The sequence below is a fragment of the Perognathus longimembris genome, chromosome 10 (genome assembly GCF_023159225.1).
Source record: "Perognathus longimembris pacificus isolate PPM17 chromosome 10, ASM2315922v1, whole genome shotgun sequence".
Lineage (NCBI taxonomy): Eukaryota > Metazoa > Chordata > Mammalia > Rodentia > Heteromyidae > Perognathus > Perognathus longimembris.
In genome coordinates, this window is record NC_063170.1 from 67,301,799 (window position 1) to 67,425,726 (window position 123,928).

General features: G+C 53.1%; 3 protein-coding genes across 3 annotated transcripts; 1 reads left to right on the forward strand and 2 right to left on the reverse strand.

Moving 5' to 3' along the window:
• Positions 1-12,295: 12,295 nt before the first annotated feature.
• On the reverse strand, positions 12,296-26,677 carry Ssuh2 (ssu-2 homolog). The gene is made up of 12 exons (XM_048355019.1): positions 26,653-26,677; positions 22,641-22,739; positions 22,326-22,407; positions 21,417-21,546; positions 20,655-20,715; positions 19,613-19,737; positions 18,039-18,101; positions 16,808-16,893; positions 15,989-16,081; positions 15,440-15,545; positions 14,317-14,424; positions 12,296-12,634 (listed from the first exon to the last, which is right to left on the reverse strand). Exons 1-12 carry the CDS (start codon positions 26,675-26,677, stop codon positions 12,488-12,490), a joined length of 1,125 nt encoding a protein of 374 aa, XP_048210976.1. The 3' UTR covers positions 12,296-12,487.
• Positions 26,678-46,109: 19,432 nt separating this feature from the next.
• Cav3 (caveolin 3) lies at positions 46,110-54,611 on the forward strand. Its single transcript, XM_048355021.1, has 2 exons — positions 46,110-46,304; positions 53,940-54,611. Exons 1-2 carry the CDS (start codon positions 46,191-46,193, stop codon positions 54,279-54,281), a joined length of 456 nt encoding a protein of 151 aa, XP_048210978.1. The 5' UTR covers positions 46,110-46,190; the 3' UTR covers positions 54,282-54,611.
• Positions 54,612-60,209: 5,598 nt separating this feature from the next.
• Oxtr (oxytocin receptor) lies at positions 60,210-70,325 on the reverse strand. The gene is made up of 2 exons (XM_048355027.1): positions 69,392-70,325; positions 60,210-60,460 (listed from the first exon to the last, which is right to left on the reverse strand). The coding sequence occupies exons 1-2, from the start codon at positions 70,323-70,325 to the stop codon at positions 60,210-60,212; spliced, it is 1,185 nt and encodes a 394-aa protein (XP_048210984.1).
• Positions 70,326-123,928: the final 53,603 nt, after the last annotated feature.

A 123,928-nucleotide genomic window follows, 5' to 3' on the forward strand; every position in this document is an offset into this window, starting at 1 on the left:
GGTTTCTCTGTCAGCCATGTCTCAGAAAAATGTTTCTCCTCAGTGAACAGCACGTTCTGAAGGAATTAGCCCTGTTCAGCTTTGCTTTTAATAGGGTTTCAGACTTTTAAAAGTTGCAAGAAGCTGGGTGCCAGGGACTCACGCCTGTCATCCTAGCTACTCAGAAGGCTGAGATCTGAGGATCAAGGTTCAAAGGCAGCCCAGACAGGGAAGTCTTATCTCCAACCAACAAAGAAATCCAACAAGTAAAGTTGTGGCTCAAAGTTGGAAGGGCACTGGGCACTAGCACTGAACACAAAACCTCAGGGGCAGCACCGAGGGCCTGAGCTCAAGCCCCAGGACACAGACAACACACACACACACACACACACACACACACGAAGAGAAGGAAAACCATTGCTGACTTACACCATCCCCCTCCCCTGAATTCTGCAGGGCTGGCAGAATCGTGTCGTTACTTTGTCTCCTGTTTTGTTGCTGTTGTTGGCAGTACTGGAATTTGAACTCAGGGCCTGGAACTTTCTAGGCGGGCATTCTACCACTTGTGCAACACTTCTGGCCCTTTTCCCCGTAGTCCTTTTTCCCACAGGGTCTCCTGTTTTTGTCCAGGTAAGGCTGGAACATGATCCTCCTATTGAATGTCCTGTATAGTGGGGACTACAGACATGAATCACCCAAATCATCTCACGGACGCTCCGCTCAAGCTGGCACATGGAGAGCGACAAACAGGGCTGTCCACGTCAGGGCCCAGCCTCCCGGGAGCCGGGGTGGCCAATGCCAGAGGAATGTCTCGAGCTCAGAAGGCGGAGGCAGGAGGGTCACAAGTTTGAGGCCAGCCTCGGCTGCATAGCAAGACCGTGGATTTGAGGAAGAGGGGGCAAGAGAAGGAGGAAGGAATAAATCCTTCCAGAGCCTTCCGGAGATTGCCGGCAAAAGTCATACCCAGTCCTTGACCGAGTTCTGAAGCGAAGTTCCGGCGCATTTGCCCTGGTAAACCTGGGTCGTGGGTCGGTCTGCCGAGCTCGGGGCCGGGAGGGTCTGGAAACGCGGCCACGTCCCAAAGACAGCAAAACGGGCTCCTTGTTCAAACGGAGGCCCCGGGCTGGAGGCTCGGGTGGCAGTGTGCGCCAACGCAGCACGAAGACCGATGAGAGGCCCTGAGTTCAAGGCCCAGCACCTCAGTTTGCCACCGGTGATGGTGGCTCAGGACAGGAGGAGACCCGTGGGAGGGAGGACAGGGGAGGGAGGGGGCGGGGGGGGGGGGTCCTGGAGATAAGCAGGGGGAGAAACCCTGGGAAGAGCAGGGTCCTCAGGCCCCAAGCAAAGCACAGGCCCCAGCCCTAGCCGCAGGCCCAACAGGAAGATGTTGGTCTGGGCGGCGCCTGTGTGGTCCCCGTCTGCAGGGGAGGGGCAAGGAGAGACATCTGGAGGCACGATTGCTTTCTGTCTGTGTCTACCACCACCACCTCCCTTCTGCCGCCTGTGCAGCACACCCTCTTCCAGGAAGCCCTCCGGGATTCCTCTAGATCATCTCTTAGTTCCCTACCAACCATGCGATTCATGTGGCCTTCGATCCCCCCCCCCCCCCCCGCATGTACAGCTCACTCCAAGGTTTGCCTCCCAAACAACCCTTTGTTGGTTCTTTCATTCATTCATTCATTCATTCATTCACCAAGCATCTACTTTGCACCTCCTGTGGCCTGAGCAAGGTGCTGGGCATGGACGTGCTCTACCCCTTGGGCCATGGCCCCCAGCTTTTTTGTGTGCTTCGGGTCCTGAGCGGTTCTTTCTCACGTAGGGTCTTGAGGTTTTGTCCGAGGACAGCCTTGGACTTTGATCCTTTCGCCTAAGGACTCTACTATAGCGGGGATGGCAGACACGTGCTACCACGCCCCGCTTAGGATTGAGATTGGGTCTCTCTAGTTTTTTTTTTTTTTGGCCAAGATTTGCCATGAAACTGTGACACCCCCCCCCCCCCACTAAGTCTCTTCCTCCGAAGCAGCTGAGATGGCAAACATGAGCCACCACCCCCAGCCTAAGTCTGTTTTGCTTAGCCATCCAACAAGATGCAGCAGCGTTTTGTACCCAGAACACCTCAGTTCCCAAGGTCAGCTTTAAGGTCAACTGTAAGGTCCTCTCCCTGAGGGCTCCATGTAGATGCCCCCACCTCATTAAGTCTCCACCCAGTTACCTGGGTAACCTGCAGACCTGGAGGCAGTTACCTCCCCTTTCCCTGAGGTCACCTCCTAATCCACCTGGCCACACCCCTTGCCCCTGCCCTAGATGTAAGGCAGGGCTGGGTGGGGGTCGCTCTCTCTCTCTCCCTTCTCTCCTGCCATGGATCATCTTGGCCACAGGCCAGCAGTTCGGTAATAAACTTTCTCTCCTGCCTGAATACCGCGTGGCGTTCTCCTTTACCGGCTACCTACTTTAAAAAACCTAACATCAACCACACAGAGGACAAAGAGGGCCGACTCCCATCACACCGGCTGCACAGGGAACCGGCTCTGAAAAGGGTCTGAGCATGCTACTTGGCCATCGTCTGGTTTTCTTCTTTCCTCTGCCAGCCAGCTCTGAGAAATCGGGGTCATACGCCCCAGGTTCCGAGGAGGGAAGCAGACAAGCTTGCCCCAAGGAAGGGCGGCACTCGGTAAAAGGAAATCACCACAGTTACGCTTTGCAGAGACCCGCTAGCTTCCCAAAGCCCACCGTGGGCTCGGGGCACAGTGCTCCCAACAACGCAGCTGGAACATCTTCATTAGTGGCCAGCAAGGAAAGCTTAACGGAGCCCAGGAAACCATGGAAATGCCCTTATTCGACTGACAGCAGAGAAGGCTGGGCCGCTCCAGCCCCTGGGGACCTGCCTCCTCATTCCCTCAGCCCCTGGGGCCGGCTTTCCTGTCTCCCCACAGGGTGTAGCAGTAGCTGCTTACCAAACCCCTGCTCCTTAACCCCCCTCGAGCCGCCTCCCACCACGGAGGGAACCCTCCCAGTGCCCTCGCACGGATTCTTGTGATCAAATTTCAATGTCAGTGGATCACACCCTGGCTCCCCACCTTCAGTTCCGTGGCCCAGAGACCAAGCCGGCCCTGCCTGGGAGGGGGTGGGGGGCTACACTCACTCACTCTCAACTCCTCTGGAAGTAGGCGCTGTGCTCGATTCCCACGTCACACCAGGGCTGCTGAGGCGCAGGAGCAGAGCTCCCAGTTCTGTGGTCTGAACGTGTAACAGGTGCACAGAGGTCAATTCCACACGTTACGGTCCTATCGAGTTCAAGGGCGCAGCCGCACAGCCCCCTTCACTGCTGACAACCAAGTCCGGGTTCACTGCTACTCCTGACACGCACAGCCCCGTCTACTACAGACAACGGAGAGAGATGAAGATCAGCCAGGAGCCCGGCGCCCGTGGCTCGCGCCTCTAGTCCTAGCTACTCAGGAGGCTGAGATCTGAGGATCACAGTTCGAAGCCAGCCAGGCAGGAAAGTCCATGAGACTCTCATCTCCACTGACACACACACACACACACACACACACACAGAAGTGGAGCTGTGGCTCAAGTGGTAGAGGGCTATCCTTGAGCACAAAAATTCAGGGACAGCGCCCAGGCTCTGAGTCCAAACCCCAGGACCAGCACCAAAAACAAAACAAAGCAACGCAAAAACCCACGTACAGAACCAGGAGAAGAAATTACAAGACAGAACAAAGGTAAAATGTCAAATGAGGGAGGGGCTTCCATCATCCTCTCCTTACGAACTCACAGGCTTGACTCTCCTGTCAGCCTCACAGGAGGCTCAGTGTCCACAGTGTTTATCGGGCTCCCATATGTACAGAGGAAGATCCTGGTGGATGGACGAATGGACGGACGGACGGACAGACAGACGATGGATGGATAGACTGATGGACGGATAGATGGTTTGCCTACGGATCTAGTCCCCAGGCCCATTGAGAGAGCAGGACCCAAAAGCCCCGCCCTAAATCACTCTGTTAGTGTTTCTGGTATATCTAGACTCATCCCAAATCCCACTGTTACTCTCTGGCTAGACCAGCAAACCAAGCTTAGACTACCTCCAAGAATCAGGGCCAAAAACTAGACTTCCTGTTGCAGGAGGTTAAACTCTGTATAGCACACACGTATTCATTATAGTTGCGTGCACACAGATCATGTAAACTGTATATAAATGCGGAGACAAAAGATTGAAATGAAGCAACACCAACAACTAATAGCCAGAATAAAGAAGAACCCAAGGATCTCACCCTAGGCATTCTTCTATATCTCTCACTCTCCTAAAGTCTTTGGCAATGAGACTTGGTTTGCATCTTGCTGATGAGAATAATTTCTTTAAAGCCGTTTGAGAATAAAGGGAAAAGGGAAAAGAAAGTCTCCTGTGGCTACCAAGCCAGCCAGCGTGGCACCAGGTCTGGGCACCACGTCTATAAATAGACGAAATCTGCTGACTTACTTCAAGGTAGCTTTGTGGCCCAGGCCGGCCCCGTGGGGCAGGAAGGCAGAGTCCTGACAGGTGCTTGATTGGTCCCTGGAAGCATCTATCCCCCACTCACAGAAGCTTGAATCTCAAGGTGACAGGAGCTGACTTGAAGGTCACCCATCCTGACAGAGTCCAACTGTACCCTTCCACGTGTGGAAGTCAACCCGGGAGGCGGTCACTGGCGACAAGGCCAGGAGTCCTTCCGGGGAGAGTGGAGTCCGTCTTGAAGCCCACAGAACAGATGAGCACCTCTAAGGACTCCTAGGCTGGGCATAGTCAGGCCCCGGAGGCCCTCAGGACCTGACCCCTCTAGATCCCGAGCCATTGCCTCAGAGGCTTCAGGAAGCTGGGGTCTCTCTGGCTAAAGACAGTTCAGTGTAGTCAGTACTCCCACCCATTGGCGCCTTTTCCTAAATTAGACTGTGGGCCTCATACTGCTGGGGCTGGGGACAAGGGCCTTGCCCAGCCCAGAGAGTAATTGAGTCTATGATATCAGTGCTGGGCTCATCCCAAAGAACACCGAAGCCCCAGAGCCCGGGGCCAAGTTTCCTCCAATTACCATTCTTACAGCAGATTCTGGAACTTTTGTCCCCGAGGGCCTGGACCTCAGCAAAGCCATTCATGCCAACCAGTGACCAAAATAGAGCTGAGTACTGGGACCCAGGCTGCCACCCAGAGAGGAGACACACGTCAAGGACATGGCACTGTGGTCTCCCCCCAACTCCCGTCCTGCCCACCTCTCCCCCCCACACACACTCCACTGAAGCCAAGGGAGCTTCCTCTCAGCCAGACAAAGTGAGATGACAGACAACGCCCAACCCTGAGGAGGAGGTGTAGACAGAGCCGGGCAGGATCTAACCACAGGGCCTCCAGCACCGGGCTTCTGTCCAACAGCAGGTGTTGGCTGTCAGTGAGGCGGAGGCCTCCATTCTAATGGAAGGAAAGAAAGTCAATGGTAAGCCAGGCACCAAAGGAATGCCTGCAATCCTAGCTATTTAGGAGACTCAGATCCGAGGATCAGGGGGTAAAACTAGCCCAGGCCGAGAAATCCATGAGACACTTATTTTTAATTAACTAGCAAAAAAAGGAAAATAAAATGGAAGTGGAAGTGTGGCTCCCGTGGTAGAGTAGAGCACCGCCCTCGAGTGGAAAGGGAGATCTCGAGGCCTTGAATTCAAATCCCAGGGCCAGCATGGGGGAGGGGGGGTGGAAGGAAGGGAAGGGAAAGGAGGGGAAGGGAAGGGAAGGGAAGAGAAGGGGAGGGGTGGAGACCAGAGGAAAAAAGGGAGGGAAGAAGGGAGGGAGGGTAGGCCACAGTAAGTGTTCTCACAATCGTGCTCACCACCACCACCACCACCATCATCATCACCACCATCACTACCGTCCTCATCGTCACAGCAGCCTCTCTCATCCTCCGCGTCGTGACTATGACCAGCAAATCCCCACTGACAGCAGTCAGTCACTGTTGGAGATTTCGGGGGGACCCCTCCCCAGGCTGCCACCCAGCCTGTCTTACATAGACCATATAACAGACTTGCTGGGGTCAAGTGACCTGCCCATGGTCACACCCCTCAAAGAAAGTCCCCCCCCCCCCCCGCAAAGAGAACCCAGGATATCCAGTGAAAATGGTCCTATCCAGACAGTCTAATGCGCTAAGAACAGTGATGTCAAGCAAATCCACAAAGACCCAGTAAGTCCAAAGGCCAGCTCCAACAATCAACCCTCTTAATCACATTTTTCATTTAATATTAAAATGGGCTCCGCCTGTCCACAGAAAATGATAACATGGCGGGGACAGGATGAAGGCCTTGTTCAAGGAAAAAAACTAGCTATAGTACTCATGCTGATTTTATATGAATGGTACCCACAGGCCCACAGCTCCAGCTCCTACCCCTGGCACTCCCTGCCCTTCCTCCATCCACGCACCACACAGACCCTCCCCCGGACACGTCTCGCCGACCTTTCACCCAACAAGGAACAGCCACGCTGCCCCATGAGTCCACGTGAGCTCTACCCGCTGGGTCTTCACTCTAACAGGGTTGTTCCAACGTACCGTCAACGCACCAGCTCCCTGGTAAAATGGACCAAGGGGAAAAACATGTCTGGAAAGCAAGACAGTGGACACACAGAAACCACAGAACGTCTCCCTTACTTCTTATGCCCAAAATGAAGACTCATCAAGGGAGGCAGATGTCAGGATGTGGCCAGGCCCTGGGGGTGGAGTCCAGGCTCTGGAAAGAGACCTTTCCAAACTCTATACAGGGTACTTGTCCCCACCCTCATAACCCAATTACTTCCTAAAGGCTCCCTTTGCTAATACCAAACTACCAGGGTTTAGGGTTTCACCATAGGAATTTGGGAACAGGAACACAAACGCCCAGTACTTAACCCTCTCCATTGGCCACACCGGGAACTGTAGCAGCCAAACCTAACTGAAGCCTCTCATTGGCCAAAGCCAAAGGAAGCTTCTCCTTGGTCCAAGTAAAAGGCAGCTTCTCATTGGCCAAAGTAAGAGGAAGCTTCTCATTGGCCAAAGTCAAAGGAAGCCAGAGAGGATGGGATCTCCATGAAGAAGGCCTTCCAGACAGTACACAGACCAAAATGGAGAGGGTTCAGGGCTGAAATTGTAGGCAGAACAGATCACACACACACACACACACACACACACACACACACACACACACACACACCATTGGGGGTTTTCTTAAGAGTTTCTACAATGTATCTGAATATGCAAGGCCAAGACCCTGGATCCTGGCCTCCCGCCCAGTTAGTTCCCCTTCTGATTCTTGGATTCTGATTCTTAAGCCCTTCTCTGCAAAGCCCGTATTTTCGCTCCCTGCTGCCCTCCTTCCACGGAGGCCTTTGCTCTGCTCAGTCCCCCCAGCAGCCCCCTCCTCCACGTTGAGCCTCTCCCTCCTTCATTACGCCAAGCTGTCTAGAGAGCAGCCCGCTCCCATCCGCAGGGGCCCCCTAGGTTTTCTTCCCAACCCTTCAGCCATCTTCCCAAGAGACAATCTGGCGAACAGCTTTCTCGGCTCTTTTCACAGTTCTGTCATTCACGCTGCCCAGCTCAAAATCCTTATTAGCTGCAAACCCCTGTTTGGGGAGTGCTGCAAAGAATAAAAAGAAGAAGAATTTCCCCTGATTGATCTGGGTAAACACGTGCGTGTCAATGCAAATCCCATCCCTTCCAGGACCATCTACAGAGACAGGCTCGGGGGTGAAACTGGGAGGGAGGCTTGGGGTAGCTGGAGGGGAGCCACGGTGTGGATCTTTCGTTGAGAAAACATTCTCTGAGCCAAGCTGGGAGAATGAAAAAAAAAAAGAAAAGCCACAGATGCTTTGAGCCAGGGAGGATTTTCATGTTTCTAGGATCGGATCCGATCTTTCCCCCCAGCCAGAGTTGGATTTTCTCCTGCCTACCACCAACCACCAACCACAGACAAGAGGCCACCCACCCACGGCTGTACCCGGGGGAGGGGGGGAGGGCCTGGGGGACCACGCTGTCATCTACAGCCTGCCCTGTCCCCACTCACGCGCTCTAAGGGAAGAGGCCGTGCGCCACACCCAGGGAGAGAGGAGAGGGGACCGCAGGCCCCATAGAAAAGGAAGCTGGGCCCCGATGGGTGCGGCCGGGGTCTGCAGTCCAACCCAGGCCCAGGGAGAGCAACACGTCGCACCTCTGCTTCTCACCCAGCTCTTGGGTGACCTTGAGCAGATCCCGGTCAGCGGGGAACATCCCAGGTCCAGCCTGTGCTCGGGTACCGGCCTGGGGGTTCGTGGTTTAGCTTCCTGGATCGCTATCCCCCTTCTATAAGTGGCAGTTGTGTTTCCCCCGGGGGAACCGGCCTTTGGGGGCTCCTTGACCCAGAAGGGTCCTCAGATCCCAATCTTCATAATCGGCTCGTTTCATGGAAAGATCACAATGCTGGTTCCAGGCCGGCCCAAGCCAGCCTAGACATTGAGCCTGACGCGTCTCCGTGGTGGGCTGCATGCCCTTGGTTACAGAGGTGCCGAAAGGGCCCCCCCTATACTAGGGGCCCCCCACAGCGTCAGCCTGGAGGTCTGGGTCCCTGCTACTTATGACTCAGGGCCATTGCTCCTTTCTCTGCCGGTGGCATCAGCAGCGTGTCTGCACACCTGACGGGAGGCAGTGGGGTACAGTGGATGGGACCCCCTCGACGATCTGCACATGGTGGACAGATGACTGTGGCCCGCAGGTCCGAGGTGGTGGAGGGACTGGGACTCAGGAAAGCCAGAGACTGTGCGCGGCAGGCCGGGTACGCAGGAAGTCCCAACCCAGCCCTGGCAGTGCAAAGTAAATCGATGGGTGCTGGACTGCAGGCACGGTGGCTTCTGTGGCGGCATCAACCGGGAGGGGACAAAGTCTGGCACACCTCTTGCACACCTCGAGTTGCCAGGGTGGCCAGGACAGGAAGGAAGGGCCAAGCGCACGGAGGGCGCTTCCTGGGACACCCCAAGCCATCGCGGGCCTGCAGTAGGGCTCTCCTGTTCCATACTGGAGAACAGAGGGGCCAGAGGACCCGGCTCTGGCCCGGGCACTGCGTGACGCTCAGCAGGGAGGTGACACTCCTGGACCCCAGCTTTGACATCCCGACGTGGGCCTCAGAGGGCTGCTCAGATGATCAGGGAGGGAGGGCAGATACAGCTGCGCTGCAGATGGCATTGTGGCAGCTGGAACCAAGCAGCATGGATGGGGAACTCCTATGGACATTGCTTTCTCGTACAGATGGGAGATTGGGGTGCCAGCATGACCAGGATCTGATGATGGGCTCATGGAGACTTCTAGAACAGGGAAGATGGCCACCTTCCTGTACCCTTGCATAGTAGACCAGATACCTCTCTGTCTCTCTGTCTGTCTGTCTCTGTCTGTCTCTCTGTCTCTCTGTCTCTCTGTCTCTCTCTCTCTCCAGCTGCTGGTGTCGTTTAAGAGGCTGTGTTCTTACATAACAGGACGGTTGGAAGATTGCTGCCATACCCTCTCCCTGAGAGGAATTCATGGTAGCGAGGAGGAAGGATGTGGGATTTTTGAGCCCAAACATTTTAAAACTTCAATCGTGGTCTTTATGCTTACTCTTTAGGAAACCTGAAGCAAGACCTTTGGGTGGGTTGTTGAGGGGGGGTTTTTTTGGTAATTTTTTCAACATCTGTTTCAATATTTTTCAAATGAGGGAAAGGAATGTAGCCTTTCCCTCTGAGCTAGTAGGGTGGTAGCAAAATGAAGGAGAAAGAATTCTATTAAATACAAAATAAAGCAGAAACCTGCTCATGAACCAGGTACCCCGTGCCTGGCATCCTCTCGATTAAGCATTCAGGTCTCATGCTGAGTCACCAAGACCAAAACACCAGGCAATGCCGGGTGTGCGGTCCTGAGTGCTGAATGCTTAGTACATGTAGGCCCTCCTCCAAGCCCTCCCAGGCCTGCAGGACTCGCAGCCCGCAAACATCCCCAGTTCCCAGTGGGTGAACAAAAGCGGGGACTGTGGTTCCTATCCAAAGACTCTCACACAGAACTCTCCTTGCTCGGGGCAGAGACCTAAACAGGAAGCCACGGGTACCACTTAGGGCCCACCTCCCAAGTCAAAGATAGAGGCTGAAGAGGTTACCTGGGTTCAGCCCACCTTACCAAGCTGCCGGGCAGCCCCAGGGCAGAGCACCAGTTAGGTTCCAGAACCTGAGGAAGGGTGAAAAAAAGCCAGGCTAGATGCAACAAGAAAGGACCAACCACTGGCAGGACACATGCGCAAGATTCTGCCGCCCCCTGCTGGACAGAATCAATAGCACAGGGAGTCCCGGAAACCAGTTTCTCTTCCTCCCTTCCTTTCTTCCTCCCTCCCTCCCTCCCTCCCTCCCTCCCTCCCTCCCTCCCTCTCTCTCTCTCTCTCTCCCATTGCTACCTACTACCTTCATAAAATGTCAAACCAATGCAGCCCTCCCATTTGCCCAGGCTAGGACTTTGAACCTCCAAGCTACAAGCTAAATAAACCTTGTCTCTTCATAAAGTTCATTGCCTTGGGCGTTCTGTTGTAATAACCCAAAACTAGCACAGGCTGAGGCTCCGGATTCCATAGCCCAATCCTGGATTGTAAATTTCCTGCTCCAACGGTGCACACCGTGCTCTGGGGACACAGGCTACAACGACAAAGTCTCAGCCACCATCACGCCAAAGCCTGGAGGTGGAGACTGAGACTCGTGCACCGTGCTGGGAATCCTTGCCCGGTGACTCGGCCTCACAGCCGGTCAGGGACACCTTCCACTCTACCACCATGCTGAGGCTCGAGCTCCCGCCCCCCCACGCCCACCCCCCGCAGCCTCCCTGAGGTTCTCTGTGACCAGCAGCTAACATCTGAGATGGTGTGGCACGCCAGCCAGATGGTGCTCCCATGTTGAGAGAGGTCTCCACTCAGTGAGTCCTCTCTGGAGACGTCTCACAGACACACCCAAGTGTCCCTTATAATCTCCTAGGAGTCCCCCAGCCCAATCCAGTGGACAGCACAGCTTAGCCATTAAACTCCTTCGAGCTGTTTGTCTTGAGGATGTTGTCACAGTGATCATCACACCCAGGACCTGGTGAAAAACAAAGCTCAGAGCCAGGCACCGGTGACTCACAGCTGGAATCCTAGCTATTCCTGAGACGGAGATCTGAGTGTCGTGGTTCAAAGTCAGCCAGGGCAGGAAAGTCCTTGAGACTCTTATCTCTAATGAACCACCAGAAAACCAGAAGTGGAGCTGTGGTTCAAGCGGTAGAGCGCTAGCCTTAAGCACAAAGCTCAGAAAAGCATCCAAGTTCTAGGTTCAAGCCCCGTGACCAGCACAAAGAAGGGGGGATGATAGGATTCTCTTCTGGCAAAGCAATAAAGAAGAAGAGCCAGGCACCAGTGGCTCACAGTCCTATATACTCAGGAGGCTGAGAGCTGCGGATGGCAGTTCAAAGCCAGCCTGGACAGCAAACTCCATGAGACTCTCATCTACAATAAACTACTCAAAGAAGCTGGAAGTGGCGTTGTGGCTCAAGTGGCAGAGCACTTGCCTTGAGCAAAGGAAGCCCAGGGACAGCGCCCAGGCCCAGAGTTCAAGCCCCAGATCCAGCAATAAAGAAAGAAAGAGGAGGCACAGATGTGATATCATTGCAAAGCATAACTGAACCAGGCCCGGGAAATAGAGTCCTTGTAGACAATCTAGTCAGAGGTATGGCTGTTCTGTGCTCTTCTCTGCCCCCAGAGACTTTAGTGAGCCTTCGGCCATATAGCAATGGGCATATCTGCCCAGAGGCAAGAGGAAGACATAACAGTCGAAAATTAAGTCTCCAGCTGGAATTCTTCTGTGGATTCACAAACCAACAGTGCGCACGGGCCCCTTGCTGTTAGCCTTCACACGCACGGCGATTCATTTCTATTCTAGAATAATCTTTAGACGTAGCCCCCTTCTGTACAGATTTTCCATAGAAAGGAAGGAGGAGAAGAAACTCTTTTTTGTTTGCTTAAGCACGAGGATTTAATCTGTAAATGCTCAGCCATGACCCCACAAGAAGCTGTAATGAACACGCAGCAAGGTATACGCATGAATTAGAAGGAAGTGGGTGATCGCAAGGCATGTCAGATGAGCCATCGGGGAAAGTGGGCATCTTCCGCCATTTCCCTAGCGCTCAGCCTAACAGAAGATGTGCACAGGAAGAAACCACAGCTGAGCCGGGGCAGCTACCATGGAGGCTCCCGTCACACCTGCCCTGAGCTCAGAGGCGGACGCTGCCACTGAAACGCGATGTCGCTCGTTCTAAAGGGATGCGTGCAGGTGAATCCTCGCGGCTGAAAGACGGATCCCGTCAAACCAGCGCCGCCAGGAGTTGCATCTTAATAAACGATGAGCTGATTTTTTTCCAGAAGGATTTCCAAGGATAATTACCCAGCGCAGTCAACCCTGAGCGACTGGAGACAGCTCCGCCGTCCCCCTGGCGGGCTCTGGGGACAGCTGCACCTGTCAGATGATGGTGCAGCCACAGCAGTACGGCTCGGGCAGGCCCACCATGTGCACCTGGTGGTCCGTGCCGTAGATGTAGTAGACGCACGTCTTCCCTCGGTACCGGGAATGAACTTCCGTGAGGGGGATCAGCTCGATGGTCTGGCGCTGAGGAGACAAATGGCCAAAAACACCTCAGGGCTCCTTTGAGGCATTTCGCCGGCCCAAGAATGGTCTGCAGGATGAAGTGCGTGCTGCGGAGCTGATAGGAAATCTGGGATGGTTGGCACAGTTTGTCGCCAAGCTCCTACTGTGCTCCTTCCTGTAGCCTGAGCCCTGGGCGAAACTGACTCCTTTAGCCACTATCTGACTCTAGGTTCAGCCAGGGGGTCCATGGGCTTCCCGCCGAAAGTTCTCGGAAGCCACCACCCAAAAACCACATCTTCCCATCGTATTTATTTTTAAGCTAGGTACTGCAGGAAGGTGCCGGATGCTCCCTTTAAACATCTTTTGAGACCATCGCAGAGACAGGATGGCGTGCTTCACGCATGTTGAATCAAGTTTTAAGATAAAACATCAAAGCTGGGTGTTGGTGGCTTGTGCTTTGAATCCTAGCTACAGAGGAAGCCGAGATCTGAGGATCACAGTTCAAAGCCAGCCTGGGCAAACAAATCCAAGAGACTCTTATCGCCAACTAACGAGCAAAATAGTGCAAAGTCAAGCTGTGGCTCAAGCAGTCGAGCACCAGCCTCGAGGGGAAAAGTCAAGCAAGAGCCAGAGGCCTTGAGCTGAAGCCCTGATACCAGCACAAGAAAAATATAAAACAGGACACCACATCAACTTCAAAGGTTGGTGGGTTATGTCCAGCTACTTTCGGAGACCTCTGTCACCACCACCACCATCATAACCTACCTTGAAAAAAAAGAAGTCTCTACAGTGCTCCTTTTTCTTCAAAAGCTGGGGATACTGAGCCCTATGAGTTCACTGAACTCTTTCCCTCACTTCCAGAGAGGCATCTTAAAACCCTTCTTCTCCAACCCCTTCAGCCTGACCAAATCACAAGGCCCCAAACACAGCATCCCAGCCCTGGCTCACAGGAGAACACAGGGCTCCCAGGGGGAACCCCATTTCTATTAGCACTCCAGGCTGCTGTGTGGTTAGCAAGAACACGGCACAGCTGAGGCAGGAACAGGACTCCCAGGAAGTTATACCTCCCTAGAACATGCTGCCGGCCGGACCTGAGCCCTCTGGGCAAACTACCCTACCCCACACTGCACTACAGAAAGTTTAGCTCCTCAGCCTCTAGCTCCACAATGAGGCAAGCCTCCAGCCCCTTATTTCACAGACAAGGACATCTGGGGCCCACAGAGAGGGAAAAAGAGGCTAATGCCTCAGCGGAGGGCCGGGTCTGAGAAACAGGTGCCAACCTGGACGGTTAACATGCCAGCAATGCGTGGATCCAAGGAAAAGCGCCCTAATTCCTCCACCCAGGGACATTTTGAGTTCTTCAAGTACACTATCTCCTCTCTGCAAGCCTCTCCGTAATGGCTTGCAGGTGAGAAGCAAGACCTGAGGCAGACCTGGTGCTGGGCCCAGTGTTCAAATCCCAGGCTCCAAGACCCCAGCAAAGCTACAGGGACTGTAAGGCCTGGAAAAACTGCGGGTATTATGGCCACCTGAGGCCCACCAGGGTAAGCTGCCCAAAACCAGGGTGGGGGGGCGGGGAGTGGGGATGGCTGGGATGTGAGAGATGCCTGGGCCCTTTCACAGGACCGGAGGAAGCGAGGAGCCTCAGCTTCCCACAGCCCCGGCCCGACCCCTGGAGAGCCTAACACGCCCGCCCAGCTCACCTGCTGCAAGATGCGGGCCCTGGAGGCCAGAGAAGCCCCGTGCTCCGCGATGCCCCTCTGGGAGGCCAGAGCGATGTCCCGTAGGGGGAAGTCGACAATGGGGTACACCTGGAGGAGACAGACACCTTCTCAGGCCCGGAGAGGAAGAGGAGGACCCCCTAGACCCTACGGTGGGCTGGGGCATGCGCTCTGCAGACCCTGAGTACACGCCTGATGGGCCCCGGAATGCCCACACAGGGGGCAGGATACCATCGTCAGGAAAAGCACCTTTACATCGGAGCGCATAATCCCCAGCGAACCTCGCACGGCCTCAGAGCAGGACACCGCAGCAACACAGCCCTGCACGCGCAGGGATGCGCGTGGGTGCAGCTCTGCGCACGCGCAGTGGACTTTAGGGCTCTGCGCATGCGCAGTGGTCCCTGTGGAGCTACGCTTACAGTGTTGCGCAGGCGCTGTGTCCCATGGAGGGGGGGGCAGGGCCTGCCTGACGCATGGGCAGAGCGCTCCAAGTCTGTGTGGGAAGGGAAAGGACACCGGAGGAAGCGCTGCAGGCCAAAGTGGGGTTTCAAAGCCAGGGGTCCTGGCAGCCTCTTCTTTGCCTGGACAGCTCTGCCCCCCCCCCACCCCGCCCAGCCACTTCCAGATCCAGGCCAAGGACAGCCCAGGGCGGGAGGAGCCAGCGCCCCCAGGCCCCCAGGCCCCCCAGGGTGGGAGGGGCCAGCGCCCCCAGGCCCCCCAGGGTGGGAGGGGCCAGCGCCCCCAGGCCCCCAGGGTGGGAGGGGCCAGCGCCCCCAGGCCCCCCGGGGTGGGAGGAGCCAGCGCCCCCAGGCCTCCCGGGGTGGGAGGAGCCAGCACCCCCAGGCCCCCCGGGGTGGGAGGAGCCAGCGCCCCCAGGCCCCCCGGGGTGGGAGGAGCCAGCGCCCCCAGGCCCCCAGGGTGGGAGGAGCCAGCGCCCCCAGGCCCCCAGGGTGGGAGGAGCCAGCGCCCCCAGGCCCCCCGGGGTGGGAGGAGCCAGCGCCCCCAGGCCCCCCGGGGTGGGAGGAGCCAGCGCCCCCAGTCCTCCAGGGTGGGAGGAGCCAGCACCCCCAGGCCCCCAGGCCCCAGTCTGCCAAGCCCTCCTCACCAGGGCGTTCTCGTCCCGGAAGAGGTTTTCTCCCTTGGCCTTCGCCAGCAGCTCAGCAGGGCACGGAAGCTGGCGCCCGGACACAAACTCAAACAGGCTGTTCCTCCTGGAAGAAGGGTGGTGGGCGGCACAGGGCCGGCCAGGTGGGAACGCGGGCCTGGGATCCCACACACCTGGGCTGGAGAATGCGTGTGGCACCTGGTGGGAGCTGGGGCCCAAGCCCCCAGCACCTGTAGAGCTGGAAGCCAGGGGAGACCGGCCACCCAGGGCCCTGGGATCGATCCCATCTCCAGGGGGATGCGCCTCTGAGCCGGGCAGCCGGCACAGCACCAGCCCGGCACATCTGGAGATGAGGGAGGACGATGCGGCGGCCATTCCTAGCCCTCACCGCCTGGGTGCTGGGTGATGGCCGCTCTTACAGGCAGTGCTGGCAGAGCCTGAACTCAGGCCTCAGCGTGGGCCTGGCCCCCACCCTCCCTGAGTCCCCACGGCCCCCCAAGGGGAGAGTTTCTACGGTGTCAGGCCCCCGGCCCCAGCTCTGCCACCTACCACATGATGACCAGCTGGAGGAAGTGGAGCAGCTTCCGTTCCCCCTTGCAGGTGGCACAGGTCTTGTTGCCCCGCCCTGAGCACGTGCAGCACCTGGGGGGGCCAGGCCCTCCGGATCAGATCACCCGAGGAAGGGTGCCTGTTCATCTGCTCACCACCCTCCCCTCCTTCCCATGGTGGCAGGACCCCAGCAGGGCTTCGGGACCACCATGTTTACTGTTCTTAGGCCTGTAGATTTGCTATTTTGTCGTTCTGCTGCCGCTTCATTGTCAAAGCCAACTTCAAAGGGCTTCCCTTTTGCTTGCAAATGAAATAAACCTCACTTTCTTTCCCAACTAAAAACCTTCCTCACCAATCACGGTGGAAGGCACCCGCACCACGGATGAAGGCCAGCCTGAGTGTCAGAACCAAAGGCTCACTAACCAACTCGGTGGTGAACAGTTTCACTCCTCCCGGTGTGCTGTGTCACTTTAAAGGTGTGCACGCGCATGGAAGGAGGTGTTTACAAAATGCAATCGCTGGCTGGTCCCCACATCCTAAGCGGAGATAGGATGTTGTTGCTGTCAATCAACGTTCCTCGATCCCTCCTCCATCCATCTCCTCCCCTCGCAGCTCCTTCCCCTTCCTCTCTGCACCTGACCTACATATTTTGCCCACGGTATCCAGAAATGCCCGGCTTTGTGATGGGCTTGCCTGCTCCACCAAGTCACACGCGTCTTCCCCCATCCAGAGGGGCCGGGAGACGCATGGAGCCCCCCCCCCGTGGGCTGGAGACCCCAGGATGCCAGGATCCCCCCTGGGCTGGAGACCCCGGCCTACCTGCGTCTGTGGGAGCCGGAGCACACGTGGCACCTCCGGACCCGCCCGGCTTTGCTCCTGGCTTTGCTGCAGGATGGACACCGAACCTGCGGACACACCACTGCCTCAGCCTCCGGCTCCCGGGAAGGCAGGCCAAGGGTACCCCAAGACTGGATCCCCTCCCCCAGCAAGAGGACCCCGAGGACAGGAGAGAGAAGCATGGGAAGGGCGTTTGGGACGGCAGGGGGCCGAGGCCAGGGGAGGAGTGAGCCTTGACTCTAGGATGGTTCCCATCCCTGAAGGCGTTGCTTGTTTGTTTTTTGCAAAGGCCTGGATCTTGTGCTGGTCTGGATTCAAATTCAGCCTGAATCAAGCGCACTGGGACCTCGGGAAGGGTCCTCAATGGCAGTGCTCTTTACAAATACGCTTAGTTTACATGGGGGTCATGTGACCTCAGGTAGACTAGCCAGGGCCCTGGGTTCCGGGACTCACAGCCTTCAGGACACAAAGGCGCCCTGGGACTCCAGGCAGAGGCTGGAGCAGAGAAGCCGTAGCCCAGGCCGCCAGGGCCAGGTCTGCCAGCAGCTAGGACAGGCCTGGACAGCTCCTCAAAGCTCCCCGAAGAGCTGCCTCCCCTGGGCGCTGGTGGCTCACACCTGCCATCCCAGATCGGAGGGTCCTGGTTCGAAGCCAGCAGGGACAAACAAAATCTGGAGATGCTCATCTCCAACTAGCCAGCAAAATGTAGACAGTGGAGGCAGAAATCAAGTGGTAAAGCAGCAGCCATGAGTAAGCAAGGCCTTGCATTCTAGGCCCAATACCAGCTCCTGGGCCCCCACCGCACCCAGACCCGGGGCCTGGACTCAGGAGCGGCTGGCCCTGAGCTTCGGGGGCCCTGAGGCCCGCGGGCTCAGTGCTCCCTCGGCTTCCCCGGGCCATCCGCCCTCCCTGGCTCCTCTGCCGCTACCAAGGCCAGCTCTAGGGGGAAGGACCCCAGGCCCTAGCGGTCTTTCAGGGTATAGCGCCGGGCAGGAGCTCCATAAACGATGGAAAGGGGGTGGCAAAGGGGAGAAAGCAAGCATGCAACCGCCACCATGCACTCGCCCCTGTCCCGTTTCACAGACGGGGAAACGGAGGCTCTGTGAGTGCCTGGGGCCTGGGCCTCTTTACACACACACACACACACACACACACACACACACACACATCCCCCAGGATGGCTCCCCCCACCCGCTACCCACCCGTGACTCACCGTGCCGGCCCCGTGGCAGACGCTGCACTTGTAACATCCACGTCCGTGGCATTTGTGACAGTCCTGAAAGCCAAGCGCTCTCCTGGCACCTAGTGTCCCAGGCGTGTCCCCCACCCCTGTGAGGCCCGGGAGAGACAGGACGCACCCGGAGGAAGGTGGGGGGGAGGGGGGACCAGGGCCAGGACCTCATGGCCAGCTACGGAGCTGGAGGCAACTTCCCTACACCCACCCCTGGCTGCTCTGGACACGGGGCATGGCACAGACCACGAGTGGGCCCCGTGAGTTTAATCACGGGCTGGAAAGACCTTTGGGGAACAGAGTTGAAAGGCTTTCTCCACCTCTCCCCGTCCCCTGTGTCCTTCTACGTGTAGGAAAACTCAAAGGGGAAAACTGCACCCCTGAGTCAAACGCTACCGTGAACACAGGCAGTAGCTGGAAAAGAACAGAACGTGGGGTTCACAATGCCCCGCTTCTTCCTCGCTCCACCATGGTTGTATGTCCATCCAGACATGGACAGAACTCTGCCGCCCTAGCCATGTCCAAGGATATCCTCAGCCAAACGCTCACTGGGTTTCATGGCAGTCTCCATGGCCCTCCGGCTCCCCACCGTCAGGTGTGGGAGGGGGTGATTTTTTTTTTAATGTGTTTTAGGGTCTAGGAACACTGCTGCTCATGACTTAAAACTGGTGATGCTGGGAAGCTGTAATCCTAGCTACTCAGGAGGCTGAAATCTGAGGGTCAAGGATCAAAGCCCGCCTGGAAAGAAAAATCTGTGAGGCTCTTATCTCCAATTAACCAACAAAACACTGGAAGTAGAGGTGTGCCTCAAGTGGTAGAGCACCAGCCTCAAGCAGAAAACACTGAGAACAAAAGGCCCTGAGTTCAAGCCATGTACAGGTACAAAAAGTGAAACTAGATGGATGATTGCTAGATAGATGATAGACACATAGATAGGTAGATAGACAGATGGTAGATATAATAGACATATAGATATGACACAGAGATAAAGATAGATATAATTTATTTATCTTATTTCAACTTAAAATCCAAACTTTTAATCAAATTCCAATATCTGTAGCCCTAAGATCAACTCAAACTTGCTCCCCTTGAGAATCAAAATGAATGAAAATCTCTTAATAGACAGATAAGTTGACCAGTGATCAATACATAGGTAGATAAATATAATAGACACATAAATGATAGGTATAAAAACACATAGATTGATAGATGATAGATACATAGATATAATAGAAAACATGATTGATGATAGATACATAAATATAATAGGCATGTAAATGTTAAGTACAATAGACACATAGATGGACAGATAGATGATAGACACCTAGGTAGATGATGGATGGAGCTGGTGACCGGTTCACTGGGCCACCTGCTGGGTGGAACACTCCAGAGTTCCTTCCCTAACTGTGGGGTTCCGCTGCCTGGGAGCCCCATGTCTTCTCCCCCTGGCCTCCTTATGCCCAAGGAATGAGCCTCTGGGCTAGACCTACATCCCGGGTGCTTTGGGGAAAGGGTGGCGTATGACACAGCACGCCGAGTCCAGCGACCCCCCTCACCTTGACCAACGCAGAGTGAGGCACTTGGAGCCTTCTGGTGTCTTCCTGGAACATGGGCGGCATCTGCACCTCCATATCCCAAACGCCGGGCGAGGCGCCCCGCTGGGGTCTATCCACAGCATGGTCTGCAGGAAGGGGGGAGACCTGAGCACAGCTGAGGGGAGCAGGAGGAACCTCACTCAGCACTCGTGCCCCCATTAGGGGGGTTCCTGGGGCGACTGAAGGCTCTGGGGGGGGCCCAGGAGGCCATGGGTAAACACCCGGTTTGCCTCCCGGATCTTTTACTTTCTAGGTCTAAGGCCTCACCTCTGCCAGCGAGTGACTTAACCTCCCTGACACCCACCGGCAGGTCGGTGGTGGAAATCTCAAAGAGGAGAAGGAAAGAGCAGAGGAAATCACTCAACAGCCCAGGGCTGGCAGGCACCAAGGAGTCAGTAAACTAAGAGATGGCCTCCTTCCCAGCCCCATCCTCCTCCACAGAGTCCACAGCAGATCTGTCCCGCTAGGAGGGAAGGGGACCGGCAGAAGTGATCCTGGAAGGCTTCCTGGAAGAGGAGCCGCCTGGCTGAGTCTAGAAGAGCAGACAGGAGAGGCCCAGCAAGGAGAGCAGACACTCAGAGCTTCTGAGACGGAGCCCCCGAGTCCCTGGTGGGGCTCAGGAGAAGGTGGAAGGGCGCAGCCAGTGAGATGTAGATGGGGGATCGTAGCTGTAGATGGGGTGCTGTGGGCTGACGGGAGCCGGCTGAGGCCCAAGGCCGTGCACCAGCTAGGCCCTCGGGCCCCGCAGAGAAGCGGCCAAAGGCAAATGCCGGGCTTCCACGGGCCTCTGGCGGACCATTTGCTAGGCAGGGAGCACAGACCAGATCAGCACCGGAGAGGCTCGGAGATGAAGACCCACCCCTTCCTTCCACAGGGAAACTGAGGCTGGGCACAGGCAAGCCTCTTATCATAGTTAGAGGCTGAGCCAACCCCACCACCCACACCCACCCAGACAGCCCACCCACCACCGCCTTGCGCTCCCAACCGCACAGATCTCACTTACTGGCGAATGGCTGAAACGTCCACTCGCTGATCCTAGATTCACTGAAGGTCTCCAGCCGGTACTACGGAAGAAAACAGCAGGCGTTCGCAAGCCCTTGGTCAAGGCGGGGTGTTGTGCCACGCGTGGCACTCTTCCCACGCAGCGGGGCCACGCCCGCTACTAGCCACCGCCTGTGTGCTCAACAGAAGATGGCAGTGTGAACGGCACTTGAAGACGTGAACTGAGGAGAGTGTCCCAGCCAGGCACAGCGGCTCGCACTTGTCGTCTGAGCAACTCAGGAGGCTGAGGCTCGAGAGGACTTCAGTTCAAGGTCAGCCTGGACACCAAGCCAAAGAGACCCCCATCGGAGCCAATAAGCCAGGCAGAGTGGCTCAGACTTGTATTCCCAGCCACGTGGAAAGCAGTCCCAGACCAGCACCAGGTAACGATGCTACCTAGAAGACCAACTAAAGCCGACAGCTCACCCCTGCAGCCCTCGCTCCTCGGGAGGCTGAGATCTAAGGACTGTAATTTGACTTTAGCTTGGGCAAGAGAGCCAGTGAGACTTCTATCTCGTTAGTCACCAAAAAGCCAGAGATGGAGCTACGACTCAAGTGGTAGAGCGCCAGCCTTGACATGGTTTGGGGTGTCGCAAATGGGACTTCCCTGGAGGGAGGAATAATGATTTTTTTTTTGTCCCCAGGACTCTTGACTCCTGTCACATCAGCACCTGCCTCTGTCTCGATGCCCCCAGCACCCCCCCCCCCGGGCACGGCCCCTTACCCGGCAGAGGGTCTGTTGCCTCAATTCCTGGATGACCAGGTCGCCCGCTGCTGCACTGCGGTAACAGCATTTGGAGTTGACGAAGCTGAGGAGGGCCTCCCGGGCCACCTCCTCCGTCACTATGGGGACTCTGCGGGGACCAAGGAAAAGAGTCGAGGGTCTGGGAAGGGCCCGCGGGCTCGCCGGGGCTCATGGCCACTTAGCTCCGCTGTTCTGGGTCGTGGTGACGCAGAGCGTCGAGGTGGGGGAGGGAAACGTGCCTGACGGGAACAAGGCGGCTCACCCTGCAGCGGCCAGGGAGCAGAGAGCACGGGACAAGGTATTTCCAGCCAAGCCACGGCCAGCGACCACCTCCAAGCCAGGCTCCGCCTCCCCTGCCCACCCTCTGCCGCGTCCACCATACCGCGGGCGCGTGGGCGGATGAGCCCAGGGAGAGGACGGGGCGCTCACATCTGCGCGCCAGGCGGCAGATCATTGGCGACAACCAAGCCCCAAGCTCCTCCAAGAGCTCCTCTTCCCCGGCACGCCGCCTGCCCCAAGCACACACCTCAGGAAGGGCTCGCTCCTTCCTAGCTGCCCCGCCCGGCCCCCGCCCCGGCAGCCCTCGGGGCCCTGGTTGCCCCCCCCCCCCCCGCCCCACCGCCTGGCAGCCCCGCCTGCATGGCTTTACTCACAGAACCAGGCCACGGACGGAGCGGCCCAGGCTGGAGCTGCCAACCCCGGTTTTGCTGCCGAGCTGAAGAACTCGGGGCACTGAAGTCGGGGTCCTGGCCCCGCAGAACCTGGTCCAGTGTGTTTGAGATGGGGGGTGACCCCACAGGGCCCTCCCGGTGTACCATCAGGGTTGACACCCCCATGGGGTGGGGGTGGGGGTATTGGGGTACATGGGATGCACAACCTGGAACCCACCTGTGTGCCAGGAACAAGGACCAGGGCGTCGGGGCCTGGGGCCCACCTGGGGCCTCTGAGGGTGGAAAAAATATCTGCTGCCCTGGAGGAGAGGGCGGGAGAGGAGGCGGGGGCTCAGTGAAGCCGGCACTCGTGGGGTGACGGGAGGAACCCGCCTCCTACGCCTGGGCCAAGGTCACAAGGCTGATCGGTCTCCTCCCCATCCCACCCAGCTCCCGTCCCCAGGGAAACGGGGGAGCTGCGTCCTCCCAGGCCCGTCCCCAGTGACCAGCACCCCTCCTCCCCCGCCACCGGGGCCAGCACCCCCAGACTCACTGCCCCCCTGAAGAAGCCAGATGCAGCCGGGCAGTCCCTCCAAGAGTTCAGCAGGGGGCGCCAGAGGGCTCTCGGCCTCGAAGCTGAGGTCCAGCACACCTGTGGAGAGATGGCCCTGACGGCAAAGCCTGCGCCTCTCCTCACGGGGAGCCTGGGAGGGAAGGGGGGCACGGGCAGGGCCCCTCAGCACTCCCTGGCCTGGCTGTGGGAGGCGACACGGTCCCACGGCTGCCCCCTCGTGCTGGCTGCCGCCGTGCACCCATGTCCCCCTCCGTGACATTCCCACCCACACCTTGCTCGTACGATTTTGCTTTATCTGTCTTTGTCTGTTTCCCTTTTGTGGTACCGGGGGATCGAACCCAGGACGTTGTGCTTGCGAGGCAAGCGCGTTGCCACTGAGCTACGTACATCCCAGCCCGCGGCTTTGCTTGACCCCTGAGCTATCATTTCTCACCCCTGTCTCTGCCCCTCGCCCTTCTCGCAGTGCCCCTGGCAGGTAATCCATTCTCCACCGACGGCGGGGCCCCAGGGAGCCAGGGCTTCCCCTCCCTTTGTTTCCCTTTCAACCAGAAGACACGGATGAAAATGTCAAGCACACAAAGACCGCAGCGTCCCCTCGGACGGCCCCGCCCTCCCTCGGCGGCCGCCACATGGCCGGGATCAGAGACGGGAAGTGGAAAACATGAGTCAGGAAGCCCGGAGCCCCGTCCGTCACCAGTGCCACCAGGGCTAAATTCATCCCGCCAGCGTGCCACGGGTAAACATCACGACCCCAGGCTGCCCACAGGAATGTGGGCGTCACTGGGCACTTAGGATGCCCAACACGGGGCGCCCTGAGGGGGCCCCCAGATAAGTCCCTGTCCCCACAGTCCCAGGGCTGAGTTTTGTGGGGGGCAAGCTGGCCGGGGCTGCCCGGTCCCATGTCACATAGGTGTAGCCCAGGCTCTCCAGGAATGTTCAGGCGCCGCCTCGGTTTCTTCTTCCCGGAGCAAAGCAACATGGTACCCTGGGATGTGGCCAGGGCAACCAGCTCCAGCAAGCAGCGAGGAGACAGAGGGGGAGAGGAGAAGGGAGGAAGGGAGGAAGGGATGGAGGAGAGAGTGGGAGGGGAGAGGGCTTGGAACCGAGAGCCCTTTTGGGACAGCAGCCCCTCTCCAATGCCCTGGCAAACACCAGGCATGCAAGAGGCCCGGAGGAGTGTTAAGTGCACAGAGCACCAAACACAAGGCACAGTCAGGGTGCAGAAAGGGCATTGTGGCCGCACTCACATGGACAATGTGCACAAGGTGATCTAGGATCAAATTCATAAAGACAGAGAGGGGAGGGGCTGGGAACGTGGCCTAGTGGTAGAGTGCTTGCCTTGTATACATGAAGCCCTGGGTTCGATTCCCCAGCACCACATAGATAGAAAAAGTGGGAAGTGGCGCTGTGGCTCAAGTGGTAGAGTGCTAGCCTTGAGTAAAAAGGAAGCCAGGGACAGTGCTCAGGCCCTGAGTCCAAGGCCCAGGACCGGCAAAAAAAAAAAAAAAAAAAGACAAAGGGGAGCAAAGGCACAGGAGGAGGAAGGGGTGGATATGTTGTGTTTAATGGGCATAAAATTTCTGTTCTACAAGATGAAAAACAGCTCTGGAAGGAGACACAGGTAACAGTTGCACAACACTGTGAATGTGCTGAATTGTTCACATATAAATGATTAAGATGGTAAAGATTACATATGCCTTATCAGACACAGTAGTAGCTTTAAAGAGAGAGATTCAAGCAAGACCCCATCTCAACAAGTAAGACTGCCATGTTGGTGTACATCTGTAATTTCGGTTGCTCAGGAGACATTAGTAGGAAGATCACAGTCCAAAGCTTGCCCCAGGGAAAATATGCAAACTGCTATCCAAAAAAAAAAAAACTCCAAAAAAAGTAACCTAGAAAGCAAAACGGATGGAGGGTGTGCGTCAAGTGGCAGAGCTCTTTGTAGCAAGCCTACTCTCTGAGATCAATCTTTAGTACCACCCAAAAATAAATAGAAATTCTGATGATCAGAAGATAAAGAAATGAAAAGAAAAGGCTGCTTTGTCGAGAAGAACAAACACAGGAATGACTGGCTGCCCTTTGCAGGGCGCCCTAACCCGATGGGAAAGCCTGGCCATGGCCGAGTGCGGTCCACCCCGGAGGAAGCTCACCAGCCCTTTCTCAAGAGACAGGAAAAGGGAATTCTTCCCGCCCCAGACACCAGCCTTCCCACCCAACCGCACAAGGAAGTGAGGGGGTGGGGGGGGCTGTGGAGAAAAACGGGAGAAAACAGCATGATGCTGGGCTTAGGAAATGACAATTTTGCAAAATAACTCCCTCCCCACGTTGATGAGGAAACACAAAGCTCAGAGAGGTTAAGTAATTCAAGCCACATCACCCAGCAGTTAGGAGTTGGATCTGAACCCAGGTCTGACACCCCATGTGGCAGATACCAGAGGGAGGTCTGCAGTGAACAGGGGCTTAGGGGAAAAGCCAATGGAGAGGTCACATATCAGAGCGAGATGACAAGTGAACCATTTCCCCATCCTTCTCAAACCCTCAGTAAAATATCTCCCACTTCAAGATGGTGAGGAACCCAACAAGATTTCCATTCCACTCTGGGTGACTTTATATCCATTTCAGTTCTAAACTGAGTGCTCAGGGCAGCATGGAAAATGATGCGTCGTGCTGGATGTGTCAAGGACATTCAAGGTCACCCAGTCTGATGACTGTGAAGTCACATGTCTTTCTAGCCAGATACAACCTGGGGGCCCTCTCCAAAAGAGAACCCACCCCAAAAGGTATCTTCATGGCATTTTGCACATACCCTCGTGGTCCTCAAATTATGAATTCCTGACCCAATCTCTCTTTGTCTCTCTGTCTCTGTCTCTCTGTCACTCTGTCTGTCTGTCTGTCTCTGACTGTCTCTGTCTCTGTGTCTCTCTCTGTCTCTGTCTGTCTCTGTCTCTGTCTCTGTCTCTGTCTCTGTCTCTGTCTCTCTCTCTCTCTCTCTCTCTCTCTCTCTCTCTCTCTGTGTCAGTCCTGGGGCTTGAACTCAGGGCCTGGGCACTGTCCCTGAGATTTATTACCCAAGGCTAGCCATGTACCACTTAAACCACAGCTCCACTTCTGGCGTTTGGCTGGATAATTGGAGATAAGAGTCTCATAGGCTTTCCTGCTCAGGCTGGCTTTGAACCACAACCCTCAGGTCTCAGCCTCTTGAGTAGCTAACATCACAGGCATGAGCTCCTGGTGCCCTGCTCCAACCATGGGGAAAATGAGGCTCCAGAGAAGTCAAGTGACTCACCCCCAAGATCACACAGCCGATGCGAAGTGCAATCTGGACTTGAACCCTAGCCTCCCAACCTAGTGCCTTTCCTAATTCAGGATCAGGAGCTGCCTTTCATTATTTTTCTCAACATAGAACTTTTCCTTCCTTAGGTGTAGAGCAGTCTGCAATTGCGTTGCCTTTCAGTTCTATAGGGACAGGACGGGGCCACCAGGGCTGTGCTTCACTCTCGGTCATGAGCAGGCTCTCGGCGAGAAAAGACTGTGCTTCGGATTGTTCGCGTCTGGACAGGCACCAGTAGCTCACATGCAATCCTAGCTACATGGGAGGCTGAGATCAGGAGGGTTGCAGTTTGAAGCCAGCCCAGAGAAACCCCTTTGAAATGAGTTCAAATCCCAGCACCGCCAAACAAACAAACAAAAGAACAACACCGTTCCCCAACTTCTCAGTGAAATCCTGGGCTCCTCGCTCCCCTCCCACTGGGCAAGGGGCTGACTGTCATCCGAGAGGAGGAAGGGACAGGACAGCAGGCAGTGCATCACCGTCGGGGAGAGAAGGGCTTGGGTGGTCACTGGCTTCCTGTTCTCTCGTCCAGAGGCAAAACCGAGAGGAGGCTGCAGAACGCCAGGCGCCCCCAGACGGACAGCAAGGAGAGAGAAGAAAGGAGGAAGAGAGAGAGGGGTGAGAGGGAGGGCGCCCCAGCCCTGTAGCTCTACTCACTGTCTCCACTCGGGTCCCTGTCCATGGTACAAGCGCCAGCGTGGAGGACTGCGAGCCTCAGAGCTCGGAGCTCGGGCAGCCCGGGGCCACTCCGCCCCTCCCAGCCATTGTTTTGCGATCTGCACAGAGGAAAGCCGCTGTGCCCTCGAGAGCTCCCCCCCCCCCCCACTGTGCCACACCCCACACCTGAGACAGAGCTCTAAGTGTGGAGGGGTGCAGGGAGCCATTTAACCACCACACAGGGCTTCCTTCCTAGGGCAGGGGGGTCCAGACTGGGGGTGGGGGCTCTGAAGTGCTGAGTGCACAGCCTCATGGTTGTCCTGGGAGCTTGTGAGCTGGTAATTCTCCAAAGCCACACCGCCTGGGCCCCGTCGGTGCCTCTGAGCGCTTCCCTGTGAGAGCTCCTCCTGAGCCCTTGCTGTGGGGCGGAACGCCTACCTTCCCCCCTGGAATCCCACCCCCTCCTCCTCTGACCCAGTCTGAACCATGAATGTCCGGAGCCGGGCAGCAGTGGCCAGGGGCGCCCTGGGGTTCTGCATCCCAGCGAACAAGGAGCAGGTGCCCCTGGATGGTCTTGATCCACCACCAGCACACAGGATGTGCCACAGTGCCCTTGAACAAGCCCCTTAGCGCACCCCCTCCCCAGAAGTGCCGGGACCATTTCCTCAGGCCCCCCTGCCCACCCACCCTGCACACAGAATCAGGCTCTGTGCTGGAGCTCCCAGGCAGTCTCCGACTCTCTTCTGCAGCCCCCCCACACCCCCCCCACCAGAATACAGAGCCGCAGCCATCAGGTTCCCCCTCCCCCACGCCGTGCCTCTGAAACAGACAAGCCAGTCCCCACGGGTGGGGCTTTGCACTCGATGGCTGTCTGCAGGTGTTTCACAGGCCCAGCTGGGGCCCGCTGGGAGCTGGTCACCACCCCAACAGCTTTGACTTGGCCGCTGGACGGGGCCTCTGGGAAGCATGGACAGCAAGCGCCCAGGCGAAACTGAGCAGAAGGAAATAACTGTGTGTCTGATTTCTTTCCCTCAGCACATGTTCAAAGCCCCTCCTTGCTGGAGCATGTATCAGAACTTCCTCCCATTGCAGGCTGATGTTCCGGCGTGTCTAGGCCGGGTTCTGTGTCCCCTTCATCCTGGGTGGACATTTGTTTCTCCAGCTCTGGCAGTGGTAGAACAGGCTATCACAGAGCAGGGTGGGATAGACTTCCAGGAGTGGGGCTGCCAGATCCTATGGTGACACTCTAAAGACTCTGAGCCTTTCTTGACCTGGCTCAGAGCTGTCAAGTGACTTGCCCACGATCACAGAGCACAAAGCCCAGTTGGAGCCATAGGACCCAGGGCAACCTAAGGCAGCAGATCCAGACCCATTCTCCCCAGAACCTCTCCTCACCCTTGTTTCCCCCCAAGGAGCCAGACACCGGGCGCCAGGCACTGCCTCCACCCCCACTCAGACATCTGTCTAAACCCAGAGCCACCCAGGGCCCTACAAAAGCCAAGAATGCCCGGGCCTGGTGGCCCTGATAACATTGTTGTTGGCTTCTCTGTGGGCCAGATGGATGGAGATCGCGGTGCCCACGTGGGAATTGAGGATGGAGTAGAGGGGAACGCTCCCAACACAAAGTAGCTGGTCCCAGTGGAGGCTCCGGCAATGTTGCACAAGTGCCCTCCTTTCTCGGGGAGCCAGGAAGACTGGGGGTGGGGGGTGGGGAGGGCTTCCCGCCAGTTCAGAGGAGGGACGGAGGCCTGCCATCTCACGAAGCGATGCCACCATAGGCTAGGGCCCACCTACACTTCCCGAACACCCCACAGGGTAGCTAGTGTTCCCTCCAGATATGAGGAGCCCTGTTTCATCAGCCCCTCTACCATGTCCCCAGCCTGCCCTTCCTCCCTCCCTCCCATCCTGTTCCCAGAGAGCTCATCTCCACCACACATCACGCATCTCACTCTTGGTCTGTCTGTCTGTCCTGCTTTCCTTCTTCCTTTTATTTCCGCCCCCCCTTCTCTCTCTCTCTCTCTCTCTCTCTCTCTCTCTCTCTCTCTCTCTCTCTCTCTCTCTCTCCCTTCCCTTTCTCCTTCTTTCTTTCCTTCCTTCCTTCCTTCCTTCCATGCCAGTGCTAGGGCTTGGATTAAGAGCCTGGGCATTGTCCTTTAGCTTTATCATTTAAATGCTGGTGCTCTACTTCTTGAGCCACAGCTCCACTTCTCACTATTTTTTGTGGTTAACTGGAGATACGAATTTCATGGAGTTTCCTGCCCAGGCTGGCTTCAAACTGTGATCCTCAGATCTCAGCCTTCTGAGTAGCTAGGATTACAGGAGTGAGCCAGCCAGAGCTTCATTTACTCTTTGTTTTGCTTGATACCTCTTATCACCCTGTAGTCAAGGTATAGGCTATAATAAATAAGACGGAGTCCCCGCTGTAAGCTTAACTGAGCAGAACTCACCAACTAACAACTCATGATTAATTGCAATAAGCGTCTAATAGACTTTGCTGCCCAGGCTGGCTTCAAACCACAGTCCTCAGACTCAGCCTGAGGTGGCATGGAGGATGGGGGGGGGGGGGGGGTTGTGCAGGAGGGAAGAGTGGCTTGTCACCAGCAAGCTAAAGTCACCAGTCATGTCATGGGGCAGGAGGCTACCGCCACAGCTCCACCCCGCCCCTGTCCCTGCCCCCCCCAACTGTCCCTCTTGGCCTTCTAATGGGATCCATTTGTCTCCCAAACCAATTTGGAATTTTAAAAGGCCAATCTATTTGGTCACTGAAATTTCCAAACACAAATTGAATTTGCTCTGCATGGCCCACGCTGTCTGCAGGGGCCTCCCAGCATGCCCTGGGGCCGGGCCTGGGCCTCCATCGCTGCTGCTGGACGCTTAGGGGCCTCAGAAATCCTCGACCCGTCTGCTCTCGGGATACCCAGGGAAGCAGGCCAGGGAAGGGAAAGGCTTCGCCTAGGGTCACACAGCCGCTGGCCACAGCCACAAGCCAGGGTTTCTTCTGTGAGAAATACGCCAGGCACTGCACCCTGAGGTCCTAGGTGTGATAGCCCTGGGTCACGGGACCCGTGTCCTTGAAGAGACCTTGAAGGGGACAGGGGCCATCAACCTTGTCAGCATGGCCCCCCAAGAAATGAATACTCCTCCATCACCAGATGCTGGGCCTCATGTCTCCTGTCAGAGAGACTGCAGTCAGAGAGACTGCACCCAGCAATTGAGGGTGTCTTTCAGCCCCCCCCCCCCAGCCTGAGCCTGGGCACTGTCCCAGAACCTCTTTTGCCCAAGGCTAGCACTCCACCACTCTACTACTTGAGCCACAGCGCCACTTCTGGTTTCTTCTGTTTATGTGGTGCTGAGGAATCGAACCCAGGGCTTTGTACATGCTAGGCGAACACTCTACCACTAAGCCACATTTCCAGACCCAGCCCCATGAGGATTTTTTTTAAACATACTGGTTGAAAAAAAATTTTTAATAGGATTTTTTAACCTTTTGTTTAAAAAACAACAACTATGTGGTGGGTAGTTTTGGCACATTCCATTTTGTTTCTATTTTTGTCCTGAATTTTACATCGAGCACATAACTTGGCTAAAGTCCAGGCACTGGCTGAGCACCAACAACGAAGATATTGTTCGCGAGCCTTTTGATCTTACTGATAATCCTTATTTTTCTGTCTGGATGGGGTTACGCTTACTTTTGATAAGCTTCACAGACGTCTAACACACACGTCATGAAGACGCACAAATCCTGAGCACACGAGTCAGTGGGTTTTCACAAAGCACAGGGACCGGCACTCAGCTCCAAAGCAGAACACGACCACAGCCCGGCCCTGGGGTCTCCTTGCCCTGCCTGGCAATGGCCTTCTCCTGCCCCTCGTCCCCACAGCTCAGAGCTGCCCGGAAACATGTGGACAAACGTCAGAGTCACAGGAGTGACAGGAACGTCTCTGCTCCTAGTTATGGGGATGGGAAGTTTGAGATCTGCGGGGAATCCATCAGAACTCTGCTTCCTTGGAAATGGGGGGGGGGAGCCCAGCTCCAGTCACGGGGGACAGCGGGGGTCGACAGGCAGGAATGATGAATTCCGAAGCTCACTGTGTGCTTTCCCAAATCCAGGAGAGGCTCCCATTTCCCATGCGCCCCTGTGGGGCAGAGGAAACAGAATTTCCAAAGAGGACTCTTCCAACTAAATATACGGCTGCACCGCTTTGGAAACGGGGTCCTACCTGTTTTGTTCTCAGTAACGTGTGTCCTATTGCCACGATGACCGAGGAAATGAGAGAGAGAGAGAGGAGTGTCCTGACTTACACAAATCTTGAACCAAACACACTACTCAAATAGCCTCCTATTCAGGCTCAAAATGGAGAAGAGTAAACCCGGGACCTGTGTCACAACCAGTGACACGGCCATCCTCCCCCCACCCTCCCCTGCAGGACTCCCACACCCTCCACCACGTCCCCCCTACCGCAGGGGAAGAGAGCACGGTCCCTGATCATGCCGGACAATACAAAACAGGAGAGGGATGCATGCTTTTCATGTCTCCTTTCCTTTCCCACCCACCCCCTAAGGTGAACATGCATAAGCGAATGGATGCGTGCGTAAATGGATGGACAGGTGCGTGCACTCACGGATAAATGAATGGATGGACGGGTGAATGCATACTTATATGCCCGGCGCGTGCATGGACAGATGCGTGCATGGACAGATGCTTGCATGGACGCCTCGCCCACCGACACCCGCAGGAGCTCAGCGTCCACCGGCCGCGGGCGGGGCCGATTCCAGGAACTCTCTGATTCATTCTTAGACTCCCCGTGGTAAAAATAGGTTTGCTTTGTTGGGCCGGATGGTTCACACGTTGGCTGGAAGCCCACGTGCCCATGAGAAGGGCAGATGCCAAAGTATTTCAGGCTAGAAAAACAAGCCCCCGCCAGGCCCCGGCGTCAGGCCTCGGGAGAGCAGGATTCATCAGCCACCTCCTCATTCTCCTAGGCCAGAAAGAAAGGCAAGAAGAAAAACCCTCGCGGTCCCCGCTCACCACCACCACAACACAGGCCTCGCAAATGTCACGCTGCCAAAGGCCAAAGAAGACCCCGAGGGGGCCCGGGGCCTAGTGTGATGACAGCAATGCAACACGAACGGAGCTTCCGTGACGGAACACGGAGACGGACACACGCCCCCCCCCCCAATCTGATCCTCAGAACACGGGGACGGACACACGGCCCCCCATCTGATCCCCTGGTCACAGCAGCCACCCCGGTTCAGAGGAGGGGATGCCGCCCACCTAAGGCCTCACAGCTGAAACAAACAAACAAATCAGCGAGGCTGGGATTGGAGCTCACGTCCGCCTGGCTCCACCTGCCCTTGAGTCTTCTTCCAGTCACATCCCCGATGCCGGGCTACGGGGCTTCTTTGTCCGAAGCCACAAACCCCATCGGGGTATTGTGGCCACTTCTCCTGCCTCATATTGGTTGTCTGTAAGGAAGAATTTATAAGACAGCCAATAAATAGGACTGAAGCCAAGGCAATGGGACCTCTGGGCTGTGGGGAAGACTCACCCCGGTGAGGGTGAGCAAGGGACCCAGGGTGTCGTTTCTCAGACCAGCATGACTACACATCCTGTAAGGCCTTGCTTAACGTCTCGTCCACCCCACCCACACGCCGGCCCCTGCGCCAGCCAGATGCCGTACCGAAGGCTACCCGCGCTGGAGATGCCCAGGATGTCTGCTTTCACAGGGACAGACACACAGAACACGGCGGGTGGTCAGCGTCCCTGCCTGGCTAATGGAGGTGCAGCTCTTACCTCCCCTCGGGCCTGGCGGAAGAGCTGGAGGAGCTGGGAGACCGGGGGATGGGGGGGGTAGGGGGAGGGCAGCGGCCGTCCACCCCAGGCGGCCAGCCCGAGACAACCCCACAAGAGCGGAGCCGAGTCACCCTCCTCCTTTCCTCAGTCCCCACTGGTCGCCTCCCCCTGGCCACGCTAGAGAGCTGGATGCTCCTCTAAGCGACTCCAGTGGGCAATCCACCCCGAGCGCCCCAGCCTCAGCGCCTTGGACCTGGAGCCTGTCCCGCTCCTCCCAGGGGCCGATTTCACCCAGCTGGCAACCTATCCCGTGCTCCTACTCCATCTCAACAAAGCAGCAGCATTTGCACCCCACATCCCTGGCCCGGGACCACAGAAGGGGGGCAGTGAGGGGTGGCACGGTGGGCGTGGGACATCGTGGTGTCAGCAGAGCGGGAGCCTGCGCCCTTCCCGATGCCCTGCAGCCCCTCGGGGTTGGCTGTGCACAGAAAGCAGAAATGGGCCAGGCCGTGGGACACTGCCCCGGAGGGTGGCCACCGACAGGGGACGCGCCCTTGGGGTGCCACACTTGAGTACCAGAGCCGGACCCTGGGGCCCCCCTTCCAGCGCTGAGAGCACAGAGTGCCGCTCGGGGCCGCGCGGTCCACACGGCTCAGGACACGGCCACCGAGGAAAAGCCTCGCGTGCCCAGGACGCTGTCATCCCAGCTACTCGGGAGGCTGAGATCTGAGGCTTGCAGCTCAAAGCCATCAGGAAAGTCCGGAACACTCTTATCTCCAATTAACCACCAGAAAACCGGAAGTGGAGCGGTGGCTTAACGTGGTAGAGCATCAGCTTTGACCCTGAGAGCACAGGGACAGCGCCCAGGCCCTGAGTTCAAGCCCCATGAGTGACAATAATAATCATAGCTTCTAGACCATACTTGGTCAAAACAACGTAATAAATCCTCCAATAAGAAGGGTTTACTGGCACCGATACACAATAGACAGTATGCATGCGAGCATAAAATGAAGGGAGGGAGAGAGAGAAGGAGGGAAGGAGGGAAAGGAGAGAGAGAGGAGAGGTGGGAGGGAGGGAATAATAGAAGGGAGGAAGGATAAGGAGGAAGGACGGATGCAAGAATGGAAGAATAACGAATGGGAGGGAGGGAGGGAAGGAGGGAGGGAGGGAAGGAGAACAGACAGAAAGGAGGAGAGGAAGTCAGGGCACAGTGACGGGAAGAATTGTGCTAGGAGGAATCAGTGGGCATCTTTGCTTCCCTTCGTTTCTCCCTCCGCCCTGCCCCTGGGGCAGATGTGACTTTGTGCCCCTCTGACCCTGGTTTCCACCCCGCTTTTGGGTAGAGTGTGATCCCGGGGCTCAGCATCTCCCGGGGCTCCAGGGGTTCTGACTTGGGACAAACCACTACCCACTAAAACCAGATGACTGAATCACTAGATACGTTCCAAACCAAGGTCCTGAGGCCACGCCGGAGCTCTGGTTCCTAGCAGGGGTTGGACCCTGAGACTTCTGCCCCTCCCTCGTCCTCTGTGCTCCCAGAGCGTCACCCGAACTTCCTAAGAGACGAGTACAAAACGCAGAGAAAAAGGCAGAAGCCGCGGCTGGAGGGGGCTGGGATGGAGATGGGACTAGGGGTGGGGGTAGTGGGGTCCCCTCGCTGGGAATATTATTTCCAAGACTTCCAAGGGTGAGCGGAGCCTCAGTGTCCGCCAGGGGGAGCCATGAGCCCACTAACGGACAAGCCGCCTCTGGGCAGCCACGTGGGGTTCCTGCTGGGACTCCCTGACTCTGGCGAGAGCTCCCCGGGAGAGGTTCCCAGGGGACACTTAGGACCCATGAAGCAACAGACGGTCCACAGATGGCCGTGAGAAATCGTAAAGATAATTATGCATCTTCCGAGGCAGTCCTGTTTTCTTCTAGCCGTGCTAGAAGGAAAAGAAAAGCAACACAAAACCGAAATAAAAGATTTGCTTTCTGACAGGGCATACATGTGTTCCTTGGTGAGAAAGGAAGGGGCTCCTTGACACCCCCCCCCCTTTTTCTTTTTTGAACTCCCAAAGTGCAGCTTCTAATGGAAGGACGGAAAGACCTTTCTTTAATGGCGTCTGCGGGGCATGTGACTGCCACCCACCCAGAAAGCGCTCCCATGTGTGGACAAGACATGGGAGGGGAACCCCGGAGGGTTTCAGCCCCCAGCAGGTGACGCTGGAGGAAGGGCAGAGGGATGCCCTGTCTATTCAAGAGCTGCACATCTCTCCTTGGCGATAGGAGGACATTGAACACTTGTTCACTGTTGCACAACTCCAGGAGCAGTGATTCCGGTCACCGTCTTCATTGAGCTTCTCCTTGGGGTTAAGCACAGCCCCACGTGGCCTGCTTGGAACCCTTCATTGGGTGCATCCATCTCTCCATCCATCCATCCATCCATCCATCCACGTATGTCTTTATCCCAGAATACTGTCCATCTGTCCAGCCAGCCATCTGTACACCTGTCCATCCATCCATGTATGTCCTGTTTTTTTTCTTTTGCCAGATCTTTCTTTAGGTCTTGGTTTTGATAAACATTTAGTTAAGTACAGAGAAACAGAAATCTATTTGAACTAGGGCAATACATCCCCTGTGGAGAAATCTGACCGCCTCATCACACAGAGGAGGACATCGAGAGCTTCAGAAGTTATTCGCTACTTCGCACAGAGCATCATGGACCTGGAAAGCGGTAGAGCTGGGTCTGAAACCCGAGTCCTAGACTCTTGGCTCAGTGCTCCAATCTATCTGCCACTCCTCCCAACAGAGTAGTGACCTTTACTGTACTCTAAGCCATGGAAAGAAGCTGGGGTCCTTGCTCTGATACCACAGGAAATCAAGGCCCCCAAAGCCCAGCCTATACAGGTTATTGAGATCAACAGCAACTTAACCTTTCTCAAGAAGGCATCTTCTGATTCCTGACAGTCATTTTTGCATGTGACTTGAGCTTGAACACAGGAACTTGGATTCTTGCTTAGCTCTTTTGCTCAAGGCTGGCACTCTACCACTTGAACCACACCTCTCTACTTCTGGCTTTCTTGCTGGTTAATTGGAGATAAGAGTCTGTTAGATTTGTGTGCCTGGGCTGGCTTTGAACTATGATATTCAGATCTCAGCCTCCTGAGTAGCTAGGATTATAGGCATGAGGCACTGGCACCTGGCATGCTGAGCTTTTAATCTCTCTGATCTATTATTACAAATGCCCTCATTCAGAAGAGCCCTCACTTAGAAACAAATCCTGCCATCTCGATCCTCTCTGTTTCTAGCACATTTGCTGGTTTGTGTCCAACTTTAGAGTCCTTTGTGCCAATACGGTGGATCATTTGTGTTAGATAGGTAAGACGGGGATTCAGTTATTTTTGGGAGGAAGCAGTTCAGCTGATCCAAGAGGAAGAGGAAAGGAGAGAAAGCGGACAAGAAGAACGGGTTGGAAGAATGAGAAGAAGAGGAGAAGAAAGGAAGACGCAGGGAGAAGGGAGAACAGAGAAACCACAATGGAAGGAGCCAAGGAAAGGATCAGCCACAAAGGACTCGAGGGACATGGCCCCAATCCCAGCACAAAGCCTCATTAATTACCTCCTAGGTTAAAACCAAACTCTGAAAATGTAGTGGAACTTCTCCCGCAACCCCTCATTAGAGGAAAGGGCAGTCTGACTTCAGTGACAAAGCCTACCTAGCATGTCAGAGCCCAGAGAGGCGGCAGAGAACACAAGGGCCCTCTCAACCAGCCTCCCCAAACCAAACAAACAATGCCTGCTGCCTTTAATGTCATGCGAAATGCCAATTAAAGAGCACTGCTCGGAGGAAAGCAAGGCCAGGCAGTGGCAATTTACATGAAAGTCACTTGCAAGACAAAAGGAATCTGATCTTGCTCATGGACTCTGCTACCCTAGGTAGTGCTCTCTCTCTCTCTCTCTCTCTCTCTCTCTCTCTCTCTCTCTCTGATGTCTCAGCTGAGACATCATCAAGATCATGTCCAACATGATTGCTGCTCTAACTTTTAAAAGAATAAATAAAAGAGGTGACAAAAATAAGAAATGTCAGTGCTTGTATACGGGAGGTGGAGGAGATATCTCAGCGCCTGCCCAGCCCCCATCCTTAATGTCAGCTTGATTAAGTTGCCTTGCTTGGCTACGTGGAGCCTCAAGCACACGGGGAGATGTGCCCTGGGCCCAAGGGGCTGGCGAGAAAGGGCTGCCTTACCAGGTTTCCCACCGGGCTTTCAGCTGCCGCCCATCTTGTCCTGGCAGTGTCCTGCTGCGACAGAACACCCAGGACCCAAGGCTCAGTGGCCTGTTTAGAGAGCAAACAGGGTTCTGTGAGTTACGGTTCTCCACGCTGGGAATCTAACTAACATGGGACAGCCGGACCTGGCGGAGGGCCTGGCCCTGCTTTACCACACACTCACGGGGACAGAAAGAGGAACTGGACACCCCCCCCCCCAGTAGCTCACCCCCAAAACAAAGGCACCAATCCACTCACAAGGGCTCAGTCTCCCCCACCCAAACACCTCCCACCAAGTCCCACCCCCTGACAGCACATTCCAGGGGGATCAAGGTCCCAACGCACTCAAGCCACAGCCTGAATCACCAAATCCTGATTCCACCCCACAGACGCGTTCAATGATGCTGTTCTGTGTTCCTTGATGCCACATCACCAAATCCCAGCACTAAAATTAAACACCTTCAGACCCGGCCCTGCCATCATGGACTGGACCACCCCCAGAGGGTCTGGACCCCCAGCATCATAGTATATCCTTGGAAATCTTTCCAATTACTTTCTCTCGGATACATGGCATCATACAAGACTCAACTCTCCTTAGACTTCTAGGCTCTTGGGCTTAGCTAGCACTGCTGAAATAGCACCCACAGACACACATTTTTTTTCTTTTTTTTTTGCTTTTAATTTAATGTTCCTCGTTAAGTTCTGAGAATTCTGTCTATGCTTCAAAGGCCCCATTAGCCTCAGGGCTCAAGATCACAGCTCCTTTCCCTGTGTAGCATAAACAGGCGCTTCTAGCACATGCGCACTCACAAGGCACCGGCCCACAACGGTTCCCTTCTGGATGAGGAGGTAAGCCTGAAATTGGGTATTTTTCAGCTAAGCCTTCGTAGCCTTTGACTGTCAAATCAGACAACACAAGACTCTGGGAATTATTTGTCATTTTTTTTCTCCCCAAGTGATGTCCTGACAGACTGAGGTTCACATAGGCCATGGACTCCTACAATGTGAATTCCTTATCCTTTTTGGTGCTGCAAGTTATTTCAGGCATTGTGTTTATGACCTGAGTTAGGCGCTTCATCCCCTAGTTCGGTCCCATTCAGCCTCATATGCCATACTTTGAATTAAGCTTTGTTTAGAGAGAAGGAGGGAAAGAAGGAGAAAGGAAGGGGGGGAAAGGAGGGAGGAAGGAAAGAAGGAAGAAAGGGTGGAAGGAGGCTGGAGGAAAAGCGAGAAAGAAGTGGGGAAGGAGAAAGGAGGGAGGGAATGAAGGAGAGAACAAAGGAATTTTTAAAATTACCATCTTTTAAAGGGTTCTCTTTGCAACTCGAATAGATCAGAGCTATGGCTGGTCTCAGCGCATACATAAAAACCGAACACCAAAATGTACTTGGAACTGTAACCTCTCTGTACATCACCTTAATTATAATAAAAAAAATTTTAAAGCATCAGTATAACCTAATCAAAAGCATGAAGAAGGATTTTAATTATTCGTATTTTGTTGTTGCTTTCTTGTCTTAGAGTCTGAGCCCCGCCGGTGAGCCTTTTTGCTCAAGGATAGCACTCTACCCACTTTGGGCCACAGCGCCACTTCTGTTTCTCTGTGGATTCATGGGAGATAAGTCTCGTGGGCTTTCTGCCTGGTCTGACTTGGAACTGTGATCCTCAGATCTCGGCCTCCTGAGTAGCTAGGATTATAGGCATGAGCCACTGGCACTGGGCTTAGGTTTGCACTGTCTTATGGTGAGTCTCAGATGATGAGAAGGTGTCGCTTTTAAGCTCCCCAGTCCTAGGACCAATCAACACCCCCCACCCCTCCCCGGGACCTGAGTCTACCAGGGACTGAGACTGGGCAGCTCATGCTTCCTCACAACCATCAAGGCCTCGCCTCCTGAGTCAGACGTCCCTATGAGGATGGGGAGGGAGCGGCCTTCTGTCTGGAAGGAGGGAGGCCTGGGAGGGAGGGAGCCACTGCCTGGGCCCGGGTGCTGCTGGGAATAAAAGCTGGTCCAGGCCCTGGGGACGGCAGTGCCCCACCCCCATAGGGTTTGAGCATGGGCACCCGCAGTGACCCACCTCGCTGGCACCGCTCACCCTCCCACGACCCTTGTACCCACTCTGACCGCATGTCACTTCATCTGCGAATGTCAGCTCGTGACTCAGAATACGGAGAACACCGAGAGGGCCTTGGTGAAGCCGGAGCCGTTGTTATCATCTAGTACATGTACCAAAGACTTGGCTCACCGCTGTGACTCATCTCGGAGACAGAACAGTAACAAGGTTAGTGGTCTGATACTCGAGATCACAGCAGATGAAAAAGAACACGCTTGGAGGAAGCAGAAAATAATGGATTTGGAGGGGGGAGGTGGCTGAGAGCAATGAGAAGTGGCAGGTGACGGAGGAGATGAAGTAACTACAAGCATCTGTGAGATTCCCAACACTACAACAAGAAACAGCTTTGGGAGAGGCAGGACGGAAATGGGAGCTCAGAATGAAAAGTGACCAAGTGGAGGAAGGCGCCAGTGGCTCACGCCTGTAATCCCAGCTACTCAGGAGGCTGCTGAGATGTCAGGATCTCAGGTCAAAGCCAGCCCGGGCAGGATAGTCCAGGAGGCTCTTATCTCCAATGAACCACCCCAAAGCCAGAAATGGAGCCGTGGCTCAAGCGGTAACGTGCTACAAAAGCTCAGGAACAGCATCCAGGCCCTGTGTTCAAGCCTCAGAAATGAAACACACAAGAATGTCACCAAAAGGAAGACAGAGAATAAGAAGGGCACAGCTTGAGATCAGTCTGGGGAGGAAACCTGGCAAAACTCCACCGCAGTGGAGGGAGCCTGGACACAGAGGTAGCTGTCTGTCTGTCCTCCCGGAAACCTACAATAGGCTGATCACGGTCCAAGCACACATCCAAGCAGCAAGCAAGGCCCTTTCTCAAAAATAACCAGCAAAGCTGGGCACCGGTAGCTCATGACTGTCATCCTAGCTACTCAGGAGGCTGAAATCTGAGGATTGCCATTCAAAGCCAGCCTGGGCAAGAAAGTCCGTGAGTCTCTTATCTCCAATTAACCACCAGGAAAATGAAAGTGGCACTGTGGCTCAAGTGGTAGGGCGCTAGCCTTGAGCTGAAGAGCTCAGGGACAGAGCCCAGGTCCAAAGTTCAAGCCCCATGACCGACAAAAAAAATAAAATAATAACCAGCCACACACGCACAAAACCAAGGCTGGAGGCATGGCTCAGTGGTAGGCCCGGAGCTGAAAAACTGTCCCAGCACTCCAAAAAAAAAAAAAACCAAGAAGAAATCTTCAGTTGACTTGAACACATAGTGAAAGGAGCAAATATGGAAAGGACCAAGTCAGAAGAAAACATTTTCAGCAGAAGACTAGACAACCCTCCACATAAGCCAGTAACATGGAGGGAAAACAACAAAACTAACAGATTAGTAAAGTGGGGGAGGGGAAGGGCCATTCACAAAGGCAGACACCCCAATATGCTCACAACTGTAGTTCGTGGCCCAGTTACTCGGCGGCACGCATTCACTGGCACAAGTTTTGAAAGACAGTTCTATTCCTTTCTTCCTCCCTCCCCCGCATTCCCCCCATTCCCATATAAGGGAACTGAAGCATGTCTTTGTAGATCCATGCAAGGTCACCGTGCGCTGCCTTCCTATCTTCGTGACTACAGGAGTCTAAGCACGGGGGAGACAGCAAAGAACACAACTCTGGAGACTTACGGCCTGCACATGAGGAAATAAGCAGGCCTGCGGCTACCCTCTGCTCCAAGTCCTGTCCCAAGTCCATGCCCCTGGGCTGGTCTATACAATCTGCCTTCCCCCTGCCCGGGCAGAGCTCCTCCTTCTCAGATAGTAGCTCAGGCAGTCCTTTCACCTGGCAGAACTAATTCACCTTTATCTCCCTTGCCCCTAGACCTTCACCGCGTGACTTCTGAGTTGGGATGGAGTGGAGGGGACTGGATTTCTGGTAACAATAACATCACGTTTGCTCAGCCAGGACCAGCTATGGAAATCAAGTCACTCACTGAGCCAAGGGAGGCTCTGCTGGCCTTGGGCATTTCTGGGTACCCCAAATCCTCCACCCGGGGAAGTCACTGGGCACCACGCACACTGCCTGCTGAGGGAGGCTTACCAGGGTCTCTGTCAGCTACGGGAGTTATCGGGACGGAAAGGAAGAGGGGAAATCAGGGCGAAGGAGCGGGCACACCAGGGGGCGCAGCTGACAGTGAACTTGAGACACAAGGTACTCAGGAACCCATTCCTGCCTAGACGGCAGACGGAGACTTAAACCAATTCATTTCGCTGCAAATTAAACTTTCGTTATCCCAAGTGCTCAGGCACGGGCGCTGCCATGAATTTGTCAAGGATCGTAAGTCAGAGGTACACAGTGTGATGTGATTATAGTTCTCCATTTAAAAACTCAGTTCACCTTGGGGGAAACATGACTACAAATAAGCAAATACAGAAAGCTATTGGAGAGTTCATATCAGAATAAAGAGCATAGACTGATAATTAAGATGTTCAGACAGTGTACAAAAGACGGGGAGAAAATTTCCCTGCCGAGAAAACAAAAACAGGAATATATATATATATGTATATATATATATATATATATATATCACCATAAATTACTAAAGAAATTCAAATGGCAACTAGGGTACACCACATGAATACTAGCAAATATATAAATAAATAAAGGTAACAGCCATACCCAACACTGGCAAAGTGACAGGGCGATTGCTAAGCGCAAACACGGCTACGTGGCTCGGGATTCTGGAAAGGAATTCAAAAAGCAAGTTCCTTGAGCCCCAACCCCAACAATGACTGCGCGCCATGGAATATTCTAGAAGTCAAGTGTCCAAAGATCCTGGCGTTGTGGCATCATTTAACGGCACCGATCAAAAGGCTGAGAAACAATGTCCTGGCCGGTAGTAAGGAGAGACCCCACCTGCCGCCCGATAGTCATTAGGAAGTCATTTCAGATGACGGCTACAAGGATCACGGAACGCCTTAGAAAACACGTTGAGCCCAAGAAAAGTGCATGGACCCAGGATGTCAAGGACGGAGATCTTTTTATATTTTCAGGGGTCAAGAATAAAACAGAGAGCTGCAGGCTCGTGGAAGGCAGGAATGTGGGAGGGGGACGGGAGGGGGGGGGCCCTCAGCCTCAGTTTCCTCCTCAAGGAACTTAAGGCAAGAAGTCTCTCTTCCCGTCCCTTTCCTTCTTCCTCTCCCTCCCCCTCTTTCTGCGCTTGGGGGTAAACGAGGAGATCCTAGAAGGGAAGAGCTCTGCTCAGCGTGTTCTCTCCCTTCAGCGTTCTAGGGGGCTGTGGAGCCTGAGACCAGGCCCCAAACTTCCTCCTCCAAGGCCACCAGGGAAAGGCGCCCTCCCTTCCCTGCCGGGCTGAGCGGGGGGGGGGGGGGGGGGTCCAAGGCTGAGGTTCCCCCACAAGATCCTGGGACGGAACTCCTGATGTTCCCACCGGGTTTTGCAGGCAGCCGCGGCCCTGGGCTCCCAAGGCGTCATCTTCAAGGGGGCAGTGTTGAACACACTCCTCAGATTCGGCGCCCCGGGAGTGGGGTGTGGCACGAGGCCTGGATTCCCCAACCCCCCTGAAATCCACAGCCCCCAGACTGCCCCCCACCCCGCTCTGCCCACTTCCCTTTGGCTGAGCCCTTGAGCTCCATACCCAAGCTGGCAACCCCCCCCCACCACCCAACCTGTGGGTCGGTGGGAGCGTCTATTCCCCACCTACCCATGGTCCCCACTACTCCCTGTTGAGTCTCATTTTGAGGGCTAAGTCTGTGCCCCACACATGGGGCTCCCCTCGTCGTGCGGCTACTGGTTCTGTGGGTCAGTGAGAAGATGGAGACTCAAAGGAGTCTTCCATTGAGCCCTGGAGGCTGGAAACTCCATCCTTAGGTGACACCCCCCCCAACAGCCACACTCACGGGGGGGGGGGGGCGGGGGAAGGGGGGATGTGCGGCCAGCAGTGTCCTGACAGGCCGAAGAGGCGGCCCTGGAGACGAGCCTAGAGTCCTTGCGCAGACAGCTGCCATGGGCTGGATGGAAGCCGCCCCCACCCCTCCGGGGACCCACGGCTGCTCCCCCCCACCCCCGCCCCGGGGATCCTTTGCTGTGTCTGCTCTGGCTGATCTTGCAGGCAGTGCAGCAAATGGGCCGAGTGTCACTGGCTTTGCCCTTGACCGTACACACACACACACACACACACACACACACACGCACACACACACACACACACACACACACACACACACTGCCACCTCCCCATCTCCGTCACTAGCTTGCTCTCCCACCCCGTCAGTGTTGGCTGAAAGAATGCATCCTTCATGTAGGCTTTCTACCCACGCAGCCTAGGAGAAACACACCAGCATGGAGCCAATGGACGCTGAGTGACAACGTGGCCCTGGCATCTCCCGACGTGGAGGGAGTTGAGCTCAGCTCGGAGGGAAACGAGAAATGCTACGGACAGGCTGCCTGGAGCCGCTGGGCTATGGCTCCCTCTGTGGTTCTGTTGCGTGGAGTGAAACCGGAGCCGGTTCTTCTGACGACGAGGCACACCCTGAGATCCCATGGGGCAGGAGGTGGACAGGTGGACGGACAGGACGGACGGAGGAGCCCGGCGCTCCCTCCGGGAATCCGCCCGCCACTTCTCGTTCTCAGGAATCAAGTTTCACCGGACCCCAGCCCTCCGCTTACACCTCGTCTGTGTCTACTTCTGTGCGGCAGGGACCGGGTGAGAAGTCAGACGTGGACCGGGCAGCCCCCCAACCTCACCGGGGGGCAGCTCCGTGGCTCGTCACCCCCACGGGCTTGGGAGACGGCTGCAGGGCGGTTTCGCCACCTTCAAGTTTATTTTTCTTGTGTCAGTACCAGGGCTCGAACTCAGGGCCTTGTGCTCCTTGCACTTGGCTTTTTCCTTCATGGCTGGCCCTTTACCACTTGAGCCGCACCTCCACTCCTGGCTTTTTTTTTTAACCAGTTAGAGATAAAAGTCCCTCTGATGTATCTGCTTAGTCTGTAGCTCTCAGCCTCCTGTCGCTAGGATTACAGGCGTGAGCCACCAGTGCCAGGCTTGAAGGTCTTGACTGTTCATTGCCGCTGTCCCCTGGACTTGGCAAATTCTGTGCCCAAACTACCTACGCGTTTCCTGTCTGGCCCACGGCCTGCTCGTTCCCCTGACTATGGGGATGAATCTGGGACTGGGCTAGCCTGGGAATGGGCACGTGACGGTTCCTTTTGCCTTCGAATCCCAAGGTCTTCCCTCCCCCAGGCCATACTTTGGGGGCCTCGGTTTCTTTATTTGTACAGCGGGAAGGCTGGGTCTCTTCTATTCCTAGCACCACCATTACTTGTCTTCTCAACACAACCCCGCCCCCCAAGTCAGGTTGGAGAAGTCCTCAGGAAGGGCTGGGGCGTGGCGCAAGCGGAAGAGCACGTTCCTAGCACAGCCGTTCCCTCCGCAGCATGGGGGAAAAACCTCATAATCAGCCCTGGCTTTGACCATTCCCCCAGTCCCGGGGCCTGGGCTTCCACCAGCCTGACGGGCTCCTGTCATCTCTTCCTTTTCTACCTCCGCCAGTTTCTGTCTCCCTGCACATCCCTAGCCAGCCAAGGAACCATGAAGTACGCCTTCCCCGCCAGACCACGCCTTCACCATCAGAACACGCCTTCACCATCAGACCACACCTTGATGATCAGAACACGCCTTCACCATCAGACCACACCTTCACGATCAGAACACGCCTTCTCCCCATCAGAACACGCCTTCACCATCAGACCACGCCTTCACGATCAGAACACGCCTTCCCCATCAGACCACACCTTGATGATCAGAACACGCCTTCCCCATCAGAACACGCCTTCACCATCAGACCACGCCTTCCCCATCAGACCACGCCTTCACGATCAGACCACGCCTTCCCCATCAGACCACACCTTGATGATCAGAACACGCCTTCCCCATCAGAACACGCCTTCCCCATCAGACCACGCCTTCACCATCAGACCACGCCTTCACCATCAGACCACGCCTTCACGATCAGAACAGGCCTTCACCATCAGAACACGAGGTGTCCCTAACCCCAGACACAGGCCGGGCTTTGAACCTCGTTCTCCTCCCCCCTGGCTGTGTTGCCTGGCTGGCGGATGGCGGCGTTTGGCTCTCATTGTGTTCTCAGTCACTCTGTCGCCTCCCGCACACCGGCCTCAGGAGCCCACCAGGAGCTGGTCCCCGTGTGTGAAGTGAGAGCAAAGGTAAGCGGGGTGTGCCTTCCACAAGATACAAGTGAAGACACGCAGCCCAGAGAGGGTGTGCGGCTGGGGGGGGGGGGTCCGCACAGCTAGGGAGGGGGCTTACCGGTTCCTCCCACAAGCACCTTCTTTGCAAACAGACTGTCCCCAGGAAATGAGAGGTAGCTCCTGCCTTCTCTCGCTCTTTCTTTCCTTCTTTGCTCTTTCATTTTTTGATTTTGCAGCACTCAGGGCCTTGCCCTTGCTAGGCAGGCGCTCTGCTACTTGAGCCATAACCCCAGTCCTTTTCTTGTTTGTGCTTTTAGTTGCGTTTTACACACCCCCGATGGCCGACAACCTCACAGGGCACCCCCACCTCCAACACCATACTGTACCCGGGATCGACACCTGAGCCCCGTGTCCAGACCACACCAGATCCACGCTTCCCAGCATGGCGGCGCGATCCTGGCATCCAGCTGAGAGCACTGCCAACTCCAGCCTCCACCCCCGGCGGCTCACACCACACCCAGCCCCCGCCCCCCTCCACCCACGGCCGCCACGTGCGACTCCTTCCACACCCACCTCCAGAGCCCCCACCCCCACCCCGGGGAAACGCCGCCGGCAGTGGGTGCTGTGTGGCCCCCCCCGGGGGTGCCCCTCTCCCCCACGGGGGAGCTCCTCGGGGCATTGACACGGCCGTGTTTGCCCCCGGGTGGGTGGGTGGGTCTGCCCGTAAGGCAGGATGTCCAGCTCTGGTCCCTGCCTCCCCCCTCCGACCTCCAACCACAGAGGGGGGGACAGGGGAACATGGTGGCCCAGACAAGGGCAGGGGGCCCGGTCACCGGGCAGCCAGGAGGCAGCGCGGGACCAGGCTGCCTTTAACTCCCCCGAGGACCCCACGCCCTGCCAGGCCGCGGTGGCACATTCCAGGGGCCCCCGGGGAGCACCCGTCCCACGAGCCCAGCCCCAGTGGCTGATAGGGAAGGCGGGCCCAGGGCCACCGCGGCCCCCTGTAAGGAGTGTTCTGCCTTCCAGAAGCACTCCAGTCTTAATTTTAGCTTGGAGACCTGCCACGGGCGGCTTTAACGAGAGGCAGGCCGGAGTTATGCGGGACAGCTGTCCCCGGCGGGCTGGGTGGGGCCTATTTAGCCGTCCGGGGCACTGGGCCGGGCCCCTGAGCTGGTCTCTCTGCCCGGCCTGGCTCGACTGTGGTCCCCAGGGCCCCCAGCCCCGCGATGATGGCCGAAGAGCACACGGACCTGGACACCCAGATCGTCAACGACATTCACTTCAAGGAGATCGACCTGGTGAACCGAGACCCCAAGAACATTAACGAGGACATTGTCAAGGTAGGCACCCCCCACCCCAGGCTCTGCTCCCGCACCCAGAGGGGCAAGCCAACCAACGCCGGAAAGCCCGAAGAACCTTTGGCACAACCAACACGCCAACCTGGTGTCTTGGGAGCGGCGGCAGGGCACACACACACACACACACACACACACACACACTCACACACACACTCACGCAATGCCTCCTCCGGCGGCTCAGAGCCTGCCACTCTTCTGGACTCTCGCCAGGGAGGAAAGGCATGGTGGCCGGGCCGGGCTCTGCTTCATGCCAGGGCACTGCAGAGTTCCACAGTGGGCTTGGGGTGATTCCCCGCCCGCCCCCCACAACACCACCTCCAGACTGGCCACGGCTTCCCCGGCATGGCCGACTGGCTGGCTGGGCCTTAGGCTGGCTGTGACAGGCTTGGTGGAGGGGCTGGAAGAGGCCTTGCAGAGGAAACCCGGGCCCTCGGAGCGGTCCCTGGGGCCACAGGCTGACGACGACGGGCACAGCCGGCTGTCTCAGAGCCGCACCCTCCATCCGGCCTCCAGCCAGGAGCCGGGGCAGCCAGGATGCCTGCCTGGGAATAGCGTCTTCAGGCGCGGGCACGGGGGCCGCTGTCTGGGGCCTCGGGGCGTCCCGAAGACTCGGAATCTCAGAGCAGCTCAGCTCGGGAGAAAGGCAGGCGGGAAGGGGCCGGCGGAACCCTCGCTGCAGGGCTTTCCGTTGCTTGCTCGGCAGTTCAAAGCCAGCCCAGGCAAACGGTTCACAAGGCGGCTGCATCTCAACCACTAGAAAGCTGGGCCCGGGGGGGTGTGCCTAGGGTCCGAGCTAATCAAGCTTAAAATAAGGAGACTCGGAGTCCAGGGCAGCCCGGCTTAAGCGACGGAGTGCCTGTCTAGCAAGCTGGAGGTCATGAGTTCAAGCTCCTGTAACTGCCAAACAGAAAACCTGGACTCTCCCCGCCTCCGTCTCTCCAGGGCTGACTGCAGATGTGAGCCACAATGTAGGAGTTTCTTATTACTGTCAAGTCTTAGGTGCTGAGCAACATTACAGGCACTATATTTCTTTTTGCACGATAACCACAGGATGATTTACTCCTAAAGTAATCAAACTGCTTTGGAACGGAAGATGTCCTTCCTGGGTACCCAGCTTGCCTTAGATTTTTAATCCTTAGCAGCCACATTTGAAACAACGGAAATCAAGCGGTTGCAATTCATCTTCCAGGCATGTTTCACTGGACCCTCTACGTCCAGAGTCGTTTCTACTCGATACGTCGAATCCATGCAGAACAGTTACCACGGGTTAACGCATGGTCCTTCTTCGCCCTCAAAGTCTAGTGTGTCTTGGACTGAGGATTCAGTCTGGGCTCCACAGTTTTCATCAGAAATCGTTCTTCTCTATTTAGAGCTTATAAAACTTACAGCTGAGGGGCTGGGAATGTGGCTTAGCAGTGGAGTGCTTACCTAGCCTGCACGAAGCCCTGGGTTCAATTCGTCAGTTCCACATACATATAAAAAGCCAGAAGTGGTGCTGTGGTTCAAGTGGCAGAGTGCTAGCCTTGAGCAAAAGAAGCTTAGGGACAGTGCCCAGGCCCTGAGTTCAAGTCCCAGGACTGGAAAAAAAAAAAATCTTATAGCTGAAAAGGATTCCTGGGCCCAAGTTGGCCCCAACATTCCTACAAGTTTTCCAAGAGCAGAATCCGAGATCTGGTTTATGTGGTAATTAAAACAAAGAAGTGGAAGCTTGGCACGTGGCTTTATCTCAAGTGCCCCCGGCAGCCAAGGGCTGGACCCGTGGCCTCAGGCGGGGCTCATCCCTAGAGGGAGAACCGTCCAACCTCACTTCCCAGCCCTACCTGCTTCCTCCCTGGCTCTCCCCCACCTGCCCGCCTCTGGCCCAGAACCCTGCCCCCTTGGTCAGGAGTGCCATGCCACCTGCACCCAACTCAGCCTTCAAGGCCCAACTCAATGCCACCCCTTCCAGGAAGGCCAACTGGCTCCTCCTGGCGGTCAGCATTCTTCCTAACCGCTCTCAGGGTGCTGCAGGTCTACTGACCTACACCACCGTGGCGGAGACGGGGCCATGTATGACAGCACCACGGGGAAACCGAGGAAGCAACGGTTTCACACTGTGAACCCTAAGATACGTAAACCCTCATCAGTCACGGCTTCCACACAGTGGCCTAACAGGAGCGGTTGGGACTTGATTTTAACTGTCCCAGTTTGGGGCTCTTCTATTTTAAAATGATGGCACCGGGCAGGCTCTCGGCTTTCCCGAGCTGCCACGCGCCCCTCCCCGTCTCCCCAGTAAGAGCAATAATGTCTCTCTCCTGACTCTGGACAGCACTGTAAGGCTGTCCTGTGCAGGTGGGGGGCGGGGAGGCTCTGAAATTGTCCAGCACAAGTAAGGGGCGATAGTTGAGCCACCTCATCCAGACGATAGAAGGGCTCAGCCATGGCTCCCGGTGGGCCACTAGGGAATACGGAAAGTAATGGGCACGATGTGCAGAATGGACTCCAGGTTCTACTGAGACAGGAGGAAGCCTGCTCCAGGCCTCAGGTCCAGATTATGATCCAGAGAGAAAGAGAGAGAGAGAGAGGTCCAGCTTTAATGCAGCCTCCCTGGCACTCAGAAGTATCCCCTCACTCCTAGATGATCCCAAAGGCCAAAAACAGCCCTACAGATAGCTTCCCATCAGCTCAGGCCGAAAAACACCCAGAGGAGCCAGGAGCCAGCCCCCCCATCCTACCACCCCCCACTCCTGGTGTAGGGGGAGCCAGGACTCCCCATGGTATCAAGATCAAAGTGACCAGCTACCCCAGCACAGAAGGTGGGGCCACACCAGTGAAGCTTCCGGATGCCATGAGTGGGTGTCGACATGGCCTGGGAGGAGGAAGGGAGGGAGGAAGAACTTGCATCTGGAAAAAGCAAGAGCCAATTTCAAAGGAAATGGTGCCTAAGGTGCGTTGTTTTTGAATGAGAGAAAATTGAAATGTAGGCTAGGGGAACAGGCTTTCCAAGAAGGCGAAGGGAGCTCAGCTCTCAATGACATGGAGGCTTTCTCCACCTTACCGGGAAGAACGTGGGGGCAGAGTCGCCCCTTCCTGTTCATGGTAGGCATTACTAATGGATCGCAGAGCTTTGCCAGGAAGACAGGCCCCATCAGCTGGTCAGGACTGGCACTGGGGATGAGGCCTCTTGGCTATTTGCCAGAGTGGGCAAAAAGAATGGCCCTGCCACAGGTTCGTATTGGGCCAAGGTGGAGAAAGCTTTAGAATTTCATGTTTCTCAGCAAACAATCCCTCCCCAGCCTAGCGATTCTCTGAAGCACAAGGTGTCAGTTACCAATTACCATGCAAGACGTTTCCAACCCCACCCCCACCCCCAACCCCTGCTCGCCCGCCCCACCACCTGTAACCATCATGGAATCTCTCAGCGCTCTGATTGGAACAGCCGTCCTGGTCCCCAGGGGCCTCCAGGCGGCTGTGGTCACATGGTGGCACGGAGCTCCAATGAGCTTAAAGATCCAAGCTGGGCCACCCAAATCCAGGGCACTAGCTGGGTGAATGGAGTGTCCAGACCCACCCCTGTCCCTCTATAGCAGGTGTAATGGCAGAATCAACACCACTGGCCTCTGGAGCAAGGGGGGGGGGGAATCCTGTGACAAACTCACACTCGACCCCACGGACATGAATCCCAAGCACCGAGACTCACGGAGGGTCATCTAGGAGAACTCGCCTCCCCCCAACCCCCACCCACCCACCCCCATCAAAACTGGCACCCAGCCCCCGCCGCCACCCAGGGCATTTCTGTTGCTTCTCATCCCAACTTGCACCAACCTCATGTCCGGCATGGGCTGAGCCCGCAGGGAGAGAATGGGAGGAGTCCAGCAAAAGGGTCAGGACCAGGGCTCGCAGGAGGCCCGTGAGGTTCTTCTGGAACATTCCTTCCCGTCCTGTGACCCATGTGATCATTTTCGCCCCAGTGTGAGTGCCCTGTGTACCTGCTTTGGGACACACTTGATCCCAAGCTCCGGGCAGTGCTCTGAGCCCCTGCTCCTGCCGGGGTGATCCCCCCAACATGGAGAGGGCAAGGGGGCTTCACGCCCACACCTAAATCCATGGCCAGATGGGGCACTGTTCTGCTTGGCCCCCACACGCAGGTGAGTGCCAGGAACGCAATGGCGGCCACACCAGCCCGGGTAGGCGAATCGCCGGGTAGGTGTTTCCATGGTCACCCGGGGCCTGCACAGAACTCTCTCATCCATATTATTATTTCTGACAAAAGCCGCCAACTGGCCACATTGAAGCTGTTTTGGTAGCTCCTGCCTCGTTTTAGCTCCTCATTTTATAGAACAGTGCTTTTCAAACTATCTGGGCAAAGGGCCGGTTGCATTATGACTTCCGTTCTGTTGCACAGCAGTATTTTTGTGCAATACAGTTAAAAAATAATAATTTCCGGAGAAAGAAAATAAGAAGCAGGTATGCAAATGGAAGGCCCAATTTGTTGTTGTTTTTTTTTTATCGCTGTTAGATTCAAGAGTCACAAACTTACTGCATCAGCGTTCTGTGGGTATTTCCACAGGCTGACTCCCGACTCCTGTTGGTGTTTGGGGGGTGGGCATGGAGGGGCGCTGCCCGAGGCCCTTCGCGTGGAGAGGTAGGAAGCCAGGAAAGCTGGGAACAACAGCAGCGCCAAACCAACCATCCAACCAACCTGGAGCCCAGAGGGGAAAAGCGCCATGCCCAAATCACACCGGAACTCAGGGAAAAGCAAGCACCATGCCCAAATCACACACAACTCAGCAGGGAAGTGGAGGCTGGATCCCCAGTGCTGTTTCCCTCACACTCAGAGCCCCTGTGTGAACGCCAGGGCCTGGATGCCCAATCAGTGAGTCACGCAGGACTGGGGGGTGGGGGGGGAGGGGGAGTGTATTTTTGACAAGAGTGGCTGCTGGCCTCCTCCCATCCCGCCCCCTGGAAACCTCAGGCAACGCCCCATCCTCCAACTCCCCCACCCTCTCAGGGATTGGGGTGGGGGGAGCTGACTGGCCCTAGTTCATCCACTGGCTTTCCTGCTGTTCCAAAAATAAACATGGCACAGGGCACGAGCGAGCATTGTTCTGCCTTCCCCTCCCCACCCCACCCCCGTCCCATCTCTCCTGGTACACAGAAGCCCCCGGCTCGGCCAGTAGACGCTTCCCCCAGTCCCCTCCCCCCTCTAAGAAAAAGGCCAACTCCTCTGTGCGTCTGTGTGGATGGGAAATCAGAAAGTCACTGCGCGCTTCTGAGCGACTGGCATGGCCGCCTAGAGCTGCCTGAGCCAGCTCTTACAAGTCTCTCCCAAACTAGCATGCGGTGGCCCAAGCTATCTGGGTGCTCAGATCTACATTAGGGGACAGGCCCCCTCCTCCCCAGACAGCGTCACTCTCCGGTGCAATCCCGGGAGATAACGCCCAAGGGCGACGGTAATGAAGACACAACAGAGAGGAGGTCCCCGGGGAGGGGTTATTACTGTAAGCAGAAAACCAGAGAAATGAGGATTCCATCCTTCTTCCACTCAGACGGAGACCCGCACACAGGCACTCCGAGCAGGCTGGCTGGAGAATGGTTCGACTGGCGATCTGGGAGGTCAGCCGTTCTGAGATGTATGTGCGTGGGAACTTCAGAGCCTTTCCACAAATAATCACCACGATGTGCCCCATGTTGTGCTCAGTACTGCCTGAGAGGTGTGCTTGTTTGAATGGGTTGGGTGGATGGATGGATGGAAAAGAGGACATAGGGACAGTTGGATAGATAAGTAGGGGAGGTGAGTGAGTAGACAGATGGGTAGAAGAGAGGATGGATGGGTAGTTGGAGAGATGGCTAGAAGAATGATAAATGGGCAGCTGAAGATGTGATAGGACATAGAGGATTGAGGGAGAGATAGAAGAAATAAGAACTGGCAACCCTGTCTTATCGATGGAGAAATCAAGCTCAACGAGGTTGAATGATAAGCCAGGCTCATGTACCCAATCAGCAAATGCACCCACGCACAGACCAGCCTTGTGCACGCCCTTCTAAGGGATCCCCACTTCCAAGTAATGGCACTAGCTGGGGACTAGGCCTTCACACCTACACAGGTCTCGGGGACACTTAAGGTCCTAATTATAGAAAAGGCATTTCTCCACTTGCTGATGACAGCAGAGCCTGCAGCGTCCCATTGAGCAAGACTTACCGGTCACCGCAGCCGTCCAGCCCGACGTCCATTCATATTTCCCAAGTGCCCAGTGGACCTGTCAGCCTCTGTCCTTTCCCTCTGGGTCATGGTCCTCGTCTCCATTTTACAGAGCAGTCAGCTGAGGTGGGGTGGTGTTAAATGGCATCACCTGGGTGTGTAAGCAGCCGTGATGAGGCTCAATGCAAAACAGGGCCCCAGGAAGGCCAGGTAGGTGGCGTGGCCGGAAGTAACCATTTTCCTGGTCATTTTAAGTCTACAGGTGATTTTTTTTCCCTTCACTGGCCACTTGGGACCGGAGTCCTCCCCTCAGTGGGGCGGTGAGGGACGGGAGGAGAGAGGCCCGAGACAGCTTCAGGGCTGGTTAACAGCAACATGGCCTCCACCCCCAGGCGCTGTAGACTGGCCCAGCGTCTGCCGGTTCAGACATCTTGGTAATGGCTTGGTCCGTCTTCCTTAAGGATGGTCCTCATGTGTCACAGGTCACGGTTCCCACCGCAGTGGGCCTCCCCCTCACTCTCTAAACCTGGGGCCACCATGTCCTCGCTGGCCCTCACCCCTGTCCCCCTCCCAGCCCTCCCTCTGCCCAGGACTCAGATCACATCCGCACTGAAGGCTGTGGAGTCGCCCGGCTTCTTCTCCAGCCTCGCCCTGGCCATCTTGCAACCACCCACAGCTCCAGGGAGACAGCTGTGTCTGCTCCAAGTGGCCACTTCCAGTTCGCAACCCTCCTGTCCTCCGGCGTGCCTCCAAACCTCAGTCGAAGCCAGATGTCTCTTCCTGCAGGAAGTCCCTTTAGCTCCCTGAGAAACCCCTACCGCTGCCTCGGCCCAGCAACTACCACGGTAGAATAAATGCCCACCTCGGCCCACAGCTCTGCCCCCGGCTGGAACCCGTGTCCACTCACCACCACGTCCACGGGTGTGCCGTCAGTCCCTGCAGGATGACCCTTGACCCTCCACGCCCTTAGGTCCCCCTCCTAAGGGAGTCTGGGAGCTGGGGCGCGGCTCACCTGAGGGTTAATCTGGCTCACAGCTTGGCAGGTGCCAGTCTGTGGCCCATGGGATGTTCTGGGTCCTGTAGGCAGGCTGCCCATCATGGTGGGAGCCCATAGAGGAGCCATCCGCTCAGGGCGTGGCCAGGGAGAGAAAAGAGAGCGGAGAGGCCAAGGCCCCACAATTCCCACCCAGGACACACACACACACACCCCGGGACTTGAATTGCTGCTACCTGGCTCCACTCAAAGGTCTCACCCCCACCTGGTAGCATCTCCGTGGAGACAGAGCCCTTAACGCGTGGGCAGTCGGGGATCTCGCAGATCCCCGCGATGGCAGGAACCGGGGCTGGGGCCCCACGAGGGCTCCGCTGTACCCACGCTAAAGCTCCAGGCGTGCGTGGATGTTGTGAGTTGAAGACTCCCCTTGCTCTTTCTGCAGGTGGACTTCGAGGACGTGATCGCGGAGCCAGTGGGCACCTACAGCTTCGACGGCGTGTGGAAAGTGAGCTACACCACCTTTACCGTCTCCAAGTACTGGTGCTACCGCCTGCTGTCCACGCTGCTGGGCGTGCCGCTGGCCCTCCTCTGGGGCTTCCTCTTCGCCTGCATCTCCTTCTGCCACATCTGGGCAGTGGTGCCATGCATCAAGAGCTACCTGATCGAGATCCAGTGCATCAGCCACATCTACTCCCTGTGCATCCGCACCTTCTGCAACCCTCTCTTCGCGGCCATGGGCCAGGTCTGCAGCAACATCAAGATGGTCCTGAGGAAAGAGACCTAAAGCCAGGTGGGGCCGGGGCGGGAGTGGGCGCAGCTGGCAGGGCAGGGGGGAAATCGGGCCAGGCTGGTCCCCTGGTCCTGCTCCACAGGGCCGCTGGAGAGTTCCTCCCCCTCAGACGGGAGCACACCGTGTAGGGAAAGAACAGACAGTCCAGTGCAGGAGTCCCGAGGCCCTGACTCCTCCACCGCACCGCAGAGCCCCAGGGACGGCCTGAGGGAAGAGGGCCTGCTAAGAGGCAGCTACCGCAAGTCTTTGCGTCTATGTGTACTGTAACAGCATAACCAGCATTGGTTCCCCGGGGTCAACCTGTCCCCACACGCCCAGCAGCAAGCAGTGACTGTTGGGGGGGGGGATTTACTCCAATAAAGGGTTTCAGCTGCATTTGGGGGTGTTGTTTCCTTCCTTCCTTCCTTCCTTCCTTCCTTCCTTCCTTCCTTCCTTCCTTCCTTCCTTCCTTCCTTCCCTCCTTCCCTCCCTCCCTCCCCGCCCTCTCCCTCTCTCTCCTTTTATGCTGGTCCTAGAGCTTAAGCTTAGGCCCCTGAGCTTTTTTCTTGCTCAAGGCTAGTGCTCTTGAGCCACACCTCCCCTTCCCGCTTTTTGGTGGCGAATTGGAGATTAGAGTCTCACGGAGTTTCCTGCCCAGGCTGGCTTTGAACCATGAAGCTCAGATCTCAGCCCCCTCATTGAGTAGCTAGGATTACAGGTGTGAGCCAGCGGTGCCTGGCCGTGTTTTCTGTATGTCCGTAGTGTTGGTGTGAGTCCCGACCAGCTATGAAAGTGCCCGGTCACTGCCTTATACACACAGGTGGGGGAAGGGGGTTGGTCTTCTGCTGGGCAGAATTAAAAGTGAAAACACAGCAACGAAGCAAGTGTGCTTTGTTCTCAGGATTCCGCTTGTTTGCTGGCTGAGCACCTGTTTCAAATTACTCCAAATGACTTCTGCTGCCACCAAGGCAGCCTGTGGACAGACAGCAAGGGGAGCTAACGCCCTCAGCTAGGAGGGCAGGTGCCCGGGCCTCAGCCTGGCCGGGCCTCCCTTGGCTTTGCCAGACAGCAGTCTCTGGCTGAGCTGGCCTGGCCCGGGGCATGCGTGCTTGTTCAGCCACGGAAAGCAAAGCAAGAGAAGGTGCATGTCCTGTTGCTCCCTGCCTCCAAGAGCAAGCACACGCCCAACCCCACAATGGAGTCTTAGAGCTGCCTTTCCCAAGCGCCCCATTCAGAACGCAGTCTTAAAAAGGAAAGCAGCAGCAGGGAGAGGCTGGCTTTGTGGGCAATGTTGTTTAAGAAGTGCCGTCTGTCTCTCTCAGAGACTCTCAATAGACATGACACGATGGAAGGTTCTGACATGTTCTGTGATAAGAAGGACCTGTTGAAGTATTACCCAAGCCTATCCGGCCCTTTCCTGCTGCTTTTCTGACGCCTCATGTATGTGTCATGAAAGAAGGATCCCTCCGCACTTGCAGATTTTCAGAGGCATCCGGGTGTCTGGCCACAAGCCCAAGGGGTGTTGGGGGCCAGGGCGTGGAGGGGGCCACCCTAGTTTAGGAGTCAGGGCACGGGCAGCGCCCCCCCCCCCGGTCCTGCCTGTGTTCTCCTTGCCTCCTCTGGCCTCAACTTAATCACCCACAAAATGACCTGTTGTCCGTCCGACTGCTAAAAGGTGGCCCCTGGTTTCTGTGTTCTCTACATTCTTACCTACGTTTCAAACACAGGCAAAGGTGCACAGTACACGTGTGTGTGTCCACCATCTTGGAGCTACTATCAACATTTGATCACCTTGGCTTGATCCCCTATCCCTGTAGGCATTCAGCCATGCAGTCCCGTCTCCACATCACCTCCAGAGTTAGAGCCTCGCGCGCGGTGAGTTCAGGTACCTCACGCAGAAATGCTTGTCCAGGGGCCACGAGCATCTTGCAGCAGGCGAAGAGTGCCTGGGACCCTCGAGGAGGAGGGCAGGTCCTCCCCTGCCCCTGCCTGCCCTCCCCTCCCCTCCCCCTGGTCTTCAGCAATGACCCTGAGGACAGGGAACCTACAATTCACCAACTATGCTTACCGTTTGGGGGAGGGAGAGAAAAGGCAAAGCAATATGGGGGTGGGGGCAGTTTATTGGGTGCACCTTGTATGAAGAAGCTCAGGAAGCAGACATCTCAGAACTGGCCACCCCACTCGCCCACTGGCCCAGGATTCGGAGACGCCACAGGGAGTGACCCGAGAAGAACAAAACCAAGGAGCCGACGTGACATGCTGGACGGCACTCCGTGTACTCGAACAGAGGACAGGGGAACCGCTGAAACCACAATTCACCTAAGACAGCCTGCGCTCCCAGCCTGTTTCCTGAAGAGGTGACGCAGACTCAACCCCGGAGACGCGGCAGGCGGCAGGTCGTTGCCCAAAGAGATAAGCCTCCATCTCTGCATTCGCTTCTGATGTTCAGAACCATGACACGTTCCGTCTGGTCACTCACTGGCAACTCCAGCCTTGCTGCGGTCCCCGGGCGGGGTCCCTGCACATGGTGTCTGCACGTGGACCCCACATGTGGTACTTGCAGGTGGTACGTGAAGAATTGGCAGCTAGGAAAGGAGGCCTGGGGCCCTGCACTCGCCCTTCCGGCTGTGAATGGGGAACCCACGTGGGAAAGAGGAGTTTGTCTCAGGGGTGGGATGGGCAGGGTGTGGACCTGCTGCTGCTGCAATCCAGTGCACTTATTTGGCATAATAACCCCAACAGCAGCATCCTCACGAACCCCACAGTACCAGCCAGCGCTTTGGCATGCGCATGTGCGTGATGACAGCACCCCAACAGCTTCTGAGGCCCAGGACGCCCGCCACTCCAGGGCTCTGGTGAGAACTCCTGGCCATCCTTGCCCCTTGATCCCAAGAAACTCTGTTGGTTCCAAGGATGTTGATGTCTAGAGGAGCAGCAGGAACTCCGGGCATCCTCGAGGCACAGATGCCAACAGGTTCCACCACTGCTGCGTGGGAACCCCGGGCGTCCCAGCAGCCCAGGACGTGGCCATCCAGCTGGCTTCCAAAGAGCAGGACGTGGCTGGCGCTGACGCCCGCTGTTGGTCCCAGCATCACCGGGCAATGCCTCCCGGGGCAAAGGCGGCACTGCCCGTCTCCAGCTGGCGCTGCAGATCGGGTGTGCTACGTTCTTCCACAGGGAGCATGGGCCGCACACTGTGTCTCCCTTCCCCAGGGCATCCAGCTAGACCATAATGTGTGTGCGTGTGTGTGTGCGCATGTGTGGAAGACCAGAAGGAAGTAGGTTGTGCGGGGGGGGGGGGGGGGGGAACTACCACCTCTATGAAGAGCACTTTCTGGGTCTCAGTAAGTCCAATAACGGGCCTGCATGTTAAAAGGCACCCCAGGGCGCACTAAGCTGACCAGTCCCAGGCAGAAAACCTTCCATTGGGTGGGAGCTGTATTTAACCACTGAAGGTATTTATTTCTCAGGCCCACACTCCAGGCTGAGAGGTCAGCTGAGAACAGGTTTATCAGAGAAGCAAAACCTCCAAGACTCTTCAGGAACTGCTATCCTGCACGAAACAGGGGAGTCTGCAGGGACAAGACATCCCCGGGGCTCTGTGAGAGCTAGGTCTAAAGTCCAAGGGCGCATCCACCTTGACGGCTTCCTCTGAACTCAGTGGTTGAGCATTTCATTCTTTTATATCGGTAAGTGTGCAATTCACTCGTCTTTAATGTTCAAAATCATGCACCACCACCACCAGGAATTCCAGAACATTTTCCTCAGCCCCAAACTGCCCCCCAGGAGCAGGCCCTTTCTATTTCTCCTTACAGCCTCCCGCCCCCCCCACCCCTGCAACCCATAGTCTATGTGCAGATCCTTGCTCATTTGGCCATTCCACACACGCGGGGGTCTTTGCGTGGCTTTTGTGGGATGGGAACTTGCTGTTGCTTTCACTATATTCTCCCAATAATGGTCAGCATCTCTTGGTGTGCATAGTGGCCACGTGTAGATCTTCTTTGTAGAAAAGTCTATCCACATCTTTTGCCTATTTTTAAGTTGGCTTTTCTTCTCCTTTAGGGTATTGATAAGAGCTCTTTACATAGAGTTGCACGTTAATAGATACATGATTAGTAAATATTTTCTTCCATCTTTTGCTGGATCAGGTCCTTTGAATCACAAAATTTGAAATTTTCACCAAGTCCAATTTGTCTATTTGTTCTTTGGTGTCATATCTCAGAAACCATTATTCAACTTGAGCCTGCCAACATTTACATCTATCAGTGCAGGCTATCACAAATAGTTTACTTTTCACATAGAATATAAGGGTTCAACGTCATCCTTTGCCATGGACTTGCTAGTAGCATTTGTTGAAACAACTATTGAATAGTCTTGCCACCTTTGTTGGAAATTAACTGATCATAAAAGCAAGGGCTCATACCTGCTTTCTTTATTCTATTCCATTACTATACCTACCTGTCTATGTGCCAGTGACACACTGATTTCACTACTATATCTTTATGGTCATCTTTAAAATCAGGAGGGGTGAGCCTTCCAACTCTGTATTTCTTTCTTATTTATTTACTTGCCAGTCTTGGGGCTTGAACTCAGGGTCTGGGCACTGTCCCTGAGCCTGTTTGTGCTCAAGGCTGCCACAGCGCCACTTCTGGCTTTTTCTGAGTAGTTTATTGAAGATAAGCGTCATGGACCTTCCTCCCAGAGCTAGCTTAGAACCATGATCCTCAGATCTCAGCCTCCTGAGCAGCGAGGATTACAGGTGTGGGCCACCAGCACCCGGCTCAACTTTGTATTTCTTTTCCAGGCTTTTTTTTGGGGGGGGCCACAGGAGAGGCTATTCTATAATTTAGAAATCAGATCATCAATTTCAGAAAAGAGCCTTCTAGGATTCTGATAAGGACTGCATGGCGTCTGTTCAATGCGGAGAGAATGACTCCATCTTAACAACACCGAGTCTCTCGTCCACAGATACAGAATGCTTCCGCACTCTTCATCTAAGTCTCCCTTCATTTCTTTCAGAAGCATTTCACGGCTTCTAGGGCACATGCCTAAATTAAAATAGTATCTTTAAATTCCCACGTTAAAACAGTATCTTTTGATACTATTATAAATGGAACGTTTCTTCATTTCATTTCTCCATCGTTCATCAGTAGACTAGAAAATGCAATTGATGATCTTGCCGAACTCCTTAGTTTCGAAAGGGGTTTTAGTGTGCACATGTGTATGGATGTCTTAGGATTCTGCATGCACAAAACAGTGTCCTCTACAGAGTTGTTGTTTTTCCTTCTGTCTTCCTTTAGGATCTTTTGTCTCTTTTCCTTTCCCAGGCGTTCAATACGGATTACCTTCTTAAAACAGTTGCAACTCAGGCCCTCACTGGCTCTGTGTGTCAGACGATTGTCAGGGAATCCCACTGCTCCCCCAAGCTGGTTCCTCGGGATGCTGATGTGTCCACTCCTCCAGGGCAAAGCACCCTCCCCATGTGCATATCCCAGCCCGGAACACTGGATTTCCTGCCCCATCCTAAACTTATTACCTTTTGCTACAAGAGCCCAGACAGAAAAAAAAGGAGTAAAAAAGAACACAGGAGTGAAAGTATGGGGGGAGAGGGGAGATTGGGGGAACTCACCCTCTTGCCCAGGGAAGCAGAATACACGGTGGGAGCCCAGAGGAGGTCAAATCAACCTTCCACCCACCACCAAGCCCACCTCCCCACCCCACGCCCGAGCCCACCCCTGCACTCAAGCCCCCTGGGAGTGGAGAGGACAATCTGAAGGCACCTGATACCAGCACAGCCTCCCAGGGTCGCCTGCCGGCGGGCGTGGCCCCGGGCCTCGATGGGCGTGGCCCCGTGCCTCGGTGGGCGTGGCCCCGGGCCTCGATGGGCGTGGCCCGGGCCTCGGTGGGCGTGGCCCCGGGCCTGGGGCCAGGGCCGGCTGGGAGTCACGCGGAGGAGGGCTGGGAGCAGCTCCTCTGGCTGGAGCTGCGGCGGCTCAGGACGAAGGTGGACGAGTTGCTCTTCTTGCTGACCACGCTGGTCTCCCCGGGCCGGCTGCCCGTCAGGCGGCTGGAGAAGCAGCAGAGGAGGCGCTGCAGGAGTTCTTGGAAGAGGTGGCCCGTGAAGAGCAGGTAGATCCAGGGGTTGCAGCAGCTGTTGAGGCTGGCCAGCAGCATGGCGATGATGAAGGCCGAGGCTGCGGGGCGCAGGAGGAGAGAAGAGGCCGTCACCGCCCAGCCTTCCCACACAGACCTGCCCGAGCAGCCACTTCCCCACCAGAGGACTGGCGACCAAAGAGGCAACATCCCCGGTGACCCCCCCCCATGCGGTCCAGCCCTGTGACTACCCCCGCTCTCTCCCACAAAGCATCTCCAGCTGCTGGGGAGGGAGGAGGGGGAACCCTTCCCCTCTCTCCGCAGGAGCTGCACCCAGAATTTAAGAGCTCAACCCAGAGAAGCTTTCATTCCCTGGGTGGCTGGGCACAAATGCCCACTAAAGAAAGGGGGAGTGTGTCGGACAGCCACAGCACCGGGGCACGGAGGCTGGGCCGCCCGTCAGAGGCACCTAAAGCCGCTTCCCAGAGCCCAGGGGTAACTGAGCCCTTGCTGGAAATGTCCGTCCTCAGGCCCAAGGCCAGAACCGCCCAGTGAGACGGGACCCTGGGCTCAGGCCTGTGTCCTAACGAGGCCCTCCCAAGAGTTCTGATGCACACCCACTTGAGAACCCGGGGTCTAACTAACTGGTAGTGTCTGGGGGAACAAAAGCAAAAGTACCGCAGACAGTATTACACACACACAGGAGACCTTTCAGAAAGCAAAGGAGGGGATCTAATGCTGGAAAGTGACGTTATCGCCACTGGAAGAGGAAACAGGCCGAAAGCAAACAGGCCGGTGCGACCGAATTCCTTACATTTTCTAAAAAAGAATTTTAAAAATTAGGGGGGAGGGGGAGGGCCTTGATTTGGATGGGTAAGAAGATAAACTCAGGTTTTAAAAAAATTCTGTTGGAATATTTTAAATTGAAAGTCACCCACCAGACTGAAAAATAGAGTGCGTTCAAAAATCACACAAGAGGTTCAAAAAAATCAACATACAAGAGTCAAAACAAAATGTAAAAGGCACTAAGAAACAAACTCTCAGCCACAACGCGAAGGGTGCGGGCGAAGGAGGCTCTGAAATGAGACAGAGGGAAACGTTACACCCAGGCCCAGTTTTACATAATCGTAAGACAAAAAAAAACCCAATTCCAAACGCTCCCCAGTCAGAGCGATACCTTCTCCCCGTGTCAGCGCAGCTGCAGAGAACACGGCGTCCAAAGCGACCCTTAAGTTGTGCACATCAGCAAATGAAACAGAAATGGATCTCATGACATTTCATCATGTACTTGCAAATATTCTAAAACCCTAAAAAGCTCTTTGCCTCTTCACATTCAACTCATCTGGCTTTTTTTTTTTTTAAATAAATCTGTTTTGACAAAGGGAAAAGAAAATGAAACACTACGGACAAAGACACAAGTACTTAATGAGTTGCTAAGAAATTGCACAAGCCTGGCTACCTGTGAGTGGTCAGCTGTCGGGGGGTGGGGGGCAGGCTTGAACCTGGGCAGGTACCTCTGTCCCCTTCCAGTAGCCACAGACACACCACGCCTGACCTGCCGGGCCTAGCTCTTTGGGGGTATGAGTAACCCTCTCTAAGCCAAACCTGCTCTTGTCAAGTTGATAGCATGAAGGCTTCATTTGAAATGTTTTCAGTTTCATTATCCCCTCATCATCCAAAGATACGAGTCCACAGGGCTGAGACTTCCAGCCCCCACGTGGAGCCAAGAGCAGAGCTGAATAGAGGAACAACAGGGGCGTGGAAAACGCCTTCAGGGGAGGAGGCAGCTGCAATACAGGCTCAGATGGGAGAACTCGTCCCAGCCTTGGAGCTAGGGTGGGAAGAAGAGGCCAGAAAGAAGAAGGCTGGAGAGGATGTCCAATAGGTGATGTGGAACTGTTGGTAGTTTCCAAGTAGGTGATGATGGATTCACTTCATCCTGCCTTCTGCCCTTCTGAGCTGTGTTTCTCACAGTGTGGACCTCTCTGATATCTAGAAAGCTAGAAAGGCTTCACTTGATTATCAAGGAACCAGAACAGAACAAAGCCGGGGGCGGGGGGGGGGCATTGCTCTTCCATTACATGGTGCCATTTCCAAGGAAGCAGGAGACCATTCTGGTTAGCAGCATCGCTGTGTAGCTCCGTCCAGAACTGCAGCTCTGGACGCAGCCCTGACTCCAATGTTCTAGATGAAGGAGCAAAGCTCAGACCAGGAGAGGGGCTTCCTTGAGAGCTCACAGCAAGTCACCCTGCGTTTGGTAATGAGGTTTGATTCCTGTCGTAACTCGGCTAGCATCTTCACGTGCCGCGTGGGTTCCAACTAGCAAAATCTCCCCAATCCCAAAGCAAAGACACAGGCCGACAGCAGTCACACTCCCAGTGTGTGCTAAGGAGCAGAGAGGGCAACTTTCCTGTTTCTGGAACAAATGGAGCTCCCTGGGGCTGGGGATATAGCCTAGTGGCAAGAGTGCCTGCCTCATATACACGAGGCCCTAGGTTCGATTCCCCAGCACCACATATACAGAAAACGGCCAGAAGCGGTGCTGTGGCTCAAGTGGCAGAGTGCTAGCCTTGAGCGGGAAGAAGCCAGGGACAGTGCTCAGGCCCTGAGTCCAAGGCCCAGGACTGGCCAAAAAATAAATAAATAAATACAACAAATGGAGCTCCCTGCTGAGCTAAATACAGGCTGCTCAGCCCACCCCCCAACAGTGATCTTTCAAGACCCCAAGGTGCCTGGGAGAAGAAGCAGGACCTCCTGTCCACCCATCCATCCACCCATCCATCCATCATCCATCCATCCATCCACTCACCCATCCACCCACCCATCCACCCACCCACCCATCCATCCACCCATCCATCCATCCATCCAATCATCAGCCGCCCCGCCCCCAACAAGGTATCAATAGACTACAGCTTGTAGGCCTGCTATTTTTGTAAATTTTATCGAAGCATCGCCCTGGCCATATCAGAGAAGAGAAAGGAAAAGAAACCGAAAGGGAGACTGTTGCTATCAGGGGGCCCGCTGAGATTTCAGGGTCTTTGCAGAAGAGCGGGTTCTAACATCGCATCTCCTCCTCTCCTCCCACCAAGCACAAGCCTTCCCTGGGGGCAGGCTGCCAGCCAGAAATCAGCAGTCAGTCCCCCTGGAAGACCCGGCAAGCGAGAGGCTGCCCTGGAGCCGCTGGCCGTGTGCCCAGGGCATTTTGTGGGTGAGGACAAAATCTATGCCAGGCACTCACTCCCATGGGAGGGACCAAAATGGAATTATTAAAGCCCCCGCCCTCAGGGGGCTCATAAACTGGAGGGGAGAGGGCAAAGGTCCAGAGAACCAGGGAGGCTTCCATGAAGGACTCCTATCTGCCAATCAGGAGCATAAGCCAACGTGGCCACGCATGAAAAGCCAGCGTGTCACCTGCTGGGTGATTCTTCCTGCCAGAGGACTCCACTGCGTATTTCTGCTCGGCTCCATGATTCACGGAGGGCTCAAGGCGCTGGGCCGCTGGAGGACGGTATGCACTGGGCACTCCACCCCCAGCCTGGCTTTACTCACTCCTCAAGAACTCCCACGTTCCTTCGGACTTCCCGGCACTCCGGGAGCACTGAGAGCCCAAATTAGCCTGGAACAGCTGACGGGCAGCCGGCCATAGCCTCGCCTGGCTGTGCTGCTTCTGAGACAACCAACACGTTCCACACACAACTCAGACGCACGGGGCAGCTCGTCCACCGCAGAAAAGTCAGGTCCAGCCCATCCCTGGAAGCCTGCAAGCGGCCCTCGGGCCAGACACAGGCACGGCCAGCAAGCCTCCTCCAGGGCGAGGAGGAATCTGGGTGTCAAGTCTTTCTTTGTCTCTGCAGGGACCGTCTAAGGCTTGAAAGAATCCATGTAGGTTTGTATACAAATGGAAGCCCGGGATATCCTATAGAATATGATCTTTGGAAAGACCATAGCTTTGTAAGTATGGTTTTTCTAAAACTCACAGACGTGTGACCCGCCCGCCTACAGCAGGGTTGGGGTGAAGTCAGGTGCGTGAGCTAAGTGTGTGAAATTCCAGCCCTGGTCAAAGCCAGATGATATGTTGGGCTGGGGGGGGGGGCTGGGCCTGAGGAAGAACTGTGTTTTGGGTGAAAAACTGGATCTTCCTGCGAATGTCTGGGTCCTCCCCATGCTCTGAGGAGCCCCGGGTGGGAAGGTGGATGCCGAACTTTCTAGCAATCCACTGTCTGGGCGCCACGCAGGCATTGCTGTCCACTGAAACTGCGGGGCCTCGGGGCTCCGGCCCAGATCCACTGAGTCCGACATTTTCAGGAAGTCCTTGGATGGCCTGTGAGCGAATGAAGCTTGAGAAGCATCTTTCCAAGCCGCATGGGATGATAATAGGGTAGCTGTCCAATTTCAGCACAAAAGGTACACTCGCTGCTTTGTGTAACAAGCTCCTACTCATCCTTCAATACCCTTTTCAAATTCTTCTCTCTCTGTCTGTCTCTCTGTCTCTCTCTCTGTCTCTGTCTCTCTCTCTCTCTCTCAGAATCCTTCCTGATTTCCCCTCCCCCCCCCCAGGGAGACTAAATCAAGTAATGCCTCCTCCAGGCTTTCACACTACTTGATTTAAAAAAAATATATACTTCTGTGACTGCCACATTTTTTTGGCTTAGACTCCTTTGCTGGTGACTAGGTCCCCTCGTGGCTCTGTCCCCAGCTGCTCGCAGAGACTGGAAAATAGGAAGAGGTCGATAAGGGACTGACCTGAATCGAAGCATGAAATTAGCAGACAGGAAGTCCTGATAAATCAGCTGCTGCCATTGGCACGTTGGGAAGGCAGAAAGACAATTTTTCTCCGCTTGACGACAGAATACAGACAGAGGTGTCAAAGTCAAGGGTAGAGAAATAGGATGAGCAAGGGGTGACTGCTGGCTCAGGTAGGAGGCTTGGGCTGCAGCCTGCAGAGCTAAAGCAAGGAAGCACTGGGTCAGGTGACAGGAAGCGTCCGCTCCAACTGAACCCTAAAGGAGAGAGGCTGTCTCTCCGGAGCCAGGACCAAAAGCCGGGAATGCAGCCCAGACCTCTGCAGACTGCACCCCGCACGCCGGAGCCAGGCACCGGTGCCTCACACCTGTAATCCTAGCCACTCGGGGGGCTGAGACCCGAGGATCGTAGTTTGAAGCCAGCTCAGGCAGAAAAAGTCAGAGAGACTGTTAACCTCGCCCCACCAATTTCCTTTTCCTGCCATGAATCGAAGCTTCAAGAGGGTGGAGGGTGAAGCCACCTCGGAGCCGAAACCCAAAGGGAAAACATTAGCGTTAGGCAAGAACACGAAAGAAGCCACAGCCGCCCAATCGGACCAGAGCTTGGCCATTCACCGTCCACCGAACTACAAAACCGTGATGCCCGGGAAGCCTGCTTTCCGGCTGGTCTCCATGGGGCCGGGTCGCGTGGGTGGGGGAGGGGCAGGTCCTTCCGAAGTGACCTCTCCAAGGGCCCACGGGTGCGGGAAGGAAGGCAGTCAGACCACACCATGGTGGACTCTGGGACCCCAGAAACAGGAAGCTCAGAAGTCAGAAAAATGCTGAACCCCAGGGCCTCCGGAGGTCAGGGGAGCACTGAACACCAGGCCCCCTGCCGGGGCTCACCGCGGCCCAGGCTGCCAGTTTCCCTGCGACGGGGCTGCTTAGGAAATGTCCCATCTGCCCGCGCTCAGGGCCCTCGGCTCCCGTCCCCTGCGCCTCCTCCCACACCCCGCAGAGCTGACAAGCGGCCACCCTGCCGTGTCCAGTGACAGGCCAGGCCCCAGGCGGCCCCAGGCACAGAGCTCCTCCCCTTCACGCCCATTGGACACCTCACCTACTGTCCTGCGGGCTCTGCTCTGGCCCCCCCACCCTCCCCCCAAGCTCAAGAACACATCCATCCCCGGCCCCATGGGAACCCCCTGTGATCCGCACCGCCAGGCTCAGAAACACAGCCCAAATGTTTAAGCAACAGACGGGGGAGGCTGGGAGCGGCCACCCCGCCCATCCCCCAGAGCACCCGCAAGGTGGGCCTCGCTGCGTGGGAGACGTCGGACGCCACGGCAGGGGGACCTGAAGACCATGCAGCACCAGCCAGGGCCGCGGGGGGCTCCACCCTGCCCTGGCCCTGCCCACCACCGGGGCCTCCAGAGTTCCTATCTGCCCCCAGCTCATGGCCTCGGTAGGATGGTGCCCTGTGTGGCATGGAGCTCCCCTGTACAGACGTTGTTGCCTGGGGTCAGTTCTGCTCTTCTCAGAGAGCAACAGTGAATCCTGGCCCGGTCTGAGGCTCCCGCAGAGCTGGGCATCTGCTTCGCTCTTTGATCCTTACTGGTGCCGGGTAGTCACGTCTCCCAAGTGACTGCAAACACCACGGCTCCTCACGACCACGATCCCCCCCGGAGTGACTTAGATCAAGGCCCGGTGGGCACAAGGGCATGCTGCACCCAGCTGATCTCGGAATGCACCCCTACCCACGCTACCCAGAGGCCAAGGCAGGACTGGGCCCAGCTGGTGGCCAGAGCATCGTCCTTCCCACGAGTCTCCCACCGGGATGGGCTCACGCTCCCGGAAACACTGTGGTGGCCACAGCAGGGACAGGCACGCTGTCCACCGTGTTGTCAGCACCCGTACGGAAGCCTTGGGCACACTGCACGGGACGCCCAGCCCTTCCCACGAATGAGGCAAGAAGCCGGAGAGCCAAGGGACACAGGACCTGACCTCCTACAAGGCCGCATCTTCCCTGACCTTGACTTTGAACAGAGGCCGTCTCTACCGATGGTCTTATCCACAAGAAAACCTCTGGAAGACTCCATGCACCCAGACACTCTAGCTCCACTCTGGGTGTAAAAACATAGCTAGCTAGCTACCGATCGATCGATCTATGTGCAATTATCCATCTCATTTTAAGAAAAGTAAGTGGTTTTTGTACATTTAAAGCACAGAAAAGAATGCAAATGCAGTCATGACCCGAGTGTTGAGGGCATCGGCCCTTTCTTTTGGGGAGAGGAAGTGAGAGATGTGTCGGTACGCGGGGGAGCCCCAGGAAGACTGGAAGAAAGGAAAGGGGAGAAATCACAGAATGAGGGCTGGGAATATGGCCTAGTGGCAAGAGTGCTTGCCTCCTACACATGAAGCTCTGGGTTCAATTCCCCAGCACCACATATATGGAAAACAGCCAGAAGGGGCACTGTGGCTCAGGTGGCAGAGTGCTAGCCTTGAGCGGGAAGAAGCCAGGGACAGTGCTCAGGCCCTAAGTCCAAGGCCCAGGACTGGCCAAAAAAAAAAAAAAAAAAGAAATCACAGAATGAACAGGAGCGCTATGGAGACCTCGGGGAGGAGCCGCAGTACCTGCTGAATGAACGAACCAGCGACGGGATGTCCTTATCCGGAAAGCCAGCTGCTATACGCAAGGGGAGGGAGGGGGTCCCTCTGCCCATGTCCTGGGCTAGGAAGGGCGGGAGCTTTCCCCTTCAACCCTTTCTAAGGGGTGCTAGGCTCACTTCCTCGGTAGTCGATGTTCAAGCTTGTCAATCTCTTTGGAGTATTCTGGAGGAATAGCTGTGGACTACCGCACTTTTTAGAAATACCCACCACTGGTTTCTGTCCACCTCGGCTCCCTGACCATGCTATGCACCCCGGGACAGCAAACCCAGCTCTGGTCACTGTTCCGGCCCTAACTGGCTGTGTGAACTATGCAAATGCCTTCCGCTTGCTGGGCTCCGAGCCCTCCGTAAGGAGCGGCCAGGAGTCTCCCTGCCAAGTCAGGCTGAGTCCTCATGGCGGGGTCTGGTGGGGATGGCCCTTACTCCAAGGACCACGGGCCCGAAGCGCATGCGGGACAGCAAGTGTCCTGGCCACTGTGACACAAACTGGTTGGCTCCCGAAAGCCAGGCGTCTATAGTTTCTGGAAGGGACCAAAGCCAGGCTATGGCATGGGAAGAAGGGGGAGGGGAGGGGGGTGCACTGAGATCTGACATTCCCAGGATGCTTGCTCCGTGACTACGGGGCCATGGCGATTCCATCAGAACCAGGGCGTGTGCATGGGCTGGAGGAGGAAAGGCTGAGAGTGAACCCCTGGATTTTTCCCAGCTGGCCTTTGAAGCCCCTGCTTCTCCCAGGTGCATACAGGGACCTTTACAAAGAAGGGCTAAGACTCTGACCACCCATGATCTTTCCCAATCAGCTACTAGAACTGGCGGAAGTGAGGCGCTATGACTTCAGGCTGCAGGGCCTGGAGTTCTGCTCCCCAAACTCCCTCCGGCGGATGCTCCTACCACCCCCTCACCGCTCCTAGCCTCCTGACAAACACAGGCCACCAACCTATCCCCTAAGTAACCTCCAAAGCGGAAACAGAAATCTCCCAGCCTCCCAACCAATCCTGTCCCTCTTCCTCCTGGCTCCTTCCTTCTCCCGAGGGCACCAGGCTCGGGCCCAGGCACCTCTGCTCTCTGCCTGCCTCCTGTGTGTGCCACCATGCATGGGGGGCTCATTACTCCCACTAGACGATCTTGTCTTCACCTCCCAGGACACCCCAACAGTTGCCATCTGAGCATTTGGTTGGCTAGGTGAACAGATCACGCCCCCCCCCCCTCCTCTTCTCTAAACCTGACTTCATGACCTGTCCAGGGGAGACCTGCACTTAAAATAGAAGCCTGGGTTTAGGGCCCAGGTTGGAAACCTCCTTCTGCCACCTCCAGCTAACTGCAGGAAAAGCAGTCACCTGCCCCGGTTTCCCCTCGCTAAGGAGGAGCGATCCAAGGCCCGTGCTAAGCGCGCTTGCTGCAGTTTCTCGTTTTGTTTCCCCATTGCCTGGGACTGGAGAGCTGGAGCTCCTTCTCATCGCTCCCACGGTCACAGAAGATGAACCCCAGGCTCCCCGAGGTTGCCTCGCAGTCAGCCTGGGGCAGGGGGTTGTGGTGAGGACTCCTGCTGGCTCCAGAACCCTGGAGGCTCAGAACCAGTGGGGGGCGGGGGGAAGGGGGGAGCCTGGCCCCGCCACCCTCCCTCCTCCCCACCCCGGGCCACTACCTTCCTTGGGCGCATCGTTGTCCCAGACGCTCCACATCTGCACGAAGAAGAAGGGCGTCCAGCACACGACGAAGGCCAGCACGATGATGAAGGTCATCTTCACCGTGCGGATCTTGGCCTTGGAGATGAGCTTGACGCTGCTGACCCGGGCCAGGGCGGCGGCCCCCTCCCCGGGGGTGGCCCCGGCCCCCACCGCCGCCGCGGCCGCCGTTTTGAGCCGCAGGTTCTGCCAGATCTTGAAGCTGATGAGGCCGTAGCAGGCGGCCAGCACGACGACCGGCACGATGTAGACGGAGAGCGTGATCCAGGTGACGTAGGCCTTGGGTCCCCAGGGCTGGATGAAGACGGCCCAGCAGTCGAAGACGCCGTCGGCCACCTCGCGCAGGGAGAAGATGTGCGCCTGGGGCGCGCTGGCCACCAGGCAGCCCAGCCACGTGGCCAGCACGGCCAGGCGGTCGGTGCGGCGGCGCAGGGGGCGCAGCGGCTGGCAGATGGCCAGGCAGCGGTCGAGCGACATGAGCAGCAGCAGGTAGGTGGAGGCGAACATGCCCACCACCTGCAGGTACTTGACGAGGCGGCACAGCAGGTCGGGCCCGTAGAAGCGGAAGGTGACGTCCCACAGGAGCTGCGGCAGCACCTGGAACACGGCCACCACCAGGTCGGCGATGCTCAGGTGCTTCATGAAGAAGAAGAGGCGCGAGTGCTTGCGGCGCGTGGTGCGCAGCGCCAGCAGCACGCACGCGTTGCCGCTCAGCGCCAGGAACAGGATGAGGCCCAGCACCGCCACCTCCACGCGCGCCAGGGCCTCGTCGCGCCGCGGGGGGCCCGCCGCCCCGGCCGCCCCCGCCCCCGCGGTGCGGTTGCCGCCCTCCTCCTCCGCCCCCGCGCTGCCGTTCGCCGCCCCGGCGGCGCTCCAGTTGCCCGCGCCCTCCATGAACGCGGCGGCCGCTGCTGCCGCTGCGGCCCCTCCCCCGGAGCCCTTCAAGGCGGGGTGCAGTCCAGGGGCGCCTGGTGGGTGGGGAGGTCCGAGGGATGGGGCGGGGGCAGCACCGCTCCTGGACTCCCCGGGTTGTGATCCGCCGGATTGCGCCCTGAAATAAACCGAGGGCCGTGGAAGGATGCCTTCAGCACACGCACGCGGGGCGCGTATCGGGTTCCCCCAACCTCAAGTGTAACCTCGGGCCACCGACCCCCCCCACCCCCGCCCTCCCCAAGTCCCGGTTTGCAGTACCTGGTTTGAGGCTCAGCAAATGAGCGGGAACCTTCCAGTCCGGTTCGCTCCGTTCCACCAGAGGCTCGGCCGCCGCCTCCCCTGGAGAGGATCACAGCCCTTCCGCTAGAGCGGGACTCCCAGCCCTACACCCCTCCCCCGGACCCCCAAACCCCACCCCACCCCCATGCCCGTCCTCTCCGCCAGCCACCTGCCCCAGGACGCCAAGCCAGCCTCTCTCCAAGAATCCTCCCCCCACCCCGGGGATCCCCACTCCCCAGACACCTGCCTCCAGCCTTCCAAAGATAACCCGGGCTATTCCACCCGCGGGCACTTTCTACGCCACCCAGGGGGGCTCAGAACGGGGGGTGTGGGGAGAGGTTCCTCCCCACCAGGACGCTCCCAGACCTGCAGCTGGGAGGGTCAGGTGAGCCTGGGTCCCGACAGTCGGGGCTCCGCGTCTCCCTCCCGGGCAGAGCCACTTTGCACGGTTGGGAGCATCCTGTGCGCCCCCAGGAAGGAGGCGCTCACCCCCAACCCCACGCGGCCCCCCTGGGCCCCCTCCCGGGTCAGGGGTCCCGGCTACCTTCACCGAGATGCAGATTCGCAAAGTTGGCTGCTGGGGAAGTTGTGCGGCCACCGATCAAGGATGCGCGCGGGACGGGACGCGCGGGGTCCGGCCCAGGGTTGGAGGGCGGGCCGGCAGCCCCCCCCCCCCCGCAGGGTCGCCACCACCCCGAGGTCTGCACTGGGCGGCTTCCCTCGGAATCCCCTCTCCCGTAGCCTGGCCGGCGGCTGAGCGCGGACCGTGGTGAGGGGGGAGCGCGCGGGGCGGGCGGGTGCCGAGCGCGCGGGCAGCGTCGGGATGCTGCGCTCTGGACCGGTGGCGGGCTTTTCTGCAGCTGCGGCCCCGGGCTGCACTACCGCGTGCGGCCACCAGTGGGCAGGGGAGCCCGGTGCGCCCCATCCCAGGACAGGGCAGCCAGCTCCTAGGGTTGGTCCCAGAGTCCTAAGGAACAGGCGTCAGTAGAACTCCAGAGGGGCCCAACTCCTAAATAACCCTTTGTGTAGAAGCTCCCGGGGCTCGTGGAGAAACAGGCTTGGGTAGCAAGGCAAGGCTTTGGTCAGTAGATGGTGCCTTGTGAAGTCACCGAAGCACTGAACTGATGTTTTTCCAAATATGAACTCATGTCAGCACTTCATTTCTTTCTTTTTTGGTCTATTTTTTAGTAATTATGTAAATCCTCATTTTTTGAATAGTGTGTGTGTGTGCACGTGCGCGTGCATGCTACCTCTTGACTTCTTTTGGAGAGAGAGTCTTTCCGACTCTTCTGCCTGAGCTGACGTTGAACTCAACTCAGTCCTTCAGATCTCTGCTTCCAGACTATCAGGAGGTTGAAAGTGTGAGCCTGGTACCCTACTGGGAATTCTTGTGATCGTACTTGGGCTGAAGAAGAACTGGAAAGGTCTTCTATGCCAAGCGGCACGTGGACAGACCATCATTCCATAGGAAAGTTTTGCTGGAAATCTCAAGCAAGGGGAACAGGAAGGAAGAATGGAGGGAGGGAGGGGAAGAGGAAGGGAGGGGCGAGAGGAAGAGGAAGGGGAAGGCAAGGGAAGAAGGAAGGGGAAGAGGATTGTCTAGGAGGGGTTTAATGAGAGGAGAAGGGGAAAGGTGGATTCTGAAGGATAAAGATCAAAGCATGTTACATACAGAATATGTGTATGGATACAGCACGATGAAATTAATCAAATGCTCTGGCAAAGGAAGGAAAGAGACTATGGCAGAGGAGTTCAAAGAATGTCAAAAAGGAGTCCCCTCATAGACAAATGTTAACAACAACCAATAACATCTGCATTTAAAGCGATCCCACTCATCTGGGCCAGATGCCACTCCTGCCTCCTTCCACGCTTCAAGATGAAAACTCCGGATGATGCCAAAGGCAGGCGAAATAGCAAAACCCACTTGGCTGCCTCTTTGCTCCTTTCCTAATCTCAAACTGCTTTTTAAATGATTTACAGTAGCTAAGAATTAAGGCAGACACAAAAGGGCCAGAATTTAGAACGGAACAGGGCTTTCTAAAATGCATTAAATACGTATTTTCTTCTGACATTTCACTTCTCCTCTTTTAATTATGTGAAGAGAATTGAGTTAGCCAAGGCCTGCCAGGGTTTCCTCAATCCGCAGTGCAATCTTCTGCCAAGACATCCTGGGATCTTGGCTCCAGGCCTGGGCCCAGAGCTCATTGCTCTCCGTGAGCAGGTGTTTCCCCCGCAGAGCAGGGAACCCCCAAAGCACTGCCGCCTGAGGGGAGGGAAACTCCCTCCATGCCCTTGAAGGCTCAGTCACAATATCATCGCAGTAGCTGCCACACAAATTGCAGATTGAGGTTACAGAGAGCTCTGGTGGGGATTTCATGACCTTGAGCAAGTCCTCTTTGCTCCCTGGACCTCAGTTTCCCCAAGTGGAAAGTGAAAATGCTGGGTCATCAGAGCTGACATTTGCGGTCTGTTCCCTGTGGTTTTCGGAACTGATCTGGTCCAAGCCATCTGTGATGGGAGACTGGCTGGCTCCATACCTCAGCTGGATGAGAGGGCATTTGCCTTCAGAAGCCCCGACTGGGACAGCTGGTGAGGACAACACTAACCGTACTCACACAGTGCCATCGGGTCTGGGTGCCATCTTGGATTAGCCAGCGTGGAAGGCCAGGAAGGAAGGACCAGTCTTACCGAGACACTCCAAGCTTCCTGAAGGCGAAGGGATGCTTTCCCCGTGGTGTTCAAGGTGGAAGGTGGGTACTGATGGCTGAATACAGTGGACGAAGTTCTTTCTCAGTTCCACCTCAACTGCCTTTAAATTCACCGAGGAGGAAGTCCAACGGCCAGAAAATGCAAGGCGTGTGATGGTGGAGAGGAGACACTGGTGTGGAGACCCTCAGGGGCCAGGCAGGAGAGGCTGTGTGTGTGTGTGTGTGTGTGTGTGCGCACGCGTGTGTGCGCATGCGCTTGCATGTTTCTGTGCTGGGCAGGGAAAGTAGTTCCTAGGCATACTAAACCTTCATCTTTTTAGAGAACCCCTCTTCACCATGCTGATTTCTTTCCTTCTTTTCCTTTCCTCTTGTCCCTCTTCTTCCTCCTCCTCCCTCCTCCCTCTCCTCTTCCTCTTCCTCCTTCTCTTCCTCTCTCTCTCTTTCTCTCTTCCACAACCCTCCCTTCGCCTCCCACTTGAAACAGGTGTCACTCCGTATTGCAGGTTGGCCGGGAACTAGCCACGTAATGAGATCATGTCATGGCTCCGTGGTGTTTCTAGGAGGGCTGGGATCTCAGGCAGAAAACACCCAGTTCAGCAAGATACCAATTTCTGAGCTCTGCAGGTGGCCACCGATTGCACTTACAGCACGAACGTGCCCAGTCTCCCCGAGTCGGCTGTAAGAGCTGTGATTCAGTCCCATCTATCCATCTCTGTATTTATCCATCGACTTTCCTGGTGTTCAGTCCTGTCGATAAAAATGTGTTGAGAAAGTGAGTGATGGGTTCCCAAGAGAAAATCCCTTAATAAACCCATCCCTGGGTCAGGCCCGCGTGTCGTGGATCAATGTTCTTTGTGAACACTGATCAGAAGCAGGGCTCTGGTGAGAATGTGTGTGGTGGACTAGAATGCCATTCTCCCCAAGAGAATTCTACAAACATGCTGCCGAGCCACAGTGCAGACGACTTGGCCCTCTCGCTTTGTAAACTGGCTCCCCTAAACACAGGCTCTGTGTGTGAGCGAGGACTGCTCGCCTGGGCCCTCGTGGGACATGGGGGTGGGGACCTTTGCTCTGCCAAAGGCTGTTGGATATTTACAGTGTCACAGTCCTGCCTGCTCACGGACACACCCGGGGACATGAACACACCTGAAACAGACCCCAAAGGCCGTCCAGCTGACCAAGGCCCTGGAAAGATCAATCCCCCAGGGACCAGACAGTAGCCACACCCACACAAGACCCCGTGCTCCGTTACCCATGCCCTCCAGCTCCTAACTCATCTCAAATGCAACCCTACTGGCAGCTCCGTTAGTTCAAGGACTCCGCAGAAGGCTGTCATCTGCTAAAAACGGACTGGAAGATGGAAAGAGGTGTTTGATCTCTCAAATGTCCTTACACCAACACAAGGCTACCTGGATTGTGAAGAATACGGCAACCATGGTAACGCAAAGCAAACGAACAAAGCTCCGGCAGTCAACACCACAGAACGGAACTCTACGTGCTACCTCCCAAAGAGTTCAAAACTGTCATCTGAAGTGAGATACGAGAGAGACCACACAGGCCACTGAATCTAACCACTTTGTTTCTGAAATTTCTTTCAATTGGTTTTTATGCATTATATTTTGTATCAGTCAAAACTATGAATAATAAATCCATGAATAAGGCAGAGTTTACTGAAAATGGACCCAGCTTTGGCATTCCTAAATATACAAACAACAACAACAACAACAACTAATAGAACTGAAAGGAGAAATAGATAGTAGAGGACATTAACATCCCGTTTGTACCATCCAGATAGAAAATGAATGTGGTATTAGCGCATCTGAGTACAGCCGCTGTGCGAATGGACCCACAGACATATATAGACTGCTCCATCTAACAGCAAAGCTCGCACCCTCCTCAAACACACGCGGAACATTCTCCAGGAACAGGTCATCCGTTAGCTGCAGAACAAGCCTTGACAAACCTAAGAATGAAATCCTATCAGATAATTTTTCCAGCCACAACGGTATGAAGCTAGAAATGAATAACAGGAGGAAAACTGGCTGGTTCACAAATATGCGGCAGCTGAACACACTCCTGAAGAGCCGACGAGTCAAAGAAGGAATCCAGGGAGAAATCAGCCTTATTCTGCAGAGAAAACACAAGGGCCACAAACCCAAACGCACTGCATGCAGCAATGCAAACTGTAAAGCATCAGTTCATAACGGAGACTGTCCACAGGAAGGAAAACACAGCAACCTAACATGATACCACAATGGAGTAGGAAGACAACAAACCAAGCCTCGAGTCAGTAGAAGGAAGGAAATGACCAGAATTAGAGAAGACAAAAAAAAAAGGACAATTGAAAAGATAAACAAAGTTCATTTTAAAGTTAAAATGGTGTTAGTGAGTGAGACTCCCAACTCAACAAAGCCAGCTGGGCGGGAAGGTAGACACTTAGGATCCCAGCTGCAAGCGAAGCAGGGGCCAGCCTCAGGTAAAAACTAGAGACTTTATCTGAAAAAGCAAAAGCAAAATGTGTTGAGGTGTCAAGTGGTAGAGCCTGGGAAGTACAGAACCCCGAGTTCAAATCCTAGTACAAATAAATAGACAGATAGCTAAATAGATACATAAATAAATAATAAATAAATACTCCTGAAAGAAAATGCAGGTAAAAGGCCCTCAGTCACTGGGAAAGGAAAAGGGAGCTACAGAATGGAATAAAAATGTTTACAAACTACATTTCTGAAAAAAGAGTCAATATCTAAACAAGAAACTTGCTTAGATAGGAACTCTAATGCAATTTAAAAGTAGGCAAAGCCCTTGAACAGACCTATTTCCAGAGACGACATAGAAATGATCAGCTCTTTCAACAACACGGATGAATAAGCCAGACACTGTCGATCTTACGTGAGGAATCTTAAAAGAGCCACAGTTATGGAAGCCGAGAGTAAAATGGGGGTTGCCAAGGGCCGGAGGTGGGAACAGGGCGGTAGGGAGGGGCTGCTCACAGAGTGCAAATGAATTCGGGAATGCTAGTGCAACGCATAGTCACTACTGTTAGTAATTCTGCCTCAGTTTTTTGCGTCGGCCTATTTACACTCCCTGCACGGCTGGGCTCTTGGCTGAGATGGAGTCTCATGACATTTTTTTTTTTTTTTGGCCTCCCCAATCTCTGCCTCCCAAGTAGCCAGGACTATAGGTGTGCACAACCATGCTCCAGGAACATAAGCCATTGTTACTTGTCAGTCGCATCTCGGTAATGCTGGGTATGGGTAGCAGAGTGGGAAACCTGAGTGTGAACGGTCCGAGCCCAGCGCTGCCGCCCGTGAAGCCAGCCTGCTTGGGGGGAGTCCCCACACCGTCCCTCCATCCGCTGCTCCTCTACCTCACAGCACATGACGCGTGTCCACTGTCTCCAGCCTCTGCTGCCACTGACGTAAATCTTGGATGGCTGAAGCTCTTTGGGTCCCCACCCACCTACATGTCAGACAGAAGCAAGGGTTATCCTTTTGAAAGGTACACATGTTCTCCAATGCCCTACCTCTGCGCCTGGGTCCATGCTAAGTACCGTAAACGGGGCCCCAGACACTCAAAGGACCCGCCCCTGCTGACCAGGCCCGCCTTTGCCTTACGCCACACTGTAAGTTCTCTGAGCTCCAGCTACTCTCCCCCTACCAAGACCCTTCACGCCTAACTCTATCAGAACCTTTTTATTAAAAAAAAAAAAAGCTATTATTAGAGTTTGAACTCAGGGCCTCAATTTCTTGCTTAGCTTTTTCACTCAAATTGGCAGTGTACCACTTGAGCCGCACTTCCACTTCCAGCTTTTAGTGGTTAATCGGAGATAAGTGTCTGACAGACTTTCCTGCCCAAGTTGGCTTCAAATTGCAATCCTCAATCTCAGCCTCCTGAGTCACTAGGATTACCGGCGTAAGCTGCTAGTGCCAGGGCTCTCATAAGGCGACAGGCTTCTCTTTAGTGTTTCCCAAAGTTGTGACTTTACACAGAATACCTTCCAACCACGGCAGAGGCCAGGTCTGCTCTTCACAAGGCTCTCCCAGACCCTTGCCTACGGTGTGTGCACAACTCAGATGTTCACTAATGAACCACAGCCTGTCACACACACAAGATCCCAGGACTGACAAGGGACACAGCTGGTCCTCAGGGGACACAGGAAAGTTCCCCCCCGTGGGTAACAAGACCATGCCTGTCTAGGTGGGGGACCGAGTCATGAGGCCGCTCCGTGTGGACTGTGGAGGGGCCGGTGACCCGCAGGGCGGAGGCGGGCAGAGACGCCTCTCTCCTCGCCCTCCCTGCCTCTCAGAGCTGGGAATCTTAGGAGAACATTTTTGGTTGACTTGTTTTGTGCAGTCATAGCTCGGAAAGATGTCTAGATTCAGTTGTAACTTGTGTCGAGAGTCAGCTTACACACTTCTATGATGGACAGTCTTTGTGCCTACATGAACTAACTTTAACGTACCTTCCACTGAATTTGGACCATGATTCTAATCTACACGGTCACCATCAAGAGGCGTAAAGTGGACAAACCACACACACACATACACACACATTCACATACATACACACTCACTCTGCACAGAGCTTCCTCAGGCTTTGCTCAACTGTCTCGCTCCTGGAAAGCTTCCTGAAGTTTGGCCTCCGTGGAAAACGGTGATGAAATGGCTTTGCCAATTCAAGCAGGAGCGGCCCCGCCCCGCCAGGCTGTCTCCCGGGGACTGAACGTAGCACGCGGACCGCCGGCTTTACCTGCCGCCTGCCCTCCCGGGCTGGTTGTGGTGTGTTGGGATCCCATCTGATCTGGAGGCAGCGAGGCATTGTGTAGTCTCAACAACAGCTGCCCGGCGTGCCAGAAACAGGCCCAGCCTCCCCCGGCATCCAAATGAGTCTTCAGGCTGAGAACGGATGTGGGGAGCAAAGGCAGGCTCCTCCGAGCCACCGTAACTCAGAGACTGCAGGGAGCCAAATAACCATTGAAAAGAAAGCCAGAACTTAACAACCTCCTCCTCAGAGCATATTCTGGTCTCTTAGCCTTGAGTGCCCCCAAAGCAAGTCCAGGAGGGCCACAGGCAGAAACCACCCCCACCCATCAGAAGAGGAAACTAAGACTCAGGAGGTACCATCATTGGGCAGCCGCATGACAACCATTATTGGGTGTTTACTGTGTGCTGAGATCTCCCTGTGAACTATCTCAATGAAATTCTGGAGAGCAGATTCTATTATCATCCTCCTTGTATTGATCGGAAATCAGGGGCTACAGAAAGCCAGATGGCTTGTGCAATTACAGAAGATGCCCGTTTGGCTTTCGAAGGGCTACAAAGGCCCTGCAGTGTGCCAGTGAGCCACAGCTCATCTTAGTGGCCCCCGTGACCAACACAGGAGCCAGCGTCCTTTGGCTTCTGGGCCCCATCTTTCAACGAGGGTGAGCCCACTGCTGACTTATTCCCAACTCACATCTATGACCCTCACGTCTGGGAACTCAGCTATCAGGGGTGAAGGGACCAAAGTTCACTCCCCGCACCCACCTGTCCTGGAAACTGCTTTTGCCATGAGTATAAGTTGCCATTCTGTACCATTCTTGGTGCATGGAATTGTTTTGTACCACATAAACCTGGCTGCGAGACATTTACAAGCCAGCGAGATCCCCAACTCCCAGAACAAAGCTTTATAAAAGGCATCAACCACACGACACTACACAGCTATGCTACCCTACCCTACACTACACTACATGACACACTACACAGCTACACTACACTACACTACATGACACGACACTACACAGCTACACTACACTACACTACATGACACGACACTACACAGCTCCCACTAAGGGCAGGCTCGAACTCAGGATCCCAGGATTCGGCCCTTATTAAGTCAGACCAAGACTGGCCCTCATGGAGTTGACATTAGTAAAACATTCGACTACTAACAACTGCTGGAGATGGTATCTACAGAAAGACGGCCAGGGAAGCGGAAGAAGGGAGATGAGATTTCCCTGGGTCCTTACCGCTGGAGGATGGAGGGAAGTAAAGTCTGTAAATATCTGAGTCAGACAGGGATATGAAGAGGGGGCTGCAAGCCAAAATATACAGGCAGCCTGGAGAGCCCAGAGGAGACAGATGCTCCCAAGGCTTGCAAAAGGAAGCACAACCTGCCCAACCTGTTTTTTGTTGTTGTTTTTCTTTTTCCTTGTAGTCCTGTGGAACACACTGCCAATTTTCTGACCACAAATGTACAGAGTTTAAGTCCGCCAATCATCAACACTACCAATTTTAAAATAATACCATCAGTTGGAATACTGCTCAAAGTGCAGTCTCATACTTCGTAGCAGCCCCCCGTTATTTCTATCCAAACTCTCCAGCTGTAGGCAACTAATAACTATTCTTATCCTAGTCTTTTCTCTATGGCCTTTTGTGCCTGCCTTTCACTTACTATGATGTTATCACATTTCCTCCATGTTGTATAATGATCCATTTCTTCTTGTCAAATATATCATATATTTATGTATTCATCAGCTAGTGGATATTTGGTTATTTCCACTTGGGGGCTATAATGAATTCTGCTGCTGTGGACATCCATAGAAAACTTTCTGTACAACATGTATGTGGGCAAATGCTTTGCTTTATTTGGGGTATGTACCTAAGAGAGTAGAATTCCTGGGTCATATGTTTAGTGTGTGTGTGTGTGTAAGTACTATGGCTTGAATTTAGGGCCTCATGTCTGTAATCCTACCTATTCAGGAGGCTGAGATCTCAGGATTACAGTTCGAAGCCAGAGCAGGCAGGAAAGCCTATGAGACTTTATCTCCAATTAAGCACCATAAAATCTGGAAGTAGAGCTGTGGCTCAAGTGGTAGAGTGTTAGCCTTGAGGAAAAAAAGCTCAGGGACAGCACCCGGGCCCTGAGTTCAAGCTCCAGGACCAGCGCACGTGCACAAAAATATTATCACACAGCACCAGGACTCATGCCTCTAATCCTAGCTCCTCAACAGGATCCAGAAGGTCGTGACCAGACCCAAGATCAAGGGACTGGAAAATATAGTCCAGTCTTTACAAAGAAGAACTTCAAAAGCTACGCAAAAGCAAGAATACAGGCAATGGTAAGGAACCAGTACCCCCGATGCAATCCACGCACAAGCTGAGTGTAAGCAGAACTAAGAGCTACTGCAGAGCACGAGGAGATGCCCCTCTGGATAATGGGTATGGGACGGGACAGGCAAACACAATTGGGCAGAATTCTTGCTCTGTTACTGCCTGGTGATGGTTTTTTGTGAAGTATGGTGGGAAAAGGTGGGATTTTTATGATACAGTGTTTTATAATTTTATTACAACACAATTCTTAATAAAATTTTGATATTGTTTCATCAGGATTCCACTTGTTTGATTTTTCTCATGAGCATTCAATCTGCAGGAAGAGATGGTAATCTAGCCAGGAGATTCCATACAAGTTCTTCACCTCGTTCCACCTCCTTTTCCACTGAAAGGAATTACATGAAGAGTTCTTCACTGAGGACTGAAGTGAATTCCTAATACACACTCTGAGCGAAACCTGGCACTGCTAGAGCACTCTTTTTGATATTATTGCTATTTTTATTTAATAACGTTTCACTTATTGCCCCAAATGATTGGGTACAATTTCACAGATTTGGCTTGAGACTTTTATGGTTCTGGAATCTCGATGTCTAAATGCCTTCTGGAAACCAGTGCCGTACTCCTCCTCTAGATGCAGTCTCGAATCCTGCCTGCTGGCTCCTCCACAGTTTAAAGACCACAGGCAATCGAGAAGAAGGCCACCTCCAGCAACTTCCTAAATCCCAAGCTGGGCATTTTCTTGTCTTTCCCTTGGCCATTGTCATGGGAGTTCTAGAACTGCTATGATGAGTTAATCAAGAAGAGACATAAAGTTGGCCTGCAGTACTCGAAAACAAGGAGAGGGCTTTCCAGTCGTATTGTGAAGTCTGTTCTTTTAAAGTGGAGGAAATGAGCTCAGGAGGCGGAACTCCTTGTCCAATGGCACCGGGTCTCAGTGGACCCACGATGCTGCTGCTGGAGACTCTGACAAGAGCTGGCCATTCAGACACGGCCCCGCCTCCCCTCCACAGTGCCAGGGGCTCTTCAAAAACCCCAGGGTCCAGATAATTCCATTATTCCTCATACTGTCCGGAAGGCCTAGAGATTAGTAGACAGTCCTCTCGTTCATCCTAAATGCCATGCTTCCATGAATGAGGCTGGAGAATAAACTGGCTTCCTCGGAAGTTCCCATTCTGTTGCTTACTTCTCACCAACCATGAACGGAAACCCTCCGCCCTCTGCGGATGCTGTTGCTAAGCAACACTCCCCCAACTCCACCCTGAAACATTCACAGCACCGGCCCGGCATCCAGCTCAATGGCTCTCCCAGAGAGGCTCAGATTGCCTGGGTTTGTCTATCTGCCCTGACTTCTGAAAGGACAGGAATTGGACATAGACACCCAAGGAGGTAAACTCACGAGCTGACCATCTACCTCATATCCTGAGCAGGGTCACTCACAAATCCTTGAATGACCTGGCATTGTCAAGTCAGACTAAAAGTCGTCTTAGGTTCTACCAACCCTGCTCCCTTGATGCTTTCCCCCCCATTTCCCAGGAAACTTAAACTGGGAAGCCCAGCCCTGCCTCTAGGAGTCTAGCTGTTACAGATCTACAGGGCTGAGGAAGAAAACTGCCCGTGCTCTGTAGCTAGGGGAAACAAGAAGGGTGAAGGGAGCATAGGGAGTCTATTCATTTTACAAAATATAACTATATTTATTAACATGGTTATAGAAAAGATATCTGGAATCAGGTAGGGAAATGATAACTTCCTGCTTTATGTAGTTAAGACAGTCTAAACTGGTAATGTGTACGCATTATGTTAGCTGAATGAATAAATGGGTGAGGGGAAGGAAGGGAGAGAAAAATAAAGCAAGGAAGAAAGGAAAGAAGGCCAGGTGCCGGTGGCTCACTCCGGTAATCCTAGCTGCTCAGGAGGCTGAGAACTGAGGATTGAGGTTCAAAGCCAGCCCAGGCAGGAAAAGTCCATGAGTCTCTTCTCTCCAATTAACTACCAGAAAACTGGAAGTGGCGCTGTAGCTCAGGTGGTAGGGCGCTAGCCTTGAGCTGAAGAGCTCATGGACAGTGCCCAGGCCCAGAGTTCAAGCCTCATTGACAAAAAATAAAAATGAAAGAAAGGAAGGAGGGAGAGAGGTAAGAAAAGTCAGCCTTCCATTCGGCAAAGCACTAAGTCCAAGTCAGCCTTCTGTTGGTTAAAGCACGAAGCCCGGGCCCTAGTGGAGGTCCAGAGCCCACAACTGGCTCCTCAGCACCCATTCTCATCTCTTGGCCTTCCTCTCCCCGCTCCTCTGCTTCCTTCCCACGGAGGCAGCAGGCCCCGAGCAGGTAGTAGCACCACGTGTGCAGAACTCCCGGCGCCTCTGTGCACTGCGCCATGGTGACCATTCGTGCCAAGTGCTGGCTGGCTGGGGACAGGCTCACCTTGCTCCACACTCAGTGTGAAGCATGGGTTGGGGGCCCCGGCCCAGAGGCCCATAGCTTCTCTCTGTGAACACTGCCTCCTGCCTCACCTTCAGGGAACGGATGATCCAGAGCCACATTCGACCTTCCACAGTGATCAAGGACACCTGCCTCTGAACTCGGAGACTCACTCTCTCCTATGGCGCTGCCACCGACCTAAGATCTATGCACCGCTCCAAGCAAGCGAGAGCTCCCAGCGCAGAAGCGGCTTTATCAGCTTTAGCCTCCTGAGAGGAGCCAACCATGGGATGATTTGGAGGGGAGGCGGGGTTCCCTCACGTGGGAGTCGGAGAATCCTAGAGGCTGGCCACAGAATGCTCCAGGAAACCATCAAGGCTGAGGTCTGTACCCCCTGCGTCTCTGCCCTACCCTGCAGGACTCCACCCTGCACCTCCTCCCAGCCCCAGGGAGCCAGGCAGCACGGGAGGAACCAGGGAGCACCGGAGCAGCGAGGGAACACCGGAGCAGCTCCCCCTCAGGGAAGCCTAGGCGAGGACACCCCGGCAACACGGCAGCCTTGGGCGGCAAGTAGAGCTGGGTCAAACCCCTTGGAGTCTTGGGTAGGACCTGCCCCCCACCTCCCCGCCTCCATTCCTCGATTCCCCAGCTCCCAGGGCAGTTGAAGGAGCTGGGGAGACAAGGAATGGGCATTACAGGGCTCAGTGAACAGTGAGTGGGCAAGATTATGTTCAGAGGTACATTTGGATAATAAGAAGCCTTAATGTGGCTCTAATAAAGACTGTGCCCTGAAAGCCTCCTCCCCCTCCCACCCCTCGAGCCCCTTGTTGAGGCCTCGTACGAGGGGCCAGCCATCCCCTCAGTTATAACAAGCCCATGTGACCTCTAAGGCCGGAGGCTTCGAGACGGCAAAGGGCATCTGCAGGCAGAGCCACAGAGCCCTGACTCGGGGCCTGGCTGCTTTCGCCTCAATGGAGGAGACAGGCTCCTACTGGCAAAAGGGACACCAGACACGGGCCAGACGGTAACACTGCTTGAGAAGCCTCGATGGACAGGACGGACCGTGAATCACCAGGAGCTGGTGACTCAAGGTCTTAGAGACATGAGCTAATCGTGAACTCGAGCACAGACAGACAGGGATGGGGACTCCCACGCCTGGACATCAGTCAGATGCCCCAGGTGAGCGAGGGCCCTGTCCCTTCCCTGGTCCACGACAAGCTGGCTGACGGCCGGGCAGCTCCTGAAGGCATAATGCAGCCAGTGACTAAACATCTCTTGAAAACCAAGAGGCGCCAAAAAAACAGCCTCTGGCCCAGTGAAAGTACCAATTTCAAATACCTGGAAAGGTACTTGGATGAAGGATGAGAATTCTCTCCGATGTCACTCCCTGCCCCATCAAAATAGGTTTCTGTGACCGTTAATGCAGCAGGGAGACACTTCCAAGGGCCTTGCTGCTCCAAGCATACTCAGAACTAGCCGCATCAATACCAAAAGGTACTCGCCAGCAATGCGGAATCTGGGGCGCCAGCCCAGAGCTCCCAGAAGTACAGAATCAAAATTCACATTTTAACAAGAGCTCCCTGTGCTCTGCACGGTCTCTGGCAGATGGCGTCTGAGCTGGGCTCAAAGCACAGAAAGAACTCAGCCTCTGATGAACGCGAAACGAAACAACCGGAGGAAAGGATGAAGGAATCGGAGGTTCAAGGGCCTTGAGGGGGGCCTGTGGCTTAACACAGAAACAACGTGGTCGCGCGTGATCGCGTGGGTCGGGAATGAGGGGATCAGCTCACCGGCCACCTCGGCTGGCTTGTGTCTTTAGCTGATGTCTAGAACAAATTAAGGCTGCAGGAGGGAAGGCCTTGAGAAGGAGAGGGGGAGAACCCCAGAACTCAGGGTGAGGCTGGCCTGTGGCAGGCAAGGGGAACAGGTAGGCAGGTGCACAACACGGGTACAAAATGCACCAGCGCACTGGGGCAGGACGGGGCAGGGTGGGGTGGGGGGGCTTCTGTCTGGGGCTCTGGGGCTCCGTGCCGGCTAGCAGCCATGCTGGGGGGGGGGGGGCTGGAGTGAGGCTATCCGAAAGGGAAGCAACAGCTCTCTGCAGGAGGGAAGGCAGGCTGCCCTTCTCTAAATCGCCGTCCAATAAATTCCAGCAAGGAGAATTACCCAGTGGTGTTCTGCTTCACGTCAACCCCCATTTGTTCCTCACAACAACTGCAGGGAAGGTAGAGCAAGGGTTAAAAACACGCACCCAGAGGGGCGGATTCGCCAGAGTTCCCAGGCAGGAGGGGCTACGCTGGGGATACCCGGGTGTCACCCGACCTGCCCAGCTTGAGCCCGCCTCCCCGGCAGGCTCCGGGCTTCGTCGCCTTCTAGACTGGACCCCAGGTCTTCGCTGAACCCTGCCACACGTCCGTCCCCCGTCTGTGGCTGGCCCGGGTACCCTTTCTGTCACGGTCAGCTTCATTCGGTGGCTGCCACATTTCTCCTCCCAGCACCATCTTTCCCCATTTTCTTGTCAAGCGAGTGAGGTAGAAACTTAGAGGCACCGTTAAAACCTCTGCTTTCAGAGCGCCGAGCTCCAGGGCCGGCTGGGGGTTGGCTGGTGGTCTTGGGGAAGCTACTTCTCCTCTCTGCTCCCCAATTCTTCACGTAGACCACGGCAGTAGGGGACGGTGGACTTTCAAGGATGGAGCAGAACAATGCAGACGAAGTCTTTCACCCAGCTCTCGAACCACAGAAAACATTCAACGCACAGGATCCATGGCATCGTTAGGACATAGCAGGAAAAAAAAAACAACAAAAACAAAACAACCAACTCACACTGAGAATTTCTACGTGAAACCCAGTTTTTAAAATCGGAGAACCCCAGAAAACACATCCGCATTTCCCTATCAACACAGAAGGATGGCCAGGCTCGTCACCGGTGCTCACTGCGTCGAGGTATACGGGGTGAATCCGCACGCCGGCATGGCACGGCAGGCCTGTTAGAAACACAAGACGCCCCGGCCCCCCTGCACACCTGACGAGCCGAGGCTGAGGAGGGAGCCTGGGCGCGCAAAGTCAGAGAACTCCGAGGTTCCGCCGGGGACCGGAAGACAAGAAAGCCTTCAGGAAACGGACACCAAGAAATCCCACCAAAGGGTATTGCAAAAGGGGTGCGTGGGGCTCTCGGTCCTCCTGCGCTTCGAGGACGCGTTTGAATAAGGACCCAGGTCGCCAGGCGCTTGGGGAAACCATCACCCGAGAATCCAAGGTTTTGTTTTCAGGGTGGGGGTTTATATAGCAGTAATGGCGGCAGGAAGGGGAGGGATTTGGAGTGGCCGGCTAGACACAGCGATAGGCTTGATTATGAGCTGTCCATCACAGTGACATCACGGGACTTCCTCTATGGGCGGTCATCACGTCCCATAGGACCGCCCCCTGGGTTCCGCACGCCGCCATCTTGGCACGCACGCCTTCCGAGGCCGGAGACGGGGCTAGCAGCCACGCGGCCCCATGGGCAGGAGAAGAGGTGGCCCTAGGACCGCCTCTTAAAGCTATAAGCCAGTGCCCAACAGGGGTGGGGTGGGGGAGCAAAAATGACTACATCCAAGAAGCCCTGGGTCCTCAACATCCCACTCACCAAGAGAAGGCACGGGAGACGAAGGCGAGGCCCGGCCTCTGTGAGTGAAAGAGATGCAAAAATAGAACCAGGAGACCACGAGGACGTAGGGAAAGCGAGTGAATCAGGAGCCACAGAACGTGGCGGAGACACTGCGGGTAGCTACTCGCCGGGAAGCAACCCTGCATTCGGTTTTCATAGCCTTAAGACACGAATGCCTCTGTTTGAGCAGCCCTGTTTTAATGCAGCATGAGCTAGGAAGGTGATACTTTAATAATAACAGTATAAGGCGATGACTTAAAATAGGGAAAAGAGTATGGGAAGTAGTTCTTGCTGTATTATATATAATGTAAGACTAGGAGCCGTCTGGAAAAAAAATCTTAAAAATAAGGAAATAGTTATGTAAGTTACGGTAAGTTAAGTTGATATAATATTATGCCGCCATACAAATTATTATGAGGCAATATAATAGCAGCATAGGAAAAGAAAGGTTTGTAGTATGTCCAGTGAGAAAATTAGACTACCAACAGGCCCGCGCTCAGCACGTCCGTGCATCACTTAAGTGCACAAGAGACGAGTCACAAGCACGCATTAAAATGCGACAGAAGATAATTTACTAGGAAGCAAGATTCTGGATGCATTTTTTCCCCTCTTAAATTTCTTCTAGTGTTCCCCAAATGCCTGCACACGTAAATACAAAGATAAAAAGCATGCGCTTCTTAGGCAGCTTTTGGTGAGCTTGCCCGTCTCGAGCACATCCCCACGAACAATGCTGCGTGGGGTTTACTTACCTGGCTACGATGCCCCAGTCTGGTTGGAGTCCGGGTCAGCTTTCTCCTTGGCTTCCGGGCAGCTGTTCTTTCCTTATGGAGCAGACTAGGAACCTGTTCTTCAGAAAAACAAGCAAACAAAAACCATGTGCCTCTTTATCCTCCATGGCTTCTCCATGGCAAGTCTCCTCCATATTTGTAATAAGGGAGCCAGTCTGTACCCTTACTAGAACTCTGGGACTAAGGCAGCTCCTCTCTGTTCCTATGAACCTGTGGAAGTCAAGAGCAGAAAATATTTTTTATTATTATTATCACCGTTATTATTATTTCTAAGGCAGCTGCCACTGCTCTGACATTTTGGACCCTGCCCCCATCATCCTTGGACAAGCACAGAGGTGGCAACTATGAAGACAGGGACCATGGATTGTGAGGAGGGGCCTGGGTTCAGTCTCTCTGTCTTCCTTATGCCATGGGAGACTCTAGGAAGTCACTGGTCCCGCTGAGAAAAGCTTTTCCTTCTCTGACCAGGGGATGGTGAGAAGCATTTCATGGACTACAGGAGAAACTCAGCCCTGTGCAAATGGTTGTTAGAAAAGGCTAGATCAAAAGCCACTCACATTCTCTCTCTCTCTCTCTCTCTCTCTCTCTCTCTCCTTTCCTCTCTCTCTCCTTTTTCTCTTTCTCTCTCACACACATACTTCACAATGCATTCGTGTAAGAAACAGAATTTTTTTCTTACACACTTTCTTATAGCCTGAATCTTGCTGTGATTTTTTTTTCCTTCCCAAAATTTGTCTTTGAAATTTTCTTCCAAAATTTTGTACGTTGCAAGTTGTATCTAAAGAAAAAGTCAATAAACTGTGGCCCACAGGCAGAATCCAACCCATGGCCTGTTTTTTTCACAAAGTTTCATAGGAGCAGAGCCGCGTCCATTTGTCCACCCACCCTCCCCGGCTGCCCCCACCGTGGCAGAGGGGAGTACTTAAAACGGAACTCCGTGCCCACAAGGGCCCAAGTGTGAGCAGTCCTCTACAGAAAACTTGGTTGATTCCTGGTCTAGAAACTTGATTGGGTTTAACTTTTGATTCCTATAGTGAAGCAAAATGGAAAGACTCTCCTGAGAAAATCAGCAAGGAGTTGGAAAACAAAAGGAGGAAGGAAAGAAGTTAGCAGTATAAATAATACTCAGACGTTCCAGTCTTTTCTGTGTGGTGCTAAGTTATCACCAGCCTTACTTCCCTCTGAGCTTCTGAGGACTAAGATATACGAATGAAGTAATGTCTACACATGCGAAGTAGGAGACAGGAAAAAGTCACTTCAACTCAAATGGCCAGCTAGAATTAGTTACCACCCAGTAGGTACATTCTACTCTTTTCTTAAAACAAGTAACAGTTGGACAAATCAATTCCTATTTTGCTCCCCTAGTGGGGTTTTTATTTTCAGTGCCAAGCTATTATCTCAAAGCTCTCTTCCTTGCAAGGAGTGAGCACCCACACCACGCATCTGTAAAGGGTGTTTCGGGAGGCCCGGGTGCACGCTGGCTGCCTCCGCAGTTCACATCAGCCCCTCCCCAGCGCCTGAGCTCCTCCTGTGGGGAGACAGGAAGTGGAAGCCGTCACACATATTCTTCTAACATCCACTCCCGACTTTACCTTGCTTGTGTGACACGGCACAAGTGGCAAAAACAATTGAACCTGGTGATGATTAATAACACACTGCTCAAATGGTGTAACGTACACTAAGATAGCAGTATAAAAATAATGTGTAGAGGAGGTCAAGACCCTTTTACAGTGCCAGGTGTGGGGGTGCATGTCTGTAATCCTAGCTGCTCTGGAGGCAGAGATACGTGTCTCGATCCGAGGCCTCCAAGGCAAAAGCAGAACACCCTGCCTGAAAAACTAAAAAGCATAAGGACTTGTGAAGCAAGCATGAGACTCTAAATCCAATTCACAGTACTGTCAAAATGTTTAAGGGGCTGGGAATATGGCCTAGTGGCAAGAGTGCTTGCCTCCTACACATGAAGCTCTCAGTTCGATTCCCCAGCACCACATATATGGAAAACGGCCAGAGGGGGCGCTGTGGCTCAGGTGGCAGAGTGCTAGCCTTGAGCGGGGGGAAAAAGCCAGGGATGGTGCTCAGGCCCTGAGTCCAAGGCCCAGGACTGGCCAAAAAAAAAAAAAAAAAGTTAAAAAAGACCTGTTTATGTGGTGAGCTTACAACACCTCTCCGAAATCTGGAAGAGAGGACTGTTGACGCTGAAAGTCCAGACGTAGTACTCAGAGATTTGGACATCGATCTCTGGTAACTCTAAACTGTCGATATCACAGTGCCATAGTATGTGGATTCTACAAGGAAGCTTCCAGAAAAGCTTGCTTCATTCACTCAAGAATTAAAAAGACTAAAAGTTTAAACTAGAATTCCATGTTTTTTCCCCCTTGACTTTTACAGAAGATGTATACGGCAGTGGACAAATCAATCCAGGATGCGGTTCAAAGTTCCGTTCTGAATGTGTAGGATTTCTGGCCAAGAGAGGACAGTAGCCCTGTATTTCAAAATAGGGTTGTTAAGAATTCACAGAGCTCCTGGGTATCATGCATGGGTCTCCCTGTGTTATAAAAGACCAAATATTCAGTGTATATACTGGTATTAGAACTAGGAACGTGAAAGGGAAAATCAAAATCGAGAGACAAAGGATAAAAAGACAAACGACTACAAAAAGCAATACTTGCAAAACCATTTGGTGTAAACCAGCTGAACAACTCATGGGGGGGGGAGAGGGAAAGGGGGAGAGAGGAGGGAGGATGAGGGAGAAGGTAACAAACAGTACAAGAAATGTATCCAATGCCTAACGTATGAAACTGTAACCTCTCTGTACATCACTTTGACAATAAATAAGGGGGAAAAAAGACCAGATATTAACAATGACTCAGAGGAAAACAATTTTGAGTCAAAACTGCTGTTATTTTTCTTTTCTGACATCACACATCACAAGAAGCTTCTAGGTAACCAGGAACAGCAAAGGGAAGTGAATTTCTAAGTTTGCAATCAGTACCATGACTTATTTCTACATTGCTTCTTCCGGGGAAAGCATACCTGATTTGTCACCCAGGCCTTCCCAGGCCTTGCCCTCCCCCTCCCACCCCACCCCCATCACCATCCTTCTGAGGCTGAGTCCCAAGGCAAAGAAAGGTGCAGGGGATGAAGACTCAGAATAGTGCCACCACCTGAGCAAGTCGCTGTCACTGCAGCAGCACGATTCCCCCGAGCCATGATATGGAATCAGCCCAGCTGCCCCTCGGTGGATGAATGGATCAAGAAAAGGTAGTATATATATATATGTATGTATATATATATATATATATATATATATATATATATAAAATGGAATTTTACTCATCCACTAGTAAGCATGATGTACCATTTGTAAAGAAACGAGAAGCCTTGGAAAAACTGGTTGCTCCTACCTGTCATCCTAGCTACTCAGGAGGCTGAGCTCTGAGGATCACAGTTCAAAGCCACCTCAGGCAGGAAAGTCCGTGAGACTCCTATCTCCAATTCACCACCAAGAAAGCTGGAAGCGGTGCTGTGGCTCAAAGTGGTCCAGCGCTAGCTTTGAGCAAACTACCTCAGGGACAGTGCCTAGGGCCTAAGTTTAAGCCCTAGGACTGACCAAAAAATAAAAATAAATAAATAAAATTGAGTGCTAACAAACATTACCAGACTAGGAGAAAAGCGAGCCTCTCTCGTTTTCTTCGGAAGTTGGGTGGCTGGCGTCTGCACCTCCCACGCGGGAAGAGGGCCCACACCCTGCCGTGCCAGGAAGGAATGGCCGCAACCTTTCTCAGGCTCCACGTGTGACTGCGCCACTGACCCACTGCAGAATTTAACTCCTTCCTGTATGCCAGGCTGGGCCTCGGGGCTTGAGCAAGGAATGGCCGGGTCGTGGAGGAGACTCGAAGATGGATGGCTTGAGACTCAGGGATGGATGATGGGGCAGACTTACAGATGGGGTAATGTCTCTTGTGTGCATTACTTATTTTTCTTTCTTTTTTTTTTTTTAAGCTAAAAGCCTAAGAGCTTATTTCTTAAGGTCAAGAAACATGTCCTCAGCTGTATCCAAGCTTTCTGCCTTGTCAGATGGCTGAGTCGGTCCAGAGCCACAATGGGGCGTCTTCTGCGTCTGCGCACTCCCCGTCTCCCTGGGGTCTTCCCTCGGCGTCTGGAGAGCCACGCGGCAGGCACCAGGCATTCTCGATGGCCGTGGATGGGTCTGGAGTCCGGCAAGCCCAGCAGGTGCTGTGCCCCGCGGACCTAAGTGAGGACCATGTGCAGAGGAGGAGAGGACCCAAGGGGAGCTAGGTTCCCATCTTTAGTCTTGAGCAACGAATCCCTGGTTCCTTCGGCTGTAACAGGGTTTCCTAAGGATCTGCTGGGTTTGGAGACCTTGCCAATCACAAAGGTGAAAGGAACGCCCTCTCCACGGAGAGGAGAAGGGTGGGCAGAAGCAGGGAACGGCTCTGGGAAGCAGTTCACCCCATCCACGGTGTCAGAGCGTTTGAGAAGCATCAGTAGCTCTCTCTCTCTCTCAACCCGTACTCCTGGTTTCTACTGGTTTCTACGTAAGCCCTGGTGCTGGTACATAATGTGTTTTAAGCTTCCAGGATGAAGGTGAGCAGGTGCTCACGTATCACAGAGGCTGCTAGAGAAGCAGACAGTCAGGGCTGCAGCCCAGCAGGGAGACAGGGAAGAATCACCGAGGAGCACAATCTGGGAGATTCCTCACTCCAAATCTCCCTTCCCAGGCTTCCCACATTTCACCATTGGAAAGCCATTTCTCTATTTCTCCCTAAGTCCTAAGGCTCCTCCTCTTACCCCTATAGCTGAATCCTTCCAGTTTCCCATGCGAAGGGCCTTTCTCTGTCCGCCTATAACTTCTGTCTCCCAGGTGGTGGGTCCTGTTCTCAGTCCCGTCTCCACTGACCGTCACCTCCGTGCTCGGTGCCTCACATCTCCATCTGTACCCTGACTCCTCTCCTCGGACTCTTTCCTCTGCTTTCCAGACAGCGGAATGGGCCCCAGTGAAGCATGGAGTCCCCCCTCCTTCTGGTGCTCCCTGCCATGACTTGGGTATGGACTCAGCAAGTCCCCCAAGGGTTCATGGTTGAACCCTTTCCCCATTGGAAAGGTGAAGGTGGGAATGCAATCTGATTCTGGGCCATTGGAGATGATGGGATTATGATGGGGTTAAGAAGCTGTATCTTGCCCTGAGATTTTCTGGACCATCTCAGAACCCTGCCAATAAGAAGTACATCACCCTGCCGAGCCAGCTGGCAGTGAACGGGAATCCTGACTGAGGGCGGCGAAGATTAAGGAAAAGGAAAAATACAAGACAAGAGAAAAAAGACAAGAGGCAAAGATGGGGTACGGGAGGTCTGCATCTCGAGATTGAGACTCAAGACTCCAGCCACAGTTTATTCTCAACTCCCAGCTTATATGCAGTTTTGGAACCAGGGAATAGCATAGGGTTGTTAAAATTCCAGAACACAAAGAGGCTTTGAAGTTTACAACATTTGATTACAGTAAACACAAGATAACAAAGCAATTCTGGACAGTGGCTGTGGACTTTGCCTTTAGCATATCCTGGCGGTAACAGCACAGCCAGAGGTGATAATGAACCTAGGTGCAGGTTTGGCTCCCAACATCTTGGCGACATCGGCACAGCCAGAGGTCAGGATGAGCTTAGCTGCTAGCTCAGCTCCCGACACATCACCAGCTGTGGGCCTTCCACCTTCCAGCTCCTGAACCACGACCTCAAAGAACCCTTTTGTTCTTTGTTTGTACGGCCCTGGGGTTTGAATTCAGGGCCCAATGCTGTATCACCCGAACTACACCCCCAACCCTTTTGCCTTTATTTTCAAACAAGGTCTCATGTTGTTATGTGGCCTGACATCAGACTGTGATCTTCCCATCGTTGAGTTGCTGGGACTGCAGGCGTGTGCTCACGTGACCCCTCTTTCCCTTGTAAAGTGCACAGCCCCACGTGTTTTGTTACAGTAACACACATGGGTCGATAGCGCTCCCTCCTTTTATCTTTGAGTGCCACAAACTTAGGGGGTCTCGTTTTGCCTCACACCTTCCTGTGCTTTCCCATCCCACCGGGTACCTCTGCTCCATTTGCTCTGCCGAGGCCTATTCAAGTTCCAGGCAGCGTCTGCCTCGGTATCCTCTCGAATGCTGCCTCCACCTACCACCGAGGCCCCTCTGGAATCCTTTCCTCTGTGGGGTCGGAATGCCGCTTTGATCCTGTCGCCCCCACGCCCCCCTGACTTTGATGACCTACGTTAGCTTCGTCCCACACTCCCCCCCCCCCCCCAGCCCCGGGACCTCTGTCACCTTGCTCTCCCTGTCACCTCCACCTCTTCCTGCCTGTCAGCGCCCGCTGCCCGTTCCGTTCCGCAGGCCGCGCTCCGCTCCCGGGGTTTGGGCGCCTAGAAACATGCTCGCTCGGCGCTGTTTGCTAACATCCTCCATCCGCCGCACTAACTCCTGCTTTCCTTCCCTGACCGCCGTCAAGGCTCTCCTTCCTCCTGGCCCCTGAGAGTAAGCTACATAATAGCCCCCCCAAAGATACAGAGGTCCCGAACCCGCAAACGGGACATTAAAAAAAGAGAAAGAACAACTTGATGGAGGAGAGGAAGTTAAGGGATCTTGTGGCGGGGCCCGCCAACATCCCAGCTGGACCTCACAGGGCCATTCCCCACCCCGGGGCCTCCGCCGGTTCCGTTCACCTGTGGTCCAGGGGGTGTCACTTCAGGGAAGGGACGGGGCTCTCACAGGGCCACCGACACTGCTGGCTGCTCGGAAGCCCTTGTTTGTTAGATCAGTACCCCGGTAGCTCTGTGAGCCACTCAGGTGGCTGTGCGGGCCGTGGTTAATTTCCATCACCACAGGGTATCCCTCCCCCTTCCGGCCAGGGAGGTTCCAGGAATGATTTCCGAAGGGGTTCTGGGAGATAAGCTTCTCCGCCTCTGAGGGAAAGTGTTGGAAAGCAGTGCCCCCCCCAGCTGCTGCTGGAGCTGTCGTTTGACTGGGACCAGAACCAGCTGGCACTGGGACAGCAGGGTGGAGAGAGGGCAGGGGGATGGGCCCACTGTGCCAAGGGTGGGAGGGAGGGCACCCGCCCTGCCCTGAGCTTCCTCTAAACATCCCGGTGTCTGGTTCATGTCTGTCGAGAGCCCCGGGCCTGCTCATATCCATGAGACTGACTGGAGAATGAGGTTCAGACATGAACACAGCACCATTCCATCACCAGAGGCGAAGCCTATGGCTCGCTGAACATCCCTGCTTCCGGGAAGTGTGTTTCTAAAAGGACCAGGTATGATCAAAAGACCCTTGCTTCCCGCTGCCGGCCTCCTACTATCAAAATGCCCTCTAAGCTCAAGTCAGGATAGAGCAGAACCTCTGCTTTGTGCTTTTTGGTCAGAAGTGACCCATGCAAGAAAATGAATTCCATCTCCAACGTGTGGGCAGTGGGGGGGGGGGGGGGGGCGGGGCGGGGGAAGAACAGGACCGTTCCCTGTGACCAGGGAAGTGTCTCAAAGAGTGGCTTGAGAAAGTCACTTCAACGCAGCAACGCCCTTTGCTTCACACGGAAGATGACAGCAGGGAGATGACAGCGAGGCGAGCCCCGGGGGTCCCCTTTTCCTGGCCTTCCTGATGGAATCCCACACAGCTAGTGACAGAATTAGAAACCCACATGGGCGAATCGGGGTGAGGGATGAGGACCCCACCATCACCAGAAGCTAGCTGAAGTGCTCTGAGCCCTTCCTGGCCCAGGGCGATTCAATGCCCGGGCCCCGCCTCGCCCACATCCCATTTGTTGATGTGGGCCACACCTGCGCTTGCTCCTGAGGTTCGGGTCTTTCAAAAGCACAGAACGCGACACCTGCAGACGCGCGTGAGCCATGGCATTCCGAGACAGAGCCCCGGGCCAGACGGTCACTGTGCCGGCGCTGTGGTGATTTTCCCCACTGTCTGGACTCTGACTGAAAACTTGAAAGAAAAGATAGCCCAGAGCCAGAAGCCAATGAAGTGAAGCAGGAGAACCGGCCAGCGGGGCGCAGGAGGGGAAGTCTACCAGCCCCACGCTGGCAGGAACCAGCCATCTGCCTCGTTGGAGCGGTGTTAAAATGCGCGTGGAAGCGCGTGGTCATTTCCCGGAATCGTAGGCGGTCAGGCAGCCCCGAGTCTCTCCCCTCAATTCAGAACCCACGAGCCAGGGGCCCACAGAAGGGACAGGCAGATGGGGCAATCTTGGTGTTTGAACCAAGGGCTCCAGACACCCAGGTCCATTGCTCTAATGCTTGAGGGAATCATGACTGTGTTGAGTTTGCCATGACAGATCATTTTTTCTCTAGATTTATTTGTTTGTTTGAACTCGAGTGTCCTTTCAACAGTCACGCAAAGAAAAACTGCGGACGAGGCACAGAAGGCCCATTGTCCTCCACCTCCCTCCAATTCCCATCAACCTCCAGCCGCCACCAGAACTCGGTGGCTGTCTGGTCTCATTCCTCCCTTGTTTTTGCCACATGCTCTGTGTGTTTTATGGGATGTTTTCTTATTTGCCACCTCTCTGCATTCCCTATAGGATTGTAAACACCGTAAAGGCAGGGCCTTTGCTAAGGGCTAGAGAACCAACCAACACATTCACCCACACAGGTGACAAAGCCTCACCAGACTCCTTCCATGATGTCCAGTGTGAAAGAGGACCCTCAGGGAAAGGTGAAATGGCTGAGAAGAAAAAGTAGGATTTGCTGAGACCTTGCAAAGAGCCAGACACTCTGCTGGGTAATTAACACACCATTATCCATGACAATGACCTTGCATAGTACATCACCTGTGACAGGGGAATGTTTAACTCAGAGCAAGGAGTCTCTTGAAGAGATTTAAGGTGTGGAAGATGTTGAGCCTGAGAGGGAATCTTCTTGCTGCCTCTCTTAGCACAAATCATATACCCAACTAACTCTACCGTCTAGAGAAGGGGAATGTTTGCCATCACAACTTCTCAGTAATGACCAAAGGAACTATCACTGTCCACAGGGGGGCTTTTCAACTGCCGGAGATTCCATGCAACTTTCACAGAAGACATGCACACATGGCTGGAAGAGGCTTTGTTAAGACGTGGTGAGGACTCAGCTATTGTCTCTTTTCATCTATACAAGACAAGGAAGTTTAAGGATATCATCCTGTAGCTTTCTGACAAACCCAAAGTAGATGTGAGTATGTCTAAACAGACCACCAAACCGCAGAAAATATTGGAGCCTGACTTTTGTCAACTCGACTTGACACAACTCAGATCCACAGAAACCCACACAGGTTTTCAGTGGAACGGAACAGGCGGCAGTGCTGCCAGCCTTGATTAGGATCCGGACTGTGATCCAAGATGGCTCAACTTGCAAAAGGTTTCTGGTCTGCAGCTTAGTACATACAGGAATTGGGTCGAGCCAGCTACCTAGCTGTCAATAAGGCCATTTGGGGGTAAAGTCCCAGAGGAAAACCCCAACAGACAGTGAAAAGAAGACTAGACAATCACTCCCCCCTGGGCAAAACTTAGACCTCAGCCAAGAAGATTCCACACTCTTGAATAGGAAGACCTAGTACTCTGGGTTCCAGAGTTACTGTGTATCAGCAAGTGCTACTGGTCTCTCATTCTTCCTCTTTGAAATGAAAGTGTCCGTTCTATTTACTCAGGCCCTGTAGACCATTCATCTTCTGGGACCATTTGAGAAGTCACGCAGGAACCTGACACGGATCCTAGTAAGGTCCTGGACTTCAAGCATAATGTCACAGTTCCATGAGGCTGGGGAAGGAATACTAGAATGAGAGGAAGCATCTTTCTACCTGGGGAGAATATGCAAATAACTCCATCCAGAAGATTCACTTTAGCAGGCTAAAAAAGGATTGCAGCTATCAACCTTCATTCCTTCCACTGCCCTGTCATTTGTAACATTCTTTGCAGCTTCTCCCATGCATAGCTGAAGTTGATGTCTGTGTCCTTGGCTCTTGGCTGACCTAGTGACATATTTTGACTATGTGTACACTCATCTCTCCTCCGACCTGAATCCTGACATCACTGTATGTCTTCCCACTTGTGTTGCTCTATGGATTGGGTAATTTGCAAGGAACAAGCATTTATTTCTCATGGTTCTAGGGGCTGGAAATGCAGGATGGAGGCGCCAGCACTTGTGAGAAGAGGACTGCTCTCTGCTTCCAAGATACTGTTTGTTATGCTCTCACACAGTAGAAGGCAGAAGGGAAAAAGAGGTGCATTCTCTCTGAAGCCTCTTTTCCCAGAGCATTAATTCACTCATGAGACAGTAGCTCTGGTGATGTAATCACCACTTTCCTAAAGCCCTCTTTATCGCCACAATGGAGAACAAATCTCAACATGACATGTAGAAGGGGACACAGCACCGTGTAAACAAGTTGACTGAACAATGGAAGTCACGTGGCCTGGTCCACTCCTTTGTCCCGAGTGACATCCAGACAGCGGCAGACATGAGGAGGAGATGATTCTAATCCAGCTAGCTGTCCGCCAGCTGACCTTCCAGCTGCCCATCGGTGCATGAACACACCCAGCTGAGATGTGGGAGTCTCGGAGAGAATACTTGGCTACTGTCTTAGGCCACTAAGTTGGGCAGTAGTATTTACACTACAAAAGCTTACCTGCGTATTATTCTTCAGTTCTGTCATTTTTGTTATTCAGCCTCTGCGTTGAATCTGTTGTTTTAATTATGACAGTTCCCTGGTTGGGTGTCTTCTTCTAATAGCCGTCCTTGTTTCTTCGGTCTTCTCCAGTCACACTTGTGAATTCTGCTTCCTTTGGGTTTGGCAGGATGTGGTTAGGCAGTAAGGACAAGAGGGTTAGGCTGGTGTAAGGGGCAAACACAGGCATGGAACTGAATGAAAGATGGAGCCAGTTCTTGGCATCCTAAGTTTCTAGTGCCGGAAGAGATTGGGTCAGATTCATTTTACAAGTGAGAAAAAGTGAGGTGTAGAGGAGAAATAGCTTGCTTGAAATCCCATAGAAAGTTAGCTGCAGAGGTGAGAAGAGAACGTAGCCTTTCTCATCACTGATTTACCTCTTGCCATTACCCTGAGTAGCATCTCCAATCCAAAAGATGTCGGCCTCTTTGGTGGACCTTTTCTCACTTGGCGTTGCTACTAGCTTCCACGTGCCCAATGCCCACAGCAATGCGTATGACCGCTTTCCAACTTCCTGATCTTCCTTGGGTTCCAGTCAGCCCAACCAATCTCCTCGCTGTCCTTTCAGTAGCCTGGCCCAGCCCACAAGGCTCAGCTCCGACATTCTTCTGCATTCAACTTCCTCTTTCTAGTTGTTCCTCCTGTCTACTCTCTCAACTTTGTTCATCTGGAGCTTTCTAAAACCTAAAGCAGATCACATCGTCGTCCTGCTTCAATGGTTAAAGGGATTTTAATGTCCGGAGGACAAGGTTTGCATAGCTTCTGAAAAGGAGTTCAAGGCCTTGGCCTGCTTTGTCCTCCCTCTCATGCTCCATCCTGTCCTGTGAACTCCAGCCACACCAATCATCCCTCTCCAAACGTGTCCAGGCAAGGAGCTTGGTATCTCCCTGCAATCCATTGAGTATCCCCCTGAGAGTCACCGGAGCCATTCCCTGGAAATGAAAATGGACCTTGACCACCCTAGAGCATACTCATCTCGAGCCGCTGACATAACCAACTGCCTTGCTGGTCTGTGCACGGCTCAGAGGGACAGCAATTCACCTCGGAATCCTCTAGTGCTTAGCCAAGTGCCTGACACATAATGGGGACTTTTAATGGCTATGCAGATGAGTAAGCGCATGAATGAGTAAACCAATGGCCTTGTGGCGCCGTTGAATTTGTCAGATGTGAATTTCCTGTTCCCAGCGTGAAAGATGACCCCTCTGGGGTCAGGAATGACACTGAGGTCTCTCGCTCATCTCCACAATGGCTGGCCCAGGGCTGCCGGCTACGCAAGGGCTCGGTGAAGGTTCAGCCATGGCTGGCTTCCTGACTTATTGCCCTTGGCTGCGTTTCTGTAGGAGACAGGAATGTTCTTTATGGCTTCTTTTTCCATCCTTTACCCCTGGCTAGTCAAGCCTAGACTATTGTGAAATCACTTTTTAAAAAGTAATATGAAGCAAAGGATTGAATTCCTTTGTCCTTAATCATTGGATGGCTGGACTCCCTGAGGGAGGGAGGGAGGGAGGGAGGGAGGGAGGGAAGCAAACCCTTCCCTAAAGGAGGTCTTGAAGAGGGCCAGCCATGCCCGCAAGTCTGGTTGCAGGCCGCCCTGGGAGAGCTTAAAGGACAGCAGGATTTATTCAGCTGGTGCGCAGGGCTCTGCATCAGACACTGGCATGTGTCTCAGAGGGACAAGAAGAGTAATCAGATGTGGACCCTGCCCTTGGAAACTTCTAGTTCATTAATGGAGCCAAGACACGTATTAGGATACTACTAGGTGTCATGATTCAGGCAATATTTTGTTAGCATTTACTATGTGCCAGTGGATTGGGTGTTGAGGGGTACATACATGATAAATCAAAGAAACTAATTATCAAATGAGGGAAGAAGAAAAGGGATTCTTTAGGATCGGAAATAGGGTATTATCAGAGAAAACCCGGGAAGCCTTGAAAAATAGGCAAAAATGTGGCAACTAAGCAACAGGACCATTCTAAATGAAGTTAGAGGAAAACTTCTTTATTAGTACAGTAAGAGCACACTTTAAACACCTTAACAACCTAGGGATTACAAAGAAACTTCCTGACAAAGACCTACATTAAGAACTTAGAGAGAGACATCATAACTAATGATTTGAAACACTAAGAGCACTCCCTTTAAAACTAGGAGCAAGTTTACCACTATCAACTCTTACTCTACACTTAGCTGAAAGTGGCTTATTGTGCAGAAAATGAAAAGATAAAAGGTGTAAAGATCATAAAGGAAGAAACATTATCATTGTTTACAATGATATGTCTATCTGCATAGGAAATCCCAAAAAACTTTCAGATAAATCATTAAAATTGCTGAGCTGTTAAGGTTGGTCAGCCTCAAATAGTCAAAATCAATCACATTTTATATGATTATGCATTGTGCAGAAAATAATACTCTTAAAATAGAAGATGTTCACCATAGCAGTAAGATAGAAGGTTTTACTCGGGGGAAAAAAAAAGAATCAAAGAAACAAAATCTTGCCCTAGAGAAAAATGATAAAAACTTAATCAAGGAACCCATTAGGTAAAACTTAAGAATCTGGAGATATAAACTGTATCTTTGGCCAGAAGGCTCAATATCATAAGCATGTCAACTAGCCTCCATTTGATGTAGACTCAATTCAATTCCAATAAAAATTCCATAGAGTTTTTCATGGATATCAACAAGGTGACTCTAAAATACACATGGAAGAATGTAGAGTCATCTGTCCATTCCTTTACAGGAGGTTGGATAGATATGGAGCATTGCTTTTTATCCTTTCAACATTTTTTTTTGCCAGTCCTGAAGCTTGAACTCGGGACCTGAGCACTGTCCCTGAGCCTTTCTGTGCTCAAGGCTAGCACTCTACCACTTGAGCCACAGCGCCACTTCCACCCTTTTCTGTATATGTGGTACTGAGGAATGGAACCCAGGGCTTCATGCATGCTAGGCAAGCACTCTACCACTAAGCCACATTCCCAGCCCTCAAAATTTTTAAATGAGCTACTTGGCTCCGGTGAGTTCCCAGAGCATGCTAGCACTTGCTGAACAGTGCGGGGGGGGGGGGGGAAGGGGGTGGCCTGCGGAGTTTCACCTTAGCAGGGGCCAGTTAACACCAAACAAAAACACAAGGATCTGTAAGACTGCAAGGCAGGGGACAGAAGGGTCTTTAAGAGCAAGGGTCTCTGAGATTCCTTTTGCTTGTCAGTAAGATGGATCTAACTATAGCCATCCCGCCTACCTAAGGATCCTTGGAGCTTCCAACGACACCAGGGTTTTGAGCTGGGTTGTGAACGGCAAAGGCTGGCACTGTAGTCATTGCGCGCTCTGCTCCTCAGACACAATGGAGGACTCTTCCTCACCGGTGATCTGGCTCCCAGCACCTTGCTGCTGCAGAGGATCATGGGGATTCTGATGGATGTTCAACGGACATCTGCTGTTTACTTGCTTCTGAAAGAGCAGTCACTATTTCAAAGGTGAGTTTCGACGGGTTTCAGGGCCCAGCAAGATGGTTGGGGAAGGAAGGGGATAGCCCTGGAGAAAGGACAAGCATCTCCACTCTCCTGAAACCTTCCACGCATCGTAGCCACGGCACTGGGCTTCCTTCTTGACTGAGCATGCTTCTATCAAGTATGAATGCAGAGGAGGTAATAATGTAGGACGGTAGCGGCCAAAGCCATTGATACTTGTAATTGCTTTTGCAATAATTTTCATGAAAGCAATTTCATGTTTGTCAAGAACCAGGAATGAGGGCGCTTCCTGAGATATGACTAGGTGCAACTACAAAACAGAGTTGTACTTTCCTGAACAAAAATAAATGTAGTCTGTAACTATGTTTGAAGTCTAGGGAGCAAACTTATTTTGCCCACGTTAAGCCCAGTTCATTCTCTTTAAGGAGAATAATCTTGTGCTCTTTTGCCGCATCTTGTAGATTTTTTTTCCACTGAAGAACTCGAATCCTAGAGTCTCACGCTAAGAGCACATGTTGTGCAATCCCTTGCGGTCATCGTAGAATTTCTGCAAAGGTGCTGGGCAGGAGGAAGGGACTCGGTGTATGAGATGTCTACGGGTCTGTCACACTGCACTGTGACACCGAAAGTCCTCTGCTGAGATGCACAGTAAGGCTGGATTCAGGCTCCAGGAGAAAGAGGGAACTGGGAGCCTCCAACGAAGAGAGTCAGAGGAGAGTGAAAGGGAAAGCACGAATCCAGGAGGATTGAGTCTCCAAGCACAGACTTTTGGGGGCACATCTAAGAGTTAATGAGGGCCTCATCTGAGCACAGAAGACGGACAAAACTCCAGTGCTCCTTGCCACTGACTCCCAGTCACAGAAGGAGCACCATGACTCTCTTCCTGCAGGAAGCTCATTGGGAGTTCAGAGCTCTGCCTTGAACTCCAAAGATATGAATTCTGTGTAGTGATGATGATAACCAATATTCTACACTGTATTTAGATTTTAGCTTGTGACAGAGAAAAAAGAATTTAGAACATTTTAGTCTTAACACATAGAGAGTGGCTCATGCATTGCTAGTACTACAATTAATCTCATGCATAGTCTGTCACTAAAAATGCCCAACCATTCTACGATAGAAGTATTGCCTTTAACTTCATTTTATAAGCATGGAAACTGGTAACCAGAAAGGGTAGATAATGTCCCAGATCCTAAGTAGCCTAAGACAGAGGTAGTGATAGAATTAGAATCTTGACCCCATCTAAATCCTATCCTTTGGCAAATGCCTAAGGGTGGTGTGCAGAGTCTAAAGAAGCTATCTAAAAGTTCAGTCTCAACTAAAGGAAGGCTGTGGCCCTGGTCTCCAGTGAAGACCCTTTGTCTGAGGAGGCCAATTAAGGTTAGTCCCTCCGGGCTGTCAGCCCTGAAGGATGAAGCCCTCCCTCAGGAATCCTTAAAAGCCCAGCTTTCTGCCTCCCACTTCACTTGCCTGTCTCTGGCTCTGAGTCACCCTCACTGGCTGGCTTCTATCCATAATGAGAATGGCATTGTGCACTATTTGTACCCTGACTCACTTGGGGCAATAGGAGAGCAAAGAACTCAGTTGACCTGATTTATTCCTCAGCCTTTCACATCAATGAAGAAGGACATTCAGGGTAAAAATCCTTGAGAATCATCTCAGTTTGGGGAAGAACTATTACTATGGTGAGAAATCCTACTGTTCAGGAAACAGGCCTAGGTCTGAGTATCCCAAAGGTCACGGACGGGCCACGGTTGTAATCATGGGCTGTAGGATCATGCCCCAAAGTTGGCTTTAATGTTTGATGAGGAAATTGGCACCATCGTGATTGGCTTAGACCAATCAGAAATGGACTCACTGGAATGGGCTCACTCCGCCCCGAATCCTTGTCCAGGCAGGATTTAGGGGAGGTGGCAAGGAAACAAAACGAAGAGAAAAGAGAGGAGGAGGTGTTCCCTAAACTACTACCAGGGTTTCTTATAAAGCTTAATTATTCTGATCTGGGCACAAGTGGCTCACACCCGGAATCCTAGCTACTCAAGAGGATCACAGTTCAAAGCCAGCTCAGGCTAGAAAGTCCCTTAGACTCTTGTGTCCAATTAAACACCCAAAAGCCAGAAGTGCAGCTGTGACTCAAGTGGGAGAATGCTAGCCTTAAGCAAAAAAAGCTAAGAAATAGTGCCCAAGTCCTGAGTGCAAGCCTCAGGGCAGACTGAAAAAAAAAGTTTAATTATCCAGTCTGCTTGTTGATCCTCTTATGCAAACAGTAAATTTATTATAAAAGCAATATGGCAGCACGGACAGAAAGTCCTTCAGTTGAGTAAGATGGAAAAAGAGAACACAAATGCACACAAAAGTATTTCTGTATACAGATCACACTGGAAGGTCATCGACGGTAGAATAGGGCAGACACTCTAAGTGTTCTACACTATTAACCAATGTTTAAAACGTCAATGCAATGACATGGGTACCAAAACTTAGACAGATCTCTATTGGCTGCCTGTAAGTATGACTGAGACACTGAAATGTAAGCGGAGTTCATGAATGGCCTCGTTGAGGCGAGGGCTGAGAGATTCCTCTGAGGTCCAGATGCCGTGTTGGAGGAAATGATCACTTGATGCAGAAGTCAGAGCATCTAAGCCACTCTTTTAACCATGCGAAAAAGAAACATAAAGAGTATATTTGGAGTGAGTGGCCAAGCCTTAAATATAGCCCACCTGGTTCATCAGTATTCGCGGGAGGTGGGGGGTTACTGGGAATTGAACCCAGGGCCTCCGCTCTCTCCACTGGAGCCAGTCCCATCTTTATAGCCTTTCATTTTCAGTTTGTTTTTGAGATTTTTGCTAACTTCGCTTGGGCGGGCCTCAAACTCATTAGCTTCTTGCCTCTGCGTCCCAAGTAGCTGGGATAACAGGCAAGCTCCAACATGCCTAGCCAGAACTCACTCCTGAACCCCCCCAAAGAACAAGAAAGCACAGGACATTAGCTTTGAGTGCAACTAAATAAAAAGCTACAGAGAGAAGTTCATGTGCTACTCCTTGGAAAGATAAACAAGTTTCCAAACCCACGAAATCGAAAGTCTCTAAGGAAGACACATTGCCCGCAGGTGTTAGGTGGTGGCGGAACAGCTCCTCAAAGGGGAACTCTATACAGAAAGACCTCAGGATGAATAATAGCAGACTTTTATGGATCAGTAGTTCATCTTTACCCCTGAGTAACCCCTGTTGGTCACGGAGAGGGAAAGGACTTGTCTAAAACTGCGATGTTCTCACCTCATTGTCTCCATCTGGACACAGCTTAGGAAGACGTCGGGGGTGGAAGGTGGTTGGCTCTTAGGAGGACTAGGCACAGTCGGGGAAATCCACAGACCCAATGACAGCACCAGTGATATATTACTGAGTCCTTGGTCCAGAGCTAGATGAGGAAGCTCAGTGCTCAGTGCCCTCTTTCCTCCTCTGTCTGTCCACGGTCTTCCGTCTGGAGCTTTCTCCTCGGGCTTGCCCCCTCATCTTCCACATACAAAGGCCACGGCCAGATGACGGCCCCAGATACCGTGATGTCCACAAGAAGAAGTGTTCTCTCCTTAGGCCTGTTTCACTTTGACAGCAAGGAAGGCTTTTCCAGAAATACCTACTAATTCACAACTCCTTAACCACAGCTGCACCAAATGCTCACTCCTAAACTAGTTACCAGCAAAGAGAATAAGATGGGCATTTTGTAAGAAAGCATGACCATGAGACGGGTCAGGCAGAAGCGGAATAATGCTATCAGAAAGACAAAGGAAACATAGTAGGGCATTATCCGTTTAAGGATGCTATACCTCAATGTCCTATGCTTTTTTACTTTTGGTGCTGGTACTAGGGTTTGAATTCAGAGCTCCTCGTTCATGCTTGGGTTTTTCTGCTCAATACTGGTGCCCTATCACCTGAGCCCCATCACACTTCTACTTCTGTTTGTTTGTTTGTTTGTTTGTTTGTTTGCTGGGTAGTTAGAGGTATGAATCTTGAGGTGACTTTCCTTTTTTCTTTTTTTTTTTGTAGTGGGGGTCATGGGGCTTGAACCCCTGAGTTCAAGAGTCTCACAGAGCTGGATGCTGGTGGCTCATACCTGTAGTTCTAGCTATTCAGGAGGCTGAGACCTGAGGATCACAGTTTGAAGCCAGCCTGGGCAGGAAAGTCCTTGGGACTCTTATCTCCAATTAACCACCAGAAATAAAATCAGAAGTGGAGCTGTGGCTCAAAGTGGTAGAACACTAGCCTTGAACATAAAAACTCAGGGATAGTGCCTGGGCCCTGAGTTCAAGCCCCATGACTGACCAGGAGGAAAAAAAAAAAAGGAGTCTCATGGACTTTCCTGCACAGGCTGGCTTCAAACCACAATCCTCAGATCTCAGTCTCCTGATATCTAGCATTACAGTCATGAGCCACCTATGTCTACCCCAAATTGTTTTTTTTTTTTTTTTTTTGCCAGTCCTGGGCCTTGGACTCAGGGCCTGGGCACCGTCCCTGGCTTCTTTTTGCTCAAGGCTAGCACTCTGCCACTTGAGCCACAGCGCCACTTCTGGCTGTTTTCTATATATGTGGTGCTTGGGAATCGAACCCAGGGCTTCATGTATATGAGGCAAGCACTCTTGCCACTGGGCCATATTCCCAGCCCCCATATTCTTGATAATACTCTTTCCCCCTACAACCAACACACGTGATCCTGACCTCTCCCACATTTAGGCTTGCAAGCACCTGCCCCCCCTGAGTGGAAGTGTCTTTCACATTGGCTTAGGTATCAGAAGCTTTCTTCCAGATAGGTCTTCGTGGAGAGCATCAGCACTTGTGCAGAGTCTTCTGTGCACTGCTCCCGTAGTCAGGTCTGTGTCTCACTATCATACTTGCCATTGTCTGTCTCCTATTTTTAATTGATTCTATGTCTTTTGTCTTCTCCAAACAATGCCACAAGCTTCCAGGGGACAGACATTATGTTCAGTTCATGTTTCTCTCCTCACGGTATTCAGCCTCTGCCTAGCACATTGTACTTGCTCTGATCATTCAGTTGAAACCACCAGAGCTTTGCATCAAGCAGCTAAGATCTAAGTATCCATCTTGTACATCCAAGTGCCGCTATTCAATGTCTGGGCCCCCAGGTAAAAAATCGAATAGTCCAAGAGAGCACGAGGCAAGTGCCAAGACAGGTGGGAGGCCGTGCACTCCACCTGCATAAAAGAAAATCTCCATTCTGAGACGTCTATCAGTAGCAGAAAGGGTCACCCGGCTGCGGCGAGTACGAGTACCCTGTGCGGCGTCTCCCCAACTCACAGCACCGAGAGGCCCCGCCCCCATAGCAACGTGTAGGAAGTAGGCCGATTCCTTAGCTCTGGCTTCATCTTTAAAATGAAGGTCAGATAGGCTCTTGCACACGCCTATTTGGTGAGAGATGACCTGTAGTAATGTTTTAGCCTTGGGGCCTCCTGGATCTTCTGGTTCCAGATTCGTGTGTGTGTGTGTGTGTGTGTGTGTCTGTGTGTCTGTGTCTGTGTGTGTGTGTGTGTGTGTGTGTGTGTTTGGAACAACGTGAAGACAGCTCCTGTCTCCCTGTCACTGCTTCTGCGACCATCACCTGTAACCTCTCCATGGAGCCCTGAGTGACAGCTGGGTTCCTCTCGGTCACCTGGCTGATTTCACTCCCCCTAACCACTCCAGCCTGTCAAGTGTCCTCTGAGTGCGAGGGTCAAAGGAAACCGGAGCGTGACAGCAGCAGAGACAGATGTTATTTGGGAACTACTGCAACAGGAGACAAGAACAAGATCTCAGGTCTCTTGGAAAAACCTTAAGCCCGAGAGCTGGGCTCTGCTTCAAGTATAACAAAGATAAGTGGAAATTTATAGCCTAAATCAAATGGAAGGGTCAGAGGACAGAAAGTTACTCAGCGCCAACAGCCTTGGAAGAATACGTTCTGGCTCACCTGACTCCATGAGCTCACCGGAGGCCAGCCAGTCAGACAGACACCAGGGCTGAGGGTGGGGTGCATGGGATCTCAGGGGGAGTGGAACCTCACTAAACCCACCTACGGGTGGATTCCTGTTCCAACTGGGTGGCACATACAGGAATGCGGGAGTCAAAAGGCCTGGATGAGAAGAGAGTCTGGTGAAGCCAGACTGGAGTTTGGTGTCGTGTAGCGATGGCGTGTGACTAAGGCAGAAAAGGGGAGATTTCCTCCATCCTGGTTAGGTACTGAAGTGGACACAAGTTGAATATTGTTCAAGATACTCCCAAAGCAAACTCATACATTGAACTTTCCAGTTTAGAAAGAGTATGGACTTCAAAGCCAAACCAGACAGGGTTCAAATCCCAGGTCAGTCATCGGTGAGCTAACTGTGTCATATGTCAGGTCGTATGTTTTCTCTGACCTTCAGGTTCCTCGTTTCTAAAATGACAAACACGACACTGACCTCATAGGGTCAAACATAAACTACACATGGAGGCCCAGGATGTATTACCAGTGACAAATAAAGGTGTAAAAAATGATTGTTTTCTACACACTTCAGTTTTGCACCAACCACACAGGTGCACAGAATGTCTTGTGTACCTGCGCCTGGCCCTGCCTGTACCCCTTGCTCAGCTCCGGTGGACACGATTCCTGCCCCTCGCTGCCAGAGACACTGGCAGATGAGCCGATTCCTGCCCCTGGCTGCCGCAGACACTGGCAGATGAGCCCCTGGTGCCGGCCCTGCCCCAGCCTCTGGAGAGGCTCCTGGACGGGCTGCTCCAGAAGCAGGGGAGGTGCTGCCTGTACCAAGAGAGCGAGGTCACTCTCCCGTTGCAGACGCTGTGTCCCCTCATCCTGCCCTTTCCCCAGAGGAGCCCGGTGGGCAGAGATGAAAGTAGTTTCCAAACCCTTGCTAAGGGTCCCACTGTGAGGACTCCAGGAAGAGCAAGCCTTACTCCAGAGCAGAGAGAGGAGCTTCCAGAGAGAGGGGGGAGGAGGGAGAGAGAGAGAGTGCGAGAAAGAGAGGGAGGGAGGGAGGGAGAGAAAAGCCAGTGTCCTGACATCCCCTTCAAGGGCATGCCCCAGTGAGCTGACTTCCTCCCTGTGGGCTCCATCTCTTAGGGGTTCCACCACCTCTCGACAGTATCATGCTGGGGTCTAAGCCTTAAATGCACACCATTGGGAAACATACCAGATCCAAACCAGCAGAACTCTGAGAGCTGGATAAGGAGTCTGCACAAAGCTCCGGCCTGTTTCTGCTGCTTAGGACTGGAAGCATTCTAGTTCCGTGAGATTGGCAGTTCAGAGGGAAAGCTGGCAGAACAGCAACCGGGTGGATGAACTGTAATCGTGGACAAATCATGGCTGAGCCGACAAAACAAACGCATGCCTCTCTCCAGCAGCCTCCAGCCTCGACTACGCAAGCACGGTGACACTCTTTGTCGCAGAGCGGCACATGCGGTGCTGGGAGAGGTCCGGGGAGAAAGGATGATGGAGGCCTCCGGCGCGGTGGGCGCGGGTCCTGCCCTGTGCCAGCAAGGGCACGCTACGGTGACACCGGTGTGCCAGTCAGGTGACACGGGGCAGGACTTCTCAGTGACTGACAGCTGACATCTTCAGAGCCAGATAATTGCTACTCCTTGGTGCCACCTTCCAAATATCATGTCGATTCTGCTTGAAAATCAGCCCTCGCTGAAGCCACACAGGGAGGGGAACTATGGGAAACTGAGGTCCAACTTGCCTCAGTTGACTTAGTCCAAACCACTTCCCTTCTTCACAAAGACAGACGTCTGAAGTCAAGGGAATGACATTCCTGAGTTGGAAGTTAGATATGAGATTATTGTGGCAGGCTTTTTGGGGAGACCCTCCCTCAAGATCTCAGTCCCAAACCTATCCACTCTATTCTTCTGTCACCACTGTCTTATAGGCTGCCATCTTGGGCAGTGCAAGAATACCTAACTCTAGCCACATTGTTTCAGTAATTATATATAGCTTAAGGTTCTGCTCTCAGATTCTATAGCCCTTCCCCTGACTAGCACCTTCCATCTTTCTACCCACGTGTTCAACATGACGCTGGGTTTACACATTGACTGTTCAAGGCATGTGTCCCCTTTGTAGTATCCTTGCCAAATGCCTACAACCATCAGTGAACTCGCCACTACGTACTGATACCAACTGCCAAAGTGGCCTGTGTGGCTAATGTTGAATGGAAATACATTACTTACGTAGAGGTAAAATATCTCTCCCTGTGGCTTCCACCGATTGGCCCAAATTTAACCACCAAGTGTCGCACAGGATAAAGATCAAGTTCCCCAGATAGAGCAGTTAACACCATAGGTACCGAAACAGGCAAACCTGGGCTTGGACGTTAGCCTTGTCCTTCCAGCTCTGTGACTCAGCTCTTTGCCCGTTCCCTTTTGTATCCGGTGGTGACTTTTGTCGTTGGAATGAGTCACGTGGAAGGCCAGTTTCCACATCTGTAAAATGGAAAACCTGTGAGAATTTAAGGGAAAACATCCTTCTCACCATGCCTGTGACACACACTCGGAGGCGGATACAGGCTAGTTTTCATGACTCCCACCCATCAACCCATCACCCGCCCCGAAAGGGGGTAAACATCAGCTAAACATCTCCAGCGCAGGTCGTGGCTTCCAGACTCCCACCACTGCGTTGTGAGCACTGAACAAGGTCCGGCCAGCTCACTGCCCATGAGGTGGGACCTCCCTTGCCTGCTGCGTGTTCCATTTTCCCCACTTCGCCCGGTCATCCTCGAATGCCGGTAGCTCTGCGCGTGCGTGCGGAGGCCGGGAGGGCTGCGCTCAAGGATGCGCTAGGCCTCTGCATCTGGCAGGCACGGGAGGCTCCGGGGTCGCTGAGGGCGCTGTCCTGGACGCGGGCAGAGGAGGCAGCAGCAGCTGGTGAGGCGCCAGGCTGGGGACGCAGCTCTCTACCTGCAGGCCCACGGAGGCAGGCTAGGCTCCAGCCCACGGCCATTCCCACCGCTGGCTTCAAACTGGAAGTTTGAAGGCCCCGAGAGAGATGTACCTAAAGGAAACTGGCTATTGACGCAATGAGGACAGTGATTTCTGCGAAACGGGGAGCCCAGCAAGCAAGCAAACCCTTCAGCCTCCACCTTCCCAGCCTATTGCCTTGGCTTTCCAGACAGGACAGGCCGGGCTTGACAAGGGCCCCGGGTTAAGCAGTCGGGGCCAAGAGGCCAAGGAGACCAAGGTGGCTTGAGTTTGCAGAACACAGACAGAGAGATGGAAGCTCAAAGATCAAACCCTGGGCCTCTCAGAAGATCTCTTGTATCTTTGGGGAAATGGGAACTGGCACTGTGCGAAAACACGGGAGGCTGTCTTTGAAATGACAGGAGGAACCAATGCCCGGCACTCACACAGCTGGAAACTAGTTGTTACACACACTGCCTGTTCCCACAGCAAGACTGGAAATGCCTCTAACTCACGAGGCATCCATGACAGTAGCCAGGAAGGTGTTGCCACCATAGTAAAGAACAATTAATCCCAGTTTTGAACTCACCAAAAAGCTATAAAAGCAACAGATTAAAGACATTTTCAAGTAGCTCCACTGGGTCCCAAAACAAAGATCTAGATATTTATAGGAATAATCTGCCTATAAATAAATTCCAAGAGTGCAAAAGAATCACAGTACCTGACAGCTAATAAGAAATGACCAAGCACTCATAGAATCCGGGAAATGCCACACACTGTGAAAACCAGTCCACGGGTCCAGCCCACTCTGCTGCTTTAAGCCCTCTGTGGAAGCCCAAAGCCCAAAGCCGCACCCTGCAGCTTCCCAGCCTCAGCGACTCTGTGTTCAATCCAGCTCTCCCAAGTCTGGACCGAGCTCTCTCCCACTGAGCGGCAGGAAGCTCCTCCGTCTCCCTGCTGCGTGGTGAGTTGCGCAGACCTTGCAGGGAGCTCTGGGCAGAACCAGCTCACGTTTCGCCAGGGACATCACACAAGCAAATGGGTATTGCTACCCACGGAGAAGCATGAGGTGAGCCCTTAACTACCACTTTCGCCTGGCCTCCAGTCTCACACTTCCAGACAGAGCAGCCCCAAAGCAAGGCCATGTCTGCTGGGCAGGAGGCCCTGCAGGGTCAGACCAATGGAGGACATCAGGAAGCTTCTAGCTCATTTTTAGTTTGGTTGGGGAAGCTGAGGTCTTGAGTAACTGCCGCTTAAGGTCCCACTCAGCAAATCTGTTTCCACAAGGCACAGAGACTCCTGGCTCCAGAACTTTCCCTCCAGCCTAAGAGTTAGCCAGCTACTTGGGGAGGAAGTAGAGGAAGGATCTAATTTCTGGGCTTGGGAAAGCCCAGTCACCAATGCAGACAGAACGTACTCGAAGAGGCTGCCTTCCCCTCCCCCTGGACGTCCTCATGGGCCAGTGTTCCGGGCTCCTCTATAGGAAAAGTGGTCTCTTCCTGGCTGTCTCCCTTTCTGTACAACATGGAACAGTGAAGGAAGAGAACCTCAGACCAGGAGGGCAGGACCAAGCATAACGGGGCACCTCGATTGTATACAGGGGCCAGTGGGGGTTCTCAGGAGGTCCCTCCAGGCTACAGTGACCAGTCTCCAAGGGCAAGCAAGGGAAAAGCCCAGCATGCCGGTGCACCTCCATTGATCTGAGTCAGCTTCCCCTCTCTGCTTTGGTTCTCCGTGCTGAACATGTTTTTGCTTGATGTCAGGAGTCATTTTCCCCCAATGGGAGCCAAGGGACATAGGGCAGTGTTCATGCCCTAGCAGGTGCACACAGAAAGAGCACCGAGGGGCCCCAGGCGCGCCCCGGCCATCCTCAGCCTGTCCGTATCTCGCCCTCTTTGCCGCAATGCTGCTTTCGTTACCTGGCAACTTGCCTGTCTCTAAAACTCAGCTTCTGGTGCCGGGAATGGCTCAGCTCGTAGGCGCCGCTGCGGAAACGCTGTGCTGAATGAAATGGAAGAGCTGGCGTCGCCGCCCTGGGCTCACTAGGTCCGCGCCTGCACTTCCATCTTCCTGGGAGTTCTGTGGATGGGCAGAGCTGTCCAGATCAGAGGGAAGGCCTAGGGAAGGAGTGACATATGCGACACCTCTGTCCTCCTCACGGCCCGGCTGCCATGTCAGTGGGGACTTGGTTAGAGTTCACGAAGAAGCCGCAGTGCGGAACAGCTGTGCCGGCTACACGGACGGTAAAGTTGCTACACCGGCCTTTCATGGACTGGAATGGAAGGCCAGCCTCTGCTCTGGGACCTCCCGTTGGCTGCCCAGGGCCCCCCCACCTTCCCATTCCCCCTCCACAGGCATTGTCCCAAGTCCCAGGCCCCTCCTACTGTCTTGCCGTCGGCCTCGCCCTCTGCTAAAGTGACAGAGCGGCTAAGGAGGGCAGTTACGGGGCCAGTGAGCTGCTGCAAGACCCACAAACCCCATTCCTGCCTAAGGTACCCAGAAGGAGTCAGCTGACTTCCTTGTCACTTTGACATGAGTTCAAAGCGGCAAGTCTGGGCTTTGAAGTAAACTGCATTATCCAGAAAGTGATTTCAGCTGACAGAGGAAAGCAATGGCGAAGAGCCGCCTGGTCATGTGTACCTAAAGAAAGGCACGCGGGCTGCTGGAGCGGCTACGAGGAAAGGCTGCTGGTCACTGGGCGCCACAGGGGCCTCAGAATGAACGCAGGGCCTTGGGACCCGAGCATGAGTGGGGGGGGGGCGGGGCCCTGCCCAGAGGAACCCGAGGGCTACGGCCAGGATGCCCACACAGCCGCCTCTTGCCCAGGGACGCCCTCTGGTCTTAGCTCTTCTCCAGCAGGTGTCAAGCCTGAGGAATGGGAACCGGTGACAGACTCACTCCACTGTGACCATCAAGCCCCGCCGCTGTGAGTAACGTCGGGTGCTGCATACAGAACAGCACAGGAAACTGGATGTGAGCCAGTGAGAGCAATCCATTCTTACACCGTTTTCATCTTGCCTTAGCCAAAGGAAACTGAAAGCCTAATTCAGAGTTTCTCAATGCCTTGAGAAAGAGGTACCTATGATCCTTGGGCTCCATCTGTTATGGCCTTAGTTTTTCATTGCCACATTGCATGTTCAGCTTTTTGATACTGAGGTTAGGGCAGAACTATGTAAGCACAACTGGGCACAGTAACCCTAGCGACTCCGGGGGCAAAGACAGGGACAATAGCCACTCAAAGCCAGCTGGGACAAAAAAAAAAAAAAAGCAAGCAAGCAAGAAAAGCTAGCACCCAATGGAAAGCTAGGCAGGGTGGCATCTATCTGTCTTGTCACCCAGCTAATAATGCATAAATAGGAGAATCTTAGTGTAGGCTAATTCAGGAATAAATGCAAGATCCTATCTCAAAAATACAAACAAAAAGAGAACGAAACAAAGGGGAAAGCAGGAAGAAAGAAAGGAAGAGGGAGAAGGAAGGAAGGAAAGAAGGGAGGGAGGGAGGAATGAAACGGTTTACACAACAATGGCCATATTTAGCACTATATGTATCCTGCCCACAATCTTTTAACAGGAAGGGGAGGGAGCCCAGAAAAACCCATAATCTGCTTGGTAGTTATGGTTTCATGGTCTATGCTTAACTATCATGCAGAATTTTATTCAGCGGAGAAGGGCATAGGATTCTGTTACATTGTGATCCATGTTGACTAATTAATGTGAACCTATACGGCTACTCTCTTTGGGGTGGTATAAAAGCCCCGGTGACTGGCCTGGTCAGGGCCCAGAGAAGTTCTATGCTGACCTAGATATTAAGGAAGTTGAGTAGCAACAGCACCCAAGCCCAGGAGCAATGGACTCTAAGTGTAAGCACGCCTTACCATAGAACCTTAAAAGAATCAGTGGGAAGGCTCACCTTCACAAATGGACCAAGGTCAAGGGAAGGCACCTACAGGGATAATCTAAACATGGATGGCGCCCCTACATCTCGACTGAAAGAGCACATCCATTGCATAAGTGACAGCCCCCCCGTGACAGCCACACCCTCATCCCCAGAAGCTGGGCCATGGCAAAGGGAAATCACCTCTATCCACCTTCCTTCCTTTAAATGGTTTCTGTTAGGGAGCTGGGCACAGCTATGCAAACATAATGAATCCATTCCTTGTATACTGGAAATGGTTGTTTTCACCTACAGTGCCCTGGAATGTGGCACCAAACACACAGTTCCACATAAATCTGGAGCTTGGGGACCAAGTTCAACGGTTCCAACACTAAATGTGAGAGCTAGAGCAGTCACAGTCACTCGGGCGAGTGTTTCCAAGTCACGGTGGAGAATCCTGGAGAGTGTTACACTGATATTCCAGGGTGCTACTCAATACGCTCATTCAACAAGTACTCACTGTTCTTTTCTAATTGCATCCCACTCACCTGGACACCTCTTCTATTGCAGGTCAGAGCTGCGGAGTCCTCCATGGCTTGCCAGGCTGCTGCGGAAGCAGGCGCCCTAGGAAGGATGGCCTCTTACAGCGGCACCCTAGGGAAGATGGCTTCTTACACTGGCCACTTGAGCTGTCCAGACACCTCTGAGCACCCCCTGGCCATTTCCTGCATTCTCTTCTGAGGAGCTTTCCATCAAAGCCTGGCAGCTCCCTTATCCACATATTTCTTACGCAGGTGACATCCATGTCTCTTTCTCTTAGCTCAGATGCTAAGCTTCCGATTCTAAGGAACACAGCCTATCATATAGTCATTTGGAACTAAAACCTGGAGCAGAGTATTTAAATCAAAGACATAAAGCACTTTGAAAAGATCTACTATGAACTTCCAGAAATTGGCTGCTGGTCAGGATGGGGAATGAGCAGCTGGAAAACGCTGCGGGCAGAGATCCTACTTCCGTAGCCGCTTTTCTGCTTTATGACTAGTGGGCGATGACAATGAATGACTTAAAGAAAACATATTCTACAATCCCAATCAATTGAACTATAACAATAGTGTCACTCTTTCTGTAAAAAGGCTTTTCCAGACACTTAATACAAACCATCTGCAACATGTTCCTCTGGACTCTTTCTTCTCAGTCAGGCAGAAAGGCAAAGGCAAGAATTGTTGATTGTTGGGCTCATTTTTTTTTTTTAACAAATAAACGTCGAGGGGCAGTTTAGAGGACTTCCTCGAGAGGCCACAGTGAGCCCCTACCAGTACTTTGGGTCCAGTGCAATGTGTTTTCCCTCTGACTCTGTGTCTCAGTGGTGCAGCCTTAGAAGAACCCCTTGACTGTGGTCTCCTCACCTACGAAATAACATTGGGCTAGGGAGCTTTAAAATAATTTCAATCCCCAACATTTTATCTTGAACTGAAGATCAAGAAAAGCAAAACAGCACCTCTCCGGCCTCTTTATTATTATTTTTTCTCTGTAATCACAACCTCCCTAATCCTCAGGCAGTGGCCTGTCCCCTGATGAGAATCAATCAGTATGCTCCTAACACTGGAGGCTTTGTATCCATAACAAAAATTGCTGCTCTTCTTGTCACAAAACCTCCAAAGAGACGTCAGTGCTGAGAATTTCAATATGACAGACGCTGCCAGATAATCTGTCAAACAAAAAGGAGAGCTATTAAAATCCATGGAACCCAGGAAGATGGAGCACTTTCAGCATTAGAAGTTTCTTAGTCATCTTCAAATGAAGATTTGTTTATGCAAGTTAGCACAAGGGTTCAGATTCAAAGAAGTAAGACTCCAGGCTAAGTGTTAGGTGAAAATAGAAAATACTTTGCATAAATTTAGGTCTTCATTAAGGATCCTTGTAACATTCTTTAGTGGGGAGTGGGTATTTCCACTAGAAAAGTAACATACTACACTGGAACAGAAATGAATTTAGTGTTCATAAGCTCCCAGTAAATGCTACGCATTGGTGGTTTAAGTCTATAATCTTAGCTATTCAGAAAGCTGACATCTGAGGATCATGGTTTGAAGCCAGCCTGAGCAAGTAAGAATCTGATCTCCAATTAACCACCAAAAAACTGGAAGTGTAAAGTATGGCTTAAGTAATAGAGTGCCAGCCTTGAGCAAAAAAAAGGGAAAAAAAACCAACAACTAAGGAATGCAATCTAGGTCCTGAGTTCAAACCCCAGTACTGGTGTATACACAATGTTTACTATAAAGACTTTCATACACCTAAGTGAGGAGATGTACATCCATGAAAAAACAAAAACAACCACCTTATTATTCTATGATGATTTGACGTAAGTGGTGAGCAGTTCAAATAAATGATATAATGGGTGCGATTTTCATTGAGTCGAATTCAAACATTTCTGGAACAGCTGCAGAGTAGACAGAAGGGAAGACGGGGGCTGGGAATATGGCCTAGTGTCAAGAGTGCTTGCCTCCCACACATGGAGCTCTCGGTTCGATTCCCCAGCACCACATATATGGAAAACGGCCAGAAGGGGCGCTGTGGCTCAGGTGGCAGAGTGCTGGCCTTGAGCGGGAAGAAGCCAGGGACAGTGCTCAGGCCCTGAGTCCCAAGGCCTAGGACTGGCCAAAAAAGAAAAAAAGAAGGGAAGACGGAAACTGAGAAAGAGCGGATATGGCTCAGCGGGCCCCTGCCCAAGACCTCTCCGCTTCCTCAGCAAGGACTCATTGCGAATGGTTCACTGCTCATCTCCTGTGCTCAGACACTGCTCAGAGCACTGGGACTACAGCAGTGAATGCGAGTCAGGTCCTGCATCTCACAGGCCTAACTTTCAGCAAGGGAAGAAGAATCAGTCACTCAGATTTTGCTTCCTCTTTGATTTGCTTTGTGATTGAAAACGAAGGTTTCAAAAGGCCTACTGTGTGCCAGATGTCACTCACTGTAAGCCTAGAAAACTCAGCGGTAACAGAGCTTCTCCTGTCACAGAGCTTCTGTCTGGTGAGAGAGGCGGAGCGTTAGGTGACACTTGCATGCCAATGATCATTGCGGCACTATTCACATTAACAAACAAAATGGCCATCTATGGACAAATTAATTCTTTTTTTAAAAAGTGCTGAATAAAAGCTTTCGGTAGGAGCCTGTAATTCTAGCTGTTCAGGAAGTTGAAGGAAGTGGATTTCAAGTTCAAGGTCAGCTTGGACAATGCAGCAAGAACCTCATTGAAAAAAAATAGAATAAAAAGGTTTTTTTTTTAAGTAGAGGAGAAGAAAGGAAAAAGAAAATATATTCTGAGTTAAAAAAAAAAAAGGTCAGGTACTAGTGGCTCACGTCTGTAATCCTAGCTACTCAGGAGGCTGAGATCTGAAGATGGTAGTTCAAAGCCAGCCTGGGCAGGAAAGTCTGTGAGACTCCTATCTCCAATTAACCACCAGAAAACTGTAAGTAGCACTGTGGCTCAATGAGGTAGAACACTAGCCCTGAGTGACAAAGCTCAGGGGCAGCACCCAGGCCCTGAGTTCAAGCTCTACAATCAGAAAAGAAAAAAAAAAAAAGGAAGAAAGGAAAAAGGAAGGGATCAGAGCTGGGGACATAGCGCACTTAGCTTGAACAAGGCCCTGAGTGAAATAAATAAACAGGAATCCTGTCAATACATTACAAAGTGGCTGAATCTTGATGAAATTATTCAAACTCAAGTACAGCAATCACAAAGAGACAAATACTGAATGATTTCATTTAAATGAAGTATCCAAAGTAGCCAAATTCATAGTCTAAGTTCTAAGTGTAACAGAATATTAAAATGTTGAGAAAAGATAATAAATACACGATGCCAAAGGGAATTGTGACACCAATCACCTTGCAAAAATGACAGCTTAAAAATTGGCTGCCCAAAGAATCCTTCCACCATCAGGGGTGTTTAAGAGGATTGCAGAATATGTGTGATTTCTTTGTGTAATTACAAAGAAAGGGACTTTCTCCCATCTCCCTCTCTTCCCAGAGAGAAACCTGGTCCTCCACTTCGAATGCAGTGAGGCCCGCAGTAAGGACACCCATTCCCTGCAGTTGTGGGTAAGGAGGGCACAGCACAGTAATGTCCAGTTCACCAGGCTCCAAATCTAAAGCTGTCTGAGATCTAGATGTAGTTGTGATGACACTAGTTAGTCTCTGTATGTGTATTTAATCAGTAAAATTTCAATGAAATAAAAGCCCAGTTCTTCAGCTGCATAGGCATTGCAAGTGTTCAAGAGCCACAAGCAGCTAGTGGCTACCCTATTGAATAGCACATAGAATGTCTAGAAAATTCCATGGGACAGCAGAGATCTAGAGGGTAGGAGCCACGCTGGGGAATGAGGAATTGCTTTGTTGCCCCGGGCCTGCTTTCCCGTTTGTTAGGGGAAAGAATGAAGTGTACCCAATGCGTTCAGGCTACTTGGTACAGCTGGCCTACTGTAGTCCTTTTAAAACCTCAAGAGAATTAGCCAGAAAAGCAGTGGGATCCCACTGTGTAGAATGTACCAGAGAATGAGAAATGGAGGGAGAAGAACCAAGAGGACCGAGAGAAACACCGGCAGGCTCGGCGGGTAAATGGTCTGATGATGATGCACTGAAGAGCTGCCCTAGCCGCCATCACTCCCCACTCCCCACAGCTGGACCAGAGCCAAAGAGCAGAAGATGGGCAAAAGAAGAAAGAAGGGAAGGGAGAGGGCCACCCTTGCCCTGTACACCACTGCTAGGAAACACACCACACCAAGCTCCAGCTGGGTAGGGGGCATAGGTAACTAGAACCAAGTTCAAGGTTAGCTCTGCTATTACACAACACCAGCCATCTGAACGATGGAGTACTGCTTCGCCCCAGTTGACCGTGAGCTACGTCCTGATAAACCCATCATTGCTTGAACATACCCAAGCAGACACACATTTAATATGCTTAACCTAACAGACATCACAGTCAAGTAAGGACTGTCTCCCTTTGTGACTATAAGGCTAGCCAGGAGCCGTAGCTTGCTGCCAAGGTCCACATTGCCAGCCTGACAAAAGATCAAAATTCCAGCTTTAAAACACTGAATACATATTGCTTTTGCAGTGTCATAAAGCTAAAAACAAAAGCCCTAAACCAAACCCTTGTAAGTTGGGGTCACTCTCTATATAATACTTTGTAGTATATAAGAGTAATCAGATAAGCCATGGGGCCGCAGGACTTTTTATATGAAAACAGAAGACCCACTGGATACATTTGGAAGATAAAAAGCAATTACTTCCTAATGGAACCCCAAATGTTTGTACAACTGCTCATTACTTGGTTTGGAGCCTGAGCAACCATGAAAGCGGATGTGATGGGTGGAAATAGGGAAAACGGGCAAAAGCAGGCCAGCCATGAGGTAACTGGCTGTTTTCTGCCATATGCTGAAATTCTCACCACAGGCTCAAAAAGCAACAAGACCAACAGTCCTGGACGGAACCCTCCAAAACTGTGGGAAACCAAATCCTCTAGCCAACAGGACAGGAAGTGCTCGGGAGGAGGGGGCAGGGAGAGGGTACAATAGAGGCCAATCCGGGACTAGAAAGCAAGACTCTCTAAAAACAAACAAACAAACAAACAAAACCCACAAACAAGTAAATGTAAATGAACTTCATAGTCATTTATATGCATAATGTTGATATATTTGGGCTTGTCTCTTAACTGTTAGCTTGCTGGGTTTTTTTTTTTTTGGTTGTTTCCCTATTCTTCTTTCCAGCTCCCCCTTGTTTGATCAGGTTTCCCCTAGTTCTTCTAGGCTGAGAAAATATTGCATGGTTTGTATTCACTAAGGATTTTACCCGTGTTAAGCATGCAAAGCAGGCCAGTGCCTCCAAAACAAATCACGCTAAGCACCTGGAATGCCTTTATATTCGAATTTCCTGCTTCCAGGGAATTTTGAGTTTGTTGTGGTCCTTCATTACAGCCTAATACTCTTTCTATCTTGTTCCAACCACCCTTCTCCTCCAGTCTACATTTAATTAAAATGTGTCAGTACGTTTTCAACCAATTTCTTTGCTCACAATGCCTTTTGTTAACCACTTCTTTCTTCTGGATTCTGTTTCATTCTTAGAACATCTCTGACAAGAACTTCTTAACAAACAGCTGTCTGCAGTCTCAATACACTATTCTGCATGAAGAATAAGCTGGTTTAAACAGAACTAGTTCACAATTATCATTTATATTCTTTTGCTTTGCTAGAAAAACAAAAGCAGAAGGGTCCCAGACAGGGTATGATTTTCAGGAAAATCAACCATTTTCCTCTTCTGATCAGCAATGTTAGATATGAACATGTCTCTCTATAAAGACTCTTTCTGTACTCATGTGACAAGATGGATAAGGAAAGTCACCAAATTTACATTATGCTATGAGACATCCTACCTTAGCCCCAATTCCTCAAGTTTTTAACCTAAGTAACTCCATATTGAGAACAGAAAACAAATTGCTCTATGTACATGTTATGCTTCCAGAAATGCAATCCGTAAGCTGCCAAAATAGAAATGTTTTCAGCAGATAGTCTTTAGAACTCAAATAATTAATAGTAAAATGGCTTCAGGGGCTAGGGCTTTATTTGGGTGATAGAGTACTTGCCTAGAAAGCTCAAGGCCTGGGTACATACCCAGTACTTCAGAGATATAGATGGATGGATGGATAGATGATAGATAGATGGATGGATGGATAAACAGATATGCATACATGCATAGGTACAGATAGGTACATAGTTATGTAGAAATAGATATGGATGGAAAGACATAGATAGATACATAGATAAGTAGACAGACAAGTAGGTAGGAAGATCTATTTAAAATTTACACAAATACATTTATATTAGGGCTGCTCACAATCAAATATTACATAAAAGATGTGATGCAAAGCTTATGCAATCCAAACAGAAATGAAACACACTGTGTGGAGTCCTAGGGTTTCAATTGTGTTGCTTGTGTTGTTCCAAAGCCAGAAAACATAGGGACCCACACCCCCTTGCTGCCCACCTGACTTTCATTCACGTAGAGACATTCATAACAGAATGCAACCTCGTTTGCTGCCTATTCATCTGGAATCCAAACCAGCTGGGTTTCTTTGGCCAGTATTAGAGGAACAGCAGCCCTAGAATTTTGCCAGAAAACGTATCCAGCTGCCATGCAAAACCTGGACATAAAACACGATAGCAGTATTTTCTAGCCATTCTCCTTGGAGATGTTAAATAAATGCTATCACATTACAACAAGTGTCTTTAATCTTTGCTTGTAACTTAGAGTTGTCTCTACTTAGTCCCTTTCCATTTTAGACCTATCAGTGTTGACAGTTAACAGACATAGCCACATGCAAACCATTTCACTTGCTATAAAATTCTCACTGGAGGGCTCTTGTGCATAGCTTAACATCCAGTATCAAAACCCCACCAAACTTGCTGTAGAATTTAATACCTTGGTGCTTTCTGTTTTGAAAACCTGGATACTTTCTATTAAAAGTGTATGTCCCAGTAATTCCATTCCTAGGAACCTAACCAAAAAAAGGAAACATGTATAGAAAACTATATGCACCACGATGTCCAGTTCAAAATTATACATAACTGGAAGAAACCAATATGCCTTGAGAATACTTGTACAAAATGCAACTCATCATCCAGATGGACGGTTAGACAACTAGAGTACTGAGAACACACAGTGAAATGTTCTTATGACCAACGAAAGCTGTGACAAGGGTCTTGAACAAGTCATATGCATTTATAGCACCATGCATATTACATTTCTTATACTGACTGTGGCTGTAAATTAATTTGTGTAATCATCTGATTAATGTTTTCCTTCTAGTCTACAAGTTCCGCCAGGGCAAGTCTCCGTTTATTTCTTCACATGCATACCATTTTTTTTTTTACATACACACACATATTCTGTTTTTTTGGCATACATACTGGGAAGGAAGTCGAGGAAGGGAAAGGAGAAAGAGGGGAAGGATGAAAATAGTTATATAATGGGCTGAAGCTGTGGCTCAGTGGTACAGCACCTGCCTAGTAAATATGAGGCCCTCAATTCAAATCCCAGTACTACCAAATAATTTTTTTTTTTTTTAATGAGGAACACTTGGCTCAGGTTACAGCACGCTACCCACCTAGGAGAGCATACAAGGAACACAGCAGGGTGAGGAGGGAAAGAAGCAGAGGCGGGAGAGCCTGAGCGCCTTGCAGGCTACGTCTCAGGGCTGCGGGAAGGATGGCATCCTGGGTGGAGCAGGACGGTCAGCTGGACTAGCTGCTCATGCTGCCTGGACAGAGCTTGTGGGGGAGGGGGGAGGGAAGGGGGACCATGCATGCTAGGGATCCGTCAGGAAAGCAGGAACTCATTTAGGCATGCACTTGTGTGTGATTCTGAATGGCCTGAGGACTGAGATACCGGTACATAGCAGGGGAGGGGTGAGGAGTCACTCCCTAGAAGGTGAAAGTGTAGTCGGAGGACACGAAGCCTGTCACAGTCTTAACACGGCTGTTGTTAAGGATGTCTGAAAACATGAAGGTTAAAACCAAGGAAAGATGATAAAAATGGTAATGAATTCTATAACGAAGAAGGCGATGAGTAGGAAAAAAGAAATGTTTCCCATTTGAAAAATTGATGTTTTCCTCAAGCAGATGCTAAGAGTTTGTTTTTTGTTAAATCTACCACTTCTGCCATAGATTGTCCTGATTCTATGAAACTCGAGGTCAGATTCCACGTTCAAGCACAGTAACTGTATGAAATGTACTGGCCAAGAAAATTCTTATCCAACGGGGCCAGGAAGCACATTAAAAAAAAAAAAAAGTCCTTCACAAAGCCTTCTCTATTTGATTTTTGTTTTCTTCTTTGTTAGTGCTGGAGATTGGGTCTCAGGACTGCCAGGCAGGCACTGTACCACTTGAACCACACGTCCAGCCCTTTTGGGTATTGGTTATTTTCGAGATATGGTCTCACTTTACATTTGGGTCACCCTGGTTTGTGATCCTACTTTACACTTCCCCACGGGACTGAGGATGACAGGCATACAGCACCACACCCAGTCACTATGCCTCCCTGTAGCTGGAGAGTCACAAGTATGTTAGCCTGTGCCTAGCTATTGCTTTAGATGGACTCTTGCATACTGCCTTGGTTATCCTCCAACCTACATCTCCCGTGTCTGCTGCACAAGTAACTAGGATCACAGCCTTGAACCCTCATGCCCGGTTTGTCTACTCCTTTTGACACAAAACTTTGTCACATGGTGCAATCCTAAACAAATCCACTTTCCAAACAGACCAATAATCAGTGTAGACTGGAGAGACTAAGTGAATGAAGGCCTGACCCAACAGAACCATCTGTTATGACCTTTTCCAAGTAATGCAACAGCCCACTTGTTCAACCCAAGCCATATGCTTGCCGGCCACTAAGCACCAAATGGAACTGATGGCAATTGTTACATTGTCACATCCCTGAAGAGAAGGAAGAAGAAACAATAAGAGATGACTTAGGTTTGGTGAAGATTCATTTCATGGAAAGATCTGTTTCAGAATGAGCAGTTTAAATTCTGGATCTGATACTTATCTAAGCTAAATTCCCTAATCTATGTTCAGTAGACATAAAATGCCTTTCCTCCAATGCACAAATATTAAATATGTGCTA

Excerpts from the sequence above, each read along its gene's own strand:
- Cav3 (XM_048355021.1), top strand. The coding sequence starts at position 46,191 with ATGATGGCCGAAGAGCACACGGACCTGGACACCCAGATCGTCAACGAC. Across the intron at positions 46,305-53,939 it reads TTAACGAGGACATTGTCAAG|GTGGACTTCGAGGACGTGAT; the intron begins GTAGGCACCCCC and ends CTCTTTCTGCAG.
- Oxtr (XM_048355027.1), bottom strand. The coding sequence starts at position 70,325 with ATGGAGGGCGCGGGCAACTGGAGCGCCGCCGGGGCGGCGAACGGCAGC. Across the intron at positions 60,461-69,391 it reads CAACGATGCGCCCAAGGAAG|CCTCGGCCTTCATCATCGCC; the intron begins GTAGTGGCCCGG and ends TGCGCCCCGCAG.
- Ssuh2 (XM_048355019.1), bottom strand. The coding sequence starts at position 26,677 with ATGGACAGGGACCCGAGTGGAGACA. Across the intron at positions 20,716-21,416 it reads GGCAACAGACCCTCTGCCGG|TACCGGCTGGAGACCTTCAG; the intron begins GTAAGGGGCCGT and ends TTTCTTCCGTAG. Across the intron at positions 12,635-14,316 it reads GGGCCCGCATCTTGCAGCAG|CGCCAGACCATCGAGCTGAT; the intron begins GTGAGCTGGGCG and ends TTGTCTCCTCAG.